The sequence below is a fragment of the Gordionus sp. m RMFG-2023 genome, chromosome 1 (genome assembly GCF_954871325.1).
Source record: "Gordionus sp. m RMFG-2023 chromosome 1, tfGorSpeb1-WG-v2, whole genome shotgun sequence".
NCBI classification, from domain to species: domain Eukaryota; kingdom Metazoa; phylum Nematomorpha; class Gordioida; order Chordodea; family Parachordodidae; genus Gordionus; species Gordionus sp. m RMFG-2023.
This window is the reverse complement of record NC_088775.1, coordinates 82,936,724-83,043,210: the sequence shown is the minus strand read 5'-3', so window position 1 is coordinate 83,043,210 and position 106,487 is coordinate 82,936,724. Positions and strand designations below refer to the sequence as shown.

Genomic DNA, 106,487 nt, shown 5'->3' with positions numbered 1-106,487 from the left:
ATAGCTCCCCTAGTATATTATTCTTAATGGGCAGGAACGGGCCGGGGTTTAAAATTTTTTAGGCCCATAAAAAAGTTGGTAACCCAAAAATATTGCAATTTATTTCTTCTAATAATGATAAATTTTTAGGGGAGGCCACTTATCTTATGAACTGGAAATTCAACACTTGGATTCTTTAATAGTACTCAACTATAATGGTTTAACCAAATACATATAACTAAATTTAAGTATATGAAGCTATAACCTTTAATATCGGATATCATATATTTTTAATAACGCAATATATGATTTATACCCTCAAATGTAAAAATTTAACAAAAATTGAAAAATTATAAAGGTTTTAATTGTCCAAAAAAGATTAATCCCTGTTCTATATGAAATTATTCTTTATTTTGATATAAATATATTAAATTTTAAAGATAAAGATAATGAGAGTGCAGGACTACTTTTCAGAGATTCATATAAACTTTTTGAGTGTTATGTTATAAATTTATTTTTGCTTATTAAAATTTGAACTTGACTGGAAATTATATTGGAAAAAATAAATAACTAACAAATGATAAAAATAGTAATAAATTTAATGAATATCCTTCCTTACTAGCCGTTTTGGGGAAAACAAAGTTAAGTAATGCAACCAGTGGCGTAGCTAGAAATTTTTCTTAGAGGGGGTCCATCTTTTGCGGGCTTTGGCCGGGTTATCTTACATAACCATATCTTCGATAATATATAATAAATATATTTTTTAAATGCATCAATAATATGTTATTATAATTGAGTAGATTATTCTCAATGACTTTATAATAATACTACCCAGAATAATTTCAATAGTAATATAATATCCTTTCACAAACATCAAAACCAAAAAATATAAATATTAATGGTATTTATTTGATATAAAGTCACTTTTAAGTCTTTTGAACGTATAATCTAAAAAAAAATTTTAGCTCTTGGGAGGGGTCCAAACCCGAAAACCACCCCCGTAGCTACGCCACTGAATGCAACAGTAAAAAAATTTAAGTCAAGATAAATTAAACAACAAGATCTTAATTTTCTACTACATTCGATATGTCATTTTTATATTTAAATATAATGAATATTTTGCAACTCAAAATCGCCGTAAGTCTTTAAATTTATTTTTATACTATGTTAAAAAATATACGTGTGGGAAGGAAGCAAATATAAAATTGCTTATTTTTTTTTAATAAATAAAGACAAAATCATGCAAATGTATTGTGTAATTTTACTTTTAAGAAATAACCGTTGGGGGAAAAAAATGTTTATTTTTTAATAAATAGAAGAAAAAAAAATTTTTTTAATCTTTTCTTTTTTTAAATAAAAAAATTTCTTCTTTTTTTATAAACATTAATCAATTTAAAATGTCTAATAATTTCAATTATGTTGTTGAAAATTTATAAATTATTTACGGTCATAAATTATAATTTATATTTATTTATCTCTTTCGCGGGTAAAGAAGAAAATATTCTTTTTCCAGATTGTCTTTCCCTCTTTCTCATAAGTACCCCAAATAATTTTAAATTTTCTGGTTGGACCAATTTAATTTGCCATTCAATAAAATAATCGATCCAGACTGCATGTGTAAGCCGAAATTTTGTTAAATATATCTATCATCCATAAATAAAGGCAACATAGTACTTGCAAATTTTCTATCATACCAAGATAATTTTTGAGGCCGAAATAAATGTTTAAAGGAGATGCATTTCTGCGTTCCCCAATAACATATTACTTCGAAACAAATCAAAATTGGCAAAAAAGGGAAATTCACATCATGATAGCAAGCCATATCTCAAATACCAATCCTTGATCTTACCTCTCATTTTCAATAAGAATATTGTTTATACCCCCCCCACCCCATGGTAGAAGTGTCTGTACATAGAGGCAATGCGTTATAGCGTGATTTTCCACTCCTAAACTACTATGGCCCAGTGTGGACCTAATACAAGTCTGATTTTTTGTCATTTTTAATAAATTACTGGCAATTGTTACAAATATAAAACTAAAGTTGTTTTTAATTGACACCCAAGGAAGGCTCGAACTGACATTCTGTATTCTATAAAGTTAATCAAATCTTTAGATCCATCAATCACAAGTGGTATACACCTTTTATCAAATTCTAAAAAATACTATAATTCATAAAACTTCAATATCCTTAGATTTTTATGATGATACAAGTCTTTTTGGAAGCTGTCTTTTTTAGGATATAGATGTCCTTATGACGTTATTAAAAGAAAGTTCAAATTATATTTTATTTACGACTATTATATTAATTTAGTAACAAGTACACCACTTTCTTTACATATGATTGGGATGGCTACAATTTACTCCAAGAAAAAAGGTATATTCATTTAAAAAAATATATATATTTTGCATAAATTAGATAAATCGCCATGTCAGTTTAGTGAGTCCCCCAAAAATATAGGGACACTGATGGTATAAAATGGTAGAAAAGTTATGGTTCAATCTTAAAGACATATTTGAAAAAAACGGGAAAAATTGATTTAATCGAAGATTAATTATTTTAATTTAGTTTTCTAGAATATCGGAATAGTTTAGATCCGACAATTTTAATTTACCTATTTGTCCAAAATTTATTCAACACGTATCCAACTGTTGGAGAGAATTTTTTTTTTGAAAAAATATTTTTTATAATTGAAGCAATAAATAAAGTGCATTGATAATTTTATATAAAATTCTTAAAATTATTTAGGTGTATATATTAAGAAAAAAAAATAGGAGATGGTCTAAAGATGATAATTGTAAAAAGATGCTCAAGATAAAATTATTTCTAAATATAATTTAGTTATTTGGAACTAGCCTCCGCCCTCTTCCACGTCAGCTGGGGAATCAGAAATGATATTGAAGGGAATCAGAGTTAATGTCAGCAATGTGAGGGCCCCTCCCCCTCCAAACGTAGGCCACCCTTTATTGTAAAAATATTTTCTAACCCACCCAATGTTTAATTTATGGAATATAATACAAGCTTAGCACTGAGGAGGGGTTAATTTAAAAAAATATATATTATCAATATTATGTATGACTTCAGCAAGCTTCAACATAATATATTACTATTTATCACCCATTCACCAGATCTTAGATTAACGGTTAATGGCAGTGTCATTCATCATATTCTCATATAAATTTAGATTAATCGGATATAATCTCCGGTACACCTATACCTATGCACTGGTGACAAAAATTAGAGGCTTTTTGGACCCTAAATTTGTTACCATAAAAAAAATTGATTTCATTATTTAATTGTAATTTCTTGTACACTAAAATTAAAGTAATATTCTTGTTCAAATCTTTCAAATTCCGTTTTATAAATGTGTATTGAATAAATGTTTATTCGTTTTTTAAAAAAAAAAAAAATATAATACGCTTCAAACATCTCTCATATTCTACTATTCATTCCATACCTTTATAAAATAATTGTTTGGTTGCATAATGACATAAAAATTTAACGGGAGTGAAAGCATTATTCTTTAAGATAACTATACACAATATTTAACTTTAAAAACTTTGGATTTAGCAGCATGTCTAATACCTTGTAATAATATAAAGTATGTAAATAATAATTTTTTATTTATTTAAGAAGCGATATATCAACGTTTTAATTATAATTGGGACCAATTCATTGTGTATTTTAGTTACCTTTAGTTTAAGCTAATCTGAGTAAATTTAATAATTTAGCCCCCTTCCACCATAAAATCTCTTACGGTGGTTATTATATTTTAAGGGGTATTAAGATTACCGCCATAGTTATAAGTGCAATCGTTAAAGTTTTTACCTTCTGGGGACTCATTTGAAAATCATTAAAATTAGAAAAAAGGTTCATTTCTATCCTAATATGAGCAAAAAATTGAAGATTGTATTTAAAATTGGCGAAAAAGATAATTCTAAATAAAACTTGCAAAAATTTCGGAGGAATTTAACGGACCGGCTATTTGTACACAAAAAATAGTTTGGGCCGGGCCGAACAATTTATACGTGAAAAATCAGGCAGGGTCTTACAAATCTCTAATTTTTCGCAAAATTTCAAATGATCAGCCCGGGCATTAAAATTTTTATATATTTTTGCTATTTTGATCAATACTTGAGAATAAATTATAATTTGCTTATTTTGTTATATTTTAAGAGTTGTCTAAATTCGGAAAAAATTTAAGAGATTATTTATGATATGATCAAATTAAAATGAATAATGTAGGAATTCGGCGGGTGTGGTAATCTTGATTTGGAAAATATAGAATTGATATGAAAGAATAAATCAGGTTGAACAAGAATTTTATTTTTAAGGAATTTTTGTGCTTCTAAAATTATGTCGATTTTTATATAATATCTAATATATTATCAGACAGTCAAATTAAATCAATTGAACATAATAGAATATGATATGAAATTAACTCCTCAAACAGTAAAATATAATTAAGTTACAATCATGTAATTATATAAATATAATCAAACACAATTGATATATAAAACACTTATTGTAGAAATAGATAGCCATAGAAGAGAGATATAAAAACCTGAATTAACATTGGGAATTGGATATAGATATTATAAGTTTAATGGGCCGATGTATACAAAAATATTTGATGGACCGAGAAAAAAAAATTTACGGGTCGTGTCGGATAAATCTTGCGAAAATTCTTAATGGGCCGGGCCTGTTTAGATATATCTCATAAATCTATTATATCATTTTATTTTATATTTAATTTTTTTTTTTTATAATATTAAAACAACGTAACACAATACTGGAAATTGATTTTAGCATAAATGATGGATATACATATACATATATTTTTTTTAATATTAAAATTTTTTATTTATTTTTTACAAGGTTTATAGTTCTGATCATTATAAAATTATTGATTGTTTAACATGTAACTTTTCTCCCATCAAAATAAAAATCATACCTACATCCCCCGCAATAATTGGGATAACATTTTGCTAAAGGATAATTTGTACAGTTTCTGTTAAAACATGGAGAAAAGTAACAACTGACTACATAAACATCTGGCGGGCAACAGGAAGCTCTTCTAATTTCAAATATACTGGGTGCTGATTGAATTCCTAAATTGGAATTATAATTTCAAAGATGATAATATTGATACATCATTTTAACTTAAACTTTTTTGTTTTACCTGTTAGGACCGAGAATACTAGGATCAAGAGTAGGAAGGATTTAAGGTGGGACATTTGAAGTAAGATTATAAAGGAAATTCAGTTATATGTTTTAAAAATGAAATATGGCAATTAGTATAATAAATTAACTTTTTTTACGATTTCTATTTCATGCCAATTGATTCTTTTAAAAAAACAATAAAGATTATATAAAACAAATTTTTATAACCTTGATTATTAGATAAGACTAAATATGTATAGTAGATATAAATGTTACAAAAATAATATGTAACCCACTAGCCAATATACTGTTAATAACTTGGGGGGAAATATATATATCCTTTTTCTAATCGTGAAATATTAATTTTAATGATCAAATCATAATCATTTTGAAGTTATTATACGTTTTTAATGGAATTAAACTTTATCTAAATGGGAATGGAATTATTTTTTATATACAATTTCAATTTCTAAGTTTATTAAAAAAAAATATCAGCACTATGTTTTTTACTGATATAATACTTAACCCAGACTGATGATTCCTATATTTAAATTTATTTTAAACGGGAATAGAAATCAACTGGTGAAACATACCATTTTGGTTTTCCATATTACGAATTTTATTAATATATGAAACTGAATTTCTTTTTTTATATAATTTTTTAAATAAATTATAATAGAGATGTCGTGTCATAATATCCAGTTAATTTGTATTGATACCCATTTTGTTGTATACATATTTATTTTAAGTTTTAGTTTTATTTTAATGATATTCATTTTAGTTTTAAAGTTTTAATGTCTTACGCCAAAAATATCATTGACACGATTTATATTTAGTTTTTGCTTCACTTAAATTCAGTTTATATCATCGTTTAAATTACATTTTATATCATCGCTTTAAATTACATTTTATTTTCGTTTTGCGTAATTTACAATGATAGATCATTTACTTATTGATTTATTAAAACATATTTAAATTGTTAACAAAAAGCGATATAAAGACAGTCATGTATTATTTATTAATAGAAAAGGCGATATTACAGTGTTGTGATGATTTAATGAAACATATTGACGATTAAATTAAAACCCATCCATATAAAATATCTTTGCAAAAATAATTAAAATAACAAAAGGAATAATAAAAGATATTTCAATAATGCTTTGTCTATATTTTAATTATTTTTGCAAAGATTATAATTATATATGGATGGGTTTTAATTTAATCTTCAATATGTTTCATTAAATCATCACAACACTGTATATAAGGTATCAATATAATTAATTTGTTGTAAAATATTTCCATATATTTGTAACAACTTTCTTAAAAAATTATTACACTTGCTATATTTATTTTTTTTAAAGTGTTATCAATATGTTATTTTTATAAATAATTTGATCAAGTCAAACAATTTTATGAGAAAGTTTTTACAAATATATGGAAATGTTTTACAACAAATCATACACACTAGTGCGGGTTTAATTTTTCAAGCCCGACCCGGCCCGAAATTTTTTTAAAAAATTTTGCCCGGCGCGGTCCGAACCTGAAATTTTTTTGAAAAAATTTACCGGCCCGGCCCGAATTTATTTAAATATATTACTCGATATATGTTATATGGTGTCTAGTTTCTATAAATAAAATCAAATAATTTTATTTTACATAAATTAATCAATATAAAATTGATAAATTTCAATATAATTAAAAAAATTTCTAAGACCCGACCTGGCCCGAATTATCTTAAAATATACTTCCATATTTGTTCTTGGTCATAAGTTGCATATCTAAATTTTTGTTTAAAAAAAATGGAGTAGAATTATTTTTAAAATCACATCAGTATTATTTATCTTGACCATATGTTTTATTCCCAAGTAAAGAAGACCTGAAAAATTTTTTCCTTAAAATATGGTTTTCCGATTCTCACCCAGGGCACCATGAAGAAGAGAGCTTAGAACAAAAAAATTGTTCAAAATGTTCACTTTATTACTTTTTTAATCTCGTATTTATATATTTTTACAAACTAAAATTTGAATATAAGATCAAAAGGTTAAGTTATAAAACGAAAAGCAAAACTAAAAATTTGAATACGTGATATGTAACGCTTTTGCCCTCTAGCGTTGAAGGTTCAACAGAGCTACGCTTTCCTCATTTCCATCTAATTGGAACTAATTTAATTTGGATATAAGAGTAAAAATATGAGTAGCCTTATACACGTTTGTGGGCAAGCCGCACGTACTTGTAGGTGCAACATTTAAATATGTTACTTAAACCTCTATAGGCTTTTTAAAAAAAAGGAGTGGGGCAGAAAAAGAGCCTATACTCGAGAACTACAGTATAATTTAATTACTTTAAGGGTGGGTGATGGCTGATTTTAAGTTTAATTCTGTGTAGGTCATAAAGATTACTATCAATATTGAGATATAATGTTCATAGAATCTGTAAAATAAAGATATAATTAAATAAATAAAATTAAAAAAAATAAAATAAAATAAAAAAATTTTTTTTTATTTGATCAGTATGATATTATATTTTATTAATGATTCAACCCATACAGTACAGTACTATCACTTCAACATTTTTGCACCGGATGAGACCGCACCCATGCGTGCCTTATAAGTTAAATATATAAAAATTAATTTAATGAATGCGCGTTACATATATTTCAACATATTATTATAAAATAACCAAAATATATAATATTTTAATTTATTAATACCTATAATATACCAACAAAAAAAAGGATGTTAATAAGTCATTATAATTATAAAATCGTCCCTTTTATACTTTTTGAGACAAAGAAATCATGAGTTCTACATGTTATATATAAAAACGGATCAATATTTATAAATATTATGAATATTAAACAAAATAATTTTAAAAATATAAATAATAATATCAAATATAGAAATTAACTTCTGATAAAGATAAAAAAAATCGATAAGGAACTGAGTGAGTGAAGATATTTGTGACGATCAACTTATAAAGTTTTTGAGAATAAATTACATTCTTTACATAATTTTAATAAATTCCCCCAAATAAAATTTTATTTATTAAATAAAAACAAACACTCCCATCCTTTGGGCCAGTTGAACGGGTGTTTAGCACAACAAAAGCTGTATTATAAGCACCAGGCGCTCTTGTTTATCTCTTCATCTTAAAAATCAATTGTTAAAAATCTATTCTTGTTAATTATTTTCGAATAATTCTATTTTTATTCTCTATGGAGGATAAATAAAAAGAAAATTTATATATAAAATTTACTATTTTATAAATAACTCGTAATGCGTTGTTTCTTTTAAGAACGAGTAATGCGTTCCTCTTTTCACAGGGTAACAGGCAACTTTTATGTGTTGCTTTTTTCAAACTAACTAAACTAGTTTCTTTTGTGAAGTAATGTTTTATATATAAAAATATATTAGAAAATAGGTTAATAAATGCATAAGGTTCATAAAAATATACGGCTCTTAAAGTTTTAATAATAATAAATGATGAACAATAAAAAAATTTCCCATTTCTTTAGATAGGTTCCTTATATAATGGCATAATTTTATTGGTTAAGTATTTTTAAAAAAGGTCACGAAAATGGACTCATCCGTGAATAGAACTACTAACCCCACATTTCACTTTATATTTCTTCCTCTTGATATCCTTAGAAATAAGGAATTCTTTGTATTTGTTATTTATAAATAATTAAATAACATTTTCCTGATTTTGCAGTACAAACGCTTTATATTTTCGATTCAAAGACCAGCCTTATTAACAAACATGTGATCACGAAGTATTAGAATTCTGATTCTAAAAATGGATCAAGATATGTAAGTTCTTATTTAATTTAGTATAAGAAGCATAACATTATAAAAATAAAAATTATTTTTCTTACAAATTATATAGAAAAAGTCTTTTAGAATGTATAATTTCAGAAATAGAGCTCAACAATATGAAGGATTTATTAACGTAAGTCATATTCTAAATTTATTATTTTTTATTGCACATAGAGAAGGCTAACGGATCAGTTTGGACTGAACCCTTATGGCTCTTTAGAATCACTTCCTTGGTTTGGTTCTATTCCCATGATCGATTTTTTGTTTGGACCAATTGAAATAAACTAAATACAAATAATATCAAAAAGCTTTATATTGAAATATTAAACATACATAAAATTTGTTAATATCATTTTATTGATATAGTCTATGCACTCTTTCTAAATACTATTTGATATGAACAATGTTAAATCTAAAATGTGAGCTTAAGCTACTAAATATTAAGTTTATAAATCTAAATGGTTTAATCATTTTAAAGCTCACATACCAAAAAGAACAGGAATTATTATATTTGTAGGTCAACAGATATGTATATTAGAATATAATATTTTACAATAGAGCATAAAATTAAATTAATGCTATTAAAACTACTAGTTATATATTTATTCTTTATTAAAAATAAATTTTGCAAGTAAATTAACTCAAATATTCTTGAAAGTGAATAAAAAATTGAATTATAAACAATGATTTTTGATTGCAGATTAAAATTTCCAATTTTATACCTTTCATATAGATATACAAAACCAAAAAAAAATTGGTCTAAACCCTGTCTAATTAATATGTAGGACACAATGTGTTCAAATACTAGTAAAAAATTTGTAATTTACCTAATTTTGATTGAATGAGTTTGGCATACATAACTATTTAAATTTTTAAAAAAGAGATGGATTTTAAAACAATTCAGTCAATAACATACTCTTTTCAAAATCTAAAAAAAATTAAGAGTTTGTTTAATATTTAAATTGATTTAATTTTTAAAGATTTCCAAAACTATCAATCAATTATAATTAATTCATAAAAAGTTTTCATATGACAGAGCCTAATGAAATAATAATCATAGGAGAATTTAATTCGAACAAAAAATATGCACATTCATATATTAAAACAATTGTTTCTATTTTTTTACTTGTTTCTGTAAAAAGAAAATGAATATTCAGATTCTGATTGTTAATAAATATTGAATGTTATTTTAAATATATTGTTGAATTTTATTATAATTTACATAATCTTAAATCGAATTTTGAAATTGATAATAAAATCAAATTCTAAATTTTTATGAAAATATTGGATTGATTTAAATCTGTCAACCATAATTGTAAAGAAAAATTTTTAGATCTTAAAAGAGTATGTTATTGAGTGAATTGTTTTAAAATCCATCTCTCTCTTAAATTAGAAAGATATTTTAAATCTTAAAATATAAAGTTGCATGTGATATTGTTTGAAATAAAATATTTTTAAAACTAAATAAAACGGTCTTAATTATTAAATAATTAAGTATTTTCTTAACTATTTTATATTGCAGTTATATTGTACTAAAAAAAAAAAATTAATGATAGAATCTTGTTTCGATTTAAGATTTTTTTAAGAATGTTTAGTTTATTAAAGTCCATTTCGCTAAATAGCTTTCAGGCTGCATTCATAGTGGAGAAGGATCCGATTTTTACATCCGTTCCGTCAAAAGTCAATCTCATTAAAAATGATATATATGTTCATAGTGCGTCCGTTCCGATACCTTCCTTCTTAAAAACGGATCCGGCAAATTTTGAAGTCAAAACATTTTGAATTTTTGATCCGGCAAATCTTATAGAGCGTTATAACGTTACTTACAATTTTTTTATAGTCTATGAACATTTATATCATTTTTAATGAGTTTGACTTTTGACGGAACGGATGTAAAAACGGATCCGTCTCCACTATGAATGCAGCCTTCACTTTCTTTTGAAATTTAAAAAAATAAAATATTTTTAAAATATTCAGAGTATTCTATTTAATCGTTTATATTTTCTATTATCTTATAACATAGTCTACATTATTATCCACCGGAAAACATATAAAATTTATTGCTTTAATATTATGTAGATCTAGTAAAAGGAGGAGAAGACACGTTTTTAATTGGAAACAAAATATAAGAAAATATCTTTGCCAATCAGGAAAATCGTATGTAGATTATAAAGGTGTTTACAAACCCGAACGGTCCATTAAGACGTTAAAAGATTGTAAGCTAAAATGTAAATTCAAATGCGGTTTGCAAATAGTCGAAAGCGAGAGAGAACGCGTGCATTCAAGCTTCTGGAGGCTAGGCAATGATGAAAAAATGGAATTTTACAATAAAAACGTGGAACGACATTACAAGAGCAGGGCCACCACCAAGAAGCAAAATTCTTACAAAAAATATTCGTATTTTTACCACTTCATCGTGAATAACGTCAAAATTAGGGTTTGTAAGGAGTTTTTCCTCACGACGTTGGACATAAGCCAGAAAAGGATATCCTATTTTTTCGAAAATTTTAAAAACAACGATAACATCACGTCGTCATATTCATATCGAAAGGGGAAGCACAAGAAAAAAACTATAGACGAAGCGTTAAAGGCCCACATCAGGAATCATATAAATTCGTTCCAAAAGATCGAACCACACCATTGTATCTTGAATACCAAAAGATGGTTGCTGGACGGCTCGCTAAATTTAAAAATCATGTACTCGTTGTACCAGGATTACTGCAAAGAAAATAAGGTAGATTGGTTGAAAGAACATTATTATAGGCGAATATTCAATTCCGAGTTTAGTATTGGTTTCACGAACAAAAAAAATCAGTGCCATTTTTGCAAAGAAAAATGGGTGAGCGAACATAACACTTTGGAAGCCTTAGATAATTCACAGTATTTTTATGATTACCTGAACAAATTCAAAGGAGGCCTTAGCTAATTCGCATATTTTTTACTATTACTCAAATTCAACGCCAAAAAAAAATAAAATTCTAGTCATCATTATCAATTCGAATTCATGGCAAGATGAATCATTAAATGAGTATTATTAAACAAATAGTTTTTTTTATAAAGATTATATATTTTAATTTATTTTTATTATTTAATAAATAAAAAATATATTTATTTTTTTTTATTAAATTTACGCACTTTGAAGTTTATTCGATTTTTAAATAAGAGAATGAGATGAAGATTGTACTTTAATTTAGTTTTCTTAGAAAACTTTAAAAGATAAAACTAAAAATCGATGCCCACTTAATTTTTTGATTAAATATAATCATTAAAAAAATTAATTTTTTTTACAACCACAAAAAAAATATGTAAATTATTATCATTATATATTTAAATATAATTGTATAAAGACCGCGATAAATACAATATTAAATAATGTCTAAAAAAAAATTGTATGTAGGATATTGGGGGGGGGGGGGATTTGCATTAATAATTGATATAAATATTATCTAGCAGTTTTGTAAGCTCTTTTTTTGTATGAGGTAAAAGTTTAAAAAAAAATTTATATATGAAAATCAGACATTTTTAACTTCATATTTACATGTGTATACAAATATATATAAAAAGCATTATATAATATCACATTTTCGTTTTTATAAAAGGTAAATATTGATTTTTAATTGCGCGAGAGATATGGTTAATCATTTATATAGTATATACACTCATTTTTAAGTCCTCCATTTTATAAGTAAGGTGATCTTTATTTTAAGATATTTAATTTTAAAAAATTTGCGTTTATAAAACCCAATAATAAGCAATTTTCCAATTTTTCTTAAAAATAATTTTTTTTAAAAAAAACCTATTATTTGCGAGGCGCAGTTTGGGGTTGTGGGTTAATGGAATAGAGAGAGACCAAATTTTCCGCGCAAGATGCCAATAACAGCTAATTAATTTTTTTTTTTTTAAAAAAGAGGTATAAACATTACAATAATAATAATCCCAGAAATTGTTAGCAATCTTATTTGTATCAGTGGGACTGGATTTAAAAGATGACACAGCACCAGGAAAATTTGATTCAAATCAAATCCACAGGATAAGATTAAGATCTGGTTAAAATATCGAGATTATAACCAAATGTACACAATATAATTTAAAATATTTTTTTTATATATAAACTTTGTAGGGGTGAAAGACTAGAACTGTGGTATGAACAAATTTTTGAGCGCTAAACCAGGTTGGAGCTTTAAGCGAAGACATTAAATTTCCCCTTGGATTGTACAAGCCTATCGTTTGATTAGTGAGACCTCTATATTATAATAAAATAATAAGAAAATAAAACAAACTCCTAATTTGGGAGTAGTAAATCCCATATAAAACATTGTCAAATATTAGTTGATTTGACCTCTTATGATCCATAAATAAATTTTCAAAAAAATATATGATTTTTTAAGGGGAATATATATAAATATACTATAACATACCCCGAGACTAAACTGGTCAAGGAATGAATATCGATAGCTGAAATGGGATGACTAAATTTGGCCGTTCTAAATGAGGAAAGTGAACTAGATGCCAAGTTCCATAACTTGATTTCTCCATTCAAACTTCATTTTCGTTTTATTAATTTATATGTAAGGTTAAGATTTAATAACATTGTCTTTATAAAGGATAATTTCTCCTGTAAGGAATCATAAACTAAGATCAAACAAATATTAATATACCAAGTTCTTTTTTACAAAAAATAAGATTTTGAGCATTTGATCGAAAAGCATGAAACCAGGCCACCGAAAATTCATGGGCCGGATAACTTGTAAAAAATATATTTTATGGGCTGGCCTTAAAAACCGGGACCAACTTCTAATTAATACTAACTTAAACTGACAATTCATTTATTAAAAAGTGTAAATACATTGAAGTCCGTCATTGAATTGCATTTAAAAAAAATGTTCTTCAATGGCGTCTACTATAGCCAATGACATTGACGATATATGAAGACTACTTATAAGTGAATAGCCAGTTTTAGGTTAATATTAATTCAAATGGTTTTAGCTCTACAGTACAATAAAATGCTATAACAAATTTTTACACAAAGAAGCACTTTAAAATTGGGTAACATTTTTATGTAACATGTATAAGTTTTATAAAAAAAAATTTAATATTATTCTGGATATATAAGCAGTTTCGCGATCTCTGTCTAGTTTATTTTTTTTAAACTATGTTCAAGAATGATTTGTCCTAAAAAAAACTACAGTTGCGTCTTAATACTTTATTGCTTACGAAGATGCATAGGGTTAGATTCATAATAACTTTATAATATGATACCTGCCACTTATCAAATTATTGTCGTTGCTTTGATAAAAACCAATTTTCATTATAGGGCTATTGCTCTCCTTGTAAGTTTTTATAGCGCTTTATTATTTTGGGTATTAAAAAAATGGTTATATATTTCATTTAATTAATTCTTGAAATTAATTAATCATTGTGGCCCAGATTGAATAAGTTTCATTTCAAAATTTGATTGCTGTAGATTATCTTATATAATCTATTCAATGGTATCTTTTATTATTATCGAGAAATACCCATTTCTTTAAGATTAAATGAACCTTATAATTCTTGGGGAAAGTTCAAGTAATAGAGAAATATTTTGGATAATAAATAGGGACCCCGTTTCCTGGAATTTTCCGTTCATGTATATTCCAAGTCTCAAATAACCTTTTTTAAATTACTTATATTCCGGAATTCTTATATCGAAAAGTTTGATTGTGCCGTCATTGTAACCGGTGGCGAGTAAATGATTGTCTTGTGAGGAATAGGTAAGACTAGTTAAGGAATAATCACTTTTAGTAGCTATATCCTTTTTAAAAAAATGAAAGGTATAATCAATTGTAATTAGTGATAAAGAGCTCTATTTGAGTCGATTTTTAAGATGTTCTAAATAAAGATTGGCTTGCACAAACAGATGTAAAATGAGAATGTAATAAGACATTTTTTAGAAAATTTAAGACATTTTTTAAAAAAAATTTAATATTTGTTGAGTCTAATAAATGATTTTATCATTCGTATAACTATAATATGAATAATGCAAGGATAAGATTGGTATTTTGTTTTAGGCCTAAATGAAAATTTTATTTATTAACTTACATATAATTTTAATTGTTTCTGCAGGTCCCAAATTCGGATAATTTTGGCGTCGCCGGAAACAAAAAGATAATTTTTCATTTGATCCCAATAAAATTTCAGATTGGCAGCTTTGATTAAATAGCATTTTTTTTAAAAAAAAATTTGATTATGAGAATTTTTTTTACAAATTAATGCTAATGAAAATAATGGATGGGATATGATAACGATGCATCTAAAGTCACTTTTCGAATATAACATATAATTTACGAAATTCATCATCTATATTTGCCCTAATTTCCTTCATAGTCTCAATCAAATCGGTGAATTTTTTAAAAATATTTTACTTTCGTTTTGCAGTGAAAATGTTTTAAATAATTTGGTGGAAAATTTTTAAATTGTAGATAAATATGAGGCTAAGGAAAATTTGAAATCAATATTAATTCATAAAATAAATTAGTAATGTATTTATTTCTGCTGTGAATGTGATAAATAAATGTAAATTGGAATATATATACAATAAGAGGTGGGTAAGATATAAATTAATTATCATAAATAAGTAATATTTTAGCCAGCTGTGATTTTCTTTTGAGGGGAGGGGGGGGTGCGTACGCGCTGGCCTCTATACCAATAGACATTAACATCCTAGGGATGTTAGGAAAGGCGGCTTATTTTATGAAAGCCATCGGCAAAAAAAGATAGCCTTACAGGTGTCCAAATGAAGGATTACTTTCATCAGCTGATTTCCCTCGTCCTCTCTAGAGTGGCATGTTTTTTATTATATAAGTTTTAATATTTTTTTTAATTAAACTTATATTTAAAAAAATTAATATTTTAAAAAAATGAATAAACAAATCGCCATTTTTTGAGGATACCTTAAATTTTTATAAAGTTATTATTTATCGATTCAAGGATATATATTAAGTACTGCTCCCTTATAACACATGTGCAATAAATTTTAGTGTGAGTTTTTTCAGAATTTGTGATTCAATATTTTAGATAAACCTTTATTATTCCGTTTATAATTCATTTGTGCTCGTATCTCGTTTGAGAACACAAAATTAAGTATCAGATTTTAGGAATTTATTCAATCTAGTCACAGGATGGGGTTTTTCAGTTTAGTTAGCTTATACTTTTTTAAAAAAAATTTTAATACGATGAGATGAATATAAATCAGATACCTGCACAGAATACCAGTAATCACAGTCCAGACCTCGGTTTGTAAAAAAATGTTTAGCACAGCCCGGCTCACATTATTTATTTATTTTTAAAAAAAAATTTCAGCGCAACACGGGTGTATTATGAAGGTTTTTTTACGATAAAATAAAAATTCGACCCGATACAGTTATTTTTTTAGGTAATAATGAAAATTATTTTTTATTTAATTCTAGACAAAGAGAGAGTGTACATTTGTGTTCATTTTTTGACGAAATGTATTTTATTTTGTAATGTTGAATATTTAATTGATAAAAATAAAAATTATAAGGATTAGTCTTTAAATTAATAACTATTTTATACCTAGTAAAGTAAAAATAATAAATAAAAATGATGTAGTTGGTTATATTGTATGTTATTTTCTAATAAATAATAAAAAAATTTAAACTATTCCTTTAATATAGTTTATTTAATTTTTGATTAAATTATAAACTAATCTCCTAAATTATTTACCTAATATACTAGAGTTATAAAGACAATGAAAATAAAGTGATTTAAAAATTATTATAATCAATGAATAATTTAAAAACATTTTACTTCTCTTTCAAGAACTATTTAAGTATTTTCTAACGAGAAATATAAATGGTTTTGAAATGGTAATTTAGAATATGAGAAGTGAAGAAATGTGATATATCATCCTATGGTACAATTTTTAAATATATTATATTTTTTAATATTCGCCATAGCCCAGGTTGTTGAAAAAAATAAAAAATTTTAGGCCTAATTTAAAAAAATATTTATATGGCCTAGCTTATATACCCTGACATGTATTTGGTCCTGGCCTACAGGTCTGATATAATTAATAAAATTAGTCTACATCTAAAAATCAAATATATATAACTAACTTTGTGATAACCGATTCGAGGCCGATCCTCCCGAATGAAAAAAATAACTAATGTGGCGCCATTAAATCCTCTTAACTGGTAAAATCTATTTAACCCCTCCCCCCAATAATTTAAATGATTATATATTCACTAACAATTTATTAAGCCTTAATGACATAGCTAATAAATGGTTTATAAAAATGTATTTAAAACCTCCTAACAAATATAATAATTGGCTCAAAACGCTACTTTTCAGTCCGGCAGGATTAAAGTCAGTGAGTCCGTTCCAGGCCCCGACGATTTTGGGCTGGACGATCTCCCTACTATCCATTAGTTCCATATCGCTTCTCCCCGTTTCACTATCGTTGCCCGTTACACTGTTAGAATGGGCTTGTATACTCGAAGGTGTAGATGACGAGTAGGTAGATGTGAAAATTACAGGACTCACCGTGGACACGCGAGGTACGTAGCGTCGAGGATTGAATAGGTTTTTCCAAATCCTAATCGAACCATCACCTTTTTAATTGAGATATGTCAAAAAATTATTCATATTAATATGAATTTTAAACATTTTACAAATATAAGAAACAAGGTTACAAGCGTTAATTATGGATAACATAAAACATGATTAACATAAGGAAAACTAATTAGTATAGTCACTCATATATTTAATCTACTCATTTGGCTACTGCTCTATTAAGAAAAATTCTTAAGAGATTAGATACATTGTAAAAAACTGTAATAAGCATTTAATCAGTGACCAATTACTATGATAAATGAAGAAACCCGAAAAATTATTTACAATATAATTTACCAAAAAGTGAAAAAATATCATTTAAAGATATACAAATTTCAATCATAAAATCCTTAAATGTAAATTTCAAAAGTATATTCAAAGATAAAATTGTGTCGAACAATGACGGGTATTGTTGGTACCAAATCAGAAACGTTGGTAAAATAATATCTATAATAAATAATGAATCTAATCTTCAATGCCGGATATCCTAAATAGAACTTTTGCCGAAGATACAGAAATGATTCTAATGGACCAGTATGTAGAAATGGTCCTCTTTTTAGAGACAGACTTGAGCTAAAAACAGCTGGAACTTTTAAATATTTTAATGATAAAATGTGATGCAAAATCAATTCAGTTGATTTTTAAAAAGGGCAAATTCCGTATTTTAGCGAGAAAAATGCCTAAAGCTCGAGATTTAGCTAAAAAGTATTTTATTTGTCTACCGATTATTTTTTTAAGAGGAACTGGCCATATCTAGAGGATAATTTTTTTATCCATCTTGTTTAGATTATAAATTTGAATACTATTTAAAATAAAAAAAAATGATAGATTAAAAATGATTAATTAAACTTTTTTTATTATTATTAATTATATGAGAGAATTAGTATAATATCCTTAAATTTCAGTAAAATATGACCTGACTTGGCACTAAAACAATACTCATAGCATTTCTATTTGAAGGTAAATTTCAATAATAACAAATTAAAAATATAAGATTTAGTGATGCTAAATCGTTCCATTTAAGTTTTTAAAATTAATTCAATTTTTATAAGCTCGGTAATTAAAAAAAAATTTAAGAGTAAAAAAATTGTATAGTTACATATTTCTATTAATTATCTTCTTAATCGTTTATTAGCAGTTTTCCTGGGTTACCCGGGTAAGCCATCTTTCCCTCAGATCCATTTTCTAAACTTTTTACGATCTTGAGCGTTACTAATTGAAGATCCATTGTTTTCCTGACACCCGTTATCCCTTCATCCACATCTTTGTTATCCTTCTCGAGGCATTGATCACGTTACTTTCAAAGAAGTACATCTCTTAATCCAACCATCTTTTTTAACGTGCCCAAATCATCTCAGACTATTTCTTCTCATCATAATTCTAATCGCTTCTATACCAATTCTTTCCCGCAATTCGTTGCTGGTTTTTCTCTCTCTCACAGACACCCTACCCTACACATATCTATCTGACCATTCTTATCCTCGTTCTTTCATTTAGTTTCATGAACCGCTTTCATTACCCACGTTTCATAGCCGTATATTATACAGTTTCTCACACAGTTTAAATAGACGTTTTCTTTCAGCTTCAGATACGTTCCTATTTGTTAGAATAGAAGACATCTCTCGAAACTTATTCTATGCATATCTTACCGTTGCAACAACAGTTAATCAACACCTTTATCTGCTTTTAACTTGTCACCCAAATAACAGAACTTTCCAACATTTTTCAGAGTATAATTATAATAAAGTGTGCATATACTAGATCCCACGCACAGTAAAGGGTATATATCGAAATCGTTAAGAATTTCCATGCAAGTAATTTTGGTGTCCAAGCTGCAATTCACGAAACCGCACATCATCTGTTGATTATCCGTGTTCCACATACTAGAGCATTTTTTTTAAATTTTATAAAAGATTAATATAATTATTAATTTAAAAGGAAGAAAATAACATCAACGTGGATGAAAATCTGATCTTACCCGTTTCCCCTAAAGCAAAGAGAATTTAATTAAAGATTAATAAATTATAAATGAAATGTTTGAAATAGATAGCATCCACGTTAAAATTAAACACAGATAGGAAGGTGTAGCTGTTACAGAGGTGAGCAATACCTAACAAATCTTAAAGTAACGAGTTTTTGTATCATTTAACAAGATCTAGGCTTCTTATTTTAGTTTATAATAGGATTATATTTCTTGGTTTTAACACGATTTTTGGATTTCACACTTTTATTTTTTAAGTTTTAATTTTTAAACAATTAATTTAAATTACTTTTTTTTATTTATTATTAATGGTTTCACTTTTTATTTGAATATCTAACTTGAGTAGAGGATTCAAAAGGATAACTTACTTTGATGAAAACAACAAGAAAAAGATTTATCTAGATTAGCTAGAAAAATATTGACAATTCCAGCAACCAGTGCGCATTGCTGGGAGGTTTTTAGTATCAATAAATATTAATTTATATTATTATATAAATATATTTAATTAGATCCAATAAATTCCTCCGTAATTTAAATTGAAACTTTTTTATGCTTAATATAGCAACTTCCTAAATTATAAAACTTCTTTGTAGGGATGTAGCGCTGAAACTAAATCATTTTTATTATTAGATGATTAAAAAAATTGAAAGAAGGACTTATTTAAATTTTATATGGGTGGCATGGGTTAAAATTTTTTTTATAAATAATGGGCGAACGTGTAAAGAATTTTAGGCTTAAGTTTAAAAACTATGAGCGGTTAAAAAAATTTTAAATATGAGGGACGGGCTTGTGGACTATAGCCAGCCCATTGCAGACCTCTACTCTAAATCCCATTTTTTTTAAATATGGATTTCGGTTTTGTCTCGTTATTAATTTTAGGTATTTTTTTTAAAAGTGCCCCTCAGTTGGGTAATAGCTAAATGTCGGATAATTCGGTCTCTGCCGGGGAAAATCCGTTAATATTAAGGTGTTTTAATTTATATTAGTTTCTTTCAAATTTGAGCTGCTATCTTTGTAAAAAAAACCCCAGGATTAAAATGATAGTTTTCGGCTAAAAACTTGGTTAAGCCGGCTACAAAAAGGCTTAAACGGCCAAAAAATATAGTAATTACCAATCTATACCCCTTACAAAACTGAATTTAAAAAAAAATGGTTGACGATATTATTAGTGTAAACATTCGCATACTTGACATTGTTAGCCGTATCGGCCACGGCGATCAAAGGGTGGAACGGAAAAAATCTAAGGCAAGTGGGGCGAGAGGCAAATTTAGGCAATGAGGATTCTATTTCGAATTTTGGCATCGCTTAGTTATATTCACGTATCCGCAAATAGCCACATAAAAATAATAATAATGGAAATGGTAAGAAAAATAATACTTTGATATTGTGATTGAAATCATTACAAGACCCTCTAAATCCTATCCAATAATGGGGAAGAGTAAATTCCTAAGATTAATAAGGCGACCCTGACTTAAATTCTGACAAAATATGATGATTGTTTCAGGTTTTATTTAAACACTCACTCATATATCTTAGGGGGTGTTTTTCATGATTCTGGTCATAATCATTCCAAGAACCTCTAACTCCAATATAATAAATTCATTTTCAAAGACAAATAATTTTTTTTTTTGAAAATGAAAAGAGTAAATTCCTGAAAAATAATATGGCGACCCTGACTTAATTTCCAACAGTGATAATTTTTCAGGTTTATTTAAACATTATCTCATATTTAGGAAAGTTTTAAACTTTTATGATTTTGGTCACAAGGAGGTCAACAAAAATGCTAACAATTATATTTTTTTAAAAACTAAGTTTAATTACTATTCTCCTTGATAAAAGTAGAGGAAGTTCCGGTTTTCCTGGTGGGGTAAATTTTTTTGGCCTCGTTGATAAATTGATTGTTGGCTGCGTATTTTAGGGATCGAGCTGCCCTTTCAAATTCTTGAGGAAATTTTTCTTTTTGAGGATTTAGCTAAAGAAATCGTTTACAAAAAAATTAATAATAAAAAAATCTAGTCCGAGCCAGCGTCAAATAATCTAGGCTTACCCTGAATTCAGAATTAGCGAACTGTGAATGCATATGCTGATTTAGTATTCTCATATCGATGTTATAAAAGTCATGTTTATATTATTGGCGACAAGTTATATCTAAACAAGTTGGAGATGAAAGGTAGCCTTTACAAAATGCTTATATTACAAAGCATCACGTTGATTATAACATGATTCTCAACTCCCATTTGATCAATTTTATAGGATTATTGTTAGACATTTCCATTTTTTATTTGAAGAAATTTCGAGGCCTTAAGGTAATATTTTATTGAGTTAAACCTTAATCTAGCCGTTTTTTTAAATCGAGGTGATTTAAAATAACTAAAGGTGACGGAATATATGGATCAAAATATAGATCCACTCAGGGAGGGATCCATACCCTATTGGTAAATCCTAGCTACATGGACATAAGGGTATGTAAACATAAATAATTGTATATATTCACTTACCACATCGACTTGTTTCCAAAAACTTTTGCAACAATCGGAAACAAAAACGCTAAAAACTCTTTGATAATTAGATTTGTTTGTTATATCTATCGCCGAGTCAGATTCGTTAATCAATTCTTCGTAAGTGTCCTGTGTTATCTAATATAAACGTTTTTTAATGCAAGATTATTTAAAACCTAAAGTTGTAAAAAAAATTATTAAAATCCAAACACATTTTTCCTTTATTTCCCAATTGAAAGAGTCTATTTACTTACATTAGCTACTTCTTATTTTTACAAGACATCTCCAGCCATAATAATAAAGCAATCATGTGTTTGAACATCATAACCCTAAGTATTTTTTATTTTTGGCATGAGTCAGTTAGCAATAAATGTTTTTTTTATTAGTCATATGGGGTTGGGAAAATTTTCCAAAAAAGTAGTAACCGGAATAAGCCAAGATTCACAAATAAAGTTAATATTAAGGAATGTATGATATCCTAACTTCAATGTTTTTATTAAAAACTATGCCATGTGGTCTTCAAAAACATCGCCGGCCATTTTATTTGTAGAAAATTATATTGGAGGGCAAATTCTAACCGACTCTTACCATCATCTATATATATATAAATTAACAGACCACGTGTTCGCTTCCATAATTTTTAAAAAAAAACATACCAAAGATGGTCCTTTATCGAAAATTTTTCTGGACCGCGAAAAACTGTAAGTTATATCAGGCGATCCAACATTTATGAGGGGGGCGTTAGACGTGGTGGGAGACGATGAGATCGGGGTCGAAGTAGGAGTGATCGGTAGATTTAAGTTGGAGGCAGGTCCCCCATTAGATATAAGGATAGCAGAGTGAGGAGAGGTTGAATACGTTTGTGGGCTTAAAATGGTGGGGAAGGGGAGAGAGGGTATTATATGATATGAATTTTTTAAATAAAAAAAAGGAAGTTTGTGAGCTTATTCGTTAAACGGCGCATCTAAGTAAATCGTAATATCAGTAAAAATTTATTCTGGCAAAAATTGATATAAATCTTTAATAAGTCATTTACCTGGCAAAAAAAATATATGAGCTCATTACAATTAGGAATGGGCAAATTTTATTTAAAAAAATGCGAATAAAGAAATTTCAAAAAAGGAACAAATGTGTACAAGATTTGTGCATTTTATTAAGATTGTCAATCACGTTAATGTTGCAACGTGATTGGTTGAATAAAAATACATCATTATTTTTATAAATGATAATTTTTCTTAAAAATATGATATATTCATTCGTTTTTTTCTTAAATTAAAATATAAAAATGTTTTTTTTTATAAATTAAATTTATATGAATAAAATATTTGGAATAAATGAATAATTTTTGTAATTGAAATTTTAAATAAATTAAGAAAATATAAACATATTTTTGTTGGTTTATTAAAAAAAGTATCTTGTATTTAAAGATACAAGAATTTTAATTTTTTTAAAAGTTAAATAAATTTGGACTGATAATATTTATTACAAGGGTTGTTAAAAGTTATTTTTTAAAAGTAACTCCTTATCGTTATAAGTTACATTCTTAAAAAGGTGACAAATTACAGTTAATTTTTCAAAAAAATGTACATTTATTTTAACATTACTAATTACTATTCATATTTTAGTATAATAATCATTCATAAGTAAACTTCATTTTTTCGTCGCTTTTTGTAAGGGAGGCTAAAAATCCGGAGGAACCATGTTTTTCCAATGTTTTCGACGTTTCTCGTTTGGCGGAATTCAAGAGAGAGACCTAGTTAATTTAAATTTGAAAGAGAGGAGGGGCAAATAAATCAATCAATTTTAAAAAAATTGTGTCAAAATCTTTTAAGTAAAAAACACATGTCAGTATTAAGTTACTTTATTTATAATAAGGTTCTAACTTCACTATAAATTTTTTTTACAATAAAAATTTTTTCAAACCTGGGCCAGGCGTTAAATATAAGTTACTTGTCAAAACCAGGGCCGGGCCAATAAATTTAAATTACATCAGCTGGAAAATCTTATAATTTTTCATTATCTTTCACTGCCGATTCTTATTTTCATTTTCTGCTCAAAACAAATGATGAAATTTTTTATTTTAAATTGAGTCAGGAAAATAAATTTTTTACCCCGAGTCGGGTTTAGAAAAGGCTAACTTAGGATGTACAAAATCAAAAATATAATTTTTTAAAAAGTTTGGTTTTCGGGGGTTTTTTTAGAGTGATTTTTGCTAAGACTTTGAGGGTTTTCAGTTTTATAGTTTTTCCAGCATTATTCTTAGTTTAATTTGTAATTATTTTAAATTTTTTATCTTCTTTATTTTATTTGAAAATGAATTAACTAAAGAAATAATTTCGTTTCTCTTTAAAAAAAATGAGGCTAATGATTATATTTTGTTTCTTTTCTTCAATATATATCATATCTTATAAAATAATGATAAAAATAATAGTTTATCGATGGCAACAAAAATATAATTAACTCTTAAAATTAGCGTACAAATGAAAATTAAGCAACAATATTAAAAGTCCATACAAAAATGACCCCAGACATCACAATAATTAATTTATAAACTTTCGTAACTTTAATGAAATAGGAGAAATTGGCTATTTTTAATGTCAAAATGAAATAGTGGCCTAAATTTTTTCTAATTTACGAAAGTTTATTAACTTTTTAAAGTTCGAGATATTATAAAAATTTAATAATTAGCTCAAAGTTTATAAAGTTGTTACATTTTTATGGAAAAATGTAAGGATTATGAATTTATACTTTTCAAATTATAATAAGAAATGGGCAGTTATATTAATCAAAATAGAAAAAATATATAAATTAAATGGAAGTATAAAATTTACAAGACCTTTTTAAAAAAATTTAATGGAAGATTTTGGGCATGTTTCAAATTTTATAAAGTTACCAAAGTTTTGAGGTGTCCATAATATATTAAGGACACAACCTTAACAAGGTTAATAGGAAAAAAATATTCTAATAAGGATAGATAGTAAAAGGGTCAAAATTATTATTTTATCAGGATTTTAAATTAATCAAATAATTATATTTTTTTAAAAAATATATATATTATGAAATAATTAACTTACTCTTCTCTTAAGGTTGGAAATCAATATTTTAGCGCTTTGAGCAACGTCCACGTGGGGATCGGCGGAAAGTGTTAATAACGTTTTCCAGATTAGGTAGTAAACATTGGTGGAGGAGGATACTAAGGAAGGTGCGCTGTCAGTTAAACCGCTTATATTGTTTAGGGTCATAGTAGAACTTTAGACGTCAATCATTTCAAAAAAAAATTATTTGAAAAAAAAAATGAAAATGTTAATTAAAATCCGTTGAACCATATTGTGGTTGTTAAACGGTACGATTTGAGCCTGTTTTTAAAAACGGCTAACTCGATTTTTTATCCATAAAAATATTACACAAAAGCTTGTAGATTATCATAGATCACAAAGGGTTTGAATATCTAATAACGAAATCTCGAGTCTTAATATTTTTCTGAATAAAATACTGAATTTGCCTTTTTTTTAAATAGTCAAGCCGATTAACAACACTACCAGATTTAAACCTGTGATTGCACTGAGTATGAGAAGAAACGTAAACAATAGATAATAATATCCGTTAGGCCTATTCAAAAATCGAATTTGAATCGAATAGTAAATAAATTGTTCGCATTCTAATCTTTAAAAGAATTAAAATCTACTATTCGAAAACATACCAATCGAATAAGAATAGCAAATTTTAATCATTCATACAAATACGAATCATAAATCATTCGACTTTTCTTTCCTTCTATCAAAGAAAATTAATTGTATTAACTTTTGAATAGACCCCCAATTCACATCAAACCTCGATTAGAATAAGTTTTTATTAGAATCATAAGTTATATATTATTAAAAATTTATAAAGCTAAGATAAATTTAACCAACCAATTTTTTAAATAATTAAATCTCCTTCTGGTCAAGGCTAACTTAATTAGAATGAGGAATCATACATATCTTCTGTAATTTTTCGTCTATATTTTTTGTTGTTACCTTAATGCCACTCAATCTAGTGTACAAGTTATAGTCAAAATCATTCTAATATTTTATAATGCTTTAATAAAATATTCATGTTAAAGCAATGATGATTTGGTTAGTTGTTGGCTAATAACTTAAATATTGATTCTTTAAAATAAAAATTCTCTATGATTAATTTTAACTTTTTTTAAATTAAACAGTCATTAAGATAATGCAAATCGTCGTCTGAAGAATAGATTATTCCATATTCACTCCTTTTTAAAAATGACTTTTTTTAAAAAACCTAAATCAATCTTTTATATATACTAATCTTATTTATACAAAAAAAATCATAAATATTTCAAAAGATGCTAAATCATATATGGTCAATATAAGATTATACCGTCATATTAAAAATAATAAGAACTTAATCTTTAAAAATGCTCTCCTGTACTCGTGTGACGATATGTTGTAATAGGCAATAAGGAATGAATTACACCAGATCTCAAAATAATTTTTTTAGCCTAAGATCACAAGTACTAAGCAAAATGATGATCATTTAAAAGCATAGTTTCAAAAAAAAAGTTTGTTAAAGTATGTTTATTTAAAATAAAAGCTAACCTTGAAAAAGCCTTGTTCATAGACGGGATTTTCGATGATGTATCTGAAGAAGAAAAAAAGTTCTAAAATTCCAATATTTGCAAAAGCGTTTTGTCAAAAACCTCGATTTCGGTGTTTTTTTAAAGGATTCTAGCCAAAAAAAATATAACCCAATCCTGCATTCATAGTTACGAATTCGCGGTGAAGTAAACGAAAATATGACATTCGTTTTTGTATACTTCGCCGTGAATTCGCGCTTAAACTGCAAACTTAGGGTAAGCCTCGAGATTTGGAAAGAGGGGCAAACCTTTCTGTGATCTATATGCGAAATCTCGAGGCTTAGATAAAAAAATTTTTGAATAATATCTATTTAGACGTTCTTTTTCAAAAATATTATATTTACAATAAGGAAAATGTTTATAACTCGATACAAACCGATGGGAAAAATACTCAAAATGGGTGCATTTATAAAAAAAAAAATTTAATAATTTCCCGATAGATTTTTAAATTTAAAAATTTCCGTTATAATCGGAAATGTATTCTAGCACGTGTGGTCTTACACAGTGGCTTTCAGATGTCTTTTCCTACCCTCAATTTATATTTATATCGCTTTTTCATATATTTAAAAAAAATTGACAAAAATTATCGGAAATCTTGAAATATATAAAAATAAAAATTAGTTAAAAATAATTAAACATTGTGATAGAATTTTTAATTTATAATATATTAACATCAGACTAAATTGGGCAAATATTGAATGTTGATAATTATGTTGCTTAATAAGATATATTATTTAGCCCATCCAATTTATGTTTAACAATAGTTTATTTACAATGGTAAAAAAACAGATGCTTAATGTAATAAAATGAATGTGTGCTAAATTATTAACTTTCCCTAGGTGGTTATTTTTATAGGGCATATATTATAAAATATTTTACTATTAAAAATACTATCGTTGTTTTATAACTGACGTCTCATTTATAGTAAACGCGTTTTGTTCAGCGGTGTGGTATTTAACGCTGAGTTATTTACAAAATCAAGCCAGTAAATAGGTATAATTTATAAATATAGTGATGAAAACGCTATGATAAAATTTGAAAAACATATGTTGCGGACGTAAATTTTAAAATTATTCTGCACCACACCGTTTGAACAAAACGTGCTTACTATAAATGAGGTCTAAACGTGGAAATTCAAGAGGATACACTTAAGCGCTACTCTAATTATCCTAGCTTTCTCTATTCCTTCAAAAATGACGATTAAATTTAATCGGTCAATTTACATATTATTTCTTATATACAGGAGTTTTAATTAAATAAATATTATCTAAAATCCAAATCCAGCAAACAATGTTCAAAATATCACGTATCTATAAACAAAAAATGTCAATCCTCATTTAAAATCGATATTATTTTATTAACCGGTTAAATAATGAGCATCTTCGGCGGAAGTCTCGATTTTCTTGGTTTCTTCCTCCAAGAGTTTGGAGGTCAGGGAAATAAAATGGTTTTCGTAAGAGTGGATCAGATTTTGAATTGCTACTACGAGTTCCTTTTCAAATTTAATCGTATTTAGTTACTTCAGTTTAATATTTAAAGTGCCATAAAAGTAACGATGATTCATTTTTCGACAGTTACGAAAAATAAAGACGTTACATTTGTGTTTACATCACCATGTGTATATGTAAAAAATGACAATTTAGAAAATTTATTTTTTTATCACGTCACGCCTAACTAATTTGCTGCCTAGATGTTCTATTTTTTATTTGATTCTGAATAGCATTTTCTTTTAAAACAAAATATTAATAAATATAATAATGGATTTATACTTTGTTTTATAATTGTGCCTTTTTTATTATAATTTTAAGGTATTTTATTGGATTGCCATTGCTATTGGAAATATTATAGAAATGTCATGTTTATTGATTAAGATACTGTATTATATTTTTGCTAGTTTCCAGTTTTCCATATGTTTGCTATGTTTTTCAAACACTGTTTGGTATGTTTTTTTTAAATATTATTTTTGCTTTGAAATTATTTTAAATTGCTATGTTAATTAATATTTGCAAAGTTTTATTTACTTGACCTTTCTTAAATGAAGATATCAATAAGCTTCAACGATCTCAGAGCCAAGATATATTTAACAAGGCTTCAAAAATTTTTTATTTAATAGAGATGTGAGAATTTTTATCAATTATTTTTTGAAATGAATGGTTAGGTTATTTTTAACAAGGAATGGTGAGAGTATTGTTGTTAAACGACTTGTTTAGAGTCGATTTTGAAAAACGGCTAAAAACTCAATATTTTATACAGAAACTATTGCCTAAGCTTCGAGAAGCTGATAGATGTCTAGCGTGCCATCTATGAGAAAAATTTTCAAGCTTGCATAATATTTTACTAAATAAAATACTGAGTTAGGCGTTTTTAAAAATCAAGGCAAATCGAACAACACTAATTGAGATATATATATAATTATAAGCTATATACATCAATCACCAACAATTATTAAGAGTCATTTGATAGGATTATTAAAAATAATTTTAAAGAATAATAATAATAAAATATCTATTATTAATATAACAAGTGAAAATTTTTCAATAAACTTTTAATGTAATACATAGGATAATTAATTCCATTGCGAATATTAAAAAAAAAAGATAAGCAAAACGATTATTTACCCTTAATTTATAATTTTAATTATCAAAAATAAAATGAGAACATTTAAACAGCACTAGTATAAATCAATCAAAATAAGAGTGTCCTAACCATTTCCGAATAGAACCCCATTAAGAATTTTATTCGGAAATGTGAAGAGAAATTCAGAAGAATTTTATTGAAAACACCTAAAACAAGGTATCTTTATATAATATAATACAGTATTAAACCTTTCGAACCAGATAATTGCCATCACGCACAGCGATCCCAGTAGCACCTAAATAGATTATAATTCAATTTTTTGGAAAATTAAGTACTTTGTCGCAGGATAATTGTTGGGGCTTTTGGTTGGAAAAAAACTGAGTTAGAGTCAAAATATTGGGAATACTCTTCAGCATTTATTTTTATATTTGAAGAGTGCGCCTCAACTGCCTATATATGGGCAAGGGAGACACGAACTCTCATATTTCCAATCAAATGATGCCTTATAAGACCATATATTCTCATGCAACAATCTCATAGAAATCGGGCAAATTCTGTGATTACGCAAGTGTGCCTTCTTTGAACCCTCTTATTTTGGTGGAAGCCGGAAAAAAAATCAAAATAATTTTCCATATAGAGTACATATATATTAAAATAAATAATTTTTTAAAAAAAATAGATACACTAAATCCAAATAGAACAGATAAGCTTAATGCTACAGCGTACTTATGGGGTTTCATGCATCTTATTTAAATAAAACAAACAACATGCCAATAGAAGAAATCTTTAATTTTAAAACTAAATTATGTGAAAATTTAGCTTCATTTATTTTAATTATCAATATTTTTGTATTATTTTATATTGTTTTATTACAGTTTTATGATACAACTCAAATATAATAATAAATGATATTATTTAATAATATTTATATTGCATTTCTACATAAAAGTTGTTATTATGCAATTGAAAACTATTGTTTTTTAAATTTGAGTCCTTAAAAACTATTATTTCAGGTTATCCAACTTTTAATTGGCAACTTATAAATTCTTATATTTATTTATAAGAAAATTGAGGCTGGTACTAAATATTGATACAATAATAAGTAATTAATAATCGATTCATATCAAGCATTCTGAATACAAAACTTTAAAAAAAACTTAATGGAAGATTTTAGACATGTTTCATAATTCTATTAATTTCGAAAATTTATAAATTTCGAAGTTTTTTAAAATATATTTAGGATACAGCCTTTACAAAAAAAATATTTAAAGATCACATTCAAAATCTGTTTTAAACATTATTCATAAAAAAAAATTGGTATGAGTTTTTCTTAGTCACGGTATGCCCGGCCTATAAATTTTCATTCATTCAAAAGAAGAATATAAACCTTTGATCGAAGCAATTGGAATCAATAATCCATTGGCAGAATCGCTAAATAAATCTCTGGCAATAGAATGATCAACACTGACCGAATGATCGCTATGCACACTAGACCCGGATATTAAATTGCCTTTCAAATGTAAAATGTTTACATTTTTTTTCGAATTTTAATATATATGTAAATGAATAATTCAAATAAAAATATATTGTTGCTTTTTTATATTAGCTGAGACCTCTAAGATAGTTGGGAGGGGGGGGGGGTGCTACGATGTCTTTTAAAGTACAGGAGACTTATTTGGACATCTTAGTCAAAATCCTTTTATAATTAAATCATTTCTATATTTTAGTCATCAGGGTGGGGACTTAGCGTCATTGATTTAAGAGGAGTATAGGGGGCTCAGAATAAATTAAGGCAAGAATTTAGTTGTACTAGATTCAAAATTCGTTGCACAAATTCCACAATTCTCGCTTCATCTCGGAACAAATTTGGAGCAACTAGTTAATATTGCTATAATAATCAGGAAAAAGTTTAATGATAAAATCACAAACAAAATTAAATAAATTGCAAGATATTTGAATTTAGATATTAATTAAATTTTTTTTAAATAAATATAAACCTAATGCGAGTACAGCTGCTACCCTAATCTCGGGGCCATCGCTATACATATTTGATTGACTAACGTATTCATAATTGCCTTTATCGTCACTTCCTATCGATCTTTTACTATCAATGGCGGTTACAGGAGAGTCATTTTCCGAACTCTCTGTACTCCTGAACAGTGACACCAGGGGGTTTAGTGGGTTAAAAGAATTTATAAGATTTGTGGTATTCAATAAATTGCCATCGGTATTTATGGCCTTTTTCGTGGTTGAATTTGTATTTCGTAGGTCGTTGGACGAAGCTGAAATGGGGTCCAGGGGGTAAGAAGTATTAATGCTGGGTTGCGTGTTTTTTACTGCGACATCGATGGAAAAACGAGATTTTATGATAAGAGGCTTAAGTTTTTCTAGGGCAGAATCCCTCACGGCTCTCCACCTGGCGGGTTCGAACCGACGCCAAACGCAACTTAGACATATTACAAGCCATAGACGGAACAAACGTCTTTTACGGCCTGTTAGGAGGGATGGGGGAGCTTAATAGAATTTATTGTTGTTTTTTTGTATTGGGTGTTAAATTATAAAAGAGTATACAATATTAACTTGCAAACGAATTTGATATTAGATGCATGTTAACCTCCTCCCCCCACCCCAGAGAAAACAAATTAATAATTCATGTGGAGCAGCGCATATGGTAGCCATTATGGATTTTGTACAATTTAACCGAGGAAAGGGGGGGGGGGGTCCCGCTTCTAATAACAGTTTCGTTTCCGAATAATCCTATAAAACATCTATATACTTTAGGACAAGTTTATTTCAAGAAAAATGTGGGGGGGGGGGGCATATATTGGCAGAATCATTAAATATAAATGCATGGAACCTGCATTTGGATTGCGAAATGATTTTACAAGAGTAGAGTCCGATTTGTTGTCTATTTGGGCATCAGTCAGCTGTTCCAAACAAATGCTAATTATATTTTCTTGCATGCACGCCTCCTAGTATAAATTTTTTTTAAAAAATGTTTAAATGTCTAAATGACCTCTATATTTTCTTCTTTTTTTGTGCAAAAATGAAAGAAAAGGTGGATGAGAAATAATTAAACATCGTAGCTAGTGATGATGTTAAACGGCTCAATTTTTAAAAACGGTTAGCCCACAAAAAATATTACCCCAGCATGGAGAATTAGCGTAAACATGAGACTTGCGTAATCTTATTTAGGTAAAAATCTTAATTTAAAATCCGCGAAGTCGAGCCGTTTGACAACACTAATCGTAGCTTGATTAATGGGTTTCTAAACTTCGTAATATTATTAGAGCATTTAAAAATAAACATTTTACGAGAAATTTTTTTTGATAAGAGGAGTTAGAATATTTTTACAATAAAGAATAATTGTATTATTATTATTAACTTGTCCGACGGGATAGTGGTATAAAAGACTAGATATGCAAAAAAGAGCCATTGTCCTGTACTCAATCTAATATATAAATGATGAATAGTTACTTGTTAAATATGTATTATTGTTGTCAAACAGCGATTTTTAAAAATGGCATACCCAATATTTTAGCCAAAATTATCACGCAAGCCTATACATTAACGAAATCTTGAAGATTGCATAATATATTTTGGCTAAATTATTGGTTAGCCGTTTTTAAAAATCTAGTCGTTTAACAACACTATGTCAATAAATAAATTATATAAATATGGATTAATGATAATTAATGACTTAAACCTGCAAAGCTATAAAAACTTATTGAACTAAAAGCCAGTACCATTTTTTTACAAAATGATTTACTAAAAAATAAAATCGATTACCGGCATAGTGATATCACATAAAACGGTTATAAAATATTTATGTCCATTTTCTTTGATGAGATCGGCTTGGCAACTCTTATCATATATATATATATATATATAAATAAAACTAATTTTGTGAATTTTAAAAAACATAATATTATAATTATGCTGAATTTTAAATTACTCATAAAATAAGTTAACATTCCCACAGTTTGCGATGTGATTTTTGGGATACCCAGACATATTTATCAATTAAAATAATTATCGATTCTAACGATTCCAATATATATAATAACCTTCGTAGTTCAGATTCATAATCGATAGAAACCATTTTAAGCCTAACGTTTGTAAATTATAGACATTATGGGACCCGAAATCAAATAAAAAGGTTTGGAAAATAGAATCCTCAATAGGTTTTTTATTTTAAAAAAATAATAATAATTGTAAATAAAATTACAAAATCAACAACTCACATTATCGACGGATAATATCTTTGCCCAAACGTAAACTAACAAGGGCCTCATTTCCCGAGCTGGGCTCTGTAAAAGTTTTAGCATGTAAGGGAATATTCCCACCGACAAGGCCTTTTTTGAGATCAAAAGAAAAAAGAATATAGAAAAAATAATAGGATCAAATTAACCTGTTAACAACTTAAAAAAAGGTTAAAAAATCAGCTGCCAAGGGTAAGAATACTAATTGTCCAATCAACTCGTAAGCCTGTCAACAAGCCCCAACTCTGAATAATTTTAACCAGCAAACTCATCAATAAAATATAGGCTTGGTTTTTTAAACCTTCCCCCCACCCCCCCCCCCCCCAAAAAAAAAATAGAGTTATATTTATTTCATTTTTTTTGTCCTGAATAATCAAAATTCTAAAATGAAACTAAAAGGAAAAGAAAGTTATAGGGAGCTGGGAAACATTTAATTTTCATATAATAATTTATGACAATATTAATATTAGATTATCAAAGTTATTGTTGTAATCATAAGTTTTGCTAACGTGGATTAAACAAGATTTAGTTTTAACATACGTGTAGTGATATTTTTTTTTAATGATTGGCTCAATTAAGAAAGTCATTGTGAGCTGCGTTCCCCTTGTTTTATAAGGATTATTATATTTTGTGTTATTCTGATCATTATTATTTATGTCGATTTATAGATGTTATTATTAATTTTATATTATAGGGTTTATATTATTTGTGAATTTATTTTTAATATTTTCAAACTTATAAAAAGGTTTAAAAATTTTTTTTAATTATTCACTTATTTATTTGTAAGTCGAAATGAAAACTGTTAAAAAACAGAACTTAGTGATTCCCTTGTCCAAAAAGGATTAACGGTAAAAATCACTATAATTAAATAATTTAATATTAAGCAGCACGGTACAACAGCAAATAATTTTTGAATATTTAAATTTTGTGCATTAAAAATTCAAATAAATTTAGAGCTTGATTAAGAGGTTGTGTCGATGTTAAATATTGGATTGAGCCCCAATATTTTGTGCTTTTGAAAAATATCGGATTGAACCGATATTTCAGAAAACCGATCCAATATTTTTTTATTGTTTTGGGTTATTTTATTTGTGTATATAATTATATCATTATTTTTTATTTTATACAAAATTTTATATTAATACATCATATAAAAGGAACCCAAATTCAATTTTTTTTTAAAAAAATAGAATTATTTTTAAAAGATAATGTAGCTAAAAATTTGGTATTATTTTTATTGTTATATATTATCCGCAACAAGAAAAGCGTTTAAACATATCTAACGGAGTCAACTAGTGGTGCTAAATGATTCGATAGCTAAAAAATTTGCCAAGAATAAAATTACCCAACTTTAGAGATTTTGTTAACAAGATGATAGAAAGGTTTGTATATCTATTGACCAATTCGAGACTTAGGTAATATTTATTCGGCTCTTAATTTAGCCGTTTTATAATTCAGCTAAAAACATTGTCCATATTTAGATGATTAACTTTTGGAAATTAAAAACAATATACACTTAATCTTTCGTGAATATTAGTTGGTTTTTTTAAATTTTATTATGATATTGGTTCAAAGATAGATGGTAAATAAAAATCTATAAAAATATGGGATCGGTAACAGATTGGTTTTATAGTGATATAGGGAAATATAGGATCGAATCGGTGAAAAATATGTGAATTGACACAGCCCTACTTGAAAATATTTTCTACATGCATTTATAAAAGTTGAGCTGCCCATACTGGGCCTAAGTCTAAAAAAAATTTTTATAGTATTTGCTGTCTATATTACCCATGAATATTGGGTGGAAAATACAGCCCAAAAAACATTTAGTGATTATATTCTTTTGAATGGGGTTGTAATATATAAAGAGCCCTGTACCGGGCATCCGTTTTTGCAGCTATCTATGGCTTTGTCCAAAAATTTCCATATTTTTATGTGAACCGGTTTAAAGGGTATGGCTGTCAGGTGCGCATAGGGCTCTGACATATTTTTTAAATTAACTAATTTGGTATATTATAAAATTATATTCACTCTACTTGATTGACGGCAATGGCTCCTAAGTCTAAAAACTTTCCCAATAAGTCCAAAGCTTTGACTCTATGAATTTGACTGAGCAAAACCTAATCATAATAGATACATTTAAAAATTTAATTTTTAGTACAAATTTTGGAAACTTAAAATGAAATAAAACCATAATAAATATATTTTTTTAAATATTCACATATTCAAAAATATAAAGATGACTCAATTTTAAATTTTGGCCTTTACATTTATAGGAAAAAAAAAGATATTTAAGCTGGCCAACTTGTGCAAAATATTTTTAAGGACCAGGCCTGAAGTTTGTAAAAAAATTTAAAGTCTAGAATAAGGGATATTTATGCTACTTTTCCTTCATAAAAAATTATTAAGGTCTGGATGACTTTTACAAAAAAATTTTTATGGGCCAGGCCAAAGTAATCAGATCAAAAAATTCTATGAAGTTCGGGCTTGCGTTTGCAAACCCCTAATTCACATATCCCCTATAAACTGAACTGATTCTTGCATAATTTCATGGGCACAATAAACCCAAACCAGATATTAAATAAAATGAATAACTTGCAAAACAATGGGCAAAGAATCGGACAGGTCCCTGAGACCTGTCGAAGTGGGAGGAATTTTGGTTGAAACGAGTCTTGCCTCGAGAGCGGTGAGTTGTTGGGAAAAGAAGGCCTGACAAAGAGCCGACATTTCGGCAGTGAGAATTTCCAAATTGGATTCTAGCGTCGGATCCAAGGCAGCTTTGTCGCCCATGAGGGACGGATTGGTGGAGATAATTTTATTGGATTTCAATTTTGGAAGTTTGGAGATTTTTTTGGAGGAGGTGATGGAAGATGGTTTTTTGTTGGTTGCTGAAGAATTTGCTTTCAGGGTGTGATATTGTAGCAATTGGGCTTGCACCAACAATTGCCGCTGAAGTTTTACGTTGTTTAAATGAAACAGGTAGACCTTGAGGTGGGTCAGGGAAACGTCCATCACGTAATCCCATGCTAGCCTGTTGAAATTAGGGAATTAATTAATTAAGACTTTTAAAGTATTATGGTATTTAAAACTTTACAAAATAAAATGCAAAGGAAAAAAAATAACAGGTAATTTGAGGTATCTCATCGATTTCATTCCATATGTTATTTGGACATTTAACGGTATGGCATATATGATAAACTCAAGAGATATTAATAAATCAAAACACTAACTATATAAACGTTAAATGATCATACGATTTTAAAGTTCAATCAAAATGATACACTTAAAATCATTTTATTTTATTTCCACTTAGTAATTTCCAGAGCTGTCTCATCAAAGTCAGCTAATTATAATATTAATAAAATCATCATCACAAATCAAAGTAAGGATACATGTGCCCTTGTTGGATTATGAACACAGAGCAATGGCCTGTCATCTTCCCTTCCGTTGTATCATAGAAATCCATTTATCACTATATATAAATATAAAATACCATAATTTGTGATCGCAGGTCCTGGGTAGTTCCGGGATCGAAACGGGATGATTCCCGTAAAATTGCATGACCCTTTCAGCTAGCAAAAAATTTCGGAACAAGCTTGCCACGAGCAGATCCTGGCGAAATAGTCGTTGAAATAAATCTAATAGGGCAAATTTATAAAATCAAGGATAATTCGAATTACAGTGATAAACATTTTATAAAATTGTGAGCATTTAGGGTTATTTGCGCAGGTGTATAATAATATTATATAGCTTTAGAAAACCATGGTTAACTGATTTTAATGGTTTTGGATATAATATTAACCAAGAGTGATTAGTGGTCACCAGGTAAAATTTCTGATATATTTTTTTTACTGTGATAGTTATTAAATATTTATAAATGTCATATATCCAAAAATATAAATTTAATAAATAAGAATAAAATCTTCATTTTTATAATGAGATAATAAACCTTTAGGGAAACAATTCCAAGCAATGCTATCCGTGATAGCAGTAAATATCCAATTGAGTTCACCCAAAAGGGTCCTTCTATCACTAAGTTGACCGGGAATCTTATCGACGAGATCTAGATCGTTCAAGAATAGAGAGGTCTTGTTTTGAAGGATGTGCCTTTCATGAAGAAAAAATGGTTAATTAAATTGAAAACGTTTTTCATATTCAACAAAAATTCAATTGTACAGTATAGTATAATATAAATTTTGAATAAATATATCAAATCAACTAACCATTTAACCGCCATTTTGATCGGCGTAGTGAGACAGGAAGTGAAAACGTCTGCCGGAATATCCGGGTTCAGACTTAAATTTTCGTTGGCCCGGCAAGCAGCCAATAAGATTGCCGCGTTTGAAGCTAGAAATGAAGTAGATTGTTCATTCATGATCATGCGCACATTTTGAGGGTCAACAGTTGATTTTTTTGTTTCTCTAGTTTCTGATAAGAGGAATAAAAAAAATATTATTTTAATATAATTCCAAAAACTTCTAAGAACTAATTTGACAGAATGTTAAAAACATTCAGCATAACAAATATTTCCTATATAAGCAGTCCCTGAGATAAACTCGGAAATCCCTGAACTCGGGGCAAATGAGGATATCAGGGGTAAAATCATAGAACAGTCCAAGAGGCAATCAATTCCCTATTATAAATGTTGGGGGGGGGGGTGGATCAAAGTTCAAAAGTTTACATGGAATTGATGCAAGTTGTAGCCTAGTAAATTTGCTATAGCATGATAATCTCTTTCGATTGAGACAGGAAAGGTTATATATGGAAAATATTGTATATCACTGGTTAATTTGACCTAAGATTTAGCCTGAAATTAATTATATTAATTTTAGATTGTCTTTTATACGGGTTATATTTTTAAATGCAAATTTTATCTACCATTTTAAAGAACAACTAAGTTAAAGTTATCTAATTAAATTAAAAAATTATTGTTAATTTGTAAGTAAATTATTGTTTAAACTATTGTTATTTGAAAAATTTGTACAGATATGAATTTTAAAAAAAACCCCATACATCTTCTTTTAAAATCTTTTTATTTTATTCATGTAGAAAGATTTCATCTCATCTATGACTGTTTTCTTCTTCTTCTCTATTTCTCTCTCTTCTTCTCTCTCTTCTTTTCTTCATCCATAGCATTCACCTTTAGAATTTCAATTTCCTGTCATTATATGCATTAAAAATGCTTTTATCTCGTTTAGAATTTTTTTTGAGTAAATTGTTGTCAAACTTTATTTATAATAGCTGGGATAAGTGAATATTCGGATTAAAACGCTTAAAAAAATTAATACACAGATTTTTATTATTCAATTATCTTAAAAAATAATGACAAATAAAAATCAGTGTAAATAACAGTATCAGATCTGTAACGGTACCTCTTAAAATAAATATCAGATCGGCGAAAAAATTGTAGATCGGTGCAGCACTAATATTTATTGATTTCAAGAATAATAATTTCAAAAAATATAGCTCCAATTGTACAGAATGTATTCAAATTGAAGATATTAAATATTGACAACATCTATATTATAAAATACATTCAATTGAAAATAATTTAACAATGGTTTCTTCATAAATTCTACAAGAAAACAGATGTTTAATATAATTTAAAAAAATGAATACAAGTTTATATTAGTAACCTTGACTCTGGTTATTTTCCTCCAGGATATATTTTTTTATATTCTTATTTTATTATAAATCTGATTAAAACCAAAAAATTGTGATTCAATTAAAAAAAATTTGATTTTTTTAAAAAAATAACTATAAAACCTCTATGCGTTTATTTATACAGTTAACCTGTGATAGTGAGATTGTTAACGTTGTGGCTAGACGTTGAGGACGTAGAAGTGATTGGAATATTTTTGTTTTCACTCCTGGTAATTTCGACCTTTGCAAGAGATAATGAACACAAATATAATAAATACGTAACATTTATTTTAACACTATAGTCAAATATTTTAATTATGAGTAGTAAGCCATTAAATTTAGATAGCGTTGTTAAAAGGTTCAATTTCACCAAATTTAAATTAAGATTTTAGCCTAAATAATTTTAGACACAAGTCTGGAGATTTTGTTAATAAATTTCTCCCAAGCTCAGCCCACAATAAGTTCCAAAATTTTGCCCAAACCCATATCCAAAAAAATATATGGAAAAACTAATATAATATTAAATTCAAAAGTTCATAGAAAAATTGTATGTGGTTCAGAGGTTAGGTATTTCCACACATGATGGAATACATTTCCGGTAAAATCAGATTTTCAAATTATAAAAACAAACGCGCTCAAAAAAAAGACTTAAAGTTTAAAAAATAACACATTGCCGCTAACATAGATAATGTAACCCACCCAACTTATCTCAATAATTGATGAAAATAATTTTTTTTTAAAAAAATTTGTCTTCGTAACCTTATTTGACCCATTATTTTTTTTAAAAAAATGAAATCATTAGATTTTTCATCTCTAAATATTTTGATAGTTTAAAAAAATTAGCCCTAGAATTTTTCTTACGTTGGTATTGGAAGTGGCTTTTGTTTTATCGCCCTTGTCTTTGGATTCCAAATTTGAGGAGCCCGATTTGAAGAAAGAGGACAATATGGTGCCAGCATTGGAACAATCGAAAACGTATATGACTGGGGTGGATAGCCATTCCTTTAGATCATTCACTGATAAAGGAATGTATTGTGTGTAATTCTTTGTTGTTTTTTTAAATAATAAATAAAAATATAAGATTTTCGGATTGCATATATACCTCTATCGAAGGCATTCCACTAAAAATTTTATTTAGTTTTATTTTAGTTTTTTTAGTAAGTTGAGATTTTTAGGAGGAAACCCCCAATATAAATTTCAGAGACCTGCAGGCCTGGCCCTAAACCCGGCCCGGCCGTATTTTAAATTTTTTAAATATACCCGGGCCGGGCCTAAAATTTTTTTTTTAATATATCCGGGCCGGGCCTTAATATTTTTTATAAAAATTTTTACATTATGAGTTAATGGTTATAAGATTATATTATATTATAGTTATGATTAATATAATATTGGGTGATGGTTAACACTACCTAACAACCCACAGATCGATCTAATTATTAATTTCCTGCAAATTTATTTAAAGTATTAATATATTTTTTTATAATTCATATCTAAATTTTTACAACATATTTTACCAAAACAATCAAATAAAGGAATATCTTAAATAAGCCCCAATATTCAAGTATTATTAATATATTTTTTTATAATTCATATCTAAATTTTTAGAATATATTTTACCAAAAGAATCAAATAAAGGAATATCACTTCTTAAAGTTTGTAATACCTTTCAAAGCGAAAAGGAGAAATAAAATTGATTTTACTTAATATAAAGCATTTTTTAATTGAAAAATTTGTTTTACACAAGTATTATTTTATTTTTCTTTTTCTCTGTCCCAAATTCAAGCAATTACGTATGTAGTCAGGGACAGATCGCAAAATGACGGAAAACTATATAAAAGATTATATTAAATTACAAGAGGCTCAGGAAGTAAATGAAATACCATCGACCAGTCAAATTACGACTGTTGTTAAACAAACTGAATCGTTTTATGACAAATGGGGCGATGGTAATTCTGGTAATATGTCAATACCCGATGATGAATATTATAATTACATAAATAAAAAAATAGATGAAACATTTAAGGTGGATAATTTGTTAGAGTGGAATTTCCAATTTTAGCAAAATTGGCAAAACGGGTATTGGCAATTCCTGCTTCAAGTGCAAGCTGTGAGCGGAATTTTTCCACTACTGGGAGAATTCTTGAAGAAAGAAGAAGTAATCTTCAACCTGAAAAGGTAGATATGCTTCTCTTTCTTCATGATAATTTGTGAATTTTTAATATCTTTCTTGAGTATAGGGTTTCGTCAATCATGCTGGTTTTTTACTTTGCAAACTGTCAAATATTTATTGCATTTATTATATTTACCTTGAGTCATTAAAGTTTTTAATCCAACATTTTTCATTATTTTTTTTTACAATATTATATAATACAATTATCTTCTTTTGTTAAAAATTTATATTATAAAATAAATTATAATTGTGCAATTAGATTATATTTTCAAAATACTATTTATTATACATGCATTTTTTTAAATAGCCATTTATTTTTATTTTATAAATTAAATAGTAAATTAAATACAATATATTATATTCTCAAAATATTTTCCATTTTTATAAATTAAATATTAGTTTTATTTTTTTTAAATGTAATATAAAATATAGTGTATGACAAATATTATTACCATTTTTATGAATATTAGTTTTATTTTTATAAATGCAATATAAAATATAATATATGCTCAAAATATCCATTTTTATAAATAACAGTTTTATAATTTTTATAAATTCAATATAATATTCTCAAAATATTAGCTTTTTACATGTATTTTTTAAATAATAAGCGATAATACTCGCTGAAAAATATGGTAAAATACCTCATAGGTGAATTTTTGTATATTCCAGGTCGAATATAATTTTAAAAAATTCCGAGCCGTGTCTGAAATTTTTTTTTTAAAAAACATCCGGGCCGGGCCTAAAATTTTTAAATCGTGGCCGGGCCGGGCCGTAAAAAAGTTTTTTAAAAAATATCCGGGCCAGGCCGGGCCTTAAATTTTTAAATCCGAGCCGGGCCGGGCCGTAAAAAATTTTTTTTTAAAATATCCGGGCCGGGCCTAAAAAATTTAAAGCCGGGCCGGGCCGTGCAAATGGTACCTCTGCAGGTCTCTGATAAATTTAATAGGTTGAAAAAGTGAGGAGGGGGGGGGGGTTATTGGAAATTATGACTATTCATATTAAACATATTTTAATTCAAAAATATTATTAATATATAAGATTTTTGGATTAAATATTAATGGTGGTTGGTGTTGTTTATTCGACAAAAATTATTTTATTATTATCAGAGATCTGCAAAGTGGGACCAAAGAAATTAAACTGGTCGGGCGGGCCGGGAAATTCGTACATAAAATATTTTTGAGCAGGATCAGACAATTTATATATAAAAAGTTTAGACGGTGTTTAGCAGATCTCTGATTTATCTTAAAATTTTAATAGGCTAGCCATATTTTAAAATAAGCATATTTTAGAGTTTTATATAACAAACTATTATAAAAAAATGCCTTTTGTTTTTTTATGCTATTCCATATTGCGCTTATTAATAGATTTTCTGAAGAGATAATATGTAAGAACATCTTGTCGCTGTTATTGGAACTATTATCGTTATTAATTGATTAATGGGTGGTCATCTTTGGATGGTGCTAGTCCATGGGAATGTAAAAAAGTAATATATATTTCCTCAGTTATTTAATTTTTTTTATTACTTTAGCTAACCAAGGACAACGGTCATGACCGCTCTTTTTTCTAAACATGTGTTTATGACGACTTTTGGTAGTGAGTCACAGTTCTAAAAAAGAATGAAATTACTATATATATATTTCGTTTTTATATCCCCATGGACCATCACTTCCTTCTTTTAACCACAAGGACATCAAATAATAGCGATAGTGGATACCTAATAAAGATAGTACATCTACAAATTATGGCCTCAGGAAATTCTATCAATAAACGCAAAATGGAATACGATTAAGATAAGAAGTATTTTCCTTTATAATAGTTCGTATATAAAAATTTAAAAATATTGCATCCTAATAATCAACATATCTGTATGGACTACTTGCTTGCATATCGTGGATATATATATGTTACAGTTACACTCAATAAATCTATGCATACTTTCATTAAATATAAATATAACGCCATCTACATTATATTTTTTATTTATCAAAATAGTAAATATTTAGATAAAATTTTAAAAAAAGAAAAAAACGTTATCGATTTTTTTAATTAAACAGTTAAATATATGGGTAATAAATATTTTAAATAAATTTCAACACCCAAAAAAAAATCTCTTCTCAAACAATGTTAATTTTTTATTTTTTACCGGAAAAAAGAAAGATTTTTTTAAATCTCTTTTTTGATATTTTACAATGCAATTTTAAGGCTATGAAATGCAGAGTTGTTAAAGTAGCGGCGCTATCCTTTCTAGTAGCTATAGCTAATAGAGCGCTACTTTTTTCCCAATTATTTATTTCTTTAGCGTGCTCCTTTTTGAATGCAACTATAAACATGAAAATCTAAATATAATATCATAATTTATTATTTAATTTTGACATTGAAATTTATATTTTCAATTCGTATTATAAGCCTAAATCATCTGGTGTAAATTATTTAAAATGTCATCGCAAATGGATGTAAGTGAGTAAGACAATTATGATATTAATGAAATGGAAGGTTCCCTGGAAGAAAATGTTCTTGATAACAATAATACAATTTTCATTTCCAAAATTTGAAAATATTTTCAAATTAATGTAAAAACAAAAGGTGGCTACAAATTTATTTGTTCAAACTGTAAAAAAATATAACTTCAAATAAATCTAGTAGCTATAACCTAGAAAACACCTAAAGGTAATTGTCATTTTTAAATTTTTCTAATAGAATTTTTATTTTGTAAGAATGTTAATACCAACAGTTAGAGATAAAAAAAAACCATCTTATTAATTCTGGTATAGGGGAGACTACATTCAAAAGACCAATTCAATTCAAGCTAAATTGATTAATAATATTGCTAAGCAAATATTTCTTAGAAATTGGCTGATAAATGCCGATTTTATAATTGCTAAAGTTCAGCCAATATCATTGGTTGATAATCCATCATTTATTATGATTAAAACTCTATCTCTTGGTACAACAATTTTTTGTCATTATACACTAATGATTGAGATGGCAAACAAAGATGCCCTAGTTAGAACCATAAAAATGACTTCCATTGATAATTTTTTTTGAAATAAAGGATATTAATATAATAGAAAATCCCATAGACGCGTTTGTTAAATCTAAAAATTATTTTTGATAATTTTTATTATATTAAAAAGGTGAAACTTATCATTTTATTATTAAAATGCAGCAAAATAAATAAAAAATGAATATTACTATTAAATAGTTATTTTATTACATAAATTAGTCTTTTTACGTAAATTTTTATAATCAAAACTAACTACATTCAGGGATCCAAACCGAAACGAATTTCGGTTCGGTTCAGGTTCGGTTAGTAAAAAATTAAAATATCGGTTCGGTTCGAACCTCTAAAAACGGGTTTATATTCGAATTATGTATAGGGAAAAATTTTTTTTATTTTATCATTAATTTAAAAAACACTTATAGAAATCCTTCATTTTTATTAATTGCACATTATAAAATAACAGTTAATTTATAAATATAAAAATATATATCAATGATTAATTTTAATATGAACAATATTTTCCGTTTTTTAACTTAAATTTTTTTTATTAAGCCGTACAATTATTATATTTTCAAAATTCGTCTCACTCAAATTACATCTATAAGGAGATAGCATAAATTTAATTGTTGAAACATCTTTCCACACTAACTTGGGTGGCCGGCACTGCCAATATGAAATCAGATTTGATGTGTCATTTATAATAATATTTTGGATTTAATTTTTCTCTAAGCATTATAATTTATAAGCTTAAAATATTTAAAAAATGTTGTAAAATGACAATATACTAAAGTTTATAAAAATTATGGACACTTATCGATCAAATGTGATTGATGATAATCTTTAAATAATTCGAATATAATTGAAATCTAATAATAACTTGCATATTATTTTATAAGCTTAAAATCATGATACTCGAACCGGTTCAGAGGCATTTTAGTGGTTCGGTTCAGGTTCGGCTGAAATTTTTTTAGCAATTTAGATTCGGTTCAGGTTCGATAAAAAATACCGGTTTTTAGCGGTTTAGTTCAGGTTCGGTTTGGATCCCTGCTACATTTATATATTTATAAATGATGATTTTATGTATTATATATATACTATGCAATTTCATTATAAGCAAAAAACAAATTTAATTACTAATTTTTTTTATAAAAAGTAGCCAAAGCTACTTTTAAAAAATAATAGCTAATAGCGCACTACTTTTTTGATGGGTAGTGATAGTGGTAGCATGCTACTTTTTTTGACAAATAGCAATAGCAACGCTACTTTTAAAAGTAGGGTTTAACAACTCTGAAAAATTATATATAATTTGCAACTCTATATTAAGTATTTTTTCAAAAGAACAAGATTTTAAAAAATCAAACATTGCGTGATTTTTAACTTTGGAGGCATATATCTTTGGATCTGGTTAAACTAACGCTCTAAAATTTTGATTTTACTAAATTATAGAGCATAGATAACTATCATGCCAAATTTCGTTCATTTTATGGTCGTCCTAAAATTTCGTTTTTTTTTGATAGTTTACCCTTATACAAAAATTGCTCACCGCTGTTGATGTAACCCCTAAAATTCATACTGTTCTGAATTCTTGATTCTTTTACTATGCATTTATAAATATGACAAAGCATGGACTCATCAATAAATAATGTAAATGTGGGGTTCATCATATATTTGTGTATTGAGTATGCTGTTGAGAATACCGCAAAATAATTTTTTTTGAAATTTTCCTGTCTACTTTTTTTGGATTTCACATTTTCCAACCTGTAAAATCATTGGATACTTCTTATGGTTTCAATTCAAAACTATCTTCTATGGAAAAACATATATTCAGTGAATATAAATAGCCCTCTGAATTTTCTTTCAACTAACGAGCGAATAAAAGCCTGATTCATGGGTCTATTTTTAAAAACAGCTTGATTAAGATTAGAAACAAAATTATTATGTAAGCCTGGAGATTTTCATAGATGGTAGAAAGGTTTGGACATCTATTTGTCAAATCTCGAAAATTACGTAATATTATTTTGTCTAAAATGTTAATCGAGCCATTTTAAAAAAATTAACCCAAATCAGGTTTTTAAACACTACCACAAACACTCATTAGAAGTAAGATACATTTTGGATATATTTGTTCTTAAAAAAAAAATTTTTTAAAAAGTTGAATACAATTGTACTATAAAATTTGTATGAAAACATGATGTATTATATTGTTATCTTTTTGTATAACAATTATTTAGGTTCTTGCACTTTTATCATTTTTTTATATTTTATATTCATTTATGTAAAACACTGTTATTTTATAAACTATAATCAGCATTTATCAAAATAAACTATATTTATAAAAATTTGAGTAGAATCCATTTCATTAAATTATATAATATTTAGGTCTTATTAGATTTTAAAATCATTTAATTAGTTGATGATAAAAAATAGCCTAAATACTCCATTTTTATTGATGCAAAAAATAATTTAAAGAATCTAATATCAAAAAGAACTAGAAGCTTTAATCATAAAATTCATATATTAGGAATATTATTAAGTTGAGATATTATGGTTAAAAAATTTATTATTACCTTATTAAATACCCATAATTCTCCACTGTTAGTAGGAATAGGAACTCCATGACCATTATAATGGAATAATACACGCTCATCCTTAAGTTTAATAGAATATTGATTTGTTAATAAATATAAAAACTTTTGCATTTTTTCTCAAGGATAAGCATAATCGTTTTATATCTTCAATTGTAGGATCTAAACATTGTTTATATCTGGCTTTTGGCTGCCATTTGGTATATTGTTCTTGCAATTGCCCTCCTATCATTTCTAAAGCCTCGTGAGGACATAATGATGTAGGATCTTTAAAAAATTGGTAAATGCTTTATTTATTAAAGCTTACCAATCCAGCATTCAAGTGTTGCTCGGGGATTAATTTTAACTATATCTGGTGGGTCCACCCCAATATTTAAGCATAAAACTAACAGACCATTAACGGTTTTAACCTATTTTAATAAAATCATAAAAAATATATATATCTTACTCTATTGCTTATACGCCAATTAGCTGTTTCTTGGTGTCTGATATTTTCCCAATCTTTAGGGTAATCAAAAATGAGTGGAATTGCTTGAAAATTTATAGGGGAATCAAAATAACTTAGATAAGAAGACATTATCTTCTTAAATGTTAGGCTTAACTATTTATATAGGTATAACAACTGATTTGCCTCTCGCGTCAATTCCATAAGTTTGAAATTATTCCTATTCCAAAATGATAGTAATCAGCTGGAATTTATACCATTAAAAAATAAAATGTGTTTAATAAAATTGAATGATTAACATAATGATAAACCAATGATAAACATAATTTAATAAAGTAGTTTATAATAATATCGTTATATATATTATGACTGATGAAATAATATATATATTTTTTAAAAGTCTACTTTAATCCTACTTGCTAAGGCTAACTGTCCTCCCTATCTAAACTTTACCGCAATATATAATTTATTCCTTCCCTTAGAGCCAAGCAATTGCTAAATGCTAATGTACAATTTCTATAAAAATATTTTTTACAAACATTCAGAATTACATTGTGAGTCAAGAAAATAAAGCAGGGCAGTCCCATATCGTAAAAATAAAGCAATTTTAACCAGAGCTTAAAGAAATAGTTATATTGCTATGAAACTTTTCGATATAAGTCATTATAGGTACCGATTTTAAAGCCTATAAAATTTTGATACGGTTATCACCACTATATTTTTATTTCGAGTGAGATAACATCTGATTCGTAATTAATTTTTATAAAGTTTAAAGATAAGTTTGTAATGTAATTTATATTATAAATTATGGAAAATCATTATTTGGAATTAGATTGGAAGAATTGATGTATCATTAAAATGATTAGTTTTATATACTAGGCTGTAGTTTGAGGGAGGCAGGCGACATGATGTGACCCGCTAATTCTATAATATTTAGCGTGCCCCTGTAACAAATGAAAATTCTATTAAAAAACAAAGAAAATTTTTGAAATTGATTATTATTATATCTTAAAATGTAGACAATTCTTATATCTTATTGATTTTGAATAAACTATGAACGTGTTTAATATGATAAAATCTATACTGGTTATGTTTGTTAACCATAATCGTTTGCCATACATTTTTAATGGCAATGAAGCCTAAAAAAATAATATTGATATTTTAATCTTGAATAGTAGTGATATAATCTTAAATGATTGGTATTTAGCTTAACTGACAGACCTATACACTGTTAAATATAATAAATTTGAAGGAGAGTTTAATATTCCATTATTTATTTACTTATTAATTTAACCACCCTTTAAAAAATCCGAATTTAAGCTTATATGTATCCATTCTGAAAAGAAATATAAAAATTTATGGTGAAAAATATTGAATTTTTATCAAAAATATGGGTAACGCCTAACGCATATTGAGAAATTTATTATCGTTACTATTAATGCTACTCAGATTTAAAAAAAAAATTAAAAAAACTATCAAGGTTAATCTTATCTAAATTAATGAGTGGGTAGCACAAAGGGCAGGGAATTATTAACTCTTTAATCAATTTACAATTCGAATGTCAATATTGTTTTTAGGTGTGAATTTTGATGAATAAACACACATCTGCTGCCATATTTCACAGCTATTTATAGAAAACAACTTGGGATAATCAAATCAAACATAGGATTGATCAATATGCCAGAACAGGTTCAAATATTTAAAAGTTCTGAATTAGCTATTTTACTAATGAACGAGCTAGTAAATAAATATATTTACTCTACTCTAAAGTAAATACAAGGTATATTCTATAGAGTTTTCTTTTTCTCAAGGTATACCATAGGGGGGGGGGGCATAAACTAAGATTGTATGAAATTGGAGAGAGTAGAAGGTAGTTTTGATATATTTATATCCGGAATATTGAATTAGGAGAGAATAAGGGGTAATATCGTCATTGGCTCAATGGGAAGGCTGAATTCTTTTTGAATAAATTAAACTTTAATACAATATTATATATACACCTTTATTATTATTTATATCTATTTATATTTTGCGTATGTACTGTAAGTAGGATATTTATCAATATAAAAAAAAAATTATAGATGGATTATTATATAATAAATTAATATTTCATTTATTATTCCCAATCTAGATATTTTAAAATCTAAATAATATAATTTCTAATATATATTATAAGTCGGAGTAAAATTTGATTATAGATTTTATCATCATTCTTGTTTGCCCGCCATTTATATTTGGGACAAAAAAAATATAATATAAAAATATTCTTTAATTTGTCATATCTCATTTTATAATAATAAGAAAAAATTAAGTAAACATGAATACATGATCAATTCATCAAACAGGTAAAATTTTATTTCGTCCTATTTCTTTCCAAAAGATCTCGAAGACAAAAGGCCCTTACGACTGCTGAAGCTGGTTCTAGCGGAATCTTCTTCACGACCCGGTAATAAGCCTACCAACAAGGATTTAAGTTTCCATTTTCTTCTCCTATTTTCAGTGACATGGGAGGGTAAAGAGGAAACCAATAAAGGTTTGTCAGAATATTCGTTATTCTTTAGCGGTAAAACGTCATTATTATCTTTAGTATAAATTAAATGAGGAAAAAAAGATTTTAAAAAAATTATTCCCCTAGCCTTCTTAAAAAAACCTAAATTTAAGCGCTTTTTAAAAAAAATATATATCAAAATTTAGACATAAAAAATATATTAAAGCCTCGAAATTTCGCATATAGATTGCAAAAAGATTTGGCCATTTATTTAAAGAAATATCGAGGAATGGGTAATAATTTTTTAGGGGGCTAAAATCTTGATTTGGTCGTTTTTAAAAAAACGTTTGAATCGAGGTTTTTCCATTGAGGTAAAAAAAAAATTGTTTTTATTAATTCAAAAAGTAATTTTATTTATATATTAATGTACTGATTCCGATAAATGATTTTATCAAAAAATAGCGCAATTGAAAATAAACTAATCAAAGAATTAAAACCATCTTTTTCTAGGGCATCGCAAACAATTTCTTGGTGGATAATTTTTGGCCTAGGTGATTCTTCTGATGTGTGATTTTGATGAAAGTCTAATAAATTGTTAAAAATAGTATATAATTATAACGTTGAATCTCATTTAAGCACAATTTATACCATCTTCGTCGATGTCCTGAGCAATTTTGGAGTGGCTTAGACGATTATCAGATTTCAATTGCATCAACTTATCGTCCAACTCTTCTTCCTCTAGCAGAGAGTCTTCGATGTAATTTTCCCGCAATGCTTTCGAGAAAAATGAAACGGTTTTAAATTTGGCACTGAGGTCAGGGTAAAGTATTTCAACCACGTCCAAGAAAGTGGGTCTAGTTTTGGGCTGAAAATTCCAACATAGCTTCATGAGTTCGTACCTTTTAATTAATGGGGAAAAAAATTGCGTATAAAGATAGAATGTACCTCCTTTGCATGCTTTATTTATCAAAACTAAATTTTAACTAAATTTAATTCCGAATATGTTATATATCAGAAATAATGATTAATTTAATAATTCAGCTTATGTTTTTAGTTACATTTAGTAAATAATTTTGTAAATTTTGCCATTAAAAATTAAATTAATGTCATTCGTTTATTTATATCTTTTAAAGATTCTTTATATTCAGATTAGATAACATCGCAACTGTACAATTTATATTTTTATTATAATAAACTCTTATTCTATTATTTGGATCATTCTAATTAACATTTTATATATATATAATTTTAGTTGAGATAGATAATGTAATATAATATAAATAAATTCTGATAAAATACCTGACATCTATTAGATATTAGTAATTTATTTAAAACCGGTTTGAGACTGAAGCTCGGAGAATTGATCATAGTTCTTAACCGGTCCTGCTTTAATTTAAGACCGTAGAACCGTTTATTATCATTTATATCTTTTTTTTAGTCATATAGTATCCTTTTTCAAATACGGATAGGACATTATTTAACTAAAAAAAAAGTTTATGTTGATTCCTGATAATATATATTTTTATTATCTATATTATTCTTAAACCTCCTTCAATTATCATTAATTTATTGTTGATATTTGATAATAATAAATATATTATTTTTAAATTATTTATAAATATTAATCATTAAATCGAAAAAATTCGAAGACCTATAGCTGATTTTTTTTTAAAAAAAAAATAATAATAAAATTCCATTTCAAAGCTCCGTTTTAATTTCTTTGGCCCGGTCATTTTTCCGAGGTCCAGATTTTGAATTGTTAATAATATTGTGGACTTACCCATAATTTTTAAAAATTTCGTTATTAGGAATCACTTTTTCTTAATTTTTTTGCCAATTGTAAATGGTTAAAAAATATGAGCAATAAATAAATATTGAACACTCCATACTCCATTGTATGATTTTATTACCATTTTCCAGCTGATTAATTAGTATAATTTAAAAAAATTATTTTTATTTATTTTTTTTGTTAAGCCCGAAAATTTTTTTTTGGGTGGGTGGGTGGGGGGGGGCATGTTTCAGTGATGTTGATTTAAGATCAAAATATAAAATGATGAATTAAAATAATTATTACAATTGATCAGGACATCCGTGAGGCTTTTCCAAGATTCCACCATTGATAACATAGTTGACGACCTGTTCGTTAGAAAGGCCTTGATAAGGTTGCCAGGCTAAGGTAGCAATTTCCCAGAGCACTATGCCGTATGACCTATAATAAAATATGTATACATATAAAATATTTTTGTTAGTTAAAATGGTCAAAATCGTGGACAGAACCCAAAAGATAATTCGGGGAGACCGGGGTAAAACATTTTTAATATTTTGCGCCTTTATTACCATATAAAATTGAAGTTAAATCAATTAAGAACTAATTTTAGTTAAAACAAAAAATGTGTAAATCTCATCCTATAACACTTTTTGAACAATTATTAATTCTGTAAAGTGTGTCATTTTTGTCATTTTATTCGTTCCTCAATGTCTAATCTACGAATAAACTTGGTTTTCGATTTCTAGCTTATATAAAAGAATTGCTAGAGCCATTTAAGCTAACTCAACATCCCTGGGGGTATGATGGCAAGGGGCAAATTGACAAATTTAGGCAAACAGAAATTTCCAAGGGCAACGATTCCATAAAATATTTTTGGCGGGTTTTCTGTTCTCACCAATTATATTTGTAATGATCGTTCTAGAGATGATACCGTTTTAATAAGGTCATTCTTAATGATATCCATTGTGGGTTAAGTATGATATATGTTATTTTAAGCCGAAAGGCTTGCCATTTTACCCAGGGTCGTTGGTAAATAATAAAAAACAAAAACAACTTTAACTTAATCTTAGATAGCCCCTCCCCGTTGTTCCGATTTGGTCAAAATATCTTTTTATTTGGTGTAGATTTTAATTTTTTAAAAAATCTTTTTATCAGACATAATATTTTAACCCGCTTTATCACTAGTTGCTTTACTCCAAGATAAGATTTATAAAATAGTTATTGTGGCTTTTAACTAAGCTATAAATAAACGTCCAATAACTTTTAGTTAAGACTTTCTACCAAATTTCAAACCCCTTCGGCGATAGCTTCACACTTTAAAGAAAATTAATGTATGCCAATGGTTTAAATTTTTTAGTCAGAGAAATATTAAAAGAAAATATTACATGTTATGGGGAACATTCTATAACGAATTGTATATCGATCAATTAATTTAATATCTCATACACAAGTTAAAACTTTAAAAGAATTTCTCGACATGTCCCTATTTTCAACCACTTCCCCTACCACACACTTCTACACACAAAAAACGACATTAATTTTTATAGTTTCTTATATTATGAATTCTATATTGGCCCCTCTTTTTAAAAACCGTCCAAAAAAGTATTATATTTTGTTTTAAATGACTCTAGGTAAGAAAAAAAAGAATATTTAATGAATTTAAAAGGGATTCCGCGAGGAAAGAATCATTAGCGTCAATACATGTAATAAATCCAGGCTAGTTTACATTTTTATGTGATGGGGTAATTTTTGGGTAGGTAAGGTATATTCTATTACGAGAGAAATCTTATTTAAAAAATCGATCAGAATCTATTAAAGATAATTTAAAATTTACCAGACATCGGATTGAGAAGTAAATATGCCATCTTTTAGGGATTCCGGCGACATCCATCTAACAGGGAGTAATCCTTTGCCTCCTTTTCTATAATAATCTGTTTCGTATATGTCCCTAGTCATACCAAAGTCTTCCAAAAAAACACAATTTTTGTGAATATTTTATCAGTATTCGATTCATTAAATATAATATTATTTGGATAAGCCTGCTGGGTACCCTAAATAATAATAGACACTTTAGTTTATCGCGATGGGGCAAATTTTCTAAATTCTCATTTTCATATTAAAAATGGCGACGATTTATATTATTCTTTAAATGTAATAAATCTATTTTTTTTAAAAAAAATAAACCTCCAACTTTGACAGTCATATCCTCGGCCACCATGCAATTCCGAGCGGCTAAATCCCTATGCACTACGTGCAGTGTCGATAGGTAAGCCATTCCATCCGCGATCTCTCCCGCCATTTGCAAGTACTGATTAAATGTAAGCGGCTTTCTTTTTAAAATAGATTCTTTTATGGAAGAGGGGGAAAAATGTTTGGGGTTCGAGTTTGTAGTTTCGTTGGTAGGTGAGCTAGAAGTGACGGGGCTCATAGAACTATGGGGACGATTATCCAGGTTATCAGGATTATCCACGTTTACGAGATCTAGCACGTTGGTTGATCCAGTATTTGATGATTGCTTGGATAAAAAATTACATATAAAGATGTTTTATAATCAATGCCACTCATTATATGATCATTGCTACACACACTCGATAGGTAAATATCCCGATACTGATTGAGCGTTATATATACAGATCTATTTTTTTAAAACATAAACCTAACCCTACCCTCATATATAGTTATTCGAGTGTTAAAATGAACCATTTACACTATTTTTTAAGCTGAGAAAATTTAGTTTTAAAGTTTAGAACAAATTTAAGAAGAAGAAAAAGTAATGGCTTCTAATATAATGAAATTTCGTGACCAAAATACGAGTAAAATCAATTCAATATTCAAAATAGTTCTTCAATAATTATGCCCACATTGACAAAATCCCAATCTTATGCCAATTCGCAATACATTCATTCAACCTGATGAAAGTTGGTAAAGATGATACTAATAAAATACCTTATATTTTTTCAATATCTCTAATACTATAAAGATTTTTATAAAATTTAGAATATTATTTCAGAAAGTAGTTATTATTGACATAAGTGTTGTTAAACAGCTCGATTTGCCCAATATATTTTGCTCATAGATGGCAAAAAGGTTTGGATATCTTTTAACGAAATCTCGCGGCTTGCATAACATTTGGCTAAAATATCGAGTTGGCCATCTTTTAAAATCGACAATTTAAAAACATTAATTGACCATAATAAAATTTATGCTTTGACAATAATATATATATTTAAAACTATTTTATCCATTTTTTTTCTAGAAAAATTAGTGATCACGATCCTGCGAAGTTTGTACCAATTAAAAAACCCTAAAGTATATATATATTTATTTAAAGTTTACCTTGCCCTTAAGTATATTTTTATTCTTCGCTAACCTTGTTCTTCAACACAAAAAATTGATAAGGCTCCTTATTTTCAACTTTTCAAAATTAATGACGAGACTAATTATTTTTTATTTATCTACTCTATATATATATATCAACACAAATAATAATTTCTTTTTTTTTAACAAATAATAAATAAATAAAATATCATGAAAAAAAAAAATAACAAAAAATATTAAAAAAAACATTATTTTAATAAAAATCGATATTCTAATATTAAAAAAAATTATTTTAATAATAATCGATATTCTATAATTTATAATCCACTCATCAACCCCTAGAAGAATCCGCTGTCATTTCTCTCCGAATCAGAGATTAGATAGTCGAAGATATCGTCCCAGGTCTCGGAATACTCCTCCTCGTCTCGCATTAATGCCCGCGTTCTTTCCTCCCAACCAACTCCCATCAAGTCTCTCCACGCATCCTCTTCAGATATTTCCTCACCAGTAGTCTCTTGTGAATCCGCCCCCTTTGCTCCAGCCCTCTCCCCACTCATTCCACGGCGGCGTCACCCCCATTTCCTCCCCAGCATCCAATCCTAGCATATTCCTCTGTTCGTCCACCTCTCCCACTCCCGCAGAATCTGACTGTTACTGTTGATTCCTCCATTCAGGCCACATCAACTCCATCGTCCCTTCCACAGCGTCCAATTCAAGCAAGCCCTCCTCGCTCCCTCCCGCAAAACCCCACAGTTGTTGATGATCCCACCACTCCGGCCACGTCACCTCTCTGGTCTCCTCAGTAGTCTCCGGCGTTCCTTGGGCACCACCTTCTCACATGTCCTCTTTCTCCACATGAATGGCATATTCGTCGATCTCTCCGTCTCCTGGTTCCACCAATTCTACCTGATGACCGCCGACCCCCTTCCCCTCTGGACATCCACATTCTGGGCGATGTCTGTCGGGGCGCCATCACAAAATGCATCTCCACATCCTCGAAAATCCAGCTTCTGCTTACCGGCGTCATTTTTTCCAATCCACGCTTAAAAAGTATTCAACATCAGGTAGAATTGGTGGAACCAGGAGACGGAGAGATCGACGAATATGCCATTTATGTGGAGAAAGAGGACATGTGAGAAGGTGGTGCCCAAGGAACGCCGGAGACTACTGAGGAGACCAGAGAGGTGACGTGAGTGGTGGGATTATCAACAACTGTCGGATTTTGCGGGAGGGAGCGAGGAGGGCTTGCTCGAATTGGACGCTGTGGAAGGGACGATGGAGTTGATGTGGCCTGAATGGGGGAATCAACAGCAACAGTCAGATTCTGCGGGAGTGGGAGAGGTGGACGAACAGAGGAATATGCTAGGATTGGATGCTGGGGAGGAAATGGGGGTGACGCCGCCGTGGAATGAGTGGGGAGAGGGCTGGAGCAAAGGGAGGCGGATTCACAAGAGACTAATGGTGAGGAAATATCTGAAGAGGATGCGTGGAGAGACTTGATGGGAGTTGGTTGGGAGGAAAGAACGGGGGCATTAATGCGAGACGAGGAGGAGTATTCCGAGACCTGGGACGATATCTTCGACTATCTAATCTCTGATTCGGAGAGGGATGACAGCGGATTCTTCTAGGGGTTAGCTGTGATGAGTGGATTATAAATTATAGAATATCGATTAAACGGATTACCAGGAACGAATATTAAAAATGAATATAATAATGTAATACTTAAAGAAACGAAAAATGAAGGAAATAATGCTCAAGTAATAACTTGTTTTGGGTGTAGAAATATCGGACATTATGCGAGGGATTGTCCTATAGTATGACTGTATGATAGTGAAAAAAACAACATTTGGGGTTATTACATCGAAAAACCCATTAAATCAAAAGGGCGAATTAATACCGAAAAATACATTAAGTTTTAAAAATAAATTGGGAATCAAAATAAAAGAAGAAATAAGTAATAATGATTCGGTTATCAAAAATAAGGAAAATGAGCAGCCCAAGTCAAACGTTCAAATTTGTAATATGCCAATTTTAATGGGAAAAAATAATAGTAATTATGATGATTGTCCGCGTGTGAAAATTAATGTGGGCAGTAAAGAAATTACAATGTTACTGGATACAGGAGCTACTATATCAGTCATGGGATGAAAAGAATTTTATAAATTATGGCCTAATAAGCAAATGATAAATGATAAAATAATAGAAAACAATTAAATGGAACTGAAATTGTAGTTTTGGGAAGGGTAAATTTACCAGTATTAATTAAAGAGACAATGTATTTTTTGGATCTTTGGATACTTAAGGAAGAAATTGGTGCGATTATGGGTTGGGCTTGGATATCAAAATTTGGGTTAGAGAATAATTTTTGGGATATGTTTCAGGTAAAAAATAGAGTTAATGAAAATATTGAAATACCAAAAATGACTGTAGAGGAGTTGAATATTAAAAACGTAGAAAATAAATTGGTAAAAAATATGATGTCAGAAAATATTAAAATTAAAAGTTTAATGGATAATAATCAGAAAATTAAAGAAATTCATAATTTGGAATTAGATGTTGTTTCAAAAACTGATGATGATTTTAAAAATTTGGAGATTAAAAATGAAATAATGAACGAAGAAATCAAATTAGAATGTAATGAAAGAAGTATAAAGAATGGAGAAATTGTTTGTGTGGAAAATAAAGTTAAGGGTATTGATAAAATTAAAAATTTAATAGATAATATGTTGGAAATTACGGAAAATGTAAAATTAATAAGTGGGGAAATTGATCAAGGTTTTCCTGAAATTGTAAATATTAATTGCGACGAAAATTATAAAAATGAAATGGATAAAATTTTGGATTTGAAAATCGATAATGTTTGGGAAGCTAATGTTGAGGATTTTAAGTTGGAAATTGATAATAAGGTATTTGAAGAAGAATCCGAGTTAAAGAATAGTTATATAAAATGTGATAAAATATATAAAGAATCAAATTTAGAGCAGGAAAAATTGCCTGTATCACTAAAATTCTCGGCGAAATTTGTAAGAAAAAAGATGGAAAACGAAGATTTGTTAAAAGAAAAAGAGTCATATGAAAATTTGGAAAAGTTACGAAATACGGTGATAAATTTAGGGGTTAAATATGAAGATTTTTGAGGAAAAATTGGGATGTTTGGTGGATTATGAAGTAGACATACGTAAATGAATTAAATAATTGGTTACGTGATGGAATTATTTGTCCTATTGGATATAGTGAATGGGCAACACCATTAGTTCCGGTGCAGAAGGCCAATGGAAAGTTGAGAATTTGTGCAGATTTCCGTGTTACTCTTAATCCATGGGTAGTTGAAGTAAAATACCCGTTACCAAGAATTGATGAAATTTTAGCAAATTTAAGAGGGGCAAAATAGGGGCTCCGTACACCTTACCTTCAACAAACAATTACAATTATGAGATTGATGATACCTAACTGAATGATCATGACTGACCAATGATGGATCAATCAATCTAGGACTCATAAACCCAATACCGTCTGTCCGAAACGTAAAAGATGAACGGTGCAATATTAAAAGGACAACAACGTTATAATCGACTCTTTGATTCAACTGTAACAATACTTCGACGGCTATCATTGAAGACCAGAAAAGGATGTATGAAATGATAAAAAAAAGAATAAACATAAAAACAATTCTTATATATGTGAGTTATATTTAAACTTTATATACTGATTGTTTTTCTAAAATAATTACTCGAAATTGTATCATTTTTGCCCCGGGTTTTTGTTCCTTAAAAAGGGGGGCGTTTTATAACCTTGTATATTTTTTTATATTTTTTTTATTGGGATTATTGATTTTATTTTAAAATGTTATTGAAAATATGAAATATTATTTTAAAAAGAAAATTATCATTATTATTCGATTTTATTATTTTATAAATACAATAAAGAATTATTTTATCTGAGTTTAGCATTCACAACAATTTATATTCATTAGCAGTTGCAACAATTTACAATTATTTTATCTCAGTTTTTCAGTCGCAACAATTGGAAGGAATTTTTTTAATTGTTTGAAATATATTTAAAATTGAAATATTTAAAAACTGAGGTTAGAATAAAGTGAGATCAAAGGTTAAAAAGATATATGATAGATGTTGCGAGACAAATAATAAAATATTCGATTATAGGTGTTCAAGTTCTGATCTGGAATCTTTCATCTTCAAACGAAGATGAAAAACTAAATAATTGAAATAATATCATACTTGTTTAAATAATATATTAAATAGTCTATATATTTTCAATAAAGCATGAAAAATAACTAAGCATTTTTTAAAAAAAAATTTAGCGTTGTTTCCCGGAAAATTTTCTTCAATTAGAGTTTCTTGAGAAATTTACAACCCTTTATATAATATTGGTCAAGAAAATATACTGGTACACATGGATAGGTAAACCTGTTCTGTATGTGGCCTGTGAGCTCTCAGAAAAGTTTTTAAATCTCCTCCCTCCATAAGTTCCATCAGTACTAAAGTAGGTTGACTTTTGCTCACCACACCCAACAATTTTACGATGTGATAACAATCGAAACCTCTAAAATATTTTTGTTTTCGTTATAATAATGTAAACAATCAGAAATCTAGTAAAATGACTGTTAAATAAATTTATAAATATCCTGGAAATAATTTAAAAAAATAATAAAATCAAGAGGGATCTAAATGAATATTTATGATAGTTAATTAAAACTATTTCAAATTTAAAAAGATTATAATAATTTTTTTTAAAAATTAAATCTAACAAAAAAAGAGAAGCTTAATGTTTAAATATTTTAAAATTATTTATTTAAATAATGTACTTCATAACTGAAGCCTCTTTTAAAAATTGCAATTTTTCGTTGGCGGACGCCGATTCATTGATAGTCTTGATGGCACAATCTATATACACATCTGTAACATTTAAATAAAATAAAGTAGTAAACAAAACAAAAAAAGGTATAATTTGTGTTTCTATTAATTTCCTTTTGAAATTAATCAATATGAAATAGAGAAAGTCATTATTAGTTTTTAAGAAATATTTTAATATTTATCAATATATTTTAGATAAAATGAGTAGAATAAAATAAAAATTCAAAGATACTACCGGTTAGATACGGGTAAGGGCAAAACGGACGAAGGCCCGCAAAAGGATGAATATAAGGGTATATAAAAATATATATTAAAAATATGGCCCACTATTCAAAATTTTTTGGCTAGCAAGTGGAAGCCCCTGTATGTATAATAACAATAAGGAGAAAAATTGATTTATCATCGACCCTGTATTTTATTAATTAATTTTTGTACTTAATATCGACTTCGACAGTTAATTAATTATTATTTTATTTTAATAAATACTAGGATTAGCAGGTGCGTACACAGCGGGGGAGGGGGGGGGGACAGGGGACAAATCCCCCCCAAGCCAAAAAATGCAGATGCCGGATTATATTTTTCAAAAATATTATTTGTATTATATTTTTCAAAAATATTATTTGTTAATATTAATTTATATTTTTTAATATTTATTCCTATCTCATATATATATTTAATTACATTTATTTATCACATTCATCTACTAGGTTATTTTATCAATTAATTTCGATTTCAAGTTTTCCTTGGCGTATTTACCTATTATTTTCAAATTTTAGTGGCGTATAATTTATCTAAATTTCTAGTCAAATAATAATTATCTCTGAAACTCCTTGTCCAACAAGGAGAAAGAAACTGCAAGCTTGTCCAACGAGATCGAGTCTCCGCCATCAAGCAGTAACAGCTTTTATGGAGTTAGAAGAGCCGATTATTAATGCTATTACTGAAATATCACAATGGCTTGAAAAAAATATTTCCAAGAAAATTATTGGATTCAATACTTATTCCAAATTTTTTTTCTCATTAGAATGTATTATTTAATTATACAACTATTTTATGTAATACTTTTCAAAAACATAACATTCACTTGATTAAGAAGATGAGAATAGCGGAGAGCATTTTATTAGAACTCAAGGAAATTAAAGTTAATGTTGATTTCATATTTTATATGTTATTGTTGAGTCAAAAGCAGAGCTATACTTTAATATTTGTCCCCCTCGACTTGCACAAGCTCATCATAAAAACATTAATATAGGATCTGTAGAAGAGTATTATAAAACAAATGTCCCCTCTCTTAGATACATTTATAACCCAAATAAATGAATGGTTTTTAATTCATCATGCAGCACTTACAAATCCGCAGATATTACTACCACAAAAACCTTTCCAACCTTTTTCAGATGGTGATAGAAAAAATAATAAATATTTGTTAGATTTTTATCATGAAGATGTTAAAATATCTTATGATGCCTTATTGGCTGAATAACTATGATTATAACTATGGTTGATACAGTCCTAAAAAATACTATGGATGATTTGCATTATTTCAAACACATTTTAGATTATATTCCCAATGTATTAAAATGGTTATATATATAAATTAGCAACTCTTCCCATAAGTAAACTAATTAATGAGAGAACATTCTCTTTTTTAAGGAGAATAACAGAGCCCTGCAGAGGTACCATTTGCAGGATACGACCCAGATTTTTTTTTTAAATTTTTTTCGGCCCGGGTTTTTTTTTTAAAAATTTTCAGGCCCTGCCCGAATTTTTTTAAAATGAATTATATTTATTTTAGATTTTTATAGCTAATAATGGCAATTTTAAATATTTGGTTTTAAAATATACAGCTCGGCCCGGATATTTTTTTAAAACAATCTGAAAATACGGTCCGATTACCTATGAAATACAATTTCTGAAAGTAGATTGAATGATTTGGATCTTTTGAATATTCATAGACATTTAACGCCAAGCAAGGATTGATAATTGGAAAATTAGCTCAAAACATACAAAATACAATTATTCCTAAGAAACTATTTGTGTATTAATTTATATTTCCAACATTTAAATTTTTTATACTTTATGTATTTTAAAAGCTCAAAAAATTCAAATTTCAATTTTGGGTCATTTAAGTGATTTATATCGTGGGTTATATTCACTTTATATTTTATAATTCACATTTATTTTATAGTTTTTCAATGCCGGTTTGTATATATAATTTTTTTAATTCACATTAGTTTAAAATTGTGTATTAGAAAAGTTATTAATCCTAATAAATTTATGCTTAGTATTTTTAATTAACAATATTATTTCTTAAAAATTTATTATCCCCCCCAGACCAAATTCCTGCGTACGCGCCTGAGAATTAGTTATTAAAGTTCGAAGTCTGATTAAATATAGATGTGCTATAAAAGTCACATTAATTACTTTATATATGGGCATGGGGAGGGCTGGAAGCACACCTTTTCATCAATCAAATGAATTTCTACTCCCGGCGAAATTTTTGTAGTTTATCTAAATGTACTATCATGATATTATACCATGCTGAATATTATGCAACTTAATTCATATCCTAAATATTGATAATTAGTAGATTTCTCTATAAGAGTCAGTGTAGAAGTAATTTTGATCTAATTATATGCTAAATATAAAAATTTTCAAAAAAAAATGAATGTTCCCCCTTCCCAGAGAAAATATTGCGGCCCTGTAATGATATCTGTTAAGGAATCTTAGATTTAAAAAGTACATGTCATTTTTGACATGTAACATTAATATAAATTGACCACTATCTGTCCATATTAAGCCCTATGATCATTCCATTCTATCGTGGAGTGTCAATGCCGTATTTAAACCTACCAACAACTCTTTAGGTGTTATTTTAACATTTAAAGTAGAAAATATTTTATTAGCCTTCAACTGGAAGTTAATATTTTATGATTATTTTTTTTTAAATTACTATCATCTTTATTTGTCGTTGTATTATCATTAGATTGTTGTGATAGCAATATTTTTCCCTTGTAAACTACTCCGAAAGAACCCTGTCCTAAGGGGGGTGAGTCTTGATCAATTATCACCTTATAACGATCAATTTCGTATTCGTCCGGCACGTAAACTTCGGCGGAGTTGATGTAATCAGGGTTAATGGACGTGTATACCTTATAATACATAATAATATATAGTAATAACTAATAAGTACAAGTATGAAAACGGATTTTTTTAGGCATTTTGATCAAAATCATATATATATATGGGTAAAAACCTAAGGAACATGATATTTGTTACATCTGAATATTTATTATTGTAAAGGTTAAGATATATCTTAGGTCACGTTTCACGTTATATATTTTAAAAGGACGTTATTTGTATATTATATTATAACTTTCCGACATGTAATATTATATTATTGAGGTTAATCAAATTGCATATTATTAGAAGTTAAATTGGATAATTATATAAATGTATATATACCAAAAGAATTACAAATAAAATTCATTATCGTTTTTTAAACATTAATCGATTTAATAATGTTGAAATTCGTTTATAATAAATAAATAAAAATTGATAATATGTGCACCATATAAGACAAATCTAATTATTCGCCGTGATATTGGTCTAATTCTAATCCACAATTATACCATGCTTATAAAACACTAACTAAGTAATTAGAAGAAAGCCAACTTTGATATTTTTTTAAAAAAAAGTCTCAAAAATATACTCTTTATTTTATTTGATCCTCATTTCAATTGTTAGCAAAGAATTTAAAAATGGAGTGATTTTAAAATATAATATAAGTACCCATCCATTTATAGGGGGAATAACGCCATCAATGATATTAACACCATCGCCATTTTTATAATAATAATCGCCATTTTTTCCTCTTCCTCCACGATACCGTCTCCTTCCGCCGTAAACGAACTTCTTATGTTTCTTATCGTAAAAGGCGTAACATTGGTATCGTCTGCGAAAAAATATTAGATATCAGTTTTAATAGTTCAAACGCATAATGCTCTCTTTTTTTCAAAAAAAAGAAAGTAAAATCATTTTTAAAAACTTGCGTAGGCAGAGACAATAAATTGACCAAAGTGCTACAGCAAAAACAAAAATGGCCGAAATAACGGCGAACCAGGTGGCCATTGTTTTTCGGCGAGTTAGCCACATACGCTTGAACTGAGATGTTGTAGAGTGTTCGTCTAACAAACAAATAAAAATAATCTAAATATTTTTATTTTGCCGTAAATAATATTGGCAAAATTCTCTCTTTTTTTTGGGGGGGGGGGGGGGGAGGGGAGTGTTTAAGTAATATAACGTTTACAAGTGATATACTTACGGAATCTAGCTTTATCGGGGATTTAAGTCAAATTCGATCCCGGAACTGTGAACCAGGTTCAGAGGGCATTTTTCGAGAACCTGAACCCGTTGTTTTTCAGACTCTTTATGAACCCGATCCGAACCCATTTTTTGAAAATAACTGGTTGAACCAAATCGGATAAACGATTTTGATTTGGGCGTGAACCCGAACCGAACCTGGCTAAAAAATTTATGGGTTAGAAGCCCTGATTTTTGTCTCATAGATTTCGGGGGAAAAAATTCACAACTAATCTCTAACTTTAACATGTATTAAGAATATATATCAATTTTTATTAAAACATTTCTAAAAAAAAATTAAACCCTCTGGCATATACACATAAAACTCGGGGGCCATCTCAGATTTTTTATATAAGGACGTTGATTGGAGTGTAAACGAATAATTTCCGGGGTCCAATATGCGTTGCCATCCGTTGTACGTTTGGTAATTGGATATTGATACGCAATCACGATATAATCTCTAGTTTTTTTTCAGTTTTTTGCAAAAAAAATATGAATAATTTACTCCTTGGTAGGGTTACTAAAAGGTAATGTCCGCTGGACCTATTGTCAGCGGAAAAAAATGTCCCTAGATTATAATGTTCGTATATTATCTTTCTGAACAGAAAATTTATATCTGGTAATTAATCATTATTTTAGTATATTCTCCAAAATTTTTGTTTTCTACCTATAAATAATTATATCTCTGTTTAATTTGTGTTAAGACTTGATATTTTAATTAAAATATATAATAAATAGAATTCATTAACACTAATTCATTAATGATAAAATCTATATTTATTAGATCCGCATATCCAAATGTAAGGTGGGTTATCTGCACAGCATATTACTATGTATATTATGAGTCCTTTTCGTTTATTTATATTAATTTATTATTGAATTCAATATTTAAAAAAAGTTGTTTTTGAATTTAAAAAAAAATAGTTGTCTTATAAATTTTTTAAAAAAAGAAATTTGTTTCAAAAAAAAAAATTTTTTGATCTGACTGAGTTATTTAATTTTTCAAATGATTGAATAAGAAATGCACAGGCGCGTATCCAGCGGGGTAGGGGAGTATCCCAGCCCCCCCCCTCCCGAAAAAATGGGAATGTATAAATAAGTTGTTTAATTGCACAGCAATTTTGTACAATATTTTTCAAAAAATAATATAGATTTGGAGGAAACTGTGAGAATCGCCAATATATTTATATTGCAACTTCAAAAATTAAGAAATGATCACGAATTTCATGAAATTTTTGTGATTGTTGAGGAGAAAGCCAAATTATATAATTTGAGATCTGCACTCAGCTTGCACCAAGACAAACAAATCGTTTCAATATAAATATGGAATCAATTGAGGACTATTATAAAATTAGTTTTTATTCCACTTTTGGAAACATTCTTAATTTATAAGATTTATGGTTCACCAAATGAGGCTATTTAATTTACAATTTTTATTACCTATAAATCTTTCTCGGGAAATGTTAAATCTTGATTTCGAAAAAATCAAATACTTGGCTGAATTTTATTCAGAGGATATTAATGTATCTGAAGGCCAATTGATTTCTGATTTTAAATCTTGGTACGATAGATTAATTTTACTAGATGATATTCCTAGAAACGCAATGGAAGCATTGCATAATTTAAAATATATTTTGGAATTTTTTTTTAAAATTATATACTTTGGCAACATTACCAATAAGCACAAGAAAAAATGAAAGAATTTTTTCGTCATTAAAGAGAATAAAAACCTATCTTAGGAGTACCACGGTTAAATGGTTCAACCTTACTTAATATTCATCGATTTAATCCCAAGCACAGAACAAATTATTCAAAAATTGGCGCAATCACAAAGACGATTTTCACTTATGAGCCATATTTTATTTACATTTTACATATCTTTTAATTATAAATTTTTTTAACAATTATTTTGTTTTTTTTCCCAATATTTCTTTTATGTGCCCGAAATTGTTAATCTTTAAAATAGGATTGGTTATAATAATTTCATATGATGATTAGTTTAATAAAAAAAATTTGATGCTCCTACACGCCTAGAAATGCAAAAAGTTTTATTAATGAGAATTTTAACGATATTGGTCTTGGGATTAATTAAACATTTCAACTTATATAAAATCCAAAAATGGTATTGCATCGTAAAAAATTAAGCTATAAAATATTAAGTCGAATATTATAAGAATCCCCCCACCCAGCTCACCCACACCCCCCCCCCCTTCAAAAAAAATTAATATTTTAAAAACATACAAAAATTAATATAATATCTATTTTATTTTTTTTCAAATATTTATTGAAAGTGTCAATCAAGACAGTTGAATTTCGAAGATAGAAAGATAGCACGGAGAAGAGGAAAGTTGGGACTAATTTGAATAATGAGAGATATTTTTAATTTACTTTGTTTATAATAATAAACGAGCATTAATGGAAAACAAATTTAAGCTAATATAGTTAAAAATTAATTTAATCCTAATTTCAATAAACTTTATATTTATAGAAAACTCGGGTGGGGGGAAGGAATATTAATTTTATGATAATTGAATAAACATTTGGATGGTCAATTCCGCGAAACAATATCTCGTAAGAGACTATCATGCCATTTGGGTTTTCGGGAGCCTCCCATTGAATCCTAGCGGTTTGGTTGGAGATAAAAACTTCGGTCTTGACCGTCGACACGTTTATATTATCGGCTCCTCCTAATGGCAAAGTTCTCAATACGATCAGTGTTTCCTGACTACATTTCCTGTCCGCTTTTGGGTCAGGGTAAGGTAAACTTTTGTCAGTATCCGTTGAATTAACGTTATTGAGCGTGTTGGGATTATTTTTAATATTGGTATATATTTTGGGAAGATCTGATAAGTTATCTTGGCAGGCTTTAACCTAAGAATTATATATATAATAGTTTGAATAAAATATTAGTTTAGCCTTAAATTTTATTTTTAAAAAAAAGGAAATGAGGTATTTAATTACTCAACAAATTAAATATAAACCGAGATTTTATAGTGTTGAAAATGCTTGAGCCCGGTTATATTGAAACTAATATTGTTGAAACCGATTACGGTAGCCATTCTAACGATCAAGGCTGGATCGGTATATTGTGTTATTTCGAGCGTTTTATTATTAATCTTGCTAGATGCTTCGAACGGGAGATTAAGTGATGATGATGATGATGTTGGTATGATATTATCGGTCGCTTCTACCCGCTGAGAGTTATTGAAATCAGAGTCTGAATTATTATAATTATCGAATTTTATTTTGCCATAAGGATTCGAGATGCCCTGCTGGTAATTGCTATATAATATATCGTTTAGTTTGTCAACTGTGTGATGGGAACCCCGGGAAGATTCGTTTAGTTTGAGCCAGGAATAGTACAATAATTTTACTTCTTCCCTTTCTTCTTGAGCGTTAAAATCTGGTCTTTAAAAATTAATATATAATTTTTAGACTTTTTTTTATATATTGATATCATTATTTTAAACGCAAATATCTAATAATTTTTTTTTTTTTAAAAATGGTTGCAATAAATTAAATTTTATAAAAAAAATGGTGAAACAAAAAAATGCAACATTGTTAAAGTATAACAAGCATTATATAATCCTTCCCCGAGGGAAAGAGAAATTAAAAAGCCTAAAAAATGGAAAGTTGTTAAAAGCTAGAAATATTTACGGCTAACCTCTTGATGTAGGTTATGTCGTGTAAAAAATTTTCGAAGGCGATTTTATCCCTCTCTTCTCGTTCATCGTACCGGGATACTTTTCTAACCTTGGCGCTGTTAGCTAGGTCTAATTGGTCGCAAGGGCAATACTTGGGGTGCGATATATTGTCATTCGAATAAGGATTGTTGAGCAAATTTTCATTCAAAGGAAAAGGGGAAGTATGGTGATCTCCTTTGGTACCGTTACTGAAAACGTATTGCGCTTTATTCAATCACAAAAAAAAGTACTTATTAACTTTACAGTTAAAATAGTATTAAATTATATCGCCGGTCACACTGCAAAACTTTGTAGTAGAATTTAACATTTTGATCAAAAAGAAATTATTTTGCAAGGATAATTTTTAAAAAGAAGATTTTTTGAGAATCGAATTTTGCCAAATTCCAAATTTTGTGATTTTTATGCATTAAAAAATATTTCATAATTGAAACCACAATTTTTTTTTAATCTTTAAATTTTTTTTATCTTTCAAAAGATATGATCTTTGCTCAAAATTTTAGGCAAAAAAAATCTTCGTAAAATATTTGCCAAACTCTACTTGTAAGTTGTCCTTCTCCTTTTCAAAAAATTTCAGTAGAGACAAAAAAAATTTATTAATAATTTGATTTTAAATAAAAACATGTTTCTAAATAATTAATATAAAACTTTATACCATCTTATATGCGTTCCTAGAAATTTTTATCTTCTTTCTTTCATGAAATATATATTTTATTATTGAAATTTAGATATTATTGGATGTTATCCTATGTACCCCAATATGATTTTTTAAAAATGTTTATAGTAATGATTAAGATTTGAAATTTTATGTGATGATATGGAGGAGCTAAATATATATATTTCTGCAAAAAAATACGTATTTTGAAAATATGTCACTTACGAGGTTATGCAGTGTGATCGACATATACGATTTGATCACTTTACTATATTACTATATTTATGGATGACGAGAAATAGAAAGAAACTATATTTTTAAAAAATATATATTATAATATGTTTACTTGTCGCGGGTAATGGTTGAAGGCAATAATCCCTGGCAAAGTTCAGATTTTTATGGGGGATTATTCGTTTCCAGGTTACGATGTAATTAGTTATTTTACCGTTAGGAAATTTTGGTGGCGACCATTTTATGTTCAAACTACTAGATGTGAATTTAAGCGGGAGGCCTCTCAGATTCAAGGGAGGGCTAGGTTCTGATATACAAACATGCGTTATATAACATATTAATAGGTTCATAATCATTTTTATTTTTAGACAATCTAAATAAACATGACCAAACATCATATGGATGTTTAACTACATAGTATATATCTTTATTGCGTTAAAAACGAATGCGAAACAACATTATTTATGCAATTTCCTCATTATTTAAGGTAACATCGATTTAGCAGATGCAAATACAAAAAGTAACAAATAAAAAGTTAACGAAAAGTTGATGATAAAAATCATATTTGTTGGGGTCTTTTTTATAAATACCCTCAAAATCTTGCCTCTCCTGTTTCAAAAAGCCCTGGAGCGAGGGATTTTACTATCATAAGAAATAATTCGTTTCAAAACACCCGCAATAAAATAAGGGTTTTGGGAGAGACATAAATATTCCACTCCTTGCCGCATTACCTTGTAAAGAGTTGAAGACTATGATTATGGTCCATAATAATTTTAGGGAAATCATAATTATGATGGTGTTTCCTACATTTGACCCACTGAAGATCTTAGAGAAAGTAAGATATGGTTAAGAAGAATGGTCATGCCAGTATATTCCATGTTGAAAAGTGAATGACCCCCCTTTCCTCAATCTAATACTCTTTTCATGGGTTCTCACTTTTCATGAATTCTCAATAGTGAATCAGATCCCAAACCATCGCAAACATGGTTACACGGTATGATTGTAGTCTTCACCATTTTATTTTTGTTAAGAGTCAAATACGCGAACAGGAAACACTTAGAACTGCCCCCCCATCTTTTGTTGCCGAAATTATAAAGAATTTCGAATTCATTTTTACATTAGAATACTCTTCGAGCGGTAAACATTAACTCCGCATTTAGGTAAATCACTTAAATGGCTGGTATCTTATTCTATTCTAGACAATAGGGAAGCTTATCGGACGGTTGCTGAATTCAATCAAAATAACCAAAATATAAAAAATGAGATACAAAAATAAGAAACATATTAAGATATACCATCAGGTTTGGTTCGAAAATAAACGATGTCACTACGAGCACCAAAATTTTCTGAAGGCATGGTAAACGTTTTAACATAAACGGCGTACCAGGTATAAGGTTTGAGATCCTTAATCATCTCTTTAACGAAAGGTGTTTTTTGTTTATTGTCAACAAATTTATTAGGCCCGTTAAGGTTCTCGTTCGTATATTCTTCATCGAAAATGGCTCGAAACTTGGAAAATAACACAAAATTTTGCTTTTTATCTCGATGATTTTGGGTGACAAATGACTCCCTATCGTCAAAATTATCATCGTGGCTATTTTTGAAATTCTTATTTCCCTTAATATTGTCGATATCGAACGCTTTCTCTTCGATAGATAATCTATTGTGAGCGGGCACGTCCACTATTTTCCAAGGATCTTCGGAGTCACAAACGTCCTTGTCTTGAGAAAAATTGACCGTTGGATGCCAACTTTCTCCCGATTCCATCGCATTATTGTTGAGGTCGTTGGTGTTCGAATCGTTTTCTTGATGTACAACGCCAAAACCTTTCTGACTTTTTTCTGGATCGTTAGCTGCATCGATAGAGTTAGAAAGAACTGTATGTTGTTGGAGATCGATCGATGAAAATGAATGATTTCTTTTTTGAGTTATTTCGGAATCATCCAATTCTTTGATATTTCTGGCTTCAGATGAGCCGTAAGGAAGGTGTGAAGGTAATTCTCGGTATGATAGAATGTAACTCAATCGGGATCTAGGGTCGTGAGACTTAAAGCTTTCCCATCTGATTATTGCCATCTTACTCCTAACGAAGAACACGGTTAGAGCTAATTTTTGAACTTCGCCTAATTGGATGTTTTTTTTAAATGAGGAAAAATTATGGATTATGAATTAATAGGTTATATCTAGGTAAGTAAAAGAACAAAAAAAAACTGATTTTTAAATGTAAAAATGTGGGTAAAAAATGGGGAAAAAATTAGATTTTAAAAAAAATGCTTAGAAATTTATTTTAGCGAAATTGTAAAATACTTCAAAAATTAAATCAATAAAAAAATTTTAAATATATAATATATAATGTTTTCCTTATATCTTTCTTTCAGAATTATATTCCACCTTCACCCCCCCCCCTCCCTCCCACCCAAAAAAAAACCTTTTTTTACTAAAATGAGAAAAATATTAGTGTTAGTTTAAATACGTGTTTTGGACCCGATAAAATTTTCGCCAGCCCGGTAAGGGTCCATAATTAAATTTAAAATAGAACTAGTCAGGGACGAGTCTACCCAAACCTAAACATTAGAAATTACTAATAAATTATCTAAAAAAAATAAGAGTTTTAAAAAAAAGGTTTTAATAGCCTATTTTTATCTAAATGCTGGATAAAATTTGAAAAGGAAGTATAATCAAGTTATGACAAATGCATGTATTAAGAGTAAAATCAAAAAAAAAAATTCAAGTTTGGATGTAGCCCTAATAGTTTTTCATTTTTGTTATAAATTAAACATAAAAATCATAAAATTTCTGAACCTTCTCTCGGTCCAGATTCGGGAAAAAGTACGGGTAAGGGACCCAGTTTTCAGAACCCTGGTTTTAAATTAAACGATTCTTCGAGTAATAAAAAAAATTTTATAGAGTAAAAATATTGTATATATTTGTATAAATACGTTACAAGCAATCTTGTCGCCGTTGGAGATAACGGAAATATCTGTATTATCCGTTTTGCCCGTCAGACCGACAAAATCGACCAATTTCCTTATAACCGACAAACAAAGACGTGGGTTTAAGTGGAAAAATAGCTTCCCCCGCAAAATGGTCAAATTTTTGAAAGAGCCGTCGAAATCCCACAAAAATTCGAGGTTATAATTTTCGAATACTATAAAACTGTATCTGAGAAAAAAGTAAAAATATTATAACATTATTATAAAAGTGTATGTTTATTAATATTTCATTAAAGGGAATTATTTAGCATATCCCTTTTTTAAAAAAATATATTTTTGCAAATTCCAAGAGTTAGTAGTGTTGTTAAAGTAATAAGTTATTTTATGAAATATGTTAAATATTAATATATATCTTATTTATTATCTTATGGTTTTCTTAGTCACATAGTGTGTATAAAAAAAGGGCATTCTATGATTTTAAAAATAGAGAAAGTTATATATGAGGAATCGCCAAATTTAAAAATTACTGTTAACTAAATAAAAAATGTATACCTTTGTTATAGATGTTAATAAATAATATTTTAATATTATAAATTTAAATAATAATTATCATAAATTTAAATAAATTATAATGATAATAAAAATAAAAATATAATATTAAATTAATTTAAATAAATTATAATATTAATTAAATAAATTATAATATTAATTAAAATAAATTTTAATATTAATTTAAATATCAATTAAAATAAATTTTTAATATTAATTTAAATAATAATTTAAATAAATTATAAAAATAATAAAATTTTATTATAAAATGTATTTAAATAAATTATAATATTAATTAAAATAAATAATAATATTAATTAAATAATTTATAATGATAATTATAATAAACGAATGACCTTTTATAATATATATATCGCGATTTCTACTTTAACTTACTTCATTTTATTTTATATAGTAACATTCAATATTCTAAAATAATATTATATAACGTCAAAATTTTATATATATAATTACAATGTAATTCTTCATTCTAAATTTTAATAAAATAGTTTTATTATTCTAAGCTAGCCCATCATATGTTTCTAACACCCTTACATCTAGCCCCCCTGTAAAACATATTTAGGTCTAGGGAAGCGTATTTTAGTGGAAAAAAAAATGCTAGCACACTTTTTAAACAACATCAATTCTTGGAATAATAGTTTATTATATAATTGTTTTACTTATTATATTTATTTTTTTTGGTGCAAATAAATAATTATATTGTGTAATTTTTGTTTCTGAGCAAATAAATATTTATAATGCCGTATATTTTTTTTTCATGGCGATTATTTACTTTATTTAATAGTATTTCTATTTAAATTTCCTTTTTTAAATTAAAATTTGCAAATCGCAACATTTAATTATTTTGTATATTAAAAAAAAGAATCATATTAAATAATTATTAGTTTAAAATAATTTATAAAGTAACTCGTAATGTAATCAATTACTTTTAAGGATATACTTATAAACAATTACTTTAAAAAATATGATTGGTTACTTTTTTAAGAATGTAACACGTTACTATTTGATTTTAACACTACTAGAGATTTGCCTATGTTTCATAATACATTTCGATAAGGTTTCTATATTAGAGGGTTAGGTTGGCCATAATATCAAGAATTTATGACCCACCCCCTCCCAAGGCATACAATATTACATAATATAAATTAATATACTGCTTATTCCACAATTCTTGGCCTCGTATAACGGACAAATTACGGAGAAAATCGAGAGAAACGACCGAATAAGATCGAGATATTTTGACGTACCCTCTAACCTCTTCGATATGCCCCAAATTTATGGTGAGTTCTTTGGCGACTCCCTCTAAAGGGTAAACATTAAATTATAATTATTGATTCTAAAAATATCGCTGATTCGGTTCAATGACAAAAAGTCCTCGGCTAAAAATTATGTTCCTCCGTTTTTTAGCTGGATATAATCGATTAAAAATAAAGCGATTACCCAATAAAATAAGTGACTCATTTTAAAAAAAAAAATCCTTAGAATAAAAGTTTCTAAAATAATATTTTCAAATTTTACAAAATAAATAATATAATTGCAAAAAAATATATATTCACGCGCGCCATGGATAGCGATTTCCAAGTTTCCATCGATCACTGTACAATCTTTCAACGTTTGTGAGTCGGCTATGTTTAATATTGGCTGAGATTGGCACACTTAAAAAAAGTGTAAACATAATATATATATAGTATAGTATAAAATGTCGTGAATTATTATAAAATTTTAAATGGTCCTTGATTACCAATTAAGATTTAATTTAAATAGTGGCTACGTGGGTTAGCTGCCCTTGGCATTAAAAGTAGGGGGATAATCCAACATGAGAGGACTTGAAAGAGGAGGAGGGTATAAGAGGCCCTGATTATATTTGAAATATTATATATAAAATAAACTACCTTTCGGACACGGGCCAGAACATTTGAGACATAAATGGGGATCCATTTTGTCCTCCATGTAGTTTACCGGACATTTTTCAACGCATTGATTCCCAAATATTTTATATTTCAGAACGGGCTTGTCATTAATTTCGTTCGAATACAAAGTATCGTCCGTCTGGGATTGTAAAGTATTGTCGGGTAATAAAATGACCCTTTTCATAGGATCGCGGCAAAATGAAGCGGTAACACATCTCCGACCAAGATACTATTTTTGTTAAAAAACGTTTTATTTTTTTTATTTCCTGATTTTTTTTATCATTAATAATTTAAAATTACTCTGGCAATATTATCAGAAAAGTTTTGGACTTGTAATCCTTTGAAAAAGTACTGGACCCTGTTTAAAATAGATTTTATAAAATATAGCTCAAGCCCAAAAGGGACATGTTGGATAAGATGAATTGCTGTAGACTAGTTCAAAATTCCCGATTCTTTCTAATCCCTCAATTCCTTGAACACTTTTCCTTCGCCATTAGGCCAGAATCACTTATACAAACTCTTAAAATATTTATAGATAATATAGATTAAACGAAAACTTAGGCTCAGCAAATTATTGGGATAATAAAAAATATTTCCGATATTTCAATTATAATAATAAATCTTTAGTGAGTTTGATCTCCAAATGCCCCCCCCTTCCAGTATTTACATCTCTCGTAATTATTTTTCAATTCCTTCTATATCATTTTTTAAATTTAATTGTGCCTATACTTTTAACCTCCAACTTCTCTAGCCTTACATTTTCTTTCCTATATAATCCCGCATTCCTTAAACGGGTTATGAAACTAGCCTAATCTCTCCTTTATTTTAACATTAAAAGGGAGGGTTCATCTTTAAGTCACTCCGAATGTCTTCGTTCCTGATATGCCATATCCAATATCTAGTGTAACTCTAACTAGTTACTTTTGAAAATAATAACTGTAACCATAATTAGTTAAGGATGATACCAGTAATTGGTCATTTTAAATAACTTTCAACGACACTACCAAATATCTATCTGAGCATTTTTTCAGCAACGCATAAACTTTTATACATTAAAGGTGCTTAAATAACGTAAGTATGAAGAAAATAATAAATAACACTTTTTTTATATATATATCCAAGGTCAAAAATGAAATGATGATAAAATAAAATAACCAATTTTTAATTGGATTTTGTCTGTATACAATCATGGTGGCTTTTATAGATAGTATAAAAAAGTATTATGAAAGTAATGACACTGCTTTTTTTTATATCCCAAGGTCAACAATGAAATGATGATAAAATAAATTACCAATTTTTAATTGGATTTTTTATTATTATTAACTATATAATTTTTAAAATTTAAAAGAATATTAATTATTGTCATGAATGAAAAACTTAGAAAAAAATAGATAGAAAGAAATAAAAGATAAATTTCCTGTTGAATAATGAAGAAGGGTATTTATAAACGCAAAGAGTTACAATAAAATGGCTAAAAACAATATTTTTTTATAAAAAAAAAGTATTCGGAAACAAAAACATAAAATGGATCAAAGCAAATTTAATTTTAAAAAAATATATTTATTTTATTTTAAAATTTTTCCATAAAATCGTTCTTAAAATCGATACAAAAAAAAATCTAAATCTCTAAAAGATATAAATTTAACTTTTCTAAACATTATAAATATAATAACTCTTTTTTTTAATGCATTATAATAAAATATTTTTATAAAAAAACCTATCTTTCTTTCTCATTTATCTGAGGGCGAACGGTTCTTTTTTTTAATTTTAAAAAATTGTAAGTGTATAAATAAACCTCGTAGGTATTAGAAGGACATTTGGCGTGACATTCCTTTTTATAGTAGAAATTTTTGCACACCGTACAGTTTTTGGCGGTCGGTCCCAAACACCCGCTCAGGCATTCCTTGTGGCAACAATTACCATATTTGTCGCACACTTTCGTTTGACAATGAATACACACTAAAATAAAACATTTTTTAAAATATAATTAATTTTTAAAAAAAAATTTAGTTGCTGCTTTCTTTCTTTAATTAAAAGGGTTTAACTTTATAGTATTAAAATTATAAATAAATGCTTATATTTTTCATAGAGGAGACCGAAATTGTTACCCATAAGTGATTTTTTTTTGTAGCAAAGATATATCATTTTATATGTATTGATATTTTTTTTTCCTACTTGAGGAAGGATAGGGTGAGGCTGGGGTATAATTTCTTAAATTATTTTTTTGAATAAAACCTAAGTTTTTCAAAAATACTAACATTTTTGCTTATTTTTCTTCTTTAAAATTATAGTTATTATTAGGAAGAACTAAAGCCATACGTCCATAAATCCCACCGAATCCGAAAAAGGATTTTTGTTCGACCAATTTAATCCTTAATCCGAGAAAATTTATTTGCTCAACTAATCCAATCTTTAATCAGGGAAAATTTATTTGCTCGATCAAAATTCGAGCATATTTTTCCCCAAATATTTGAGTCCGATTAGAGATTTTTTTCAAAAATCATAATCCGACGACGATCAAATAAATGTCTGTCCAACAGGGCTATAGGAAAAACTGTTTTTAAATCAAATATTATGAATAATCGTCAAATGGTATAATTGTTTGGTACCAATTATAGTGGGATTGGATAGATGGCTCCTGCCATTTTTTTAAAAAATTTAATTAATCTTTTTTTTCTTTTTGTAAAAATTCAACCCGAATTGACTCGAATAATGATTATATCAGCTAAAAAGGATCATATTATATTAAAAAACACAAAGAAAATAAATAGAAATACAACTTACAACAAATTACAATACAATTACAATACAATTATAATAATTCAATTACATTAGAACACCAACCATAAGTAATATGCCTATGATCTTCTCTTCTAAGTTTTTTAACATTTTAAAATTAGGAGAGTACAATAGGTTAGAATTCTTGTGAATTCAATTCAAAAAAAAATCGAAATAAATAAAATTGTATTTTATTCAAGTATGATAAATAATAAAAAGTTAACTCTTTAGGGTACAGATCATGTCATTAATCATTCTTTTATATAAAATTTTATATGAACTTTAAATTTTTTCGGATCATAATTTACATGATTTGAATATGATAATTTTTTAAATCAACCACCAAGTGCTAGGATCATACCAACCCCGGTCTCGTCATAAAACAAATATAAATTAAATTTTTCAGAGGGGGTTGGGGTCCCAAATCCCATTTCGACCAAAATACTTAAAGGTGCGTTATTCATTTCAAATCTGAAAAGTATTATTCTGAACTTTAAAATGAATGAAGTAATGTTTGTCAAAATAAAAACTTCAATCTACCGATTTTTGCCTAAAATCTTGATTTCGTAATTTTTTTCAAAAAATAGGCAAACCACGCTAGTTTAAAATGGTACACCTTAAGGTTGAAATTAATTGTATTTTACAAGGTAAAATGCTATAATAGCCAGCTTTGGTGCGAGGGCTATATAATCAACAATTATATTGAATATTATAAAAAGAATCACTATTATAAACATTATAATCCCTGAAAAATAATGGAAGTAGCAGGTCATATCATGAACAAAATAATTTTTATAAGAAGGCCCTAAAATTGTAGACAATAATTTTAAAGGTTATTTAAAATATATCGTATATAATAAATAAATAAATCAGATAACTGCCCATGTAACATTTTCACGGACCGGCGCGGATTTTTTAATTTTCGACCCGGTCCGGAATTTTTAGGCCCGGCCCGGATATTTTTTTTAAAAAAATTTTAGGCTCTACCCAGCCCGAGTATATTTTTAAATATTATATTACGACCCTGCCCGATATACATAATAAATCATTATTATTATGACCTATTTGGCAAGAATTTTCACCCCAGCACAAATGAGTAACGGATTGTATCTCTTTGATATTGTTGTTATACCCGGCTTTACGATTGCTTTTGAAATTGACAGGGCATTCGGTCGGCAAGATCTGGTTCCACTTAAATTATTTTAATTTTTTTTTAAAATATATATTTTCAAATAATGCTGCTCATAAATAAAATGAAGATTTCCCCTTTATAAAAGTAATTGTTAATTTTAATTATCAATTAAATGTGAAATGTGCATAAAATTGTGCAGAAATTTGTTAATAAATCTCAAAAGTAGGAATGTATAGCCATAGCATAGCGAAAATTTACACATAGAAAAGAGAAAAATACTACTTAAACAGTGTATAAAAGTAAAGTTTAATTTCGCCGGGGATTTTTAAAAAAAAATTTAAAATTACACCGTTTAAAATTAAAAATCGATCAAAGATTTGAATTAGGGATGTGATAGGAATATTAAATTAAATATCATTTTTTTGTCATTTGTTTGACTTTGACGTTTATAATATATTTATATTATAAGCCCCCTTATAAAAATATTCCCCGTTTTTTATATTTCGTTTTGAATTTTTGAGTACCAGTTGAGTTTTTAAATGGCGTTTCCAGCTGTTTTTTGAATTAATGGTCTTTTGAAAAATTACTTTTGAAAATTTTTAAAAATAGCGTTCATTATTTTGTTTCTACAAATAGAATATACAAGAGGTCTGCTACGGGCGAGTTTTATCGGGTTCATTTTAGGCGAATTTTAAAAAAATGTAAACATTGGATGGGCGGGTAAAAAATGGCGGAAAGAGCAGCACGGGGAAAATATTTTTTAACCAATCAAATAATTTTTAAAAATAGAATGAATGGGTGGGTGAATGATTTATTTATTAACCATGTGCTGAAAGGAAGTCAAAACTTCTTTAAAACAATTAGCGAAGCAAGTTAGGAATTGATCCTATTGCAGAACTCTTATCGGATATACTAATGTATTAGTTTCAAAATTTGATATTTCATTATTAAAAAAAATTAATAATATAAAATCCTTAATTCTCATTTATCTTCTATCAATTATTTTTCTGTAGCAATTTTTAGCTTCCGAAATTCATATATTATGAATCATTTATAATGTTAGAAAGATAAAAATTTTCAAATGAAATTTTAAAATAGATTCGGTATAAATTATTAATGACAAATTGTCAAATATATTTATTAAATTAAAAAATAAATATTCATCTTATAGATTAAAATGAATATCTCACCTTCGATATGGAATTGCTAACTATACCACTATAATAATCGCCGACTAAGTTTGTCCTATCACCATCTCCATTAATTTTCGTATGATTTTTAGTAAGCAGCGTATTTCTTGCGCCGCTACATTCGTTACTGCAAGTAGTTGCGTCGGCATTTTCGAGGTAAACACTCTCCGCCAAATATTCAGAACTAAGCAGGGGGATCGATAATTGAAAAATAACAGGAAAAAAAAATGAGTGTTTAAAAACAATTGTTTGTAATACTTATGATATAATAATATAATAGCTTATCAAAACTACAAGAAATAAATTTAATGATAAACTCTCCTCTTTTAGATTGTGATGCATTGAAGGAATTGTAAAAAAAAATCACTAGAATACATTTCAATGATCCATCGAGTGCTAATGTCTATTGATTGACATTTTCAAATTACCTTAACATTTAAACTGATGTATTTATTATAAACCTAGAGAGAATGATTTCCCAGGCCACGGTATCGATGTAGCATAATAATGGATTCTTTTCGATTCTTACGGCTCCCCTTTAAAATGAATATTAAAAAGAGATAATGAATACAATACACAAGTCCATCCATTAGATTACTGTTATTAAAAAGCCCGATTCGGGTCATAAGCGGTCCAATTAAGATTATAGCCAAAGTAATATTATGCAAGCTTGGTGATTTTGCTCATAGATGGCAGAAAGGTTTGGACTTCTATCTACCAAATCTCGAGGCTTATAAAATATTATTTTGGCTAAAATTTTAATCGGGAAATCGATTTCAAATAGGAGCTTTTAACAACACTACACATAGATACCATGTAATATTGGATTTTTAAGTATACCTTATCAATCTATCAGAATAAACATATAATTAGTTATCCAATATTAAAATATATGAGGTCTAATAGAGACAAGAATAAAGTGATAAAAAGAGAGAATTGAGCAAAAATCAAGGCACCTGAAAAAAAAAAGTTAAACAAAATATATTAGTAATAAATAATGATGTGAGATTGACATCTATAATGAAGGAGATTAATATCCGAACTCGTCAGTAAAATGGGGGGGGGAGTGATTTTGTCATTCAGAGGAAGTTTTCAAATTTGATGTTTGAAATTTATTTTATTGTCAATTAATATGTATATTGTGAAATCAGTTCTAGCGAATCGTTTTAAATATATTTTAGCATGATATTCGGTAAGTCACTGAAACTCTGGGAAATTTTTAATATTTTTTTTTATTTAAAAATAATAAATATGCGATCGTGTGGATATGGGTGGAAATTTTTTGATAATAATAATACAAATTTCATTACCCAAAAGTTAAGAATTGCATATTTTTTTCTTGTGAAAATTTTCATAATTCTTTAATTTTACATTAAAAATGGAAAAGGTGTGCGATATAATAAATGCTATTAAGTTAGGAATATAATTTTTTTTTGTGAAAATTTTCACAATTCTTTAATTTTACATTAAAAAGAGTATATTATTTTAAAAAATTTAAAAAGGTGTGTGCTCTATTGGATGCTATTAAGTTAGGACTATTAAATCAAATACTAAATAATTAAGCAATTTATTTGAATAAACAAAACAATGAAAAACAAAGATAGTTCTATATAAATTTATATCGTTGAAAATTTAATTAATTTAATTAAATTTGACATATTTATAATATTACGAAAATAAGAATATTCACAGGAAGATTTTCTTCCATTTCTGGGGATGCTCGCCTTAAGATCCCTACATAAACGCTCAATACGTGTATGGATCGATATATCATTTGGTTATATAAAGTTTTGGCTATATAATTGACCGAGTAATGATCATATCCATTTCCATTAAGATTGTTATAACTTGAAAAAATATTAAATTTTAAGATTTGTGCGATCGCAATGCAGATGCCGGATATATTTTTCAAAAATATAATATTATTTTTTAATAAAAAAAAATAAATAAAAAATATTAATATTATAAATTTCCCCGAGTTTCAGTAACTTACTCTTTAGGGAATTATTTCGCGTCAATAGCCCAGGGAGTAGAGGAATTACTGATAATGTAAAAGGAAAAGCATTATTTAGCCTAATAAACGAAAATATTTTATTTGATTAATAAAATATCATTGTTTTAGAATATACTGCAGAAAAAGAATCAACCTTTATAAAGTCTATGCCTTTTTACTTGCTCAAATTTCCAAATAAAAAAATTATATTTATAGGCGTTTATTGCCCCGCTACCCTAAAAGAAATTATATTGATGTTATTATTCGAATTCAGAGCTTAACATATATTATATAAAATTATTCGATTATAATGTTTATTTAATTTTTAATAAAATGTTATTACGTTATTTTTATTATATTGTATCAAGAAAAGAATATTGCTTTCGTTGCATATTTTACTTTATAATGATTTGATTCATCCTTGCATTTTTTTTAAAATTATTATATATTATTATTACCTATCCCAATCCAGCGAGATGTTTATAAATCTTAAAAATAATTCAATTAATATGGTGCGTGTACATTTTTTTTTTAAAAAAAAAAGGAAATAGGACAATTTAACATCGTGATTTCCCAATGAACTAAAGGCTTTTACATCCCGGTTTTTGATTTCTTAATAGATTTGCGCGATATTAAATCTGAGGAAGATATAATATATATACATGTGATAAAAATAAATTTTGTGCTACGATAATCTTTAAAAAGAGAGAAAGAGAAAGGACTAAAACCTTAAAATGAGGGTTAGGGAAGAAAGGCCGATTTCTTCGAGGTTGAAGTTTTGATAAATGGCTAGCGCGTAATTATAAGCCAAAGTGGTGCCTCTTATAACGGTCAAGTTTGGCAATAAAGGTCCAAGCGATGTAATGCCGTTGACCCTGTAAACTAACAGGTAGCCGGTGATTTCTGTCAAGTCGGGAAAGGATATATTTTCGAAATCCTGGGGTTTCGTGAAATCGAACAGGGCTATCTCCAGGTTTCCTTCTATAACGGTACAATTTTCCAGGAGCTTGAAATTGGCCACGGTATTTCGAATGGTCATACTGCCGCATACTAAAAAAAATTAATGTTAAAATATAATGAATGATGTTGGGTGATTTCTCGGTTTTAAGATGGCTAAAAAATGGCCAAATAAATTTTTAACTGAAAACTATCACCTCAAAAATATAGGTAAAACTTTAAAGTATAAAAAATTATTGTGAGTTCCCATGCTTAGGGGATTTTCCTTTGGGATAGTCTATAGATTGCAGAGTTGTTATAAGATTTTTTTTAATGTATCCAGATATCGATATAAGGCTTAAAAAATACAGATGATTTATATTACAAAATAAAATATGTTTAAATTATCATAAACTTACTGAGACATTCCCGTTTATATATATTTTTAGTCAGCTTAAAAAATTCGTCAAACTAATGTGCTGGAAGGTCGTATAGTGTTATAATTTATGGATAACATCTATAATAGTAAAATCTCGATACTCATTTTTAAAATAATCATTCAAATTTCAATGAGCATTAAAATTTATATCCTCTGATTCACTTTCAAGTTTCTGGAAGAAATCGAGGCTCAATTCGACGTGTTTGGAAATGGGAATCACTTCTTGTGATAAATTCTATAAATATAAATAAAAAATCCGGGGTTTTTTTTCCTGGGGGTTTTTTCCGGTTTTTCCCTATTACTTTTTAGATGTTTAAAAAAATATATAGTATTAAATCTTTCCATTTCATTTTTCTATATTAATATCATTTAGAAAACTTCGAAAGTTCATTGACTGATCGTTGTGTCAACTCTTTTTTTCTTCTTTGATTTTTTTTTTAATTTTATGGCACCCCAAGTCAAATTAAGTTTGACAAATTTTCTGATTCTGTCTTAATTGTTCCATCTTCATCAGTAACATAAATATTAATCATTTAAAAATTTATAATATATAAAGATTAACCAATTTTCGTCATTTATTGTGTAGGATAAAATTTGTCTTTAAATAGGAAAGAAATAAGGTAAGATAGATAATGATTGAATTTAATAGAAAAAATTAGGATTAAATTTTAAAAACAAATTTTAAATGCACTCAATTAAATGTATCTATAAATTGATAGAGATAAGAGCAAATAATGTATCTAGAGATAAATATATATTTTAAAAAACAAATAAGATAATTTTTGTATCTTGATACTTTAACAACTCTTAGAAGATTGAACCGAAATAACCTGATTTTAGTCATAATATGAAAATTTCGAAATCCGGGGCAGACTGTAAAATGATCAAAAAAAATCTAAAGGTTATTCGACGATGCACGCATTTATAAAGATCTTTGAATTAAGTTATTAAAAACATATGTTCAATGTCAACCATATAACACATTATCGCAAAGCAATTATATTTTTTGGTAACCAATATTATGTGATCCTTTATAAGCTACTTTATAAATGTTTCTGCAAATTCGGTTTTGAGATTAAACTAAAATATCCAAAATCGTATGGATTATATCAAGTTTTTTTTAAAAAAAACTAATAAAAATTTAATGTTCCTTCTTTTGTTAAATTAAAAGTGAAGTGAGTTATATTTATGGGGAAAAAAAATTCATTGAATTAAAATCATTTTTAAAGTATATACATTAAATTTATATAAGTATATGAATATCAATTTTAATGAGCGTTTTTACTTAGTGTAAATAGGAAATTTTTTAAAATTAAATTAAAGGATTAAGAATGATATCATGTGTATAAGGATTGCAATGTACCCCTTGTATTAGGGAATTTTCATTTAAAGAAACCCGTTGGAAGGAAGGGAAGGGGACACAATTTTTATCTTAAAAAAGACTAATAAAAATTACTAGTTTAATATTATTATCCATTTTTATGGGTTGGCAAAAGAAATGATTTTCTTAAAAAATATTTTAAACGCTATTTTATAATTCATTTTATTTTTATCGCGATTTTAATCAATAACTAATATTTTAATTAGAGAATTATGAATTTAGATTAAAAAGTATCATATATATAAATTACCTCAGTATAAAAATTAGCATTCTTCAGAATATATGTTCAAAAAATTGTTTTAAAGAAAATATATTGATAAACGATAATCTAATTTGATATTTCGCCAAATAAAGAGCTTATTATAAAATAAAATCCGATATGTATATCAGAGACCTGCAGACTCGGCCCATGTTTAATTTTTTTAAATATACCCGAGCCGGGCCTGAGATTTTTTTACCAGGCCGGGCCATTTTAAAACGCCATTATTAACTATAAAAATTAAAAATAAATATAATATATTGTAAAAAAACCGGGACGGGCAGAAAAAAATCCAGGCTGTACAAATGGTATTTCTGCAGGTCTGTGAATATATATAGTATATGCATAAATATTTAGTTTTTTTTAACAAATCAGTAAATATTTAAGTCAGAAAGAAGGTCAATCAATATTTTGCTAAAGGCAATTTTCTAATTCAAAAAAACTGTTTATTAATTTTAAGCTATTGATAATTTCCAACTGGGTTTCCTGATAGATGCATTCCCCCTATTTAAAGTGCCTCAGATTTGCGGCAATTAATTGATATATGCTCAAAATCAAGAATTTTAGAAACACAAATCTTTTTCTATTAAAAGGTTAATTATTTTTAAATTTTATTATAAATATATTTTAATCAAAAAAACGAGGGTCTTTTTTCTAATTCTGGGAGGAAGGGGGGGGGGGGGTAAATCAATTTTTTATAATAAAATATTAGAGTAATAAAATCGACAAAGGTAAGCATTTTTTTAAAAAAAAAATGTTTATGGATAGGAAATTAATTTGACTAAATTAAAGGAAATATTAAATTGTATCGAAATTAATTTTATTATTTAAAATTATTTTTATGGTTGTCTGTCTTTTTACCCACCATACTTAAAATCAACATTATTATATAATATCATCCCAAAAATGTTTCAAATCTAATAAACAGAGGTGTTAAAATAAAATTAATGTATCGTAATAAGATACATTACAGATCATTGGGTATCTAACTACAGTTCCGATACCAAATTTGTATCTAGATACTATACCAACTCTGCTAATAACCAATGAGACCGAAATAACAATGGAATATGGCAAATTTTAATACCCTAACGCTGATCACAAATTTTTTTGGATAAAATCCTTAGCTGGATCTAACCCATGTAAAGAAAAATCAAATACATTAGAAAACCAATTGAATAGTGGTTATCAGAGGGAACATTTAATTCAAGATAAAAAGAGTAATACAATCAACCGCTTCAGTAAGAGTTAATATATCACTTAGAGTGGTTAAACTTAGGAATTTATTCACTAACTAACTGAAAAGACTGAAAAACTAGTTTTCTTTTAAATAATTAAATTCAAATATTAATTGGATGACAGGGATATTGCTCGTTTTAATATTATTATTCTTCTTTATCTGAAATTTGGAATGTAATTTTTTAATTTTACAAACTGATTATTTTCTTTCGTTTGTTCATTCTTTTTTTTTCCTCTTCTTTCTTTCTCTCTTTAAAAAAAATTTAAAAAAAATATTTCTATTAATAGTTTCTCACTATATTAAGATTAGATGTAATAATAATATAGTGTCAAAAATTGAAATAGAAAATGAGAATCAAAGTAAATCAAGATTTATCCAAAAGTATCGAATATGAATAATTCACTCTTCAATTCATTTTTGAATAGGCTTAAATATTATTGGGGGGGGGGTGATAAACCGTAATCTCAAAAACGCCCCCCCCCCAGTATTTATGGAGCTGACCTGAATTGTTTTAAGGTACTATTTACCCTAATTTCTTCTATTATTTCTATTAACTATTTAAGGATGAGGATAAGAAAAAAAACTAAGTAAATAAAATTATAAAACTCCGATAAAGAAAAAAAAATCAACTAATTTAGCTTTATTGCATTAGGATTAGATTTTAAACATTTTCTTGTTTATAAATAATTGGGTTTAAATTACATGACAAATTAAAAGGAAAAGATGTCCTTGAACCTTGTGAATTTTTTTATAAAAGTTTTATAGTTGAAGAAATGTTATAATTTTTTAGTAATAAAAATCGATATTTTATATAATTATTTTTTTTTAAATAACTTCAAAAATTATTTTTTTTTTAGATTTATCGTCAATAAATATACCGTATGGTGATTTGCGTATGTTCACAGAGGATTGACGTAGTTTTTGTGGTTGAGCTGTGGACTGGGATTGACCAATTCCAAAATTGAGCTGAAAGAATATGGAAACGATCAAGGTGTAATGACGAATAACGCGCGAAAATGTAACATAGTGAAAATGATTATTATTCCTATATCTATCGATACTATTCTTATTAAGGAGGTTCGTACCTGATTCCTTCATTTTGATGTTCTTTTGAGATAGCGTTGAAAAATCTGGCCACCCCGATTAAACTTGTCATCTAGCGAAACATTTTGGAATAATTTTGAAATATCGAAAATACCATAATTTAGTAATGATTATTATGATGTGTTGCATTTTTCGTTTGTTCGGGTTATGGTAATAAGAATATATCAAAATAAAATGAATAAATTATATTTTTGGGGTAAATTATTTTAATAAGTGTCGATTCATAATTTATCAATTAGCTTTTGTTTGTGCGCAATCATTTAATTCTTTCGTTCCTTGGTAATTTAAAATAATAGATGTTTTTTAAATAATGTTGAATAGTTTCTGGTTTGTGATAGGGTAGATTTTCTGAAGTTTGTCATCCACTATATGTAATTTATGTTTTAAATCAACATATAAAATCCATATTATTAATTAGTCATAATTTATTGTTATACTATTTTTTCCTCCAATCAATAAAATCAAAAATTAATATTTTCTTTTCAAATTTGAAAAATTATTTTTAAAAAAGTAACATTTAATATTAATTAGTTTAAGTATAGTAATAGTATAATAGTAAATTGTATAATTTTTTTTATATGTTTTAGGTAAACATTTGTAATAACAACTAAAAAGATGGATGGATAAAAAAAAGTGCTAGAAATCTTATTTTGTTTACCTTTATTTTATACATTTTCTAATAAAAAAATAATAATATTCATATTAAGGTTGTGTCCAAAATCTGTTTATAAATGACAGAAGTTTTTAAAATTTCAAAAATTTTAAAATTTTAATGAAATCATGTTAAATTTGATATTTTATAATTTTCTATAAATTTATTTGAGATATTAAAGTGACAATTTATAATAAAATAATTCAAATTTTTTTTAAAAAAAAAATCAATGTTGGTAGATCAGATAAATAAAATGATTTAAAATTATTAAAAATTAAATTAATCCCAAGTCATTCTTTTGATTGCTAAAATTCATGGAATCAACCAATCAGAGAGTGGAATCACTAACTATATAAACCTTTAGGGGGGTGAGTCACTTTTAAAAAAAATAAAAAATGAGCATTAAAAAAAATGTCAGAGGGCTTGAGCGCCAAGGCGTCCAACGCCAGAGAAATAATAATAAAATACTTATAACCTCTGTTGGCATTTATAAATAATAATATGTATCTTCTTTAGCCATCCTAAGCCAGCTGTTTAGGTCGGCTTTCCATTTAAGAGTCTAAACGTTAAGAGAAAAAAAATACGAAAAATAATAGACACTAAACACTTAAAACAAACAAAAATAGGGTGTCCTAATTCAAAAGCTGTTTAAACTAGTTAGAAATAAGTATCAAAAATAAATCGAACCAAGACATACCCAATATCATTTTTTTTTCATCTAGTTAGCAAGGGGAAAAAAATAGGTTTTTCTTTTTTAAAAAATGTTTCTGTTTCTGAAACAGTGCATTTATATGAAATCTCAGCACTCTAGCGAAAGATGCGATGTCGCGCTCGTCTTGTTCACTATAGAAAATATTTATTTTTTTTATTTAAAAAAATCTGATCAAATGGTCAAAGTCAGAGGCTTGACAGACACTCTCACCGCGCTTTACAGTGGACTTAAAAGTTAAGAAATCTCAAACTATGGAGAGGGGTCATAAAATTTTTAGTTTTGCGTGGTCATCTTTAATCAGGGAAATAACAAACAATATCAAATTTATATAAATTATTGTTATTAAAGCTTATTATCATTTTTAGCCCTCCTTTATACATTCATTATTAAATTAAATTGTAAAAAATTAAACAACGAATTTTATATCTGACGATTCGACCCCTAACCTCACGCGAAGTTGTCCAAGATCGGGAAGCGAACTTGCAACCCTCCGCGTAACTGGGTTGCCTATCCCTGAGTTAACAAGCCCCTTAAAATAAGATTTATTTTATTAATCAATTTTTCATTATATTTAAATAAATATGGAAAATAAAAATAAAAAATATTTCATTGATATAGGTTTATAAAGATTTCTTTTATTATTTTTTTAGACGCATAATTTTTTAAAAAAATAAAAACAATTCAAATCTTAAGTTTTAAAATTTTTTGACATTAACAGAAATTTACATATCGTAAATTCATTTATTTTTTTAAAAAAAACAAGAAGAAAAAAATGTCCTTTCTGTTTTACATGATAATGACATTGTTTGTTTTTTTATATTTTAAATTTTAAAAGGCGCATATATGTGCAATCATGAGTTATCAATCATCAAGTGTTGTTAAAAGTTACTCTTGAAACTTAACTAGTATTAGACGTAACTGCTACAGTTATGTTTTAAAAGTAATTAGTTAAATTATAAGTTACTTTATAAATCATTTATATAACGCACCATTTTTTTAATTTAATATTAAAATAAATTACGATTTACAAATCGTAATTAATGGTGTAATTTAAAAGAAAATATACAATTTATTTATATAAAAATATAATTACACTGAAAAAAAAAATCCAAAGAATAAATACATTTACTCCGAAATAAAATATCAGAAATATATATTTGCACTGATTATTTTTATAAAAATTCGGGCTTAGTAAATTTTTATTTGCCTTTAAAAATAAACTATTTTAAAATTTTCTGTCTAAAGGACGCACTTGTTTTTCTTCAAAAATAAGTTTCCCTAGAGTGGGAAAACGTTCTATGGGAACACTTGGTGTGAGGACAACATAATATTTAATAAGAATTAATAATTTAATATCATTTTAATAAGTTCAGATGATGACCCATATTTATTTTGTAAATTCTACAAAGGTGACCTAATCACAATTTATATGTTTTCTTATAATTATAATTATATAAAAAGATTTTGTTGGCATCTTATGTTGCTACTAAGCATACAAGAGCATCAGCATACCCGGGAAGGTAGTCAAAGCAATTTTAATTAATAATTCAGTTTAATATAATTGATTTAGCTAAACAAAAATCTTTTGCATGTATAAGTCTAACTAAAATTAGTAAAATTATATATTATTTCAAACATATTATGTGAAAATAATTTTATAGAGATGTGTTCATATAGCTTGAAGTGTGGATGACTTAGATGCTAAAATATACCTTTTTTGGAGGCATAAGAGCAGTGTTGTTATTGGGACGGCTTAAATAGCCCGATTACAATTTTAGCCAAATTATATTAAGTAAGCCTCAAGATTTCAAATAGAAGTTCAAACCTTCTTTTGCCATCTATGAACAAAATCTTTAAGCTATTATTTTGGCTGTAAAATCTTAATTAGACCCTTATCGACCTAAATCGAGCCGTTTAACAATATACATAAGAAAAACTTAACGCTACTATTGTTTGTACAAAGTGTTCTCTATGTGAAATCCAAAATACTTTCTGAAGCTTGGCTAAAATATTTTAGCATCTAAGTCTGTTGTTTTGGTACAGAATCAGATATTTAATCAAAATTTTAAAATAAGTTTAATTTAAAATTAATTTATTATAATATAACGTATTAATTATTTGAATATATATAATATATATATATATATGAATATTTTAAAAAGTAACTAGTTACATTTAACTGTAACATCCTAAAAAATATAACTAGTTACAGTTAATAGTTACAATTTTTCAAATATAAGTAAGTTATTTTTTTGCAAAAAATGTAACTAGTTACTTTAACAAAACTATAATCATCTTTCAAAAATAAAAAGTATGATCTGAAAAAATTAAGAAAAATAAATAAGATTATATTAAATAGAACATTTGGTCATTATGGTTATATTATTCAATTCATTCGCGATATTTTTGGAGCCGCGCGATAAAAAAAAAATTTGTTAAGAATGATGATACTGATTTGTAAAGAATATTATTGTTTTTGCGCCCATAAAAAATATAGTCTAAATTAATTGAAACTTTCTATATCCTGTGGGCCAGGTTGTGTGAGGAATAAAAATGGTTCTAATATCCTTTCCAGACTTATCGGGGGGGGGGGGGGGGGGGGGGGTACTGCGCCTCACAAATATTTCTTTCTATTGATAAAATAATTATGATATTGACGTATCCAGTTTAATCTTTTTTTCGGGTATTAACTTAAATATTTCAAATAATGTTTTATTTATTTTTTTAAATGATACCGAATTGAGGAAGTAATTAAAACTTCTTGCAATTAATGATCAAATACATTTTGATAGTAAATTTCATTACTTTTCCCCGCACATATGACATGAATAAAAATCATTTTATGTATATTGAATAATAATCATCATTTTATATTGCATTTATATACTTAAATTTATTCACCTTGAGTATGAATTTAAAATTGGTAATTTATTCACGAAAAAATAGTTTTTAAAAATACCCTAAAAAATAATATAAAAAAATAATGAAATCTTATTTTTTGGTAGACAAAATTTTTTAACCAAAGAAATAAAATACTAAATATAAGTACTTCTTGGTTCTAAGGCTAAGGATAATGACAGGCAGCGTTTCCGAAATTAAACATTTCAGACTTACTAAAAATGTATAGAGAATATCAAATTTTAAAAAAACGGTATGTCGATATCGATTGAACTTTTCACCCAGATGTATTCTATACTTATATAAAAGTATAGATATATTTTTTAGAAATTTTTTATTAATCATTAACAAATACAGCCTATATTAAAAATAGAATATATTGTATAAAATAACTTAATACTTAATATACTAAATATTATTATTGGATTTTAGCAATAAAACATTTTTGAGGTTTTTATCAAGGAGATATCCCCTCCCATTATTTAAAAAAAATTTTAGCAAAGCTGAATAAGCTTTAAATCGACGCGCTGAGAGGAATGGTAGTGTATTTTATAAATAACAATTAAATATTAGGAAAATTATTTAAAAAGGTGAACGCTTTAGTCTATGTGCTAAAAATATTATCTAGTTTTTGTTTTATATTAGGATTATTTACATCATGTTATAGCATAGGCTCATCAAAAAAGTGACATTTCTTCTTTACATTTATTTCCGGAATAATGATTGTTGTATAAGGGAAACATAGAAGGTTGACAGTTCAATCACTTATATCAGCTTTTCTTATCTCTATATATTATCTAACCCCAATTAAAGCTTAAAGTATGAGCGATTCACCATACCCATAATCATATTATTCATTAAGCGTTATTAAAAAAAATTAGAATGGGCATTCATTCATCTTTATGAAAATAATTATGATAGTATAATATATATAACTTCAAAGCCTCGATGAAGCTACATCAATTGTCTATTATTGTCTTGGATATTTTGTTTAGAATAAAAGTCAATTATTTTCTATTATCAAAGATATTTAATTTGTTATATTATATGAGATTTGAATTTGCAGAAAAAAAATTATGAGGAAAATAAGAAATGCTCATTGGGAAGAAATCGGGGTAACTCATTGGGGAGAAATCGGAAGGCTCATTGGGGGCTATAGAAGGAATTGGAGGGGGGGGGGATAGACACAAATATGTACATGTGGGGTTAAATTTAAAAGGTGAGAGATACAAAAGAGGTGTTTAAAATTATTGTAAAAGTATAATTGAGAATGTATTAACATTGGGAATTCTAGCCTAAAATATATGTGTAGCACTTGGATATTAATATATCGAAGAATTAATAGATAATAAAGTGGTGAAATAAAAAGAAAAGGAAAGAGAATGAGTAGATCGAACCAAATATTGTCATGAGGTGAAGATCAGATAGACGATCATAAGAAGACTAGTATTTTAAAACAGAAAAGGGGCTGAAAAGTGTTTTAAAAAAATTAAAAATTGATTGTGCTTATGAATAGAGATTAACAACTCGAGTAATTGTGGGAAGTATGGAAACTAAATGAAGCCTACGAAGGCGAGTTATTAACGTTGGACCTATATTCGATCCGATGCAGCAAATACACTTCAGCAAAACTATTGGAGATTTTGAAAGGATTGGCAGCCACAAAAGTTTAACCAATACCGTTCGAAACAAAAATATATCAGATATATCATCTACGATACAATGTCGTGATACTTTAACAACTCTTTCGAAACATTTAATAACATATTATATATTTATTCACCTATTATTTTAAAATATGAAAATTATTGCAATTAATACAATACAACTAAGTAATCTGAAGATAAATTTTTATAATTTGCAAGCACTGATTTGGAATCAATTTCGTACAGCTTGTCGGCTTGCTATAACTTTCACATTAGCACTTGCACTCGAGAACGCTCTGGTATGGGTGTTGAACGACTCGTTTTTTAAAAAAGGCTTACCCAAAATTTTAGCCAAATAATACTATGCTAGCCCCAAGATTTCGTTCATAGTTGGCGGAAAGGTTTAGGCATCTATTAGCGAATTCTTGAGGCTTGCATAATACTATTTTTGACTAAATCGAGCCGTTTAACAACATGAAGTATGGCCTTAGTCTAAATGAAATTAATAAATGAATGCTACACAATATAAAAAATTTATTTAATTTATACTATGTTGTAAATTATATTTCTTACAAATTATTATTATTATAAAGTATAAAGTGTATAATTCATTTTAAATGTGAAATGATTGCATTGATTTTTTTTATAAAAATATTAGAATAGTTTAGATCGCGATAAAATAAGGAACGTCAATACTGCTACCCAATTTATCATAAATTGGGTTGATCGGCTCCGAAATTTCGCCCTAACAAAACTATGCTATTTATAGATTCAAGTCTCCCTTTAAACGCGATTTTTGAAGTGTACCCTTCTTTGAGCTGAGGATCAGTAGTGTAGTTTAGAGTAGGAAGGCATATAGAATTTTTCATTCCAATACGATTTTTGGGTGTAGTAATAAAAGACCATTCCTTGGTGGAGAAGGGACGATTGTCGGATTTTAAAATGGTCGGAAATACGTAATTGGATGGAAACATGTGACCTATTAATTCTATATCCGCTGATGGATAAGAGTTCTCGTTGTATAAATAATGAATGAGTGTTTCTGTGGGCTCACCGCAATGATGTGGCACTTTTTCTTTACGATAATAAAACGATGCATATATAATTGACATTTCTTACGTCATAGACAAACTTTATAAGCTATACTATGAACTATCCCTTCCCTTTTTTTCTTATTTTAAAATAACATGATTTAGAGAATGTCCATCACTCTATATAACATTTAAACATTGTTTTTTTTTAAATAATACCTAATTGACCTAATGAATTTAACATTTTTCTGACGGGGCACTTCAAAATGGCGCATACTTGCATATTCCATTCATATAAGGCGTCCCCTTTCATGGTACCGGTATAGAGGGCTAAAAAATAACCATGTTTATCATTCGACATGATTTTCAAGCTATCTTTTAAAAGGCCGTATGCGCGCATATAATGACTTTGATACCTAAATCTGCAACAGAAGTCGGCACCTTCTATTCTATCTTCAACATTTTCTTCTTGAATAACGAATGTTTGGTCTCTACCATTGCGAAATTTCTCGCAAATAGCGATGTCCATATGACGAGAGGAAACTGCTTTGGATATATTTAAAGGATACAACGTGAAAGGTAGATCAATAATCGGGTGATAAAACAAGAAATCATCTTGATCACTGGGCGAGAGAACAGGCTTGCTGATATATTTAGCGAAAGTGTTTACAATTGTGTTATCGTCTCGGAGTTTTTCCACGTAGACGCTTTGAGTCTCGTTGTGGATACAATCAAAAGATGGTACGCAACACAACCGACTGATCAATAGAACCCCAGAATGAGTGGAATGATTAAATGACTCTGAAAGATGCAAAAAAATATAATATCGGGGATTTAAGAAATTAAGTCTTTTATGAAGAAGAAAAAAATGCATATACTAAATTGCAATTTAAGTTAACCGATCGTATCGTAAAACGTATTGATGTAGCCACTGTATCCCGCGTATATCCCGCTTCCGGACTGATAAACATTGTATTTCGCGTCAAAATACCTTAAATTAGCAGCTAATAAATTGACGTTCGTCCTAACGGCGTACCCGTATTGAGCTTGCAAAGCATTGGTAATGGGTAAAGCGTCGGGCCAATCTGTTGGATAAGCCACGTTATAAGGTCGCGGCGTCGTTTCTTTATTTTTTGCCATTTTTTGTTTTACGTGAATGATATTTTTTGTTAGTTTAAATCAGAGACCTGCAGAGGTACCATTTGCACGGCCCGGGTTCCATATTTCCAGTCCCAGTCCGGATTTTATTAAAATATATTACATTTATTTTTAATTTTTATAGCTAATAATGGCGACTTAAAATATTCGGTTTTAAAATATACGGCCTGACTCGATCCGGGAATATTTAAAAAAATTAAAATACGGCCCCGTCCGTGTACCAGGGTCTGCAGGTCTCTGGTTTAAATAAGACAAATTTGGATAATTAATTGGATGTATAATAAAAATAATGAACTTTAAATTCATCATAATGATGAGTTCGGGTTAGGAATTCAAACTAATGATAGAAGAAAAAAAAATTAACGTCGACAAATACTTATCACATAACATCTAGACATTCGAAATAGTGATGTTAAACGGCTCGTTTTAAGCTGATTTTTTAAAAGCGGCTAACTCAATATTTTAGCCAGAAAAAAATTGACTAAGGTCTCAAGATTTTTCTAATAGCTAATCAACTTTTGTTTGTGCCATCGATGAACAAAAATCTTTAGGCTAGCATAATATTTTTTGGAATAAAATATCGAGTTAGCCGTTCTTAAAAATCGACTCAAATTTAAACAAACTTCGAAATGCAAATCAATTATAAAGCAAAAATCATATTTTTTTTTAAATTAAAAAAATAAAACCTTTATTAGATATAGATAATATTGCAGGATCTTTGAATCTGAGATCGAAGCAAATAAAGGTGGTAAAATTTGCGCCAAAATTTGTTCCAAAAAACGAATTTGGACAGTTTATATCTTCATTTTTAGTCGAATTATTGGATAGTTTCGACAAAATCTGTAAAGGGCTGTCAAAATAATCCATTTCATCCGCGTAAAGATTACATTTTCGGTATTTGGCTATTATTTCGCCCTTATCATCTATGACAATATTTGTATTAAATTGAAAATTTCCATCAACAGGGCATAATGAGCCGTAATCAACATTGGCATAAAAATGAGCGCCAAAATCTGTCAATAATTCTGATATACTCTCCTTTGTACACGGGAATAACTTATAAGATTTTTTTAATATATATTTTTTGAGAACATAAAATTCCAGTGAAAATAAAAAATAATATAATATAAAAACTATCAAATTCTGATCCTAAATATTACAAAAGTGACGAATATATTTTTTTTTAAATAGTAATAATTCAATATTTCAATGCGAATAGCTCTTTAATTCAGATGTTTATCATCTTGAAAAGGAAAAACGGGAAGCATTAATATTAAGCCGATATTTAGTACATAATAATGCTTCAATCAGTTATGCAGTATTTCTTTTATAGTTGTTAGTAAAAAAAAAAGAAGAAGAACAAAAATTAACTAATTTTCACGCTTACAAATGACTGAAAGCATTTATTCTGAAACTAATTACCAATATTTTTAGTGTTTAATTTAATTAATACATTATTTTAGTGCATCCGTTTGATAGAATGTATAAAGAAATTAAGGAAGTTATTAGCAAAAATAAAAAGAAAATTGGTAAAGCTGGAATCATCCCTGAACGGGATAAAAAATATGGAAGCACTCAATTTCAGGTTTATCCCAATATGGAGTACCTGATTAGTACTTAAAACGACTTAATTTAAAATTATACTTGCATGGTTTAATTAAAGAGTGACAATTTTTATTAGTATAAGAAATCTTAAAAATCTTGCAAATTAATAAGGGGGGGGGGGGGGGTAGGGCATACGTGCGTGAATGAATGAAGAGTTAGTAAAGTAAAAATGAACATAACATTTAAAAAAATAAGTTATTAAATGTTTAAGGAAAATTAGCAATAAAGATTTATATAGTTAGCTTGTGAGACCCCAAGTCCCAAGTTGCTCAAAAAATTAATGGTTTATAGTTACCGTTAGTTAGAAGGGTGTATAACGTTTACGTTACCTGTAGACAAAAAAAAAGTAATGACGTAACTTAAAAAAATTTATAACGGTTTTAACAGCTATTCGTTATATATATAATGGTAGTAGATAAGTGAAAATGGGAAAATGCAATAAATATGTGAAACTTATTGAGTGGAAAATTGATATTTAATTCTGATTTATGATTAAATAGGGCATCTTTTTCCTTTTATATTTTAAATTAGAGAAGGGGAGAATATTAAAATACTTCCATTTTACTTATTTTAAAGAAAATACTCTTTTAAAAAGGTCTAAATTAAATAATCTATTTTAGGTATTGTAGGTTTTAAAATTAGCTGTAAAAATGAAATATCTCCCGATATTTCATAATTTTTTTTATTTTAAATACTTTTTGGCCCTGAATATTTATTTCTCAAACAAAAAATGATTTTTTTTAAATAATGAAGTAGAAATGAGTTGGAAAAAGGATTACATGTTAAGTCACTCAAATGTAGACCTGTGCGCCGATATATTGATTCAGCGGCGGTGACGGGTTTGCATTTTTATCAGGGTTGGCAAGTCGGTCAATTGATTAGTCAAATTTAGTCAATTGACCGGAGGAGTATTTTACCTGGTAAAATACGGTCAAATACTATAAAAAAATTTAAAGGAAAAATAATTAAAAATATCTTTAAAAAAGATAAAAACGATATAAATACATGTGATCACATGTTTGCTTATTTTTTGGGTCCACATTATCAAGAGGAGAATCTCACTAGTAGTGAATTAATGAAGTATATGATATAATTCAAGAATTAGCTATTTTACAAGATAGTGATGACCAAAATATTTTAAGTGATATAATTAATTTCAGAAGCAAAAACAGCATGTTTAATATAGAAAATTATGTGGAAAGTAGTAATTTCCATAAACAATCAATTGCGACCTCAAGTTAATAGAACCATGCCCATTAAGAGATTAATAATTCCTAGTTCTACTTCTTCTTTAGAAAGAAATAGGTCGATTTGGGATAATTTTTTATGAAAATAGAAATCGATTGAAGATCTAAGACATCAGGAAAATTGATTAAAAAATATTAAAGAAAATGATAATATTGAATATGAATCAGAACAAGAATCTGCTACAGATAGCTAAACGTTAGTTATTTAATGACAATGAATTTAAAAAATTAATATTATAGATTCATTTTACTATTATTTTCAAAATAAAGTTAATATTAACTTTAAAAAACATATATTTGAATTTGACCATATTTGACCCTATAACGTATTTGACCGGTCAAATGCACAACCCTGATTTTTATACTAGCGGTCAGCGGCGCATCCATAAAATTCTAAAATTGGCGGGCCGATAAAACAACATATATGATAAACTGTATAAATTTGTTTCTATGCCAACAAAATTAAGCATAAAAATCTAAATGTAAATACATCTCTATTACACAACAAACAAAATATAAATATACATTTATAAATGTTTATAAAATATTTTTAGCAAAAGATAATGAATTGAATCATCAACTTAAGCAACGCGCGACAAGATATTGAAAAAATGCATATGATTTATAAAAAGGGGAATATATAATGGATACATAAATGAATTTCACACATATATAAATTCAAATAAACATATTAAATTTATATCAGATGATATATCATTGTATTGTAATTATTGTGGATAAAAATAATTTTATCCAAGTTATCTGGAGATAATGAAAATCTTTTTGAATTCAATATCTAACCAGTAACAGAGAAAGGGGCGTTGGTAGCTGGGACGAAAAGTATTTTCTTAGCAAATATTGCTAAATTGTTAATTCTAACTCTTTCCAACACATCAATTTCAACTTTAGCTTGCTGTCCTAATAGCAAATAGCATTCATGCTCTTGTTTATTAGAGATAATCTCATTATTAATCTTGTTTCACAGCTTTTTTTCAGACACCTATTACAGAAATAGGAATCTTTTTATGATTTTCTTTTTATTACTTCAAAATATAAGCTGACCAAAAAAAACTTCCATTATTGCCATGTGTGTTGATAATTTTATAACAATCTAACCTATATTACAGAGCATAACTTTTGCCAAATAAAATATATTATAATATTAATTAATATATATTAGAAATTTAACAATTTTATTAAAATAATTCATGAAAGATTTCATTAAGATAATTTATTCATGATATTTACAACTTTTGAAATTATGGTTTAAACGTGGGACTAATACTGTAAAACATATATGGTTTGAGAAGGAATATATTCACTTTACCATTGTCATTGACGATCAAATATGGATATTTTAATGCGAAATAGTAGAGCTAAATTTATAATACATTCTTTGAGATATTAAATATTTATTGTATATCATTTAATGATCCTATGGATTTCATGATATTCTTTATCAAATCCCAATCATAATTAAATAATTTAAGTTCATGTTTGTTTATTCTATTTGGATTTATATTGGTTTCCTTTACACATTCTAGTATCATTAAAATGATATATCGACTTTCGTTTAAAAGTTTCATTTTTTTTTCTTCGCGTGTATTGTATCGTTCATTTTCACATTCATCAATTTCAAAACCTTCAACGCATGAATTCATTGACCAGATTTAATATATCTGAAGTAGTTCTATTACTTCTGGGCATTTTCTATCTTAAAAAATAAATTATTCTTCCTTCAAAATTTGATTAAATCTTTAACCCAACAATAATTTCTCTACTTCATTTAATAATATTTTCTATTCAACTTACTTTCTTTATTTAATCCACTGTGATGACAAGATTATGTAATTCATGTCCTAACATAAGTGGTTCTCATATTCACCTAACCGGACAATTCTCTAGACTTGCTATTTTGAACCACTAATCATGGATGAAGGATCAAAAGCCGATTTTTTAAAAAAGGCTAGGTCAGTAATTTTATCCAGAAAAATATTACGCAAGCCTAAAGATTTTGCTCATAAGATGGCACAAATATTTGAACATCTATTAGCGAAATCTTGAGGCAGAGGCAATATTTTTCTGACCAAAATATTGAGTTCGAAGTTCTTAAAAATCGACTCAAATGGAGCGATTTGCTTCACTATCTACGATCATTGAAACTATCTTAAAATCTAAAATTAATTGAATAAAATTTTTAAGGAATTCGTAAAGAAAAAATATAGATATACCTATCGTTAAAAAACTATAAAATTAAAAAAGTTTTAACTTGTTTGTTGGCTCATATTTTACAAAAATATTTTTCATATATTTTTCTTTTGCGAAGAATCAATTCTAATTATACATAAATTTTGAGTTTTATATTTATTTTAAATATCAATGTAATTTGCAATTTTACGATATAACTTATAATAAAAAACATATAATTTTAATAATCGGACGTTATAAAATTGACAAAAAAAGAGTACAACGGTAGCAGCGTTGCATGGTGGCACACAGGTCTATCTAGATATACCTTTCTAAGTTTTGTCGATTGCTAGTATTAAATGAATTTTTTGTCATTCCACATCTTGAAATATGTAAATTGCACTACACATCATAAAAAAAAATTATTATCATTAAAATCCCAAATTTAGGTTGTATTTATAGCGAGATCTGATCGGGCACGATTTAACAACTGATCAATTTTTAAAATCTGTTTATGAAATCATTTTTTTCTTTATTAATAATAATTTTATCTTTAATTGCATTCATGATAATAATCTAAGAATTATTGATATTAATAAAGAAAAATCGGTCTAATAAACAGATTTAAAAAATTTTTCAGTCTTTAAATTGTGCCAAATCAAATCCTACTATGAATGCAGTTGTGCAATTTAAGTTAAAATAATTAAAATATGAGCAAGTTATAAAGATTAAAAATGTTTTAAGCATTTCATATTTCATAAATACACGATTGATTCATGGCCCAACTCAAGGAAGGTTACAATAGATCATTTATTTTAATTTCAATTTGTCAATTTATAATCATATGACATGACAGATTTGAAAGGTTATTATATTTAACCAACTAACACTTAATTAACCCTAACCAATCCTACTCCTTTAACTCAAACTACTTGTTAAATTTTTAAGTATATTTCATTCAATTAAAAAAAAATCTTCTTCAGTTAAATATTACTTTAGTTGAGTTATTATCGATTGACTTATTTATTTTTTTAAATTGTAAAAATGAAATAGAAAAAAAACAAGTTAAAATTGTTTAATATAAATTAATGCTTTAAATATTTTTAAAAACAAATAGTAGGATTAGGAATTACTTTTATGAAAAGAGGGATTAATCATCCAATCTTTTTTTTTTGATTTTGCTATTTGCAGACCTCTAATAATAAAGATGTTGGTGTAACCCTAATTATGAAGAGACATATTCAACATTTAAGAATATAGAGGCCAACTAGCCAAAATAGAAATTTTTTTCAACAATTTATAGTTTAAGATAAATAGAATTCTCCTTGTCTGAAGTTTTGGCAAGTTAAATGGACATTTATAATACTAGAACTACTGACTTATCATAAGGAAATTCTCCTCCTTTAAATTAAACAATATAAATTGTATGATTGCAATTTGATAAAAATAGTATATATCATAAGTAATAAGCTAATAATAATCCTCTCAAGTTCATAAACTAACTTTAATATTCTTTGTTAAATTTTGTTAGATAATATAATAAAAAAATTATGCCAAAAATATATATAACTAAAATATATAACTAAAATATATAACTAAAATATATATACTATATTATATACCTCTCCTAAATTTATAACAATGTATATAGTGTAAAGCTTGGCCCATAATTTTAATCTTTTTATAATTTCCTTATTATAATAGGATTTTTTTGCATGGTTAAAATTTTGAACAATTTCTAAATATGGGTACACATCTGATCTCTTTTTATGATGATTACCAATAATTCCATACTCAGGAAATATTATTATATTCAATTTCTGAGCAAATAAATAAAATATAAGGAAGTAAACATAAATCGCATTCTTTAATATTTAATTATAAACAATTTAGGTTCACCTTTGAAGCTGCAATTTGTAAAACATGTTTATAATTTTTCAAATTAGTATTAATATATTGATCGACAGAATAATTTGTAGAAAATGGATCTGCATAGGGCAATTCGTATTCATAAACAGCTCCTTTATATGTGCATCTATTGCTATATACACAGGTAAATATGATATTGAAAAGTAAAGGTTTAAAAATTATTTTTAAAACCATATGGTAGAAAATGATCACATACGACAACAGAAAGTGTTTGAGTTAATAAATTATGTCAGCATTATATTACCCAATCTGTCATTTTTTAAAAAAATGATCAACTAAGTCCAAGCTTCCCTCAACCTAATTTGAGACTAGAAATATACATTTTTTAGTCTAGTAACTTTTATTAATATTATCCTTTTTCTTAATTATTAAAAAAGAATAGACACAAGGGTGATCACTGTAGGAATTTACAAGATATTCTGTTTTGAAGGCGTAGTTGGGAGGGGGGCTGGGTAAAAAGAAATCCAAATATGCTGTTATCCTAAAATACTGAAATATGAACAATTTTGGTAAACTACCATCAAGTTGATCATAATCGATATTTATTCGACATTTATACAATTTCCCAGCAATCAAGAGCTATCATTAGTCTGGTTCCATACAATAACTGCTACTGCATATGTAAATATAATTAATTCTTCAAACCATTTTATTGCAATGTTTTTTTTTAAATTATAAAATCAATATACTAAAATGTGCATCCCCCCACCTCCTTAAATTTATAATGAGATCATTTGTGACAGAAATGGTGTTGGAATCTATTGCAACAAATTATAAGAAGCCGTTTTTTGTCTTAATGCTGATGAGAAGATTAGCAGTTTGTAAAAGTTTGAGTTTCATCATTTAATATAAAGAAATTTAATATAGTGGCGTAACGGCGGGGTGGTTTTGGAGTTTGAGTCCTCCAAGAGCAAAAAAAATATTAAGTATGTTGGATATGAATAAAAGTATCCTGATGTTTATATTTCTAGAAAGATATTATCATTGATTTATATAAATTATTTAACAATTATATTCTTCTAAAAAATGCATATGGCTTTCTTTACTTAATAATTAAATTATTATTAAGTGGATTGATAAAAAAAGCTTCTAACTGCTATGGATAGGTTCTTAAAAGATTCATTGACTCTAAATATAACTTTTGTTTAGTACATCCCCCCACCCCTTCATGTCCCAAATTATTAAAAACGAATTATTCAAATAATTTGAATCGAATACACATATGAAATTTTATTATTCTTAGTGAATACGAATAGTAAATCTATAGGTTCGTACGAAGAAATCATATAATGAATAATGCATAATTGAATTCAAATTCGTTTTTTAATTCGCTCACATCTTGGTACGAGAAGATTCGTAGTTAATTTTATTAGACTTAAGATGGGCCTGAGGTCTATAAATCATTTTTAAAATAAATTTTAAAACTATACAATTTTTTACGATATATTTAAATTATTATAAAAATTTTAATAATCTTATCATTTATATTGATTATTTTAGATGTTAAAATAATATAATAACTGTAAAAGAATCTTTTGTTTGACACCAAAATATCTAACATAAAATATATACATTTTTTATATAAAATACAATCTAGTAAGTGTAAATTGCAAAGTAGTAACAAGTAAAGAAATTGAAAGAATCAAAAATTGGCACTGATAATATTTCATTATGTAAAAACAAAAATTTTTTATCAATTATAACACTTGTAAAATTGATTAATTTTTAATTATATTTAATTTTAATACATATATATTTACGATAGTAGATATGGTAACTTGTGACAAATAAGTAAAGTAAGTTTTCAGTTAAATAAAATAGTTTATTTGGTAGTAACTATGTAAAGCGTATTTACTAAACGAATGTCGATAATTTTGATTATTCACTTATTTTTGTAACTTAAAACTTGTTTTTATATTTTTTATTTCTTCAACCTGAACAGTTTCAATTTTTAACCTTAGACTTACTTTGATATATATATTTTTGTTATTTTTTTTATAAAGCAGCTTAAATACTTTGTTTCAATTTTTTATTACCTAGGATTGTATATACATTTTATTTTACTTTAAAAAATTTATTGTTATTATTAAGTATAACAAGGAATCGGTAATTATTAACTATGTGGGAGAAAACTGGGAATCGGTTATTTTAATATATTTTGGTCACTTTATTTTTTCCTTTTTTTTTACTTGCGATTTTCTTTTCTATTTTTACTCCTTGAGAATTTGAAAACAAAAATATACTTCTTCTTTTTTTTAAACGAAAAACAAATAATAATTTTATTGTTCTAATTTTTCACTATTTATAATAAAATATAAAAAAATACAATAATAAAAAATATTTAAATTGTTAATAAAAATAATTATCTTTATTGTTTCTATTTTATTTTGCGATAAGATATTTGATAACACAAACTAATAATAAACTTTAAATTAATCGATAATGAGCTAAATGACAGTTCCACTTTGGTCTCGATAATAATAAAAATTAATATATCAAACTGCCAAACACCACAGTTATTTTTGTATTATTGTTTAACTAATTTTGTTTTAGAACAATTCAACTAACGCGTTAACACATTAGGATAATATTGTAACTTAATCGTTTGACATGGTTTTTTTTATATATTTAAAACAAATTTTTTATGATAGAAGATAAATTTTTGAATAAACGTAATTCAAATATTAAATGTTAACAAATAAGGTTTAAAGTTTAAACTCTGAGTACCGAAGGTTTAAATACTTTATTAGTAAGGTTTAAAATTTCATTTCTGTAATAAAATTAGTCACAAACAATAAGAATAGAAACATCTAAAATTGATGATATTTATATCACTGGTTGGCGTATTTATTTTTAATTTTTAAAAAAATTGACAAAAATAATTCTTTTTCCTTTATATATTTCCGAAAATCTTATCATATTACTATTAATACTTAAAGAATTATTTGTAATTAATTATTTACTATAATTGAAAATATCCGAAGAGATTGAATACTGGTGGTTAAAGATAATAAAATTTAAAATTTTGGAAGATTAAAATTAAAGACTGAAATATGCAATTAATTTGGTTAAAGGATTTTATAATTGAGTATAATATAGGGAATAAGATTAGTAACCAGGAATAATGTACAATTATTTTTAGAACAGATGTTAATGTTGAAATTACATTCTTTAATAAAATTCTACGTTTAACCTTAATTTTAAGGGCTGCTGGACAAAAAATAACTTGAGGGAGGTCTATATAAGGGCTCAGGATCGAAATCAGCAAGAGAAATCCCACGTCCTATAGTAAGAATTTCAAACAAAAGAAAAGGTATTTATGAATTATGAATTGCAAATTATTTTATTTTTAAACTATTCTAAATATAGGCAAAAAGTGAAAATTAATTTAAATATCTATCTCTTGTATATTAATATTTTATCTTATGAAAATTTAATATTTATTTAATATTTTTTAAATAATAATAACTAATGGATATAATCAACCAAAAAATTCTATTTAATATATCTATGTTAACATATATGATTAGAAAACTTATTAAAAACACTGCAAAAAGCCTGTACGACCAGATGGAACCTTCGATATTGAGTTGTTACAATTACAATATCTTTTTAGAAAAGCCTATTTTGTATTGTTTCACCTGAAGCTTATACATTAATAGTTTTAATATAAACTGCCGATTTTTTCATTGGAATATAATAATAAATTATTTATTACACAGCAATTTTTTACTGAAATTATGCAAATTACTAATATTATTATATCACAGCTTAGATGACAAAGAGATCATATCGACCAGGAATTTCTCAAGATTTATGTGAATGTTGAGGTGAAAGCGAAATTATATAATTTTGAGATTCCAAGCCTCGACTTTACTGACAAACAAATCGTTCCAATATAAACGTGGAATCAATTGAGGATCATTATTATATAACCGTTTTTGTTCCACATTTGGATTTAATTCTAACTCAAATCAATGAACGATTTGTGATTTATCAGTTGGCTCTATTCAATTTACAAATACTAATCATAACTCCCATATGAGGATATATCAAATCTTCATATTGGAAATAAATATATAGCTAAATTTTATTTAGAGTATATAAATGCACATAAGGACCAATTAATTTGCGAACTTAAATGGTAATAAAATATTTATTTTTCAAGAAATACAATGGACGCATTGCATTTTTAACAAAAATATTTTACAAATATATAAAAATTACTACATATTTTGATAATGATACTAATTAATACAAGCACAAATGAGAGGTCTGCCTCTACATTACAGAGAATAAATACCTATATCAAAAGTATGGCATCTTAAAATTTAATGAATAGCTAACTGTACTCAGCGAGATCTAATTTCCAACACAAAAAAAACTTATTTTAAAAATGGCACAATCGCAAAGAAGATTAAATTTTCATTTATGAAGGATATTTTGACCATCTAAATTATTATAAAATGTTTAATTTATATTTTATTGTGATTTACATACCGATTTATATAGCTTGAATATTTTTTGTATTATATTCACTCTTAATATTTTTTATATTCCAATATTTTATTATTTGTGTTCAAAATTATCATGTTCAAATATGATTAGTTATAATAAATTTTATATGATTATTAGTTCTAATAAATTTTTACTGCTCCAAAAATAATCATTTCAACATTTAAAAAATTATCCAAACCCCCCCCCCGCCTTCCGTAGAAAATTCCTGGCTTCGTGCCTGGCTCAAGAAGATTATATTTAATATAATATGAGGTTGGCTAATTAACCAAAATC

The 106,487-nt window shown here is 27.3% G+C and overlaps 3 protein-coding genes across 5 annotated transcripts; 1 reads left to right on the top strand and 2 right to left on the bottom strand.

The window, feature by feature from the left end:
* The first annotated feature begins 8,856 nt into the window (after positions 1 to 8,856).
* Positions 8,857 to 12,008, top strand: LOC135929810 (uncharacterized). Its single transcript, XM_065466536.1, has 3 exons — positions 8,857 to 8,949; positions 9,026 to 9,088; positions 11,035 to 12,008. The coding sequence occupies exons 1-3, from the start codon at positions 8,936 to 8,938 to the stop codon at positions 11,879 to 11,881; spliced, it is 924 nt and encodes a 307-aa protein (XP_065322608.1). The 5' UTR covers positions 8,857 to 8,935; the 3' UTR covers positions 11,882 to 12,008.
* Positions 12,009 to 12,146: 138 nt separating this feature from the next.
* On the bottom strand, positions 12,147 to 47,579 carry LOC135929592 (protein raptor homolog). Of its 3 annotated transcripts, none has more exons than XM_065466249.1 (34): positions 47,373 to 47,579; positions 47,232 to 47,334; positions 47,031 to 47,191; positions 46,907 to 46,987; positions 40,027 to 40,209; positions 39,316 to 39,406; positions 37,746 to 37,950; positions 37,472 to 37,629; positions 37,016 to 37,160; positions 36,118 to 36,553; positions 35,559 to 35,642; positions 33,505 to 33,615; positions 33,050 to 33,124; positions 32,646 to 32,711; positions 32,118 to 32,232; positions 31,258 to 31,773; positions 30,648 to 30,770; positions 29,509 to 29,555; positions 28,046 to 28,175; positions 26,646 to 26,688; positions 25,119 to 25,293; positions 23,694 to 23,797; positions 22,701 to 22,911; positions 22,045 to 22,182; positions 21,368 to 21,518; positions 20,733 to 20,850; positions 19,324 to 19,448; positions 17,298 to 17,564; positions 15,034 to 15,140; positions 14,619 to 14,746; positions 14,215 to 14,301; positions 13,374 to 13,496; positions 13,069 to 13,198; positions 12,147 to 12,835 (listed from the first exon to the last, which is right to left on the bottom strand). In XM_065466249.1, the coding sequence occupies exons 1-34, from the start codon at positions 47,499 to 47,501 to the stop codon at positions 12,755 to 12,757; spliced, it is 4,947 nt and encodes a 1,648-aa protein (XP_065322321.1). In that variant the 5' UTR covers positions 47,502 to 47,579; the 3' UTR covers positions 12,147 to 12,754. The 3 variants fall into 3 exon arrangements, with proteins under 3 accessions (XP_065322321.1, XP_065322329.1, XP_065322338.1); XM_065466257.1 differs by having other exon boundaries at positions 12,156 to 12,835; positions 47,232 to 47,309; positions 47,373 to 47,389; XM_065466266.1 differs by lacking the exons at positions 47,031 to 47,191; positions 47,232 to 47,334; positions 47,373 to 47,579 and having other exon boundaries at positions 12,170 to 12,835; positions 40,027 to 40,181; positions 46,919 to 46,964.
* Positions 47,580 to 49,387: 1,808 nt separating this feature from the next.
* Positions 49,388 to 101,808, bottom strand: LOC135929561 (insulin-like peptide receptor). The gene is made up of 28 exons (XM_065466207.1): positions 101,667 to 101,808; positions 86,406 to 86,996; positions 82,001 to 82,322; positions 79,741 to 79,815; positions 79,280 to 79,463; positions 78,019 to 78,148; positions 75,975 to 76,138; positions 74,162 to 74,408; positions 73,826 to 73,924; positions 73,424 to 73,571; positions 71,711 to 71,928; positions 70,062 to 70,889; positions 68,882 to 69,073; positions 67,844 to 68,087; positions 67,161 to 67,587; positions 66,718 to 67,050; positions 64,483 to 64,639; positions 63,866 to 64,004; positions 63,610 to 63,772; positions 62,771 to 62,969; positions 59,769 to 59,859; positions 59,371 to 59,506; positions 53,810 to 54,140; positions 53,460 to 53,589; positions 51,932 to 52,066; positions 50,506 to 50,756; positions 50,355 to 50,441; positions 49,388 to 49,950 (listed from the first exon to the last, which is right to left on the bottom strand). Exons 2-28 carry the CDS (start codon positions 86,623 to 86,625, stop codon positions 49,733 to 49,735), a joined length of 5,868 nt encoding a protein of 1,955 aa, XP_065322279.1. The 5' UTR covers positions 86,626 to 86,996; positions 101,667 to 101,808; the 3' UTR covers positions 49,388 to 49,732.
* Between the last annotated feature and the right edge of the window lie 4,679 nt (positions 101,809 to 106,487).

Coding starts and splice junctions, on each gene's coding strand:
- LOC135929561 (XM_065466207.1), bottom strand. CDS start 86,625: ATGAAGGAATCAGGTACGAACCTCCTTAATAAGAATAGTATCGATAGA. Junction 74,409..75,974: donor GTCCTTCTAATACCTACGAG/GTTTATTTATAC, acceptor TAACAAAAATAG/TATCTTGGTCGGAGATGTGT. Junction 73,572..73,825: donor AATCGCTATCCATGGCGCGC/GTGAATATATAT, acceptor TTTACCCTTTAG/AGGGAGTCGCCAAAGAACTC.
- LOC135929810 (XM_065466536.1), top strand. Junction 9,089..11,034: donor AATATGAAGGATTTATTAAC/GTAAGTCATATT, acceptor AATATTATGTAG/ATCTAGTAAAAGGAGGAGAA.
- LOC135929592 (XM_065466249.1), bottom strand. CDS start 47,501: ATGTCTTCTTATCTAAGTTATTTTGATTCCCCTATAAATTTTCAAGCA. Junction 37,951..39,315: donor TAACAATCTCACTATCACAG/GTTAACTGTATA, acceptor TCCTCTTATCAG/AAACTAGAGAAACAAAAAAA. Junction 23,798..25,118: donor TTTCCAACCTTAAGAGAAGA/GTAAGTTAATTA, acceptor TAAATTAACTAG/GTCTCTCTCTTGAATTCCGC.